The 125,283-nt window shown below is 46.3% G+C and overlaps 10 protein-coding genes across 23 annotated transcripts; 6 read left to right on the plus strand and 4 right to left on the minus strand.

Moving 5' to 3' along the window:
• Positions 1–281: 281 nt before the first annotated feature.
• Positions 282–5,123, plus strand: lgi1b (leucine-rich, glioma inactivated 1b). The gene is made up of 8 exons (XM_047032316.1): positions 282–943; positions 1,185–1,256; positions 2,254–2,325; positions 2,426–2,497; positions 3,206–3,277; positions 3,441–3,610; positions 3,838–4,002; positions 4,254–5,123. The coding sequence occupies exons 1-8, from the start codon at positions 753–755 to the stop codon at positions 5,069–5,071; spliced, it is 1,632 nt and encodes a 543-aa protein (XP_046888272.1). The 5' UTR covers positions 282–752; the 3' UTR covers positions 5,072–5,123.
• Positions 5,124–6,122: 999 nt separating this feature from the next.
• slc35g1 (solute carrier family 35 member G1) lies at positions 6,123–10,518 on the plus strand. The gene is made up of 4 exons (XM_047032317.1): positions 6,123–6,452; positions 7,488–7,668; positions 8,279–8,461; positions 8,574–10,518. The coding sequence occupies exons 1-4, from the start codon at positions 6,131–6,133 to the stop codon at positions 9,133–9,135; spliced, it is 1,248 nt and encodes a 415-aa protein (XP_046888273.1). The 5' UTR covers positions 6,123–6,130; the 3' UTR covers positions 9,136–10,518.
• A 1,281-nt stretch (positions 10,519–11,799) lies between these two features.
• Positions 11,800–62,872, plus strand: plce1 (phospholipase C, epsilon 1). 5 transcript variants are annotated; one of them, XM_047033139.1, is made up of 38 exons: positions 11,800–11,857; positions 11,970–12,294; positions 17,061–18,770; positions 35,365–35,501; positions 35,735–35,874; positions 42,328–42,653; positions 45,505–45,650; positions 45,797–46,055; positions 46,136–46,347; positions 47,568–47,609; positions 48,070–48,439; positions 48,555–48,824; positions 48,938–49,102; positions 49,246–49,363; positions 49,613–49,796; positions 50,036–50,158; positions 50,436–50,572; positions 50,914–51,152; positions 51,264–51,325; positions 51,479–51,644; positions 51,754–51,861; positions 52,185–52,301; positions 52,559–52,717; positions 52,886–53,021; positions 53,353–53,400; positions 54,773–54,891; positions 55,085–55,202; positions 55,533–55,667; positions 56,121–56,414; positions 57,027–57,190; positions 57,889–58,150; positions 58,396–58,514; positions 58,634–58,762; positions 58,858–59,040; positions 59,213–59,383; positions 59,589–59,801; positions 59,925–60,162; positions 60,627–62,872. In XM_047033139.1, the coding sequence occupies exons 3-37, from the start codon at positions 17,394–17,396 to the stop codon at positions 60,117–60,119; spliced, it is 7,143 nt and encodes a 2,380-aa protein (XP_046889095.1). In that variant the 5' UTR covers positions 11,800–11,857; positions 11,970–12,294; positions 17,061–17,393; the 3' UTR covers positions 60,120–60,162; positions 60,627–62,872. The 5 variants fall into 5 exon arrangements, with proteins under 5 accessions (XP_046889095.1, XP_046889098.1, XP_046889097.1 ...); XM_047033142.1 differs by lacking the exon at positions 53,353–53,400; XM_047033141.1 differs by lacking the exon at positions 47,568–47,609.
• Positions 62,873–62,964: 92 nt separating this feature from the next.
• noc3l (NOC3-like DNA replication regulator) lies at positions 62,965–68,852 on the minus strand. The gene is made up of 21 exons (XM_047033144.1): positions 68,678–68,852; positions 68,280–68,484; positions 68,000–68,123; positions 67,576–67,733; positions 67,343–67,414; positions 67,092–67,222; positions 66,843–67,004; positions 66,596–66,689; positions 66,277–66,452; positions 66,045–66,173; positions 65,784–65,915; positions 65,602–65,682; positions 65,343–65,443; positions 65,147–65,219; positions 64,989–65,052; positions 64,832–64,903; positions 64,520–64,701; positions 64,237–64,365; positions 64,056–64,153; positions 63,740–63,824; positions 62,965–63,574 (listed from the first exon to the last, which is right to left on the minus strand). Exons 1-21 carry the CDS (start codon positions 68,684–68,686, stop codon positions 63,446–63,448), a joined length of 2,406 nt encoding a protein of 801 aa, XP_046889100.1. The 5' UTR covers positions 68,687–68,852; the 3' UTR covers positions 62,965–63,445.
• A 135-nt stretch (positions 68,853–68,987) lies between these two features.
• tbc1d12b (TBC1 domain family, member 12b) lies at positions 68,988–80,472 on the minus strand. Of its 5 annotated transcripts, none has more exons than XM_047032361.1 (14): positions 78,855–80,472; positions 78,041–78,146; positions 76,475–76,531; positions 75,238–75,359; positions 74,570–74,652; positions 74,344–74,461; positions 73,940–74,046; positions 73,305–73,397; positions 72,135–72,226; positions 71,935–72,006; positions 71,718–71,846; positions 71,275–71,384; positions 70,884–71,142; positions 68,988–70,508 (listed from the first exon to the last, which is right to left on the minus strand). In XM_047032361.1, the coding sequence occupies exons 1-14, from the start codon at positions 80,189–80,191 to the stop codon at positions 70,461–70,463; spliced, it is 2,733 nt and encodes a 910-aa protein (XP_046888317.1). In that variant the 5' UTR covers positions 80,192–80,472; the 3' UTR covers positions 68,988–70,460. The 5 variants fall into 5 exon arrangements, with proteins under 5 accessions (XP_046888317.1, XP_046888318.1, XP_046888315.1 ...); XM_047032362.1 differs by having other exon boundaries at positions 73,317–73,397; positions 78,041–78,149; XM_047032359.1 differs by having other exon boundaries at positions 78,041–78,149.
• Positions 80,473–81,636: 1,164 nt separating this feature from the next.
• Positions 81,637–82,752, plus strand: drd6b (dopamine receptor D6b). The gene has a single exon (XM_047032697.1). The coding sequence runs from the start codon at positions 81,652–81,654 to the stop codon at positions 82,750–82,752; it is 1,101 nt and encodes a 366-aa protein (XP_046888653.1). The 5' UTR covers positions 81,637–81,651.
• Positions 82,753–91,714: 8,962 nt separating this feature from the next.
• On the minus strand, positions 91,715–105,473 carry LOC124475483 (poly [ADP-ribose] polymerase tankyrase-2-like). Of its 3 annotated transcripts, XM_047032142.1 has the most exons (27): positions 104,903–105,473; positions 104,262–104,486; positions 103,998–104,093; positions 103,736–103,772; positions 103,556–103,631; positions 103,286–103,380; positions 102,640–102,706; positions 102,231–102,417; positions 101,841–101,962; positions 101,478–101,569; positions 101,296–101,374; positions 100,944–101,106; positions 100,719–100,798; positions 100,396–100,541; positions 100,020–100,185; positions 99,172–99,391; positions 98,746–98,855; positions 97,504–97,692; positions 96,623–96,881; positions 96,192–96,274; positions 95,749–95,869; positions 95,328–95,425; positions 95,128–95,202; positions 94,739–94,844; positions 94,453–94,639; positions 94,174–94,330; positions 91,715–94,071 (listed from the first exon to the last, which is right to left on the minus strand). In XM_047032142.1, exons 1-27 carry the CDS (start codon positions 105,171–105,173, stop codon positions 94,009–94,011), a joined length of 3,570 nt encoding a protein of 1,189 aa, XP_046888098.1. In that variant the 5' UTR covers positions 105,174–105,473; the 3' UTR covers positions 91,715–94,008. The 3 variants fall into 3 exon arrangements, with proteins under 3 accessions (XP_046888098.1, XP_046888097.1, XP_046888095.1); XM_047032141.1 differs by lacking the exon at positions 97,504–97,692; XM_047032139.1 differs by lacking the exon at positions 97,504–97,692 and having other exon boundaries at positions 96,192–96,298.
• On the plus strand, positions 105,473–108,801 carry nudt13 (nudix (nucleoside diphosphate linked moiety X)-type motif 13). 2 transcript variants are annotated; one of them, XM_047032146.1, is made up of 9 exons: positions 105,473–105,687; positions 106,187–106,371; positions 106,527–106,669; positions 106,822–106,929; positions 107,160–107,266; positions 107,369–107,494; positions 107,603–107,714; positions 107,795–107,949; positions 108,064–108,801. In XM_047032146.1, the coding sequence occupies exons 2-9, from the start codon at positions 106,292–106,294 to the stop codon at positions 108,253–108,255; spliced, it is 1,023 nt and encodes a 340-aa protein (XP_046888102.1). In that variant the 5' UTR covers positions 105,473–105,687; positions 106,187–106,291; the 3' UTR covers positions 108,256–108,801. The 2 variants fall into 2 exon arrangements, with proteins under 2 accessions (XP_046888102.1, XP_046888103.1); XM_047032147.1 differs by having other exon boundaries at positions 106,263–106,371.
• Positions 108,802–108,808: 7 nt separating this feature from the next.
• On the minus strand, positions 108,809–111,113 carry dnajc9 (DnaJ (Hsp40) homolog, subfamily C, member 9). The gene is made up of 6 exons (XM_047032148.1): positions 110,959–111,113; positions 110,457–110,648; positions 110,197–110,337; positions 109,848–110,102; positions 109,586–109,669; positions 108,809–109,463 (listed from the first exon to the last, which is right to left on the minus strand). Exons 2-6 carry the CDS (start codon positions 110,628–110,630, stop codon positions 109,353–109,355), a joined length of 765 nt encoding a protein of 254 aa, XP_046888104.1. The 5' UTR covers positions 110,631–110,648; positions 110,959–111,113; the 3' UTR covers positions 108,809–109,352.
• Positions 111,114–111,225: 112 nt separating this feature from the next.
• Positions 111,226–114,642, plus strand: si:ch211-207i20.2 (uncharacterized protein LOC568537 homolog). Of its 3 annotated transcripts, XM_047032145.1 has the most exons (6): positions 111,226–111,625; positions 111,906–112,083; positions 112,203–112,261; positions 112,367–112,469; positions 112,647–112,934; positions 113,019–114,642. In XM_047032145.1, the coding sequence occupies exons 1-6, from the start codon at positions 111,434–111,436 to the stop codon at positions 113,693–113,695; spliced, it is 1,497 nt and encodes a 498-aa protein (XP_046888101.1). In that variant the 5' UTR covers positions 111,226–111,433; the 3' UTR covers positions 113,696–114,642. The 3 variants fall into 3 exon arrangements, with proteins under 3 accessions (XP_046888101.1, XP_046888099.1, XP_046888100.1); XM_047032143.1 differs by having other exon boundaries at positions 112,647–114,642; XM_047032144.1 differs by having other exon boundaries at positions 112,206–112,261; positions 112,647–114,642.
• Positions 114,643–125,283: the final 10,641 nt, after the last annotated feature.

A 125,283-nucleotide genomic window follows, 5' to 3' on the forward strand; every position in this document is an offset into this window, starting at 1 on the left:
AGGATGAATATTTAATGTTTGTCCAGTGTTTACTTGTCAACTGAACAATAAGGTTCTATTGATAATCGTGTTGTTCTGCTTAGGCTACTTATGTATGTATATATTCAGTTTAATATAAACTTCTTATAGGCAACCAGTTAACAGCTTCAAAAAGACGCCAGACTTTCCGTGATATTAAGGCAGCTTTCCCCATCCTTGTGAATAGACCGTTCCGGTTCATGAGCGCGCATAAATAACAGCGCATTCGTCGCTCATAAAATAAGCGCTCTCTCTCTTCCCTTCTCTCTCTGGCTTTCTTTCTAACCCTGTCCCCTGAGATTTCACGCTTTCATCTTTTCTTATGGTCGAGGCAGTCACACACCCATAATAAAACGTTTTTATGTCTAATTATAAGCTAAACCATTGCTTTATTATTTTATGCGCTGGTAAGGTTAGAAGAATCGAAGGATATCGCTTTGCCATTACATTTTTATTCAATCTTCAACGATCAACCTTTGTCTTTTTATTTAATCTCCCATTCTGCATTTCTCATTCTTATCGCCTTGCAGAACGAATCTCTTGGAGTACTGCCTAGTCTAGTCATTGAGACACAAGCGGCATTCTCACCACGTTTCAACGGACACTCACGGATCAAATTTAACCACATTCGGTCAATTCGTCTGTGATTCGAATATCCGATATTGGATATTGAAAAAGAGGTTAATGTTTAGGGATATTTTCAGAGCTGGTTGTGACCAGAGAAGACAGAAAGGATGGGATATGGAAACAGAGCCGTGAAAGGATGTGCAGTGTTTCTATGGGTCGCCTCCGTCGTTCTCTTAGCGGAGAGCAGAAGAGTAAAGCAACCCAGATGTCCTGCATCTTGTACCTGTACTAAAGATAATGCCCTGTGCGAGAATATCCGATCCGTCCCGCACAGTTTCCCAACCGACGTCGTCTCTTTGTAAGTTGGAACTGAATAACTGGACTTTTTTTGTTGTCAACATGGACCATCATTTGATGGTCATATATTGCTTTGTTCAAACGTTTTAAAATTTTTGAATGTTTATTAAGGTGTGGGTTTATGGTGAATGTACATATCAATACATTGAATTTAAATTGATTTCGCATCATGTTAATACAACTGAATATTGGCCTTTTCACACATTCTTCTCATATGTTTATTGTCCCATGCCACTATACAGGTCTTTTGTCAAGTCTGGCTTCAATGAAATCACAGGTGGTAGCTTCGTTCACACACCGGCCCTTCAGCTTCTGTAAGTTTTCTATATGCTATATTTATTCATATGCAGTCCGTCTTCCTCACGCAAGTCTCCATCTTTATGTTCCCCATGGGGTCTGATATTTGCATCAACAAAGCCCTGATCAGTGGCCTCCCAGTGGAGTCGCGTTCCCTCATGGCTAGACTGTTCTGTATGCGTGATGGTTTCAAGGGGATTCTCTCTTGGTGTTGCGGTTATGCAATGTGCTTCTGGGAGGAATAACCATAGGCTTCTGTTCCATCAATGTATTTAGCACCACAAACGCTCTGATGTCTTTGATAAATTGTATATAACATCACGCATTCCTTAAACAAAAACCATGTTCCATTATTTATTCTAACAGTGAGTTCATTGCTTTGTTCCATTTCTTAAAACATGCTCATAACTCGCCCCCAAGCTCAACAATGTACTCACAGTTACCCTAATGGACATTCCATACAGGTACTTCAGTTGCCCTCATAAAAATGTGTCACAAAGCATTCATTCAATCTTGCAAAACATTTATCTTGGCATGACTCCTCTCCAGTTTGGGGCCAAATGAGTCTGAACGTGTACAAAATATCAACGCTGTTTAATGGGAACTATGGGAGCCACTGATCTGTTATTATTGTCATTGGAGTTGTGCCATCTCAAGATTGGCTGGAATGCTATGTGATTGCTGGGAGACATGGTCAAATTGATGCATCAGATTAAATATACATCAAGTAGGAACACAATCAGGGGCAACAAAAAGTATCTAATCTATGGGATTGCCTTGCATTTCTTTTTTTAATGAATTCTGATTGTCTTCATTTTGTTTGGGAAATTATTGACCTTAAGCTTTGCCTCCCTCAGTTATGTAAAAATGTTGGAAACGGAATCTCAAATTCCGGCATTCAAAAGAAGGACCACATTGTCTCTTTATGATTACGATGTGATCATCATCTGGTGAGCCATTAATGATGCATATATAGATTAAGGACACATAGTTATTTGTGTCTTTTTCTCACAGCTTATTCACTGCTAATTCATTTGACTTCATTGATGAAGATGCCTTCCTAGGTTTGCCCCACCTAGAGTACCTGTAAGTAACTCATCTGCAACATTTAAAATGTGTATGTTTACTACTAACATTTGCATTGCTTTGTATTTGTGTATAAACCTGTTATTCCCTAATTTAACAGGTTCATCGAAAACAACAAGATAGAATCTATCTCCCCGTTTGCTTTCAGAGGCCTGAAAGCCCTGATACATCTGTAAGTACCAGTACAATATACCAATACATCAATGTCCCATTGTCCCTTTCAGTACTGTAATCTTTGTCAATGTCAGAAATGCTACAAGCTATGCTATCCCAGTGATATTGACCAAGGTGAGTCTGTCTTGTCTGCCAGATCAGGTTGCCAAAACAAATGATTGGCTGGCTGTCTTGTCCTGGGTATCGCTTTGCATCACTGTGGAATGGCTGCATCTCTGTTTTATATCAGTGTTTTAATTTCAGTTTAATGTTAATGTTGTCAAACAAATTGGAAAGAGGAATGAGAGGAGAAGTGGATTTGTACAGTAATTTTGTTATGCAGAATTGGTGATATATTCACCCTTTGGGATCAATAAAATCCATAACTTTCACAATATTTTTGTGGAATGCACACACTGTTTGCAACTCTGAAATGTTAGAGTACAGTGCATTCAAAACATAACCAAGAACAAGCTGACCTGTATAAAGGTCAAACCTAAATATACTATGTGTTCTGTAACACTAAACGCTTCTTTACCCCAGTCCCTTGGACGTAAGACTCTCTCCTTGACCACTTATTATTAAGCAACTGATTTAAAAAAAATGTGTTTAGGATCTCACCCCTCATCAAAAACGTTTGTTTGGATATAGAAAAAAAAAAATGAACAGATCACCTAGATATTTATGCGGTAAATGTTACCTCTCTAAATGTTTTTTTCTTCTTCAGGAGCCTAGCTTACAATAACTTGGAAACATTGCCCAAAGATGTTTTCAATGGTATGGATGCCTTGTCGAAAGTGTGAGTATTAGTAGTGTCCTCTAATGACATAACACACACTCTTAAGACGATGACACAGAGGGGACGGAAAACCAAAAGGCTACGTTTCTTTTCATATCAATTTCTGTAAGTCCGTCAATTAAACGTTTCAGTTTTTTGTTGACACAACACTGTGGCCACACAGGGATCTGCGGGGGAACAGCCTGGTATGTGACTGCAAGCTGAAGTGGCTGGTTGAATGGATGCACAGCACCAATGCCACAGTAGATGAGATCTACTGTAGTGGACCCCCTGTTCAACAGGGCAAGAAGATCAATGATCTCCTGCCTCAATCCTTCGACTGCATCACAGCAGGTGACTTGTCTGGTTACTGGTATTCGACTCTCAAGAATTTCTAATCCTCTTAACTATGTCCACCTCATTGTACTCAGCACTGGCTTTGTGAAGTTTGTTAGGATTTAAATGTGCTCTTATTAACCTCCAAACTGTGGATGTGTACTGTACCAAGTTTGCAGTGTGAGATAAAGATTGTGCTGTTTATGTGTCTAAGATGAATATTTTTGTGGATTTTGTTGTTGCAGAGTTTGCCTCCTATCAGTCTCTGAAGTTTGAATCCATCTCCGTAGAGGACTTTACCTTTGGCAAAGATCAATATGTTGTGTTTGCCCAACCATTCACTGGAACATGCAGCTTCCAGGAATGGGACCATGTTGAAATGGTCTTTCGAACTTTTGATAGTATTGAAAGTGAGTAATGCTGGTTTTCAGTTTCCTGAACAAACTACAACAGTACACTGCTTCATTCCAGTCCCACAGCATAATTTCTTCTAATATGTCGAGCAGTAATACTACCCGAAGCTGAGAAGATTTTTGTGGAAGGGTGCCCTATTGTAAAGCCACTGTATAATTCTGATATACGTTTCAGAGTACTGATCCATCAACAACCTTTGTCTAGTACATTAAAACCTGATAAACCTTTGCCCCCTCTACTTTCCCAGGCACCTCTACTGTGGTGTGTAAACCCATGGTGATCGACAACCAGCTGTTCGTTATCGTGGCCCAGCTGTTTGCTGGCTCCCACATCTACAAACGTGACACTAGCGCCAATAAGTTTATAAAGATACAAGACATAGACATCTTGAAGATCCGGAAGCCCAATGACATTGAGACGTTCCTCATTGATGGCGAGTCCTTCTTTGTTATAGCCGACAGCTCCAAGGCCGGTTCCACCACCGTGTACAAGTGGAACGGTAATGGGTTCTACTCTCACCAGTCTCTCCACCCATGGTACCGGGACACAGATGTGGAGTACCTGGAGATCTCCACCAAGCCCCACCTAATCCTTTCCAGTAGCTCCCAGAGGCCTGTGGTCTACCAGTGGAACAAGGCCCTGAAGCAGTTTGACCGACGAACCGATATTCCTGAGATGGAGGACGTCTTCGCCGTCAAGCACTTCAAGGTCAAAGGCGACCTCTTCATCTGCCTCACCCGCTTCATTGGTGACTCGAAGGTGATGCGCTGGGATGGCGCCATGTTCAAGGAGGTCCAGACGGTGCCTTCAAGAGGCTCCATGGTGTTCCAGCCAGTCGCCGTGGGCAACTGGCAATACGCCATCTTGGGCAGCGACTACTCACTGACGCAGGTGTACCAGTGGGATGTCAAGAGTGGCCTGTTCGTTCACGCCCAGGAGCTCAACATTCAATCACCTAGAGCTTTCTCTTTGCTTTCCATCGACAACAGGGAGTTCCTCCTAGCTTCCAGCTTCAAAGGGAAATCTCAGATCTATGAGCACCTTATGATAGACCTGAGTAATTGAGAACAGATCTAAAGTAAAGGTATCTTATGACAGACCTGAGTAATTGATAATGGAAACAATTACAGGTGTGATGATACAGTATGATACGGCAATGTAGTGTTCGCAGCACTGTGAGCAACATGAAGGGGGTTATATTGATGCAGTGTACTCTGTTTAAACTGTACCGCTATAAGGATTACACAATGATAAAACATTTTGTCAGGCTGTATGCATGATATATAGTCCACTAATAATGAATAATTAACACAATTTTTGATGAATGCCTTGCTAGAAATATTCACTGCACTCCCCCTTTCCCCTCTCTCCCTGTACTCTAGCCTCTTTACTCCATCTTAGACAAAGCCATTGTTGACTTCAACTGGAACTAAGCCCCGCACTATGCAGAATCTGGCACCTGTGCTTTCACAAAATCCACCTTTAAGGTAAAGCAAATACGTATAACATAGGTATTCACAGCTAACATTTGACTGACATCTACTTGCCAAATGAAATGTTTACGTTTTTACAATAATATGTAAAGTAATTTATATGACACAACCTTTTGTATTTAGAGGGGACCACTCCAATGCTATATCTTTCATATGGCGCTTTGTAGTTTAGTTTAGATTTTAAATCACTTTTTCAATTGATGAACTTACTTTTAGTGTCCTAGTAGCCTATCACACAAACCAATCTTGTGTCATTTTAATCTTGAGTTGGGGTAGTGTCTTATTGTATGTTCATGGTCTTTATCTTTATTTGTATTTTGTGTAATAAACCAGTTTAATGAAACCTTAAAAATAAAAAGCCTTTTTTTGCCAAACATTTTAGTTACACATTTGGATAATAAGGTGTGGTGGGAGAGGTAACTTGACCCCATGGGAACTCAGTTTTAAACGTTGGGCAACGTTTTGATTGTCCAACTGCGCAACCGGGGTTTTCTGCCTCCTGTGGTTAAAGTAATCATTGCATGCTGCTCTGTAGACACCAAGGTTACATATTAATCGCTCTGTTTCACTCAGGACAAGGGAAAACACGCACTCCAAGGCATGCCACCTGTTGCATCTTTCCGAGGGTGATATGACAGAAAGTAGCGCTTCCATAGACGACCGAGTTTTATCGGTCGTACCACGCAGACAGGAAGATATCAGAGTAGTGTTTCACAAAGTTGCCGATATCGAAGACGAGGAAGACGATGTACACGCAACAGAAAGGGTTTACTTACAAAGTAGTCATGATTCACCGTGTTTCAGCAATGATGATGAAAAGGCAGGCAGCACCACAAAACAAGTGGACAACACCAATGCCATTCTTCGGTTCTGTTCCCGGTACACATGTTGGAGAACTGACTGCAGCGACGGGAATCCCATCCCAGCCGGGGGAGAAACCCCGTTTGATAAAGGTAGTTGAGCACTGGAACATCATAGTGATTTTTAAATTATTGCTATTATATTACATTCATCATATCTATTTCGTCGATGTAAGTTTCCGGATCAGCGTCCCTGTATGATTAACTTTGAGATTAAAATGATATTGAAAGAAAATGATTAGCAGTTCGACAGCCAATGACCTCTCTCGTAGCACGTTATGTAACTGACGTAATCTCTTGTTCTGTACAGTGTAGAAATTACTCCCAAGTAATATAGTCCTGATAGTAATTCAAACTCGTGTACGTTATTCAAACAGTTTCTTTATCGTGAGATGTAGAATTATGTAGCTATTTAATGGTCTGATAATACGGTTTATCATCTAAATATCATCCAGTATGACGGTGCAGTTATTCTCAAACTCTAAAGTAGAAGCCATGTATATATTTATTCCAACCATTAGCCTAATATTTAAAAACGTAAATACCCTTTTATTTCCATACAACATAGGCCCATTCCAAAATATCTGAGTCAAAGCATTAGGCTACTTTAAAGATTGTACAATGATCAAGCAAGGGAATAGCCTTCATTATTTGCTGCTTGTGATGAGTCAAGGTTCTCATTGAAGAGACAATAGTTTCCTTGTTTATTAAAAATTGCTGTGTCAGGCTGACATGATTCAAAGCCTTCCTCTTAATGGCCTTTTAAATAATGGGAGTTTAAATATGTTTTATATAGAAACAAATTAAATATATTTTCTATATAAAAACCTAAAATCATTCAGATATCAGATTGACATTAATATTTTAGCCAACATGACAGTAATCTATCCATTAGTCATGTTGTTTTTGTGCCGTCCTTTGTTAAAGCTAAGCCCCCTATGGTGTACAAATAAGGTTCCCAAAGGTGAAGCTGCCTTTCCTGGTTTCCCATAGAGCTTCCTTGACAACCAGACTGTCTCTCTTTTGTGGAGCTTGATCTTTTCAGCTCAGGCCTCATACCATTCTACTGTATCTCTCTCTTTGTAATAACCTCTACCCACTACTCCTCCTCCCTCTGTCCGTCACCAGAACCAGAGAAGAAGCGCAAGTGTCCAGGCTTGGGTCTTTTCTATGGGCTCCTATCTACAGTATTCTTCTCTGTCATCGCCCTCCTGGTGAAGAGCATTGAGGGCATCCATGCCATAGAGATCAGCGCCATTCGCTGCTTCTTCCAGATGCTGTTTGTCATGCCTCTGCTGCTCTATCACAAGTACGTGGTACACACATACACACAAGCTATCTCTCTCTCTCTCTCTCTCTCTCTCTCTCTCTCTCTCTCTCTCTCTCTTTCAAGAATTGTGAAAGCTTCTGACTTTGCTTTTCCATAATAATAATAATAATAATACATTTTATTTCTATCGATTTTCATTCGAAAACAAATCTCAAAGTTCTAATAGAGGCCTCTTTCATTATTAATCATATTAATCGTGACTACATTCCTTTCGTGACTTATTAGCCAACATCGGTCAATTTACTGCTTTCATCGTGTCTGTACAGGTGATTGCTGAATGTCATGTTACATCTGTGTTTTGTGTGTGCTGTACCCTGTCATCCAGTCTAATTGTTATAGCTAATTATTTGGTGGAAACAGACATAAGTCCTGTTCTGATTGGCTGTTATGTCAGACTGCTCTTCTCTCAGATGTTATTCGTTATTGGTCTCTCTCTCTCTCTCTCTCTCTCTCTCTCTCTCTCTCTCTCTCTCTCTCTCTCTCTCTCTCTCTCTCTCTCTCTCTCTCTCTCTCTCTCTCTGTCTCTCTCTCTCCTTTCCTTCCTTCCTTCCTTCCGTCTCATCTCCTGGTCTCCATCCCTCCCCTGCAGTGTTGGATTCCTGGGCCCGAGGGACAAACGTGTTTACCTGGTGCTGCGCGGCCTCCTGGGCTCCAACGCCATGATCCTGCTCTACTACGCCGTGCAGCAGATGCCCCTGGCGGATGCCACCGTCATCATGTTCTCTAACCCTGTCTTCACCTCCCTGCTCGCCTGGATTTTTCTTAAGGAGAAGTAAAAGCGCTGCTACTACAACTACCACTTTACTGAACTTATTTTCAAAGCAGTTCTCAAAATGTTTCACAAGTAAAAAAAGAATTCACTGTCCTTATTGTGTCCTCTCCAGGTGCACCATTTGGGACTGCGTTTTCACCGTCTTCACCCTGGCAGGTGTCATCCTCATTGCTCGGCCACCCTTCCTCTTCGGGGCGCGTACGGAGGGTATCGAGGGAGACTACACCAATCACCTCAAGGGGACAATCGCTGCCTTCGGCGGCGCCATCGCTGCCGCGTTTGTCTTTGTCGTTCTCAGGAAGATGGGTAAGAGTGTCCACTACTACCTCTCTGTGTGGTACTACGCAGTCATGGGCTTCATAGAGTGCATCATCGCTCTGTCAGTGATGGAGGAGTGGACTCTGCCCTTTTGTGGGCGGGACCGCTGGATCCTGATGCTGATTGCGGTGCTGGGGATCGCTGGGCAGATCTTCCTCACCAAGGCTCTGCAGATAGAGAAAGCCGGGCCTGTGGCCTTGATGAGGACGGTGGACGTGGTCCTGGCCTTTTCTTTCCAGTTCCTGTTCTTCGACCGTAAGCCGACCTGGTGGAGCCTGGGAGGGGCTCTGTGTGTGGTGGTCAGCACTAGTGGAGTGGCCCTCAGGAAGTTGTATGCCAACAAGATGAAGAGTTGACTTAAAGATGCACAAGAAAACCCTTGTCTTAATAAGGGTTGAATTTTTTGAAATGTTATTATTAAGTTATTAAATGTTAACCATACAAAATGAGAAAACCTTAAAACGTAAATGTATTTAATGATGATGTCCTACCTGACACCTGATGTGTCATACAATATGTTTTAGAAGATGTCATTTGATGATATTGTATAATGCTGATGTTTGAGGTAAACCAAAGAAACTTCTTACACAACGTTACTGTAAGGTTTTACACTCTCAGAGAGATGCTGAATATTGATACTTTTAGTATTGAGCATTTAATTACATACAATCTTTTTGTAACCCATATAGTCTGGAAATGGTTAACTGTGTGATAGGGTGAACTTAAGATGAAAGGTGTTTGAAAAACTTTTTTGCACTTGGAAATATTGAGGGTTAGAATTGAGTGTGATCAAACGCACATCTCCATTCTATTTTCCCAGTGGTGATATACATTAGCAATACAGAAATAAAAAGTCTAGTAACAAACTGGGAGAAAACCAGTTGCTGGTAAAACAGAATGATGCATACATCATATCAAAGTTTGAAATCTAAAAACAAGAACTATTGGTCGGTTGATGGTCATTCAGGCATTCATGGCAAGACTGTGGAACACCTTTTAAAAACCAACTGCCTTCCTTTCATATTTCTACTTGCTATTAAAAATTAAGCATTTGAGTTTGCACACTCTGTTATATTACATGAGTTTTGACACCACTGTGATCATTAAGCTTTTACTCTGTAGTTTTCTTATTTATGCAAACCGCTATTTTATATGGTATCTTACTGTTTTTCAGGAGACAAACTCAGTTGTGAATACTTTATAAAAGCACTTTCTTCAGAAATAAAAAAAGAAAGTCTAAGACTTGAATTAGTATTTACCTTGCTGTGGTAAATATATATGCTCTTACTTAAATTTGCACAATCATATGCAACTATGACTGTTTAGGGCTCTTATAGTGATACAAACCTTTTTTTAAAGATATGGTTGTATGATGTCTTTTTCTATATTGTTTATAAACAGTATATTAACATGTCACCATTGTTCATGGGACCATATTTGAATTCAGGTGGTCAGAGATGTAAAGGCATATAAAAGCATCTTTATTTTTGCTATGGATTGAATAAATTAGCTTAACTAATAGTAGTCAAAGCACAATAGAGTATTCTTATTATTCTTACAGTTACTTGTTATTAAGCATTTACATGTATTACCTTTGAGCAAAACACTAATCCAGTGGATTACATTTGTACTGAAACATTAGACTCATAAGAACTGCTTTACACAATATTACTTTCAATGAGTATTTGAAGGTATTCTTGAAAATGTAAAATATTTTGTGAGTTGATTCTGAAATAAATTGCAGATAAACAATATATATTTGGTCTTAATTTAGCATTGAATGTGTGTGATGACAAACTCCACAAATCATGTTTCTCATTACTGGTTTCTCCCTTGCCAGCTGGGCCCCATTGTGAGTTTAAGGACTCAGGCCTTCTCAGAATACAGATAATCTGATTCACAAATCCATTTGCTATTGTTACACACAGCCATTGTTGTAATCCAGCTAAACTAACAACTCAATGCAGGACAACAACTGAAATCTCTATTGATTTGCACAAACCACTGAGTCAGGTAGCTGTCAGTGCTTTCAGTCTCTCTACCTGTGTGGTGGTGTGGGGGGGGGGGGGGGGGGGGGGGGGGGCAACCATTATCATGTTCCCCTGTTAGGGCTTTAGACAATTTTAGACATGCCCTTTCTACAGCTTTCTTCCATTGCATTGATAAACAAAACTAAATTGTGAAGAAGGAATATATCGCATTAAAACAAGGTCCTAAAAGCTTAGTTTAAACAGACTTTATGCAGTTCACATGGAATAGTTTTTTTAAACTATGAAGATATGTATTACCCCCTTCCTCTGTAATTACAGTAATGGTTTTTGACAAACAGTAGGCAACACAAACTACAACAACCTCTTATACTCAGCAGATGGCGTATTTTGCCTAGGTTTACATATGGTGAAATGTGTTGTGAAATGCTGAAGGCATGTTATTTAGAGAAATCTAACAGAATATACGCTCATTTTATTAGCTGCCTTTAAAAAAAATTATCCAGATACAGTTCAGACAAAGGGGTATACCACTTTTAATCAAATGATCTGGTATACTAAATCCTTTGATTAAAAGTTAATAATATGTAAGGGAAGACGATACTAGTGTTACAAATGAACAATAGGAAAACCACTATTTGTGACGTGGGGATACAATTATTGATAATGAAATTCATCTCTTGAGTTTAGACATCGGTACTTGGTTTGATTTAAGGGCGGAGGTCTCCAACATTCTTGCAGGATGGCATAAGACCATCAGGAGAACGGCAGGGAATTGGAAAATAATCTCTCATTTTCCAGGTTGAATAGTTAAGTTTAATAGTAGGCCAGGCCTACACACACACACACACACACACACACACACACACACACACACACACACACACACACACACACACACACACCACACACACACACACACACACACACGCCCTGAAGGGGAGTGACTGAGGGACGAGGGGCGGGCGCGGGAAGCCTAAACTACAAAATACATTGGTTGTTAAGTATAGGAAGTAAATGTGATAATAAAACGATAAAAAAAGTTTTCTGAGCATGTGTTCGAGTCGCCTCTCCTAACAAATGCATTCAGGTATTATAAACCATAGTAAAAAGACAAATCAATAAATTGCAGCTGTCTGTCGAGCCACCTAAATTAAACTAGTTAATTCCCTTTTATCTAATTTTTAAACTTTTATCCACAGCTACAGTGAAACAAAAGGCAACCACAGATACTGCTGCCAGACATTCCAATGTAGTGACAGTGCACTGTGCATTCGGGCTGCTTATCATTACCAGCCCTGCAACGCCTATTGTCCTCCTGAGCTGCCGCGAACTGGCCACTACAAGCCTAACAGCACCTCTAGTCCCAGCTGCCGGGAGGCGGTGTTTGGGTTTCTTCTCCTCATCTCATCAAGCCGAGTCACTCTCTTCCCAATCCCGATAGCTCATAACTCGTGTTACAGAGTTATCATCGGAAAGTAATCGGACTTTTCTGGATTGATTTGCTGCGAATGCAAAGTTTGTTTGGTGAGTAACGTTTGTTTGTGTACTATAATTGGTTCTGCTGGACACACATTGGCTGCAAATGCACGTGTCGCGTTGTAAACCCAATATTTTGTGGCAATTCAGAACCTTTGTTATCATGTAGGATCAAATACAAATTGATAACAAGTCAATCGGTTGGCCTACATCAGCTCCAAATTGATCCTCAGACCAATTTGTTGACAACCCGTTTGACAGGGAAATCCTAGTGTTTCAATCCTTGCATTCATGAATATTGACGAATGGATCGTTTCTAATTTGATTGGTGCACGACATTCACAACACACACGTTCTTTTACTTCAGAGAAAAGGTGTGAGTGTACGAGTCGATGTTTATGTTTGTCTACCAAAGCTTTCTGCGTGATACCTCTAGTCTCCCAGATATTTGGCATCATAGGAAAAAGTTTTCCATGTCATTGTCACATTGTCAACTCATTTTTTGGCATTTAATTTTAATGTGTCAAATGGTTCATCTCTGATATGCAGTGTCATTTTTACTCAACGTAAGTGTCCAGACGATGCTCCAAGCAGTTCAAACAAGAGTACGGTGCAATAAAAGTATAAACTTGATGTATATATGCCTATAGAATTATGCAAAATCAGTATAGATAACTTCCTACCTAGCTAAGCAGTAGGTACATTTTGCTCTACTTCTGTATGTAGGGCGAGAGTCTGTATTTACCAAAGTAAATAAAACAAGAGAAAACATAAAGATGCATAGAGAAGGATATGTTCTCTCACTCTTTATGGGGTATACAGGATAGGCTTCATTAAGTCTGGTTATTGCAAAGTACAAATGTTCTAATAGACGAGATAGAAATATGCACAACATTTGTCCATAGTCTGCAAGTACCATCGACCCTCCAGAGGCTTAAGTCAGCCCTCTCCCCTTGTTATTATGCACGCACGCACGCACGCACACACACACACACACACACACACACACACACACACACACACACACACACACACACACACACACACACACACACACACACACACACACACACAGGCTCCCTCTTTCCACTGGCGTCCTCTGCCCAGCCTTCTAATCAGATCCATATGTTCTCCAGGACCCTCCATGAACAGGATCCTGTTAGGTTCTGTTCTTCCCCTTCGTAACCAGACGTGATCTCTGACTACTTTTGTGACACTAAAGTGGACAATATTAAGTACGTTTTCACACATTATGAAAATACCAAACTACCTATTTTCTCTCTCTAGGCCAAGCCTGGTGTTAATAAGTCTTATTTTTTGGAAATATGTTTTTTCCCAATGTTTAATTTGTGTGTCTTTGTACACAATGATGTGAAGTCTTTGTTGTGCAAAGGAAGGAATGTCCATCTTTTGTTATTAGATGACATGTCTTTTCTTCTGTGATCTCTTAAAGAGGGGGATTTGTCCAGACTCACTGTGCCAGTCAGAACTGCAGCATCTCTCTCTCTCTCTCTCTCTCTCTCTCTCTCTCTCTCTCTCTCTCTCTCTCTCTCTCTCTCTCTCTCTCTCTCTCTCTCTCTCTCTCTCTCTCTCTCTCTCTCTCTTGTGTGTCTGTGTATCTTTCTGTCTCTCACTCTTTCTGTCTCCCTACACCAATCTTTTCTCTTTTCTCCTCCCCACTCATTCACTCACTCTCTCTCACACACACACACACTCTCTCTCTAACTCTCTCAGTCACCCCACGTGAGGCTGGCCTAATCACATACCAGCGCGTGAGTCATCACTTGGATGCGTTAAGAAATAATCCCACATGAATAACCCCTAATCCCCAACCCCACCAGAAGGCCTCCAGTTAACTGTGGGACAAAAAAGTATTGATGATTTAGGGAGCATTATACCAATTGTTCTAAACTTCCCCTTTCCTGGTTGCTGTGGTGATGCAATGTAAAAGACATCCACTGCATACCTGTGGATGATGGTTTAGTTTGACTCAGATGTCAGAACAATACACAGAGCAAATATCTAAACACATGTGCCATGTTTCTAAATACTATAACATTATTTAAATATTGACAAACAAAATGGACAATATGTTAGAATGGTAAACTATGCTGACCCTTTGGCTTTCATCTAACTAATATCTGGATGAAGCTGATATGATTCTTCAGAATGTGTAGGAAGGATTTTTTCATCCTATCTGACAGGAGTGACTGACCAAACCTGAAACTCTAAGGGAGCTGACACTCCCTTAGCCTCGCTCAGATTCCTAGTTAGATTAGGAATCCCGTGCTCCACTGCTGTCTTAGTGACCTGATTTGTAGGTCGTGGCTCTAGAAGTGTAATGTGACTGGTAAAGAATTGTGAAAGCTTCTGACTTTGCGTGTCCATAGAGGCCTCTTTTATTATTAATAATATTAATTGTGACAATCAGAATCGGAATAAAGTTTAATCGTCAACTAAGTGCACACAAACAAGGAATTTACTTTGGTGGGCAGATAGATTAAACATATAATAAACATATACAAATCTTAAAAATATGCGTGCGGTCCTTAAATATACAATATAAAAAAGTAAGAATGTAAAAGATTTACATAAGAATACTGACAAAACTGTATAATATAAAATGTAAAGAAAAAATAAAAGAATGCAGTAGGGCTGTATGCAGTAAAGTGACAGAGCGTTAATTTAATGCTTAGTACTTTTGTGACTTATCAGCAAACATCTGTCAATTAACTTCAATCAATTTCATCTTCTCTGTCCAGGTGACTGGTGGAAACAGTCATGTAGGTTATGATCTCTCTCTCTCTCTCTCTCTCTCTCTCTCTCTCTCTCTCTCTCTCTCTCTCTCTGTCTCTCTGTCTCTCTGTCTCTCTGTCTCTCTGTCTCTCTGTCTCTCTGTCTCTCTGTCTCTCTCTGTCTCTCTCTCTCTCTGTCTTTCTCTCATATCTAAGGTATTGTGAGTACCAATAAAGACGGTACAGTTGATTCAGCTTCAACTTACGCCATGCCCATAGGCAGTCTCTCTCACACACACAACCAATAAGGTAATGACTGCCACTGGCAGTTAAGAGTTACCTGGATACATACATACAATCCTTTTCTTGAATGTAATAATTGTACAAAGTTCAGTCAATTAGAAACAATTTCATCTTTTCTGGTTTGCTGCCCATTGCACTTGTCTCTGGTTGTTTCTCTGCCGGCAGCAAGTTGTGATTTGCCCTACAAGACCTCTTTGTGTGTCTTGTCAGGGTTGCGCAGCAGCTGATAACAGAAGAACTTTGATCCATTGGCAGGGCTGATTTGCAGGTTTGACTCCCCAGCCCTGCCCAGTGTTAGCACCGAGCTGTTGTCACTCAGCGCTTCTCAGACCTGAGACAGTCCGAGAGACAAGGCTCCTGGACCCAACCAGGGTTTGAATCCCACACGCTCATGGTAATTTTTTTTGACTGTTAGGGAGCAAAGGCTTTTAATATCTGGTAAATGTGGGGTCGCACGTTGATGCAGGCTATTAGTGGGCCAGAGTTGGGGGATTAAAGACTCATTGTTACATTATGGGTTCAGAGAAAGATATGCATCGTACATCGTTGTGTCTTCTGATCTGACCTGTTTTTACAGTGCTATTCAAAGTCAAGAAGAAAATCTCTCTCTCTCTCTCTCTCTCTCTCTCTCTCTCTCTCTCTCTCTCTCTCTCTCTCTCTCTCTCTCTCTCTCTCTCTCTCTCTCTCTCTCTAACTCTCTCTCTCTCTAACTCTCTCTCTCTTTCTGTCTGTGTCTCTCTCTCCTCTTCTCCTCTACTGATGCATGTAACATTCAGCCTTCAGAAGAGGTTACTCCTTCAGCAGACAGACAACCTGATGTATGGTCTGGTGTGTGGGTGTGGGAAGTTTGGTCTGGGGTTTGGCTAGCAAAGGGACACAGAATCAATGGACTTAGACCACCCCCCCCCCCACCCCCTACACACACACACACACACACATACACACACATCATCTCCCCTCCCTGGAGTGGCCTCACATTCCAGCAACCCACGCGTTTTTCACAGGGGGCTTTTCTGCTGCCATCGCAGACCTAGCGCTGCAGCACGGTCTGACTGACTGTCTTTCTGACCAGAACTGTTTACAGACCCACTGCTTGTGCAAGACCAGTGCAAACCTAAAATCATGCTTTTTCCAGTTATTATTGATAGTAAGGCACATGATGTAGGTGAAAATGCCCTTGTGCACATAATGAGAGAGACGGAAACGATGTCAAGGTCTGGGGTCCAGACAGGAGCTTTGGGTACACAGTCACAACAAGATGCCAAGGTTACTATACCAAAAACAAAGCCAATCAATGGATTGTATAGATGGTTCAGGGGGATGAGTTCTTATGCATCTTCTGTCATCTGGAGATATTATGGAACATATAACATGGCACTTTTTAATGGATGTCCAGGTTCTCTCAGAAGTTCGGCTGGTATACTGAGACGACAGTGCAGTGTGAGGTGTATAGGTGTGAGATACTCTCGGATCCCCCCCTTTTCACAGATAATTGCTTTCTGTTCTCTTTCTCACTTTAACCTTTTGTCCCTCACATCGAGAATGTGAAACACTAATGTTGTCTTTCACCCTCTCCTCTGAAACGGAAGGACTGATATCTGATGAAGCAACGTCATCAGTCTGGTTTAAGTCTCAACAACCACACTAATCTAGGCACCTTCACAACTGGATGTGAAATTTCGATGCCATATTGGGTATGTGGGTGTGAGAGAAATAGAAGATGTCAAAAAGAGATAATGTATGCTAATTTATGTATGTGTGTGTTTCCAAAACCAGAGAGAGGCCTTACCAGAAGGACAGAGCAAAGGAACCAGTGACATCACAGTGACTATCTAGCCGGCACACCCAAATATCCACACACAGTCACTGAATGTGGACCGGAGTACCCAGGAATTCTTCTGCTGTCCAGGGTCAAGGCTTATATCCTAGCTTTTACAGCTGGATCGGCTTCTGTTTTGACAACATAGTCTGTTTGGTGTGAAGGTTCCCCTGGATCTGCCTACCTACACCTCCATCTCTGTCCTTCAAACTAAATGATTGTTGGCCTGCTGACCTTTAGATGCTCAATGACCTGAGGCTCCAGCAGAGAGAGGAAAAACAAGTGACACTATGACTTCAGCAAAGGAGACTTGCGTGACACGGCGTAAACCAGGAACTACAGAGCCCAGTACGCACCAGAACAATGAAGAAAGACGGCATTCTGACCAACCGTTGGTGAGCTGCCAGTGTAGCCCCACCTCCAGCCCACCCCTCCGGCTGTACAGGAAGTTATCTTGTGACTGTTTAGATGGGAAGTTTCTGGAAACAGGATGTCGAGGCTGGGATTACCGTTCTAGAGCAGCTAGCTCTATAACCTCCCACAGTGTCGCTTCTACACAGCACTGCATGTATTCCAGACAGCCCTGTGGGTCAAATGACCTTACAAATAGAGCCCGGAGTCACGGGACAGGGCTCTTGTACAGCGAGTGTGGACTGGACACTGTGTGTCAAGAAATAGGTCCCGCTGCCCAGTGTTCTACTCCCCAGGGTTCCACTTCCCATGGTTGTGCTCCTAAGGGTTCTATTCCCCGGGGTTATACTGCTGGGACTGTGGATCGTCCTCAGGCAGCAGCTAGTGGAATGCCAGCGTGGAACTGCCCAGAGGGAAACTCCTGCCAACTGGAATGTAACAGCGCTGCTCTGGTCTCTCACAGGCCCAGCGCTCGTCCCAATTCCTGTCACTGCTCCAGCCCCGGCCCTTCTGCCTGCCCCTGCTTCCCCAGCCCCAGCCCCAGCCCTAGCCCCAGCCCCAGCCCCAGCCCCAGCCCCAGCCCCAGCCCCAGCCCCAGCCCCAGCCCCAGCCCCAAACCCATATTAAGCCCCAGCCTCAAGCTCACCGCTCAACGTCGGAGCAGCTTGCCTGTGTCTGTGTTATCAACTTCTCATTCTCCCCAGGGAGACCCAGGCCCCCCAGATACCTCTCCCAAGACTAGAGCTTCCCTCTGCAGGCGTGATGCCCGCAGACTCTGCCCGAGAGACGGCTACTCCAGCCTAGAGAGGCTGAACAGGAGGCCCAAGCCCATGGTCTCCTCCGTGGAAAATGTCTTCCTCCGTCGGGCTTCCCTTGAAGCCATGACAGCTTCCAGGTCACCACTGGGGTCATCACCTGGGGCAATGGTCAGCCCACCAAAAAGCGACAGTGATGGAGGCCTGTCAGACAGTGAATTTGTACGGAACAAGAAGGAACGCTCTACTGTTCTGGTCCGGAGGTTCTACAGGAACAACCAGGAAGTGAAGAAGTCTGTGTGTACCGGCACCAGAGCCATCGTTAGGACTCTGCCCTCAGGTCACATTTCCGACCATGTCTGGGGGGTTGTTTGTAGAAGAACCTGGCGCCCCAGTGAGAAAGACATTCAGCCAATCAGAAAGCATGGTGTGGAGGATCTTGTTACCAGCCTGAAGGTCTGCAGAGCTCTGCTACGGTACCCTGGGGTCAGATTCTCACAGGTAAGAGAAGCTTTACACACACATGCACACACTCACATGTTAGGGGTCAGCGTCTCAGTCATTAGATAGTTTGTCTTTCACACCCATGCTACAGGTTCCATGAAAGGACCCACTGTTATGAGGCCCACTGCAGCCCCTCCTGTGAATGTGTTAACCAACCCTCACACACATCAAACCTAACCATGCTGACACCCTCACCATCTTGTCACAATTTTCTTTTTTTTACCCAACTGTGAATGCTTTGGAACCACCACCTCACAGATTGCTGTAATTCAGCTAATACTATGAGTGGGAAATTTGGTGGAAAAAGTCATTTACAGTGTTTGCGCTCGTCTGTTTAGTTTAAATGTTACGCTTGTTATGTGTGTCGGAAAAAGAGTGGGGGACTCCACTGCACAGTCTGTCTCTTTGTCCGTGGTTGTCCTCTCCTCCTTCTCCTCTCCTCTGCTCTCCTCTCCACCTCTCCTCTCCTCTCCACCTATCCTCTCCTCCGCAGCAGTGGAAAAGTGATTTATCTGCAGTTAGTTCTGCTGTCTGTGAAACTGACAGACTGAGCTGGCATTGGCTTACAGTTACAAACCATGGAATCTATCCCCTGGTTACTGCCAAGAGAGATGGATTGAGAAGAGAGAGAGGAATGGAGAGAGAAAAAGGGTATTTGGAAAGAGAGTTCTGGTGAGGGTGCCAGATGTTGTTGATGGTCGGGTGTACGATGTATTGAGGTTGAGTTGAGGTTGTAATGAGTTTGAGTTGAGGTTGAATTGAGTTTGATGTGAGGTTGTATAGAGGTTGAGGTGAGGTTGTATTGAGATTGAGGTGAGGTTTCATGGTAAAGGTCTTATTAACATCCAGTGAGGATCTGCCACAAAACATTAAAAGCCTGAGAAAATACAGTCCAATGGCTGACTGCCTTGTTCAACCACAACCTCCACGTTAAGCATGCCTACAGTGTGTGTGTGCGTGTGCGTGCGTGTGTGCCCGCTCATGTGCATGTGTCGACCACAACAGAGCCAACCTCTATGTAAGAGTGTGTGGTGAGGGGCGCTGGTGAGGGGCGCTGGTGAGGGCCGCTGGTGAGGGCCGCTGCAGTGGTTGCAGTCAGTTTTATGAGTCCTTTGTGGTGCAGGGATATGGGCTGTATGCAGGCCAGCCTCCAGGCTCCACTCATAATGAGACCATTGAAAAGCCTGCTAGTCGCAGCGCCTGTCAAAACACCAGCCACAGTATGCCTATGGAGTTACCATAGGAACCAAACACCGAATAGTATAGTCACTGATTCTTATATGGCCAACACGCACACGCACACACATGTGCTTCAGTACTCAAAAAACAAGCGCACAAGTACACTCATTCTCTCTCTCATACACACACAAACACACACTTACACAAGGAGGTGTGTGTGTGTGTGTGTGAGTGGGCAGTAATGAAGGTGTAGTTGAGAAATTCCAAGGTATCCCCTGGCCTACTGTTTATTACCTCAGCTAAGGAGGTAAGCCAAAGCACACAGGATTATATGATGGAGGGATCCTAGCAGAGTAACACTGGCAGAGAGAGTAGGAAAATAAGAGTTTCTAGCAGAATATAGGGGGAATGGAGGTTGAAAGGGAAGTTTGGGAGGTAAGAAGGGGAGTGAAGTTTGTGTCATCGTGCTGAGCTAGATACGTGAGGCCTAAGAGAGACAGAAGGGACCTTGCTTTATTGTGTTCTATTTCTGCTTCCTGAACTTTACAACCTGGGAGCTTTGCATGTCTTCATGACATGTTTACAATCATCATGTACGTAAAACATAAATAAGGGTTGCCTGTCATGCAAATATATTTTCTTACCAGGGGGGCACATGCGTACCCACCCACACACACACACACGCACTCCTTTGGCCAACATCAAACAACCTAAAGCCTGCAGGAGGATGTTAATCATTTGCTCTTTAGTACTCCGTCTTTAGGACTCTACCAATTAGTGTCAATGGAGCCTTTTCATTTGGGTCAAAGAAGATCTTTCAAGTCAACATTCTCCATCTTTGCAAACACTGTTAAAGTTAAAGCAAGCAACCTGAGGCTGAAGGTGAAAGATGAGAAAGAAGAGAGAGCAAGACAGGTGAAGAGATGGCGGGAAAAGGAATGGGAGCGAGAAAGAGGGAAAGAGATAAGACAACAAGACAAGATAAGGATATAAAGCATGGAAAAAGGAAAAGAGCTACCACCCCTCCCCCTTTACACACACACGCACACACGCGCACACACACACACACATGCACGCACACACAACTCCAGACCCACTGGGCTCGTTGATCCTCCTGGGGGGGGACTTCCTAAACAGGCTCGCTGTAATTGATTTCCATCGTGTCTGTGTGTGTATACACAGAGTATGGGTTTGTATATGTGCGCTTGTACGAGTGCGTCTACATGTGCATTGCTTGTGTGTATGCTAAGGCCTTTACGGTACTGTACTGTAGGTTCGTAGCTCTTGGTGGAGATCAGAAATGTCCCTATGATTTTTGCAGTAGAGGTCTCAGATCTGTGTGGTTGGCCAAAAGCACCAAAGGAGGATGCTTTCACTCTGCCAGACATCCCACAGCTGTTTCAGTAAATGAACTTCGGCTGATATAGGCCCACATCCTCAGAACGGACTAATGCAGTGGACGAAAAAGTGTGTTTCTGACACAAACACTTGTTAATATTTGGTAAATATACCTACAATGGATCTGTTATTATCAGTTAGTTCACTTGCTTTGCCTTCACTATATGACGTTTGAACATATTTTCTTGGTCCCAAAACATTGAAAGATTTGAGACTTTCCAGATTGTCGTGGACACTTCCTTTCTGGACAGGAAGTGTAGTCTGCAGTTTGTTTCACAAAAACAACCCGATGAACACACATCTACTGATAAGAGTTGACTTTCCCCTTCATTTTCCTCAAATCCACCCCCCCTCTCTCTTTCTTTCTCTTTCTCTTTCTCTATCCTCTATGATTTCTCTCTGTGGATCTGATTTCAATGAGCAAGCTGGGAGTATTCTCCTTTAGTTCATTATTTCAAACTGTGTCTGTTCATACCAGTGTTACAGGTAAGCTACAACAAACATTTGTCTGCCTTATCATCGTGTCTCCACTGCCAACAGACTGATTAAACAGGACAAGCATTTAAAATCCAATCCATAACAGACTGTTTGTCCTGAGGTCAGGTGCATTGCAGATCATTTCTCCAGTAAATACCCTGGACCGTTTCTGAAGCTCATTAACTAGACAACAGAGTCAACAGAGGCAGGTGCCTCTGCCGTAGGGGTGGTCCGGGACACTTTCTGGTAATCCCTAAATACACATTCCCAGGAAGTTGTGCTGTTGACCCACTCAGATGTGATTGGGTGAAGAGTAGAGGATGTGGGTAAAGGAAATGAGAAGGATGTTACATGACTGCTTGTTGTGAGCCTGTGGAACCTGGCCCAGGACAACACGGAGAGGACGGAGATCCTGGGGTGGATGGAAAGGCTCATCAAGGAACCAGCCCAACACAAAGACCTGCATGCTCGCAGGCGCATGTACACACACACACGCATTCGGTCAGCCTTCCACCCCTCTGAAACTCACTGTAGATGTCTGTGGTGTGACCAGGATCCAGCTGCATCTCCTGTAGTCTGGCCAGCAGTAGCAGCTCTCTCCCTCGACTCCCTTCTTGTTGTGCCATTACAGTGGAATGTGCAGAGCGGGCGTGTTTGTGTAACCTAGCTGGGTGATGCAGCTTAGCAGGAGATTAGGGTGTGTGTGTGTGTGTGACTTCCCTCACTGAAACTGTGTAGAGTGTGTGCCCCCCTTTCAGTTGGCTCTCTCAGACTCCTCTGTATGGGGACCTCACTCTCCAGGAGGTGAACACTACGAGTTCTGGTAAGACTACACCAGACGTGAGTGTTGGAAGGATCATTCCAGGGGTCTGTTAGGGAAAGCTCAGCGGTAGAGTCGTTGACTGCAGATCATGAGGCTGCAGGTTCAATTCCTGCCCTTCTGCTCAATGAAAATGAATATATTTTCAGACTGGCCCATGACCTTTTTTTCTGCACAGAGACAAAACACCTTCCAGTTAGTTGGATTTTCAACACAATAGCTGCCATTGTAACAAGGCCCTGTAGGCTTCATTTAATCAAGAACGGAAGTCTCTTTATGTCTTTCAAGCTGCCCAAGTGAGACACAAGTGTCTGGTGGTGTGTGTACTGGTTTGTGTGTATGTTTGAGTGTGTGGGTGTGTGTGTTATTTGTTTGTGTAAGGGCGCTTCTTGTGTTTCTATTAGAGTGTGGGAAAGTAACATAAGTTCAGAGCCAGAATATCCCTGATCCCTGTGGTGGTACTTGGAGAAAACTGACCCCCTGGGGTGACTACACACACACACACACACACATGACCATACAAACATACACGTACACAGACCCATAGCGCTGGGAGCAGGGAGAGAGCTATCTGCATTTTGAAACGCATCAGCAATATCTGGCAAAGAGATCCTTATCATAGTGAACGAACGTGCCAAACGACCATGCCGTTGGGTTGAGCCTATCTTAACCCTCTGAGCCTATCCTACCGTGCTTCTCAGGAGTCTTGATGCTGAGTTGCAACACTTTTTCACAGAACTCAAGACTTCAGTGACACTGTCACTCATCTGAGTCATCTCATGTGGATGTGATGACTGGTAATACAGCACGCACACACACATGTACCCATGCACACACACACACACACACACACACACACACACACACACACACACACACACACACACACACACACACACACACACACACACAAACACATTCAGGTATACACAAGCTACACAGTACTTACTTTTTTACGTCTTGTTCAGTATTTTCTATGGCTTGCATGGCTAGCATGGCTTGTTGGCTCTATCTAGTGGTCATCTGGTGAACTTTATATGGGATACGGGGACATGATTGGTTCTGTGTTTCGCATGGCTCAACTGAAGTATATCACTCATGTGATCAGTCAGTTATTTCCTGTTACAACTTGTCCTATGTGTTCTTTTGGGTGTGTGTCTGTGGGGTGGGGGGGAGTTTAGGTGTGACAACTCATGTCAAATGACCTCAGATTGACAGTGGTTGTTGTTGTTGAACATTTCCACCTTCTTTCATCCACCTGAACATACCAGGTGTGTGACAGTGTCTAAAGATACCCATTCATGTAGTTAGTACACACACTCAGTAACACACTTGACATAGTTGAGAAGTCTAATGCTGCCATCCAATCCTCTGTCGTAGTGTTTTATGTATTACTGTAGAGTCAGGGCAGTCCAAACCTGTTCCTGGAGATCTACCCTCCCGTACGTTTACACTCCTATATGATTTGGCTTGTCAACAAGCCAATTATTAGAACCTGGTGTCCTGGGTTAGGGCTGGGGTGAACGCCTCAGCCCTCAGGAGGGTAGATCTCCAGGAGGGTAGATCTCCAAAGAGCCTAGATCTCCAGAGGGTAGATCTCCAGGAGGGTAGATCTCCAGGAGGGTTGATCCCCAGGAGGGTTGATCTCCAGGAGGGTATATGTCCAGGAGGGTAGATCTCCAGAGGGTAGATCTCCAGAGGGTTGATCTCCAGGAGGGTAGATCTCCAGGAGGGTAGATGTCCAGGAGGGTAGATCTCCAGAGGGTATTTTTCTAACCTCCACCACTAGATGGCAGTAGTGGCATTTGGAACTTGCATTGCTGATGAACCACACCATCCCTCCCAAAGTCGCGTCACATCTTACTGATTCAAATCAAGGTTACGGCAATCTGGTCAAGTGGGGGAAATGAATCAATTTACCCGCCTTGATGACATCAAAGTGATCAGAATTTACAAGGGTAAAAAAGCTGCTGTTTAATTAAATCAGAACAAGCTGTATCACTGAAAGCTTACTTGACCTAAACGAAGGTCACTTAGAAAAGTGTTTGAAGGGCTCTGGTTTTCCTCACCCAACTCAGAGTCAAGGGACGCCAGGACGGCCAGTCTCTTATTAAAGATGAACATTAAAATGGAAAAATAACAGAGGAAATATATGCATGGATTATACAGTAGATTAAGAAAAAATATCATGTTCGCAAATCATGCTCATTCAACATATATATATATATAGTTGCTGTTCTGTTGTTTCCTTTGGTTAATACAATTGTAATATCAAATCAAACTGAATGCGAGTGGCAGAGATCAATGTGGGTGTACAGGAGACTGTTCTGCATCTTAGACACAAACTCAAGGGTCTTTCATAAGAGGTTCTCATGGCAACGGTGTCCGGAGCAGGATAATGACCAGATCAAGTGCCTGTCCCAGGGTGCCTCTGTGTTCGGCTCAGCACTCCCCACCTTCTCCGCCGTCTCCATGGAGAATCTTGATGTCACCTTGCCTCTGCGTGGCCGTTAGGGGTTGGAGAGGTGATGCCTCACAGACTAGACCTCGTTAGGAAGGGCCCATCTGGATGTACTTGTAGCACATTTTTAGTGTTTACCTGTTTTAAAGTGACAGTTGTAACAGTTGATGTCTTAGTGAAACCTCATGAATTTACTTGGACAAATTCATTGTTGGTTTTCTCAGATTTTTAAAAATAATTATCATGATTATTTTCTAAGTTTCTCTTGCTACTGTTCTAAGCATTGTTTTTGTGTCCTTGGTGTACTAGTGGTTAGACATAACGGGTCTTGTGTCAGATCCTGGCAGAACACTTGCTAAGAATTCTAGTGACTTACTAGAAAACAAACACTGATTCGTTTGAACTTGATAGATAGTTTTTTTCCATCTGACTCAAACCAAGAAGCAAACTTTACTTTCGTGATCGATTGATTAAGCAAGAATTGACCTTGATCTTTCGCCACCTGAATGAGTATGATGCAATTTTTATGGATGATTTCCCCGAGTTTAACAAGGCCCCGTGGTATGGAAAGAAAGATTTGGGTACTTGAATGTGACTATATACATGTATATAATATACCAGTACTGATCTGAAGGATTACTTTTGATTGAGTGTTTATGTCAAGTTGCCTCCTGGTTAGTAGTACATGTAAGTAAGGCTCTTTCTGATAGCATCTTGGTTGTCTGCTGTGGGTTTGTTGTTGCCTCACAGCCAAATATGGGATGCCCTCCTGAGGCACAGCTAACGGAGTGTCTCGCTCGCTCCTCTACTGATGTCGATCTCTCTTCCTCTCGCTCTCTCGCCCCCTGCTCGTTCACTCTCTAGCCCTCTCTCCCTGGATTTTCAAGCTTACTCTCTCACTCTTGGATCTTCACTCTGTCTGAGACAGATTTATGTTATTTTTCTGCTATTTCCTCCTTCAGCTTTCTCTGGCCTCCTGAACGAGTAAGTAGACAAAGAACTGCAATACTCTTACTGTTGGAGATGTAATTTTCTGTTTCTCATGGCAACGGTCAGAACAAGAAGAGTTTAATATATTTATAGATGCCAGTTGCTCTCTTTGTTAGTAGCTGTTATCCTATACATTTTAAAAAGTAATGCATTTAGCACATGGCTTGAATGTAAGAGATTCACCACAAATTACTATAGTTAGTTAACTACTTTATGGGTTGTAGGTAGGTAACTGTAGGATGACATCATGAGAACCAAGATCCTGCCGTTGCGAAGCAGAGCATTCCCAGGGGGTCTCCCACTTGGTTAATAGCTTCCAGGTTTAGGTTCTGAGGGGGAACCAGCCAACGTGCAGAACTGTCTGTTTTCAGCGCAATGGAATTCTACGGATTCTGTTTCTCTCAGTGTCATACTAACCTGTTACCGGTTCACATGTATTCTCTTGGAGTATGTGCTGTCAGAAAATACATTTCTGGTTTATCTCCGTTAGTTGAAGTGTGCAGAAAACACAGGTGTGCTCTCTCACACACACACACACACACACACACACACACACACACACACACACACACACACACATATAAATGTAGGCCTGAAACTGTTAAGAGAGGAGCTTTGGTTCTGGTGAAACATCTCCTTGTGAAATTCTACAGAGTATTATGATGCGATCCCCCCCCCCCCTTCTCTACTTCTCTCTCCCCCTCTATATTTCTTTTCTTCCCTTCTCCCTCCACTTCTCTTCCTCTTTGGCCTCAGCCCTGATTCACTCAGCTCTGGCCTCTCTCTTTCTTTCCCTGCCTCTTCCCTTTACCTTACCATCTCCTCCCCCATGGCTCCTTCTCTCCTCCGGATCCCTCTCTTCCTCTCTCTTTTCTCCACTCTTGTCCTTTCCCAGTGGGCGGGTCTCCCACTTGGCCTCAGCCAATCAAGGGACCATTTCGCTAGTATAAGCTTACCACATCTAGATGATTCATAATTCTTTGAGGTTCATGACCTTGACTGAGTTTGTCCTGGACTGGATACAGAATATCCATACTCTCATTCAGAGTTTTGTTATCACTGGTACATTTGGGGCTGATTTTGTCCACGCAAGCGGATGGCTGTTTTTATGTAAGTAAAAACTTCTTGTTCCCCTGTCTCTCCTTTTCTCTCTCAACTTTCATTTTTAAATGATTCTTTTAGAAAAGGCTGTGCTCATTTAGACATGGAATGTAATACAAACAGAGTTTGAGAATTTCAGTCAAAACTCTTGCTCAGTGGTCTGAAGTGCTGTGTGAAGGGCTAGCAGGTCAGGCCATCAGCAAGTATTGTTGGAGAAGTGGAGTAAGAACAGATTTACTGTCCCGGTGCTGGGGAGAGAATGGTGGGAAAATTGTGGCCATATTGTCGGAGGGAGGGAGAGAGAGGGAGAGAGAGAAGGAGAGGGGTAGAGAGGGAGAGAGAGGGAGAGAGAGAAGGAGAGGGGTAGAGAGGGAGAGAGAGGGAGAGAGGGAGAGAGAGAAGGAGAGGGGTAGAGAGGGAGAGAGAGGGAGAGAGAGGGAGAGAGAGAGAAGGAGAGGGGTAGAGAGGGAGAGAGGGGGAGAGAGGGAGAGAGAGGGAGAGCGAGGGAGGGAGAGAGAGGGAGAGAGATAAAGCAAAATGGGACATTGTGATTGGGTGGTGAAGTGTCCCTGTTGACCAGTTGATGGGAGACAGAGTAGAGCACCATACGGTCATACTCCTACAGCAGCAGGAAGTACAAGTCTGAAGTCACATGACCGAAGGGTGTGATGTGTCATGTGTTTAGATCTTCATCAGGCTGAATGTAGCACAGATTAGAGAACACTAGTGGTGGAGCCAAAGTGGTGCAGACTACAAGGTAAGGTGTTGGTGTACCCGCTGGCTTCTCCTGTGGTTTACATGAGGGTCAAAGGATCTGCCAACTGCCTTCTCAGGGCTGTAACGGTACACATCCTTGCAAACATGGGGAAGATGTCATGGCATTTCTTCATTCAACATGTTATTGGAAAGGCTTACAACATGTTGAACCTTTAAATAGAGTTGGATGGGTTCTAGGACAGGCTACGGAATGTCAGAAACTCAAAGACTTCACTAGAATTGGGAAAATTGGCGCAAGCATGTAAACCCAGGGCATTGGTCTTTTCTGTCTTATTTCTATAGAGAGATAGCAACCGTAGGGGTACTTTTTCATGGTCTTTTTTCCGTCTCCCTTGTGCTGATAGTGTTCTCCATGAACCAAGGCAGTTCTTTTTACATAGCATATTTCTGTTATGATAAGACCATCACTCCTTTATCTGGTGGAGGTATTCACATATCAGGCTCTCCAAACACAGCAAATGGTCATTTGTTCAATAGATTGACCCTGAACAGGCAGAAAACCAGCCACCCAACCTCTCCACCAGCCCTTTTAGCCAGCCAGCCAGCCAGCCAACTTCTCAGGCAGACAGCCAGCCATCTAGCCTGATAAACAGCCAGCCATTTCCGTGAATACGAGGTACGAGCTGGCCTGGCCTGGACACAGAACACTCAGTCAACATTGAGACAGTCCAGACGAGCGGCCAGCACAGGCAAACATTACCTTGTGAAGTCAGAGGGAGGAGAAAGAGAGAATAGGACCACAAGGAAAGGTTCCTTCGCTCTTTCTTTCTCTCACTTTCTCTCTCTCCACTTCTCTCTTTCTATCTCTTTGTCTCGCTCTGTCTCCTTTTGGGAGAGTCCAGGCTGATCCTCTAGCTAGTCTGAGCTCAAGTGTTCCTACAGACCCAGTCAAGATGGGGAGCAGGAGAGGGTGACAGGGAGAGGCGGAGGAAGAACAGGAGGAGGACAGGCGGGAGAAGAGGCTTGTTGGGATGGATGAAAAGGAGGAAAGTGGGAAGGAGAGGGAGTGGGAGGAGAAATGCTTGGCATGTTGTTCTCTGTTTATGTCTCTTGGCTGGTTTATACAGTCTAGGGGGGTGTTGGGTGGGATAGATGTGTTGTCACTGAGATGCTGGGGCTGTGGTGTAGACCTGCTCAGGGAAACACTGGGTTCCACCACTTTGTAAATACTTGAGGTGCGGTTGATTTAGATCGCCTGGCTCATTGGGTGGGCCAGGAAGGGGTGAGCACTTATGAGGGGATTCCATGAGTTCCATTGCGCTCAAGACATTACCTGTAAATCAAGCAAATCAAGCTGTAATTTGTGTGGGTGGGAGCCCAGAGGGCTTTCCCCAGAGGAATACAGATGTCTGATATATTGAAATATGAGGTGCCCTCATGTAGACACATGGCATGCACACCACATGTCCCAGTGGGTTGCTTAAGGCAGGCTTGGGGTACAGTACAGTGACTTTGCCCTCTATCCCAGTGGCCTCAGCAGAATCCATGCTGTAGCGACTCCAGCTGCCCCTGCCCCCCCCCCCCCCCCCCCCCCCCTGCTCTCCGGCTGTATGAAAACCTTGACCAGAGGGTTTGCTACTGATGATGGCTGTCCCTTGTCCCTGGACATACTACTGGCGGTGTTGTATTATCCAATGACAGCTGGTGTCCTCTGAAGGAAGTGGGAGGGGGTCTTCATCTTATTTCCTGGCAGGTCTTGGTGGATGTAATGCTCTGAACTTTGTTACAAAACGCCCCCCCCCCCCCCCCCCCCCCCCCACCGCCCCCATAGAAAAACAACTCTCTCTCTCTCCCTCTCTGACTCACACATACTTTTTCTCTGACTTCTGCTGTAACGTTAGCCCCTCCTGACCGTGCAACATCTCTCCATCTATACTGGAGCTGGTAGTGACGTAGGGTTAGGGGTATCTTTAGTGTACCGGCTACTCTCACGCCAGGCTCATTGTTGCCATACAGCAGAGGCAGCTGCCTTCTGTGTGGGTCACGTGACCTTGGACTAGGAATGCTAGGAGGATCTTCGGGGTCAGAAGTATCCAAGAGAGAGGGACTTGGAGAAAAGGAGAGAAAGAGAAGCAGGAAGAGAGGGCGAGAGTGACAGAGAAGAAGAGAAGTTAGGGATGATAAGGATGAGTGGTCATACAAATCAAAATGGACAACAGAATATTAAACTCCACATAGTGTTCAGTCAGAATATTGGCGCTGACATGAATGTAAATCATGCAGGTCTGCTCTCTGGCCCCTTGGCCCTCTGCTCCCCTTGAGCCTGCCACCTCGCCTGCTAATCCCTGCCCAGAATGGATGGCTCACAGTTGGGTTGCCAGGCAGAAGAATCAGCAGGGATCTGGAGCTTGGGCCTAATGGCTTGTCTGATGCAGCCAACTGATTGGGCTTTATTGTGTTGCAGTAGTGGAATAAAAGCCTCTAAACTCCTCCAACTGGAAAATAGTTGATGTAATCTATTAAGAAGCAATGCATTGGATTTTGAGGTCTAGAAATCAGAGTGTATAGAGCATGACAGGGGGAGTGTGTACGCTGTCGTAGGAAACCTGAGAGAGGAGAAAGGAAATTCCCCTCCAAGTAAAACAGGTTTGAAATGTCAGCTCACCCCTATTTAAGGACGTTCTGCTAACGTTGTTTTGAAGTCTGTGTGTATATGTGCTCATGTGCGTGCGTGTGTGTTCATGCATGCGAGCGTGTATGTGTGTGTGTGTTGTTGAAGAGGATGAACAGTACAGGACTGGATGTGCTGCAGGCAGCTGCCGTGTGTCTGTCAGTCTCCGGGCCACATTCCCTGCAGTCAGACCCTGCAGTCAGACATGTGTAGCCCCACAGTGTCTCTCGCCCACTCTCTCTCATGTGACAACTTAGAAAAACTCACAGAATCCATCCTGTAGCTCACTCCCTGATTTACCAGTAAGGTGTAATCGCGAGCGTGCACACTTTACTGTATATAGAACGTGCACAGCTCAAATTGACAGTGTGTATGTCATAAGAGACTGTGGTCTTGGTTAAAGACTCCAGTCACAGTGGCTGTCAGTTCAGAGAGTATCTCCCCAAGTGTTTATGGTCTGTGGTGCTCATCTGTCTGTCTTCCGTTTCTAGCGCTGCGCTTATAAGTAATTCAAACTCTCCCAGTTTGCCGTAGTCAACACAAAGTGTGAAGGGAGAGTAGTCGTCTGTCAGTCAGTGGTCCCCAGTCGACCCCAGAGTTGAAAGGGTTGAGAATGTTCCTCTTTGGTTCCACTTTGCTATCTGCCCCTTCAATCTAGATAAGGATGGCATGACAGCTATCCCGGACTTTTACCAGATAGAGCACTGGAGACCAGAAACTGTTCAAAGCCCACATTCTTTGTTCCAGTCCCCCTTGAACTACCCAGAAACCATTTGGACATACATAGACCTATTGCTGGACCGTCAGTACAGTATGTTTGCGGATCATGTGGCTACTCTGCCATTACACCTATCCTTCTATTGGTGTATTTGATAATTTTGTGGAAATTGACAAATCTAAAGCAAATAAAATAAAGTAAAAGATAAACTACATTTTTAACAACCCTATTCAACAGCTGCCCTCAAACTGCCCCCATGTGTGTATAGACCAAAATGCAGGTCAAGAGGTCGCGTGCTGCCTATTACTGGCTAGTGTCGGTGCTGAGCACCTGTGAGATGGTCGTCTGAATGCCTTCTAGCACTGCTGACTGCTGCCATTTCCTGATAGGGTGGCCCAGTAAATGTCCCATCCCGTGGGCCCGGGCTGTGATCTGACACGGGCAGCAGACTAGGGGCCAAACAGGAAGCCCATCCCACAGTGCCCGGAGAGCCCAGCATCATTACCTCTGGAGCGCTCATCATAAACAGGAAGTCATGATACACAAACTGAAATGTTGAACCCGGAGCAGAATCTGACTTGGGCTTTATACAAAACTGTCTGGATGTCATTCCCTTTACACATACACTTTACTCATTTTAGTGCACCTGAAGCCCATATATCAGGTAAGCAAATTTTAGTTTTTTTCTTTTTCTTCTTTTTTTTTCTCAGTGGACGTTGAGTTTGTTTTTCTCTCAGGGTTTCTTATTATAGTTGAAGAAGCCCAGACTGTTCTCGGGGATGTTCTTATGCTATCGCTAAGTAAACTGTGCAGTCACATTCAATGACAACCCGGGCACACAGTTCTGTACTCTCAAACGAAGGCTGAGCAGTCTCAGTGGCACTGATGGCTGTTTTATGTAAGTCTCCTGTCTGACGAACTTCACAAGAAGAGACCGGGAGGGAGACCAATTGAGTTGCTAAGCATGGCGGAGTACTCTAATCCTGGTTGCTGGGGTGATGATTGAATTGATCCCTGCTGTTAAGAGACCATCGTTACATTTACATTTATGCATTTAGCAGACGCTTCATCCAAAGCAACTTCCAAGAGAGAGCTTAACAAAAGTGCCTAGTTCACTGAGCATAACAACAAACACAGCGGGTAGCCAAAACATGAAGCATACATTGTGAAAACCAAATAAGTCCCAAAGGGAAGAACCATAAGAGCATGTAGTTAAACAAGTTACAACTAAACAACATGAACCTCAAAAGTGCAAGGGTGTACCTGTGGAAAAAGCAAACAACAATAATACATTTCAAAGCGAGTATATCCATTTTAAGTCAGTTTCAACTAACCAACAAGAGCAACAAGTCTCTCAGTAAGAGTCATTGTGATCCTGGAGGAAACTAACATCAGGTCCAGCCAACAATTCCTAAGTACCGTTGTACTCCCGGAACAAGTGTGTCTTGAGCCTTTTCTTGAAGGTGGGGAGACAGTGTCTCTGATGGAGGTGGGGAGTTGATTCCACCACTGGGGGGCCAGACAGGAGAAGAGCTTGTGTTGGGACCGGGCGCTCTTGAGCGGTGGGACCACCAGACGGTTGTCAGAAGAAGATCGTAGGTGGCAGGTGGGGGTGTAAGGCTGGAGCATAGACTTGATGTAGTCGGGCGCAGTCCCGTTCACCGCTCGGAAGGTCAGTTGTGTCTGATGCACCACACCTGAGATGCTGATGCATAATACTTTATTGATACTAATAATAATAATCATTCATGTCGATTTTTACCACATACGGATTATGGTGGGACATGACATGTGGCCCATGAAGCCACACGAGCGGCTGTGTCTCTGGGGCTAGAGAGGGTCCTCCACTGAGAGCAAGGTTGGCGGTTTGATCCCCAACTCCTCCTAGGCCATGTTTCCTTGAGCAAGACACTGAACCCCAAGTACTCCCGATGGGCAGGCCGGCGCCTTGCATAGCAGCGCCGCTGACGCCGTCGGTGTGTGTGTGTGTGAATGGGCGAGGCAAAATGTAAAGCACTTTGGGTGCCGCTACGGAATATGAATACTGCTATTAAAAAATCTTGTCCATTTACCATGTGGCGTCAGACTGAATGTCACAAATGAGTTCCTTTGCCGGTACAACCAACCTGGCTCAGATGTAGCCTTCAGGGGTCTTGTGTAGAGGAGTTAGGTGGAGTGTTGTGCTTTCTGCCGTTGCTGATTTGATCCCAGCAGGGGCCATAACATGTGTAAAGAACAAACTGTACGCTTGCTATATGGCATGAACAGTATTGCAAAACAGTCATGCTGTCTCTAGGGAGACTTGGCTATTGTGCTGCTATGACGTGTGCATGTGTGTTTTAGGAGTGTATGTGTGTGTGTGTGTGTGTGTGTGTGAACTGACCCCAGGGTGCATAGTGTTCCATTGCCTTATTTAATGTGGCCGGACACGACAGTCCTATGGCTGGTAGTGCAGTGACAGGCAAACACTGCTGGATCGTGGGTCACATTCAAACATACATTCTTGATCACTTCCTTGAAATAATATTTGGTTCAGTGGCACAGTTCCTTGCATTGTCGGCTCACTGCAAGAAGGAACTCGGTTCAATTACCGCTCGGGGCGCTGTTCGGTGCTCCGAGCCTTTCTGTGTGGAGTGTTCATGTGTGGAGTGTTCATGCCCCACGCTCATCTAGATTTTCTCTGCAAGTAACCCCTAAAAACATGCAGGACAAATGTCTCTGCTGCCCATGCCCCTGGCCAGGACATGGATGAGCACTTGGACTGGATATGGCTGACAGCCCTTGAAGGAAGGACAACCAGATGAGAGGAAAGCAGAGAGAGAATTTCATTGGTAGACACTCGAGCATATATGTGTGTGTGTTGGTGTCGCCGCTCCCTACATGCGTGTGTGTCATTGCGTGATCGATAAATGTTCATTCTTCTTCTCAACAAACCTGGAGATCTAAAGAACAGACTCCAAGCGTGACTTTCCTGTGACTCTCTATTTCACCATGTGTTCGAGCCTTATCTGTTGGGAAAAGATAGACCACTCACGGATAAAGGAAATGAGGCTGAGGGTGCGAAATGGGACCCAGGAAATGGACAGTGCCCTGGGGTACTCAGACCTTGAATGAAACCAATCACTTCCACTTATTCACAGTGAAGAGCCCAGTCACAATGCAAGGTTAGCAGTAATGAGGCCTTCTCTCCATCCCGGTGTGGTTATAATCTTAATGGTTTTCTGTAAACAGCCACGAGAGCAGGGCTTCAGGGTCAGCAGGGGTGTAATAATGTCTCTTTGAGAAGCGTTTTCAGATTGAGACGGGCCGCCCTCCAGACAAGACGCAAGTGAATTAGATGATGGAACCCTCCTTTTGGAGCACTGCTTCCGTTTTCTGTCTTCATCTCCTGAAAGAGTTTTAAGGGGTTTATTATGATTTTGACACTGACGTTGTTTTTGTTGTACATGTTTTTTTTTTGCTCTGTGAGTTTTAGTGGTGGAAGTTTAGACTGAAGTTCCCAGACATCTGTAAAGAAGAAAGGATTATGTTGGATTATACTCAAATTTGTTGTTTAATATCTTTTCTAAGGTACCAACAAACGTGTCCAAGCCATTATCTTCCATCTCCACACCACATGATGGCCAGTACGTTTAGTGTATCTGTATACGACTGTCTTATCCAGAAGGATTTGCATTCCTGGCAGGTTTTGCATACAGCAGGATCCATTTAGACTATTGGACTGTTTTAGTGGACAGTGACTGTAACTGACCAATCAGATCCAGCTCAAAGCTCGAACTAGATCTTCTCTTCTTTAGTGTTCTGTGTCCTCTGTGAGTGTGTGTCTGCTCTCTGGGAGCTTCAGGTATATATCTCTTCTGTTGGCAGATTTACCTTTCATTTCGATTGTATTCATTTAGCAGATGCTTTTATCTAAAGGGACATACAAATACTTCTTATCTCTACCAAGTCGGTGGAATACTCATGTATCTTGTAATTTCTCATCCTGCTGTTAACCGATACTAACACAGGTAGTTACTCTGGATAGTAACTATAGAGGCGTTTGTTTTCTCTTCCCAGATCGGCCATGTACTGAATGTGGAGGAGCAGCAGCCCCACCCCTGCAGGACGCTCCCGCTCTCCCCTGGGTGTGTGTGTCTGAGGGTGGCATGGCCACCTCCCTGCTCCGGGCCCTGGCACTGTCCCTTTCAACCTAGGTAGGACAATATACATCCAGACATGAGTGTTACGTGAGACACACACACACACAGGCAGAACTTTACAAGAAAATAGACAATCATCCATAAAATTCGTATTTTGAAACAAACGTTTTACAGACTTTTATTAAATGTTTTTATGTGAAGAGCTTTTTTAACAATCCCAAAGGCAACTCGTATGAGGTTATGTGTGTCTGACAGTGAAGTTGACCTGGCTGGTCTGTCTATGCCAGGTTCTACCGTGCCAGCTCACAGAGAACATCTGTGAGCACACACCTGACTGGTGCCCTGCTGGAGGCTACTACTGCCCTCGGTGCCCGCTCTGCCCTGCCCTGTGTCCCTGTGGGCTCCACTGGGCAAGCCATGCTCAAAGGTTAGTGTGTGTGTGTGTGTTTATGGCCCACATCTTCAGCTGGATGGGTTCCCTCATCCAGAGAGAGAGAGAGAGAGAGAGAGAGAGAGAGATGGAGCCAAGCGTGTTCCAGACTGTAAATAGTAATAAATTCATCCTCTCAGTTTAAGTGGTGTGACACATGCATGCTGAGGTGTAAAACCCTCACGCCCTGTAGGACAACAGCCGGAAATTTAAATAAAAAAAACAATATGCCTTTGATTTGTTTGAGTGGTTCTTTTTATTCCCATCTCTCTCTCTCTCTCTCTCTCTCTCTCTCTCTCTCTCTCTCTCTCTCTCTCTCTCTCTCTCTCTCTCTCTCTCTCTCTCTCTCTCTCTCTCTCTCTCTCTCTCTCCCTCCTCCTCCACCTCTTCTCTCACTGAGTGTCTTCCCAGTAATATGACCTTGGCAGGCTTCTTTCTCTCTGGCGGCAGCTCTCTTGCTCCCTCGCTGATGTGCGGCGGTAAGCCGATCCTCTCATGCTGGACTGAGAGTCCGCTGGGCTCATGCCAGGTGACAGTGCGTCTGCAGACGAAGGCAGGCGTTTTGACACACTGAGTCACGGACAGACCCGCAGTGGCCTTCTGTCCCGGGTTAATTGTTGGAGCATTCCTCCATTAGTGAGTCCTGGAAGTGGTTTCATCTGAAGACTGTGCAAAGCGCTGTTGGTTATTCTAGCCTTTTGAAGGTCTCGTTGATTGCACGGCTGCTGTTGTGATTGATGGAAGCGTGGTGAAGTGAGAGTGAGACTATTAGTAACCTGCTGTGTTTTATCCGATGTGCGTTATTCAACCCCTTCATCCTACAGTGTTAGTCAACACAGGCACCTAGCTAGCCTACTTAAGATTAAAAAAATAAAATTAACATTGTACATTTTTCTTTAAAAAAAGGAAAAGGGATGTTGGGCGAATGTCATTTTTGAAATCCCTGTTTATCCTTGGTGAAGGGATGAGGAGGCTAGGAGGTAGGAAGTAGGAAGTAGAGGTTGTTTGCGAGCAGGGCTTTATGACGTATGTTACACTCCAGTTCTTATGCAAGATATCATTCTTAATGATCCATCTTAACAGTAAACCAGGGCTGCTTATGCTAGTTTATCACTTAGTCAGGGTGACTGAGTGAGACATGGAGGTGGTGGTTGTGCGTGGCTGGGAGACGGGCACATCTCACATGGACAGGGTACGTGCAGCGTCTGAGGAGAGCCGTCAGAGACGGTCACCAGAGGACATGGGTGGACATGGGACACCAGAGGACATGGGTGACATGTGGGCTTGAATGGCTGTGTGTTGGGTCAGACTGTGTGCTGTGTGCAACATCAAAGCCACACTGTCTTCACGGTGAGGGTGAAATACAGGCACCTGCAGACCCCACATTCTGGCCTGGTCTGGAATACTACCTGGGTCGAGGTCGGGTCAGGGTGGCCAGAGGGAGGGAAGGGGAGGGTGAGGGACTGTTCCCCTTTAGCTTACAGTGGAGATGACTGAGGTGACGTGCTCCTTACTCGTGTGTCCTAACAAACATGATTCCGATCCAGAATTGTGCAAATCTAAACATTTTTTTATTCCCAACAAAAGAATGCAAGTAACGGAAAAATAATATAAACAATTATATATATATATATATACATGACTATCCACAGAGAGGGACCCACTGAGGACTGTTCCCATCTTTCCTACATCTCTGTCTAACTGCATCTTTCATAGAGCATACAGGCAACAGTTCTTTTCAAGTTACACCACCATGAGCAGTGTGAAGACAGTGTTTCCACAGTAGCCAACCTGCTGCTTTACAGATACAACATAAACCACAGCTTCTCTTTTGACCTCTAGTTAGGTCCAAGTTTTAGAGAGCTCTCCAGCAGGACAGGCCAATAGGTTCAGGCTGGTGTCAGAAAGCTAGATTGCTTGTTTTTTTGCTCAGGAAGTCTTGGCAGTGGCACCGCTGGAAGCTTGGTCAGCCGGGTTCATTGAAGTATCTCAGGCTGAAATGGAGAGAGAATAACAGAGGGAGGGAGAGCAAGAAAGAGAAAGATGACAAATTTAATATGAAAGATCACTGTCATCCGGCAGGTTGTCATGAATAAGAAACAGTTGTTTTTGTTTCATGGAAGCTTCCAGAAGCCTTGTGTAGTAACTGTAAGGGGTTGGTCGTGGGGTTGGGAACGCATGCCCAGGTTGTGTCCGCTGTCAGATAGCGTTGTTTATTTTGTTTATGTTGAATGTGCAGCCCAGGGCCCAGCTAGCTAGACTTTTGTAAGTAGCTCATTGTCAGACAGCTTTCTGCTTCTCTTAGAGAAAGAGCAGGTGCAGAACAACAATGGTTCATTTGCTCTTGTTTGGAACAGTACTGTCAGGCCATTCAGTTCTATAAAGTGTGTGTTTGTGTGTGTGTGTATTTTCTGTCTGGGCCTGGGAGGAAAGGTACATGGCTGGATGAATGAACGGGAGCCCTGTGTTAAACAGGTCTCCTCTGTATGGTTCATAATGGGGGGAAGGTGAAGGTCTGTTGTTGTGTATCTGTGTGTTTGTGTTCTGCTGAGGAGGCCATTGTGCTTGGCTTCCTTCCAACATACTGTGGTTATTACATATTGTGTCATTGTCTCTAGCATATGGTGACATTGAAGGCAGAGGGGGAACTGAAGAGTTTTTAAAAGGGAGTCTATTGTTAATGAGCTAGCTTTATGATGTAAACATTTAGCTATATTTAAAAACAAAATGTCTCTTTTTCCGATGTGATCAGGGATCTTCTACACTGACTGTCCATGTGAGGGTAAACTGAGAGTGAGGAGGAAGGAAGGGGGTTGGGTGATGTAAGGGAGAGGTGGGAGGGCTGGGGGAGTGGGGAGGGCTGGGGGAGTGAGGAGGGCTGGGGGAGTGGAGAGGGCTGGGGGAGGGCTGGGGGAGGGCTGGGGGAGGGCTGGGGGAGTGGAGAGGGCTGGGGGAGTGGGGAGGGCTGGGGGAGGGCTGGGGGAGTGGGGAGGGCTGGGGGTGTGGGGAGGGCTGGGGGAGTGGGGAGGGCTGGGGGAGGGCTGGGGGAGTGGAGAGGGCTGGGGGTGTGGGGACGGCTGGGGGAGCCTGACTGCTACAGTAGTGCTGTGTGTGAGAGACTGACCTGACAGCTACAGTAGTGCTGTATGTGAGAGACTGACCTGACAGCTACAGTAGTGCTGTATGTGAGAGACTGACCTGACAGCTACAGTAGTGCTGTATGTGAGAGACTGACCTGACAGCTACAGTAGTGCTGTATGTGAGAGACTGACCTGACAGCTACAGTAGTGCTGTATGTGAGAGACTGACCTGACAGGGAAGGCTGGGGGTGTGGGGAGGGCTGGGGGAGTGGGGGTGTGGGGAGGGCTGGGGGTGTGGGGGAGTGGGGAGGGCTGGGGGAGTGGGGAGGGCTGGGGGTGTGGGGGAGTGGGGAGGGCTGGGGGAGTGGGGGAGTGGGGAGGGCTGGGGGTGTGGGGAGGGCTGGGGGTGTGGGGAGGGCTGGGGGTGTGTGGCAGGGGGAAATGGAGCTGGAGTTGGTAGTTGGAGAGCCGTTGATTGTGTGAGTAGGTGTAGAAGAAGCATTATGGAGTGTGTGTGTGCGCTTACATGTGTGTCTTCCAGCGTGTGTAAGTGGAATGGTGGGCTGACCTGTGTTTAGATCTTGCTGCCTAATGACTGGCTGGCTTGAATAGCGCATGGCTGTGAGGTATGATGCGTGTCAGCAGCGCAGGGAGTGAGCAGAGCTGAGCAAAGCAAGGAGAGAGAGAGAGAGAGCAGCTGCAGTCACAGCAGAGACAGAGCATTCAGCAGCTCAGCTGCAGACAAGTGCACCTCGCCGTTGCAGCAGCTGACTGTCAGTGAGACCAACAGGACAAGCTTGCCCGGCTAGGCTAGCTACCAATCATGAAACATTCACACAGGATGGACATCAAACTCATCAGTAAGTAAACAGCTGCGTGGTTAGTTGAGCTGATTGTTGGTTTGTTAGTTGCTGCTTTGTTGCTGTTGCTGTCAGTGGCTGTCAAGTTGGAAAGTAGAACCTGATGCTTCCAGTGGTTAGAATATGTGCTTTGAACCCAGCGGAACATTCGTGTGTGGCTCCGAGTGGCTCCTGTATGGGCTGTCTTTACTGTGTGTCTTCCAGGACTGGCTGTTCACATTCTGTAGTTTTTTAAATATAGGACCATGAGATTTGTATTTCTGTCTGCACAGGGCTCCAGACTCTGTGGGGCTGGGAGGTAAGTCTTATTGTTATGTGACTATAAATCAGGTTGATTCGGACACATAAGGGAAGTAGTGGAGTTAAGTGTTTATAATCTAACAATTGTGTTTGTTAGTACTTACAAAGATTATTTACTTTGACATTGTGTTTAAAGGAATACATTACATTATATTTTGACGCGATTGTTGTTGTGGAAATGGTATACAAAGACACCTGTTGCTCTACAGTGTCTTGCAGTCGTTTCTACATCGTCACATAGTTATGAAATGACTGTGCATATGTTGACTCGTAACCTAGCCTCATATCTCTTACTCTCCACACCATTATTGTTCAGTTCCACCTCCACTGGACGTTTACTTACTGCAGCTGGGTCTGAGCTCCTGTTAAGAGTCTTAGTGAGCAGTAGGAATAAGTAACAGCAGTCACCATGTTCAAGGTTCTCTGCCCGACTAAGCTTGAATAGCTGGTGATTCATCCTTCTATTTGCTAGGAGGAAGGCAGTGCCTCCTACCTTGATTGCTTGTTGTTGACTTGTGATTTTTGCCTGAGTCTATTCAGACTCTTCAGAGCTGAGAATAGTGTAATAACTGTTATGTTCTGTAGCCTTGAGGACATCCTCCGCAGGGATCCCAGATACACAGGAGTCTTAGTTCTGGGCTACAAACACAGAAAATCTGAACTCACTGATCCCTGTTTTCACATACAGGTTGTGAGGCTCATCTGCCGGTAAAGCAGGTGTGTGTGAGTGTGTGTGTGTATGTATGTGTGTGTGAGAGTGTGTGAATGAGTGAGAGTATGAGTGTGATCTAGGAGGAGATTAGATTCACAGCAGGATGTTCGTCCAAACAGCCTGCCCTTGTCTCAAGCAGGATCTTTGCTAACATTAGCTGAAACAAAACCACAGAACCACACACACACACATTTTATTAAACTCCAATCTGTTCATTAAACCGCCCATGCATAAAGATTAGGGGGGCACTGCTTGGCGTTATGTTGCTATGTTAATGGAATAAATATCAGTTTGTCATTTCCACTTCAAAAGGAGGCAGCTTGTAAAAAGCCCAGCAGAAATAGTCATCTAGATCCAGACAATAGGATTGAAGATTTACTCTTATCTTCCATCACCAAAGTCGTTTTCGTTTAGCTTCTTCTAGAGGAGGTCAGTTACAGACTGGGGTTACTAGGCCACTAGTCCACTTCACGTCACCTATATTTAGAAATGTCCCACAGTCTGGATTCTAGAACCTTCTGTATGGATTCTAGAACATTCTGTATGAATTCTAGAACCTTCTATATGGATTCTAGAACGTTCTGTCTGGATTTGGAACCTTCTGTTGGAAGGTTCTAGAAGCACCTATCCCGAAAAGCCAGTCCTGCTGCAGGATGTGCTGTGTGCTCAGACCTAAATGTGACAAATAGCTTACACCTGCCTCTGTAAACACAACCACCGGCTCTCCCTCTGTCTCTCACACACACACACGTTTGTGTGTTCATAATGGTGGCTACTGCGTCCGGATGCACAAATCAAGCAGTATAAATAGGCAACTTTTCTCTCATCCGCTGGTTATTGTGGTTGTCATGGCTACCTGGAGCACATCTTGAGGGTGACCCAGGACACCCAGCGCTCCTCGTCGTGGTGTGACGTTTGACAGTGACCAGAGGAGCGGTCTTGTTCCTGGAATCTAGAGGAGTGGGTTTCTTCCTGGTATCTGGTGTATTTCTCTATAGATTCCCTTCATTGTATTAACATACAGTAACACACAGCATGATCACCCCTACACACATGCAGTCATGGTCACTTAATCCTTATATAAATAAGGATCTTACTGGTCTGACACCTCCTCTGTCATCTTCATTTAGCTCTCCTAAACACCTCCTTGTTGATATATAGCTGTTTACTTCTTGGTCAGGCTCCCATGCTCAATAGATCAATATCTCAGTGTGAGACCTGGAAACGGCAATCAATAAAATGGAGAGGAGTTTACCCATGCACTGGTGGATGGAGTGGAGTTACACAGTCACACAAACAGAGGTTAATGTCTCATTCAGAAAGCCAAACAGGATTATCTGTGTGTGTGTTCGCTTTATCCAGTACTGCCCCGGTATTGGCGATGTGGGGTGGCCCATCAGGGTTCTGAACCAGGGTTTCAGGCTGTTTTATCACAGTGTTTCTTCAACTCTGTCTTTTAACATGTCTTTCTAACCTTTCTGTCTGTCCCCTCTCCCAGAACGCCAGCTGTGCAGCAGCATGGCAAGCTCCGTCAGCACCCTCCCTCCCAGCGTGACGGGCATCAGTAAGGAGCTGGCGGACCTGCGTCACCTGGTCCAGTTCCCGGAGGAGATCGCCGCCATCCTGACGGACCAGGAGCAGCGGCTGTACCGCCGCGTCTTCCCCCTCGACTACCTCTGCTTCCTGACCCACGACCTGGGCAGCCCCGAGCCCTCTGGGGGGCGACGCCATCCCAACCTGAAGGCCTCGCTCTCCGCCCCCACCATGCCCACCCAGAATGCCCGGCGCAACGCCGTCGAGGACCTGGTCACCCGCTTCAACGAGGTGATTCCGTTTTTTTTTTCTTTGATTCGGTTTGATTGGATCGACGTGGATTAGGTTAGTTCTGATTCCAGTTGATTATGTTAAGTTTGAGATTTAAACCATCCCAAACCTCCCTCAAAGCTGGTAGTCTTAGGGCTTAGCACTGAATCAGATTCATGTAACAGTCCTGATCAGGATACGTCTATGACATTCTGCTGGGGCTTATCATCACCTGCTGATCATCCACCAGCCCTCATGTTAGAGACAACCACAGAAAGACTTCCTTCTAATCTGGGAGGCATCTTAAGCATGGAGTGTTTCTCCCTCTCAGGATTGACCTGTGTGTGTGGCAGGCTGTATTTGGCCCGTCTCTGCCAGCCTGTTTCACAGAGCTCTGTGAGTTAGTGTCGAGTTTCACGCACTGCCAGGACTCTCTGACCGATCCTACGCTGATTGACTTTGAGGATAAACAATGAAGAAAAAACGTGTTGGCCGGCTGGAGAAAGAGAGGCAAGGAGCCATGCGGCCGGAGGGTGGAAATGATGATGTCATCTTTAAGTCGCATGCCTCCGCATCAGCTGGTTCTCATTTAGTCAGAAGGAGAAAGAGAAAGAGAGAGAAAGGAAAAAAGAAAAGGTTTATTTTTCCAAAATGTGCATCCTAGCCATATTTGGGCATATGAACCCAGAGTTAATGACTGTTCCCTTCAGAGACACAGTGATCGCACCCCCTCAGGATCATAGGTGATGTGGGCTTTTGCTGTGTCCCATTTCACCAAACTGGAGCACAGTTATGCAGTTTATACAGTTTACCTTGAGGCTTTTGGCTTTGAGCCGTGAATGAGACCTATAGCTATGGACATGTTCAACAGTTTGATCCCACATGACTGTCTGAAGCAGTTAGGTCTGACAAACACCACGTGTCCATGTGTTGAGTTTGGAATAACTCTCTGTCAACCTTAATTATGCAACACACACATCAAGGCGAGACTGACCCCCATCGTGCTAGGGAGTGAACACACACACCCACACACACCCACACACAGACACACACACACACACAGACAGACAGGAGATCAGATGTCCTTTTAAAATGATGTACTTGTTTGATCTGCGGTCAAATCAAATACGCCAGCAGGAATTTATATTCCATTCATTTCTCTTCTACGGTATGTAACTACCTTGTAAAGGTATCATGTTTACATATCGTGTTCAATGGACAGGATTACGTCTGGGATTATATAACCTAACCTCCTAACCTGCCGTGTGAGACTCAACATAGACAGGTACTGTGGTGTACTGGACTAGTATAAACCATAGACAGGTACTGTGGTGTACTGGACTAGTATAAACCATAGACAGGTACTGTGGTGTACTGGACTAGTATAGTACCATAGACAGGTACTGTGGTGTACTGGACTAGTATAGTACCATAGACAGGTACTGTGGTGTACTGGACTAGTATAATACCATAGACAGGTACTGTGGTGTACTGGACTAGTATAGTACCATAGACAGGTACTGGGGTGTACTGGACTAGCATAGTACGATAGACAGGTACTGGGGTGTACTGGACTAGTATAGTACCATAGACAGGCACTGGGGTGTTCTGTATCTGTGGACTCAGTGATCTCTCATTATCAAGTTCACCTAGAGAAAGCCAGCTATCTGGAATATCAAAAGCTGTGCCAAGTATGCGCTCTGCTCTGCTCTGGTCTCTCTGGTCTGGTCTCTCTGATCTGCGCCGTCTTGCAGGGCTTTAAAGAGTGCCCCGTCGCCAAGCCACAGACCTCCCCAGTCAGAATGGTTAAGATGTTGAGAGACAGACACTAATGGAACACAGGCCCTTGTTCAAATCGGGGGGATACTGAACGATGATGTCATCCAGGACATGATATTCTAGACACCCCTGAGATAGAAGGCTGTGTTTGGTCGGTTCCTCATCTCCTGGCTGTCTGTCCATCTCTTTCCCATTCCTTCTCAGAAACTGGGGGCTGCGGTCTGATCTCTGATCTTTGTTTCTGTGATTGTCATGTCGCTTTATTTAGTGTCTATGAATCGCCCCCCAGGCCTCACATAACCCAGCAAATGGATCTGTGGGATGTATGTTTGTCTATGTCTGTGGGGGTTAAGCCTGTGGCCTGCTGGCTTGTCTCTCTGTGTGTAACTGTAGACCTGGAATTGAGAGCGGGAATGTAGCAGAGATGATAGGAGAATGAGGAGATCCTCTCTCCCCCCTGATCCTACCAGAGGCCCAGATCAGCCCCACCAACACACACACAAATGCGCACACCCATCCACAGTAGGAACTGATCTATCAACTGCCTGTGGAACAGTTTATTCAACTCCCATTGTTTCAGCCAGGGGAGGTTTAATCGGGACATGACAGTGACATTTTTCTTGGATCTGTGACATCCAGTGGTGAATAAAGTAGTTTGACCTTGGAACTGACATCAGTTCTTATTTTCTAGGCAGTTCCATGATGGCGTGAAAGAGTGCCATGACTCATTTTGAGAACTACTAGAGTCAAGATTGTTCCAGGGGTATATGTTGAGGTCATTCCATTTCAGTGAGATGCGCTGTCTTCTTCATGTCCACACACAGAGAAACGACACTAACTGGCTCATGATCAATCATGTCCGTGTCCATGGTGTGTAAAACATTAACTCCTGCAACCTCGTTCCCCGTGCTGCTCACTGTGGCTGAGTCAGAGACAGGTGTGTCCTGGCGTCCAATGAATCATGTTGCAACTCTGAGAGGTACTACAGCAAGTGACTTACACTGGACCTTCCTCTGATACTGATGGTGTCGTTGACAGTGTTTGGTAATGGTGATGCTACGATGATGTAACCCTGTTGGTGATGTGCTCACAGGTGAGCTCGTGGGTGACCTGGCTGGTGCTGACAGCTGGCTCCATGGAGGAGAAGAGAGAGGTGTTTTCCTACCTGGTCCATGTGGCCAAGTGCTGTTGGAACACGGGCAACTACAACGCCGTCATGGAGTTCCTGGCTGGGCTTAGGTAGGGCTGCGCGCATACACACGTGTGTACACATAACCACATTCACACAAAGATGCATCAAAACAATATCAAACTTAAGAACTGATTGGAGATAGATGCAGGATGTAATGGTCTAACGTGCTGTGAATTGTCCTCCCTGTCCCCAGGTCTCGTAAGGTTCTGAAGATGTGGCAGTTCATGGACCAGGGGGACATTGAGACCATGCGGAGTCTGAAGGACGCCATGGCGCAGCATGAGTCCTCCTCCGAGTACAAGAAAGTGGTGACCCGCGCACTCAATATCCCAGGGTGCAAAGTAGTGCCGTTCTGTGGCGTCTTCCTGAAGGAGCTGAGCGATGCGCTGGACGGAACCGCCAGCATCATCAGTCTGCGCCCACCCAGCGATCACAACGATGACTCGCTGGAGGTAGAAACACATTAGTTCACACATACATATACTATAATTCCTTAATGTGTTTTTGAACCTTGACAACTTTGTATTTGTAGTTCGTAACAGACTACAGCGGCCAGCAGCACTTCCTGCAGAGGGTGGGGCCAGATGGGCTGCACACCCAGGAAAAGGAAGCGACTGTCAGCAACATCCTGCAGATCATTCGAAGCTGCAACCGCAGCCTGGAGGCGGAAGAAGGGGAGGAAACGCCTCTAAAAGATGGCGTAGCGTCCCGCAAGAATTCTTTCCGGGACAGGAACAAGCGCCAGTGAGTACCGCACCTGTACCAGTCTGACAGTGTAACAGACTTGATCAGTAGTCCGTCACTAAGCAACTTTGTGAGTGTAGTTTTTGTTGGTTAGAGTTCATCTGTTTGTGTCCTTAATGCCGCTCTCGTGCAAAAATGTACAAAAGCATATTTTATTGTTTTTATCAGAAAATATTGGATAAGCCTTCATCCTTTTGAAGGAAATTTGTCCTTCAAGAGAGTCGTCAATCACACAAATCGCACAGTGCCTGCCTGAAAATCTTTTCACTCTAAATGCTTTCAAACAGCCTCCACTGAATTGCTGTCATTACGTACGTTAAGTATAAAAGTATGAAAATCAAGTCCTTTCTCTGCCTGTGTGCTGACACTGGGGGAGACTCGGGCACTCAGGCATTCTAAAGGGACATGAGGGCTTTATAACTGCCAGACCTGGGTTAGAAAACGGGGTACACTTTCTATCCCCTTGGCAACGACAGACCCAACCGTGTTCCTCTGTCAGAGAGACAGCAGGGGTTAGCATATAGTTCTAATTCTATCACCATGGGTCTCCTGACTGAACGTTCTGTCCTGCACAAGTGTGTCAGTTGCTGTTGACACTCAAATTATGCTTCCGTTATGAAACGAGCTGAAATAAATGGCAAGATGACAAAATTGCCCATTTGTTTGGGTATCTACTTGAGAAAAGGTTTTTGTTGCAAATTAATAAGAGATCGTATCGGTCTGAAAAACACTGAAACCCGAAACATTTTCCAGATCATCTCATGTTGCGGCTTGTCTAGAGGTGGTATGTGTTTACACTGTGACTTTTCACATCTCTTCTTTCTTGTGTTCCAAATTCCTTCTGGCTCCGGAAAATAGAACTTACTGGATTGGATAATGGGCTCAAATAAACACCTAGCTAGGGTAGCTGATAATAGTACAGGATAACACATTCCAGTTTCCTGTGCAGACAGGAAGGAAGCTCTGCTAGTCCTCACAACACGGACGTTGATGACACATTGTAGAATTACTGAATCCATTTTGGAGGTTGAAGAGGCCGGAATTACGCCATTTTGGCTCTGTACTTTCTGCTTTCCTGTAGAAGTAGTCATTTGTCAAAGGTTTAGTGGGGAAAGATAAGATCTAACGGCACAACTCTCAGAATCTCATTCCTCCCCTTCTCATCTGTCTTCAATGGTATCCTGACCTTTCTCCTCATTTTTCCTCCCTTCCTCCTTTAGCTCCCACTCTTTCAGGAGTACATCAGACTCAAACCGTGTTTTGTAAGTTGCCAGAAGACTGCTGTGTGGAAGCTGACACTAATTGACTTGTCCTTAAAAAACTTGCATTGCTTTAATTGTAGGTGTTGCCTTGCAAATACAATTGCATGGGTGCCTTGCTGTAACAATCTGTTCCAATTCCAATGCTACTGAATGAATCTGTATTTGAAAAGACAATAACATGATGCTACGGGGCTGCAGAAACTACGTTGAATGATAACTCGCTAACTTTCAATAGGCAGGCGGTGGTGATGAATACATGCAGCTTGGAAGGGGAAATTCTAACGCTGAAGACCAATTGCTGCCCGAAACTCATCACCTCTTCTCCCTTTCTCCTATTTCTTTTCCTCCTTCCCTCCACCCTTCCTTATGTCACCCCCCCTTTCTCTTCTTTCTTATTCCCTCTTATCTCCATCTGCCTCCTTCCACTTCGCTATGTCACATCCCTTCCTTTCCAAACCAGGTTTGTGGTGGGGGACCTGTCTGACTCGGAGGGGGACCTGGCAGATCCTCATGGGAAGATGGAGGTGGAGTTCCAGGGCACTGAGGAGACCCATCAGGCCTTCAGCCACAGCACTGAGCTCATCCCCTGGTACGTGCTGTCCCTCCAGCCGGACGTGCACCAGTTTCTCCTGCAGGGGGCCACCGTCATCCACTATGACCAGGAGAGCCACCTGACCGCCCGCTGTCTGCTCAGGCTACAGCCAGACAATGTCACCCTGACCTGGGCCAAGCCACAGAGTGGAGGCCCTTCCCCCCCGGAGTCCCCAGCCCTGGGACAGCCAGTGGTCAGTGGGCTGGCAGAGGGGCTGCTGGACCTGGGAGTGGTGAAGGTAGTGAAAGGCCTTGGACCTTTGTTACTTACTTTTCTACAAATATCCTTTCATAAACTTGCGCTTTCTTGCAACAGGGTCAAACTGTGAGATCTAACTCTCCATGCTCCTCCAGGCGGTGTTCCTCGGCCACTCCGGGGTGGACGTTCACTCCGTGTGTCTGCAGAACAAGCTGAGTCACATGACCTGCGAGGAGAACGGCCTGAGCCTGCTGTACGGCCTCTCCACCACCGACAACCGCCTTCTGCACTTCATGGCGCCCAATCACACGACCCGCATGCTTTACGAGGGCTTGTCTGAGCTAGTTAGTGCCATGAGGAAGCTGAAAAAGTTCCCCGACCAGAGACTGACCTGGCTTAGGAGACAGTACGTTAGCCTGTACCAGGTAGGGCTCTCCGTCAGGGCTAGGGTTAGGACTAAATAGGGTTAGGGGTGGTACCTGTTTGTGCATTTGTGTTTGTGACTATATCAACATTGTGTATCTGTGTGTCTGTCCAGGAGGAGGGGAGGTTCGAGGGCCCCACCCTGGCCCAGGCCATCGAGCTGTTCGGTGGGCGTCGGTGGAACATGGGCGCAGGTGGTTCGGAGAGGGCTGGTGCCCAGAAGAACAGCCCCCTGGGTATAAATACCAACACCAAGAAGAAGAAGAAGGCTCCCATCAGGGTAAGCACCTCAGGTCACGAGGCATACTAGACAGAACAGCACTATCTTGTGGCCCAGTTATATTTTGTATCATCCTAGAGTAAAGAGGGGCATTGGTATTGATTTGTGTGTGTGTGTGTGTGTGTGTGTGTGTTGGTCCACAGGCAGACAGTGGAGATGCTACTGATGATGAGATGATCTCCAGGAAGACTCGGAGCTGTAAGGAGAGCCTGGGTCGGAACGGACTGGACCTTTCAGACAGCATAGACCAGGAGGAGCCAGGTCCTGATCACACACACACACACACACACACACACACACACACACACACACACACACACACACACACACACACACACACACACAGGGATGTTGCTCCACTGCCAAGGTTTACATTTCAAAGACTTTACTGTAAAACCAATGAGACATCAGGTTGTTAAAATGTCTGTTTTGTTTGAAATTCACCATCTTTAGTTTGATCTCAGCTCCTTTATGAATCTGACCCGTGTATGTGTGTGTGTGTGTGTGTAGAGGGCTGTCCCCTGGGCTTTCCCGGACCCTTCCCCCTCTCCACCAGTAAGGCCCCTACCTCCCTGACGTCCTCCGCCTCTTCCTCCTCGTCCTCCTCCTCGTCCTCCTCCAGCATGGGGAGCACCAGCACCTCCCGCCCCCACTCCTCTCCCATCCTGCCGGGCAGCTCCAAGGCCCAGCCAGGGTAAGACTGCAGGCGGGGGATGGTTACCAGGGAAGATGGACTAAACTTAGTACAGCTGGTATTGTCTTACCAAGGGAGTCGTGTGTTTAAACTCGGTCCAACAGACATATGTATTGCACAAGCATTTTTATGCAATTTGTTAATTTGTTTAGTTTTTTTTCTGAAAACCGAACCGCATTTGCCTGATTGTTGAATAGATTTAATGAATTCAATGAAGTCAATCAATAACTGATGTGCAGAGCGTGGAGCAGCAAGAGTTGGCACGGCCGAGGGAAAGGCTGCTTCAAGGGCTTCCAGAACCTCATGATCTCGGACAGCACCATGAGCTTCATTGAGTTTGTCGAGCTCTTCAAGTCCTTCAGGTAGAGAGGACATAGTCTATATACGCATCACTCTTTATGTCAGGACTCCACAATAGGAACGCCTATAGAAAGCTAATCAATAGCTCATGTTTTGTAACACATGCAGTCTGTAGTATGCGTCAGGCCTGGCAGAATGAAATATACCCTGCATATAGCCTATGATGAATCTATTCAGGATCTCTATCAAAGCTTTCAGAAACCACATTATTCTCAAGGTTGTGGCGCCACAGCTGCAGACACATGTTAATGACTTCTTTTGACTGTGGGATCTGTGCAGCATTCGGAGCAGGAAGGACCTGAAGGAGTTGTTTGACACCCACGCAGTACCCTGCAGTCGCTCAGGCCCCGAGTCTGCTCCTCTCTACACCAGCCTCCACATCGATGACAAGGACACAGGCCTGCAGCCAGACCTGGGTCTGTAGCCAACTCTGCTACTGTTTCTGCCTTCACTTCATCTCTCTGTCTCTCTCCCCCCCCCCCCTTCCTCTCTCTCTCACCCCCTTCCTCTCTCTTCCCCCCCCCCCCCCTTCCTCTCTCTCTCCCCCCCTTCCTCTCTCTCTCCCCCCCTTCCTCTCTCTCTCCCCCCCTTCGTCTCTCTCTCTCTCTCTCTCTCTCTCTCTCTCTCTCTCTCTCTCTCTCTCTCTCTCTCTCTCTCCCCCCCTTCCTCTCTCTCTCTCTCTCTCTCTTTCCTTTGTGTCCTTAGAATCCCCTTTCCCTCTCCTGTTCATCCTGTTCTGATATCACTCCCTCTCCAGACCTGCTGACTCGTAATGGTTCGGACCTAGGACTGTTTATCAGGACGCGCCAGCAGATGTCCGAAAACCAGAAGCAGATCTCCGACGCCATCGCGGCGGCCAGCATCGTCACCAACGGCACTGGTGTGGAGAACGCCTCGCTAGGTGTGCTGGGATTGGCTATCCCCCAGCTCAACGACTTCCTGGTCAACTGTCAGAGAGAACACCTGACGTATGACGAGATTCTCAGCATCATCCAGGTAGGAAGGATGGAAGGATGGATGGATGGATGGACTGCAGAGATAAATTTGTAATTGTGCAGTTGATTACATGGATCTGTGACTACCTTGTTGTCTGCTTGTTGACTCCAGAAATTTGAGCCATCCGCAAGCATGCGTCAAATGGGTTGGATGTCCTTTGAGGGATTTGCCAGGTACAGAATTTCACTGCCTTACTTTCCCATTTCAAATGTCCTGTCTTGTGAGGAACTGTTACAAAACGACAACCACATCAACCTTCCGAGAGGTAAACGTATTCACCGCATGTGAGGAACCTGACCCCTCCTCCTGCCCCCCTCCTCTCCCAGGTTTCTGATGGACAAGGATAACTTTGCCTCGAGGAACGAGGAGTCTCAGGTGAAGGTGGAGGAGCTCCAGTACCCCATGTCATACTACTACATCGAGTCCTCCCACAACACCTACCTGACTGGGCACCAGCTGAAGGGGGAATCCTCTGTGGAGCTCTACAGTCAGGTTAGATACACAGTCCGAGACGCGGAGAGAAACAATGGTTTCCTCTCCGAGAGGTTCGACGTGTGGTGCGTTTTAACGGGCTTCTCTAACTGTGTGTGTGGTTGCCTAGGTGCTGCTACAAGGCTGCCGGAGTGTGGAGCTGGACTGTTGGGATGGAGATGATGGGATGCCTATCATCTACCATGGACACACCCTCACTACCAAGATCCCCTTCAAGGTTAGTGCACATTGACAATAGTCCCTCGAATGTTATTACACTAGAAAGATTCCCTTAGTTAGTAGGAATAGTTGAGTAATAGGAATAGTATTTATTCTTCTCATTACTCTGCTACATAACAACACTATTGTTCTTATGTCATCTCAGCTTGGAATAAAAATAAATAACTGCCTGTATTTCATGCCAGTTAGAGTCTGTTATGGAATCAGCATCATAAGGGTGCTATTTCACAGTCAAATGCATCTGACCATAAACATAAACTTCAAAAGTCACATTTTATAAACAACTGCCTTTCTCTGCTGTTGTCTCCCATGATCCTTTAGGATGTGGTGGAGGCTGTGAACCGCGCCGCGTTCCTCTGCTCCGACATGCCCGTCATCCTGTCCATTGAAAACCACTGCTCCCTCCCCCAGCAACGCAAGATGGCCGAAATCTTTAAGGTAGACAATGTTCATAACCATAACTTCCGTTGGTCAGACCGACACAAGTGTCTTGAGTAATAGCATTGTCAAAATTCAATAAGGCTAGCTCAGGCTTCAATCTGAATCACAGGGGAGCTGAAAACTCTGAGAACCTCTCAGAGATGCTGTTCCCTTGACGGATTCACCACTAAGACTGATACAGATCCTCTGGTCCTCTGCCATCGTGGACATGTTTGTTTGTTTATCCCTCCTTCTGTGTTGGTGTTGTTTTGAAGGCGGTCTTCGGGGAGCGTCTGGTGACCAGGTTCCTGTTTGAGAGCGACTTCTCAGATGACCCTCTGCTCCCCTCGCCCCTCCAGCTCCGGGGCAAGATCCTCCTGAAGAACAAGAAGCTGAAGGCCCACCAGGCCCCTGTAGACATCCTCAAGCAGAAGGTCCGGGCTCACACACGCTCTCTCACAAACGCGCAAACATGCACCGTCTCTCACACACGCAGACGTACACACACACACTCAGACACAAACTGTCTTGCTCAAACACAGACACATACACACACTCACAGATCCAGTTAATTGAAAATGTCTGTCAACACTATTCCTCAGGCTCACCAGCTGGCACACATGCAGGCCCAGGCTAGCAACGGGACACCGGGGGGAAGCTCCCCTGGCAACCATGCCAACGAGGATGAGGAAGAGGAGGAAGACGAGTATGACTACGACTATGAATCTCTTTCTGATGGTGAGCAGAGAAAGATCTACGAGCCTGCACACACACACACAACACACACTGCCACAGTAGGACTGAGGTAGAATGTTCCTCAGTGGTTAAAGTTTAAAGGTCTGAAGTTTTTTTCCAAGTTGAAACTCTTAATGATGATGGATGGGAATGACTGAACGTTGGTACTGTTTTGGGGGAACTTTTGTTATTCTGGCCTTTCTCCTAACACCTTTCAAAGTTCCTGTCTTTTTAACCCAAGTCAAGCCCCTCTGGTACATGTTCCTGTGTACTTCCCCTCTCCTCTCTTGATACCCATGTCTTGTCTTCCTGCTCCTTTTCCTGTTCTCTCTAGCCGACGTCCTTACGGCCTCCACAGCCTCTTACTCTTACTGCCATGAAGGTAAACCTCCACCACAACTGCCCTGCTACTGCCCCATGCTGAGCCCTCCTCACAGCCCTCTCACCCCAGCCCTGACCCCCCTCCACCCCCCTCACCTTAACTCTGACCCCCTTAGTTCCCTGCCCCCTGCCATCCAGCATGTGTGTGCTAGTTTGCTATATCCCTGTGGCAAAAACATTTAATTAATCAATGACACATAAGCAAAAGGTAAGATTTGGTCATTGAAGAGTCTGCAGTAAGTATTGAGCTCAAATTCCTACGAAAACCTTCAAGCTTGCTTCGTCTGTGCAGTACTGTGCTGGTGGTGTTCTGGGTGGTGTGCTAGTGGTGTGCCGGTGGTGTGCCTGCTTCCTAGCTAGCATGACTGAAATGTGTGTTTGGGTGCTCTGAGGAGGATACTGAGCAACACAATGTGTGTTTTGGTTAATGATCCAGTAGGACGAGTGTTGTTACTACACATGCACACAGACACAGGAACCAGTGTACTGTAAACACATCACCCCCTCCCCTCCGCCCATGCAGACTCTCTGTGTTCTGACAAGCTGCCGTGACCTTGGTGGCGTAGGCTCGGCCCAGAACCCAAACAAAACCATCTGGTTTCTCAGGCCCCGTTTTGCCCCTCTCTCTCCACACACACACACACACACACACACACACACACACACGTTCGGCTGGCTGACTGTCTCTCGGGGGAAGAGACTCGGAGGTCAAGTTCTTTTCAGTACCCTCAGTTAAGGGAGGGATTTGGAATTTGCCATTCTTTGAGCAGGACACTGAGCAGACATGATTCTAGCACAGTCAAGATAAAAGACTGGCTGAATTGATTGACAACAATCTGTAGCATTCCTAAGTTATTATGATGTGTGTGTGTGTGTGTGTGTGTGTGCATGTTGTGGTGGGTGTGTGAGTATGTTCGCTTGAATATGTGTGGGAGAGTAGAAACTATTGTCCAATCAAGAAATACTTTCTATGGCCTTGCTAGCTGACATCGATTATCATTCCACTGCTGATTGATTTGTGCTAGCAGAGACAGAAGAATGGCGATGAGCGAGGGATGTGCTTACATAAGTGACTATAAGGTGACCATGGTCTACTCTAAACAAATCTGTTACCCCCCCCTCACTCCGTCTCTCTTCAAATTCCTGTGTACCTTTAGTTTATTTATCCTTCCTTCCTTTCTCCCTTACTCTGTAAACACATACATAGAAAGTGTGAAAGATATGGAGTAAAAAACATATTTCCTTCCCAGTGCCCAGCTGGATCCATTAGTGTTTAGTTGACTTCATGATGAGAGAGTGGAGTGGGAAGGAAGTGTTCTAGGAAAGAAGGACATTTTCTGAGCGTTTCTAGAACTCTTTTGATACTCCCTCAGACAACATCCTTGAGGACAAGCCTGATGCAAAGTCCTCAGGTGACAAGGAGGACCCCCCCTGTGATGAGATGCCCAAGAGGTTGAAGAAAGCAGACAGCGCCACCCAGAGCAAAGGAAAGGTACCTGCCTCCTCCGCCCTTTGAACATAGACCACTGTGCCAAGTAATAGCTTAGCTGGCCAGTGAAGGCCAAACCTCCGAAGAAGAGGAGGCCAACTGTAGTCTTTTCAAGGATTAAAATGGGGGAGAAGGTTGAAAAGAAGTTGAAACAGGGATTTAAGTATCCATGTGTCTCTGCCCCTCCTCTGTCCAGGTGTTTGACATGGAGCTGGGAGAAGAGTTCTACCTCCCTCACAACAAGAAGGAGAGTCGCCAGATCGCCCAGGAGCTCTCCGACCTCATTATCTACTGCCAGGCCGTCAAGTTCCCGGGTAACCACCACAACCACCCCCCCCCTCAGCCCCCCCCTCCCCCTGCTGCTTATCTTCAGGAATATTGTGAACTATTCTAGTGGTTTTCCAATCGTGAGAGATAAACATCAAAGTTCAGTTTGAATCAAAGTTCAGTGGAATAAAGCTGGCCTATAAATTGGTGGTAAATTTGAATCAGGTGCACATCTGCTAGCTAGGGGCATTATCCCCCCAAGCAAAGCCAGAACAAACAGGCAAGAGGAGGAGGGAAGATGAAGAGAAGGGATGTCTCCCCAATTCCCTGGCCTTACAACAGTTCTCTCTCTCTGTGTGTGTGTGTGTGGGAAACAGGCCTGTCCACGCTCTCCCCTTCGGGCTCTGGGAGAGGGAAAGACAGAGGGAAGAGCAGGAAGTCCATATTTGGCACGGCTCCTGGTCGCTGCACCCCCGGGGAGGCGGGATCTCAGGGTCGGACCCAAGGGAAGGGTACGTAGGGGTGTGTGTGTGTGTGTGTGTTAATGGATCTCACGACCTGACCTGAGAGGACAGGACACCCACATAGACGAGGACCCCCTCACAACCCTCTTTCCATGGGAACAAGCCTGTTAACTTTTCCATTCAGAAAATTCCTCTCTCACTACTGTAAGTGCGGGCTGAATGTTGTATTGGCTGTATTGTTTTGGTCAAATGTAGCTCTAAATGTGCTGTTGTAAAAGGCTGAGAACTGCATTATAAGAGACTAGGGGAATTCCCAAACATGATTGAGGATGCAGAGTTTTGGTAAATAGTACTTTGACACACTTGTGTTTTGTGTGGATCGTGATGGGGATATATATAGGACCTCACATAGCTTCTGACCTCTCCGACTCCAGCCGTAAAGTCGACCCATTTGACTGTCGCTCTCTTCTGCCCCCTGCTGTTGGTCCTCCTTCCCTCCAGGTGGCGCCGAGGGCCAGCGCCTGAGCTGGGAGGAGCAGACGTCGCCCGTCCTCAACCCCAGCACCTCCTTGAGTGCCATAATCCGCACTCCAAAGTGCTACCACATCTCCTCCGTCAACGAGAACGCAGCCAAGCGTCTGTGCCGCCGTTACTCCCAGAAGCTGATTCAGCACACCACCTGCCAGCTCCTCAGGACCTACCCAGCCGCCACGCGCATCGACTCGGCCAACCCCAACCCCCTGCCCTTCTGGCTGCATGGCATCCAGCTGGTGGCGCTCAACTACCAGACAGATGGTGAGACAGGGAGCTGGAGGAGGAGGGGGAGGAGGGGGGGTGTTCATTAATATGCAGGGTCCAAGAGTGGGGAGAGCAGGTTTGCATCTGACCCTGCGCCAGGGACAACTCTGAGGTCAGACTGGGTTTTGGCAAGTAAAAAGTGCTCCGTTTCACCTCAGTGCCCTGCCCTCTGGAAGTCAAGCAGATCCTGTCTCGGCCCAAGGGTGTGTTTGATTTAAACCTCGACCCGCGCTGACCTTTGGCTCCTCCGCAGTCAAGATGTGACAGAGATGCTTCAGAGTTTTGTCTTTCAGACACACATGTAGAAAGTTCTGGAGTTGTTATGCAAGATGATTGGTTTTTCCACTGGGCCGAGCCAGCCCTTCTTCTCACAAACAGAGAGGAGGAATGTGAGATAAGCCGGTGAAACACAGGATGCTATTAAGGGGGGGTTCTTCCATGTCTTATAACTCTGTCAGATATCAAATCTTCCCACCTTTCAGGGTTCTGAACCAAGGATTTGGGATGGAGATCATCCAGCTGACAGTTTTCTTTCTCTCTCTCTCTATCCTTCCTTTCTTCCTTTTTTCTTTCTCTACGTTTTCCTTCTTTCTCCCTCCCTCTGTGTAGACCAGTCCATGCAGCTGAACACGGCGCTGTTCGAGGCTAACGGGGGCTGTGGCTACGTCCTGAAGCCCCAGGTGTTGTGGGACCGCAGCTGTCCCCTCTACCAACAGCTCTGCCCTCTCGAGAGGGACATGGAGAGCATGCACCCCACCGTGTACTCTCTCACGGTGAGCACACACACGCGCCACACACAAACACAACACACACTCACACACACTTACTCCAAGACACAGGCACACACCATCTCTCGCGTTTAAATCAGTCCCATGTGGCCCCTTTAGAACAGTGTTTTGATATCTTCATGGTGTTCATGCTGTCCTCTAGCTGGCAGTGGTAAACAGCAGCCAGTAAATCACATGGGCCAGTGAACGAGAGCAGACAGACAGGCAGACAGACAGACAGACAGACAGACAGACAGACAGGCAGACAGGCAGGCAGGCAGGCAGGCAGGCAGGCAGACAGACAGGCAGGCAGGCAGACAGGCAGGCAGGCAGGCAGGCAGGCAGACAGACAGACAGACATGCAGGCAGGTAGGCAGGCAGGCAGGCAGGCAGGCAGGCAGGCAGGCAGGCAGGCAGGCAGGCAGGCAGGCAGGCAGACAGACAGACAGACAGACATGCAGGCAGGTAGGCAAGCAGGCAGGCAGACAGACAGACAGACAGACAGACAGACAGACAGGCAGGCAGACAGACAGACAGGCAGGCAGGCAGACAGGCAGACAGACAGACAGACAGACAGACAGACATGCAGGCAGGTAGGCAAGCAGGCAGGCAGGCAGGCAGGCAGGCAGGCAGACAGACACACACACACACACAGACAGACATGGACGAATGGACTGATGAGTTCTCCCCCCCTTGTGCTCTAGATCATGTCTGGTCAGAACGTGTGCCCGGGCAACAGTGCGGGCAGCCCGTGTGTGGAGGTGGATGTCCTGGGCATGCCCGTGGACAGCTGTCACTTCCGCACCAAGCCCATCCACCGCAACACCCTCAACCCCATGTGGAGCGAGCCCTTCCTGTTCTCCGTTCACTTCCAGGAGATGTGCTTCGTAAGGATCGCCGTGGTGGAGAACAACAGCTCCCAGACCACCGCGCAGAGGACCCTGCCCCTGCTCGCTCTCAAACCAGGTGGGCTGCCGCTCGCTGGCAGGGTCGGGGTTCAATTCCCGTAATGATCCGACACTGAAAATGCACGAAGGCTTGGTGCTGTTCGTTCTTTAATGCAAAAAATCGAACCCAGCGGTAAGGCCCAAGTCTATGTGGTGCACGCTGGTAACTGGTGAACCACAGGACTGTGGTGCTATTTGTTCGGATGTGGCTCTGTGGCTCCTGGCTCCAGGTGTTTAACCCTGGTGTTTCTGGGACTGTTCTAGGCTACAGGCACATCCAGCTGAGGACCCAGCACAACGAGCCTCTGGAGGTGTCCAGCCTGTTCATCTACAGCCGCCGGATCGAGGAGAGTCCATCAGGGGGCGCCCTGTGCTCAGCCATGGTCAGACTAACACTAGACGCCTCTCGGCTCTCTGTTTACTTGTGTATTATAACCAGAGGTAAATACATTGCGCCTTGTAGGTGATAAAATCTAAATGCAAATGCATCTGTACCCTCTAGTTGTTTAGTTCAGAGGAGCGGAGAGCAGCAGAGCAGCACAGGATCACAGTACATGGTGTACCAGGACCTACACCTTTCACTGTGCTGTCTGTGAACAAGCAGACCACTGCCAAACAGCTATTAGATACGGTCAGCCATCACACACACATACACACCATTTTCCTCGGTCTCCAATCGATGACTTCTGTCAACCAATGAACACCCTCTCTCTTCTACCTCTTCAGATATCGTCATCTACAGGAAGTACTAGTGACTACTTCCTGTGTGAGGAGAAGGTGCCTTTGTGTAAAGGGCGATGTGCTCAGCTGCGCCCCCTAGCTCCCGAGGAAGAGGTGGTCAGGCGGGTGAACAGCTGGCCGCCAGAGGAAGGCTACTTGGGCAGGCTTTGCCTCAAGACCAGGGAAGAGGTAGGCTGCCTCAATAATCCATACCATTGAACTCCATTGGCTTAGATATTGTGTATTTTCAGAGGATATTAGCGCTGAAGTGAGATTCTCTTTTAAGGCGTCCTCTTGTGGTCACGAACAATATGTTACCTGGATGGGATTCAATCCTGTGTGTGTTGGGTTGTGTTGACAGAAGCTGAATGAGAAGAACACAGTGATGGAGGGAGTGGAGGAGGTGAGTGTGGGAGGAGGAGGTGGAGAGGACGACACCTTCTTCGTCCAGGTGCATGACGTTTCCCCGGAGCAGCCTCACACTGTGATCAAGGCTCCTCGCTACAGCACGGCCCAGGACATCATCCAGCAGGTGAGCGGGAGGGACACAGGTCCTGTGATTGGTAGCCAGAGAACACCACTGCATGTGATTGGTTAATATCTCAGATGCTAGATTGAATTGAATCCAGTGCTCTCAGACAGCTATATAAAAAAGAAAAAACACTATAGATTCCCTCTGGCAATGCAAAATAAAACAGTTTAATTGAATGTGTCCCCTCTTTTCCTCATATTTTCAGACACTAAGCAAAGCTAAGTACTCATGCAGTATCCTCCACAACCCCAACCCCAGTGACTACGTTCTAATGGAGGAAGTTGCTAAGGAGGTTGGCTCTAAGAAGTCGTCAGCGCCCAAGCCCCTCCAGCGCATCCTATTGGACCACGAGTGTGTCTTTCAGGCCCAGAGTCGTTGGAGGGGGGCGGGCAAGTTCATCCTCAAGCTCAAGGAACAGGTAGTGAACTCAGACACACACACAAACGCACTTGAAGTGTCCCATATATAGGATGAGTTTCACAAACAAACGCACCACAAAGCTCATATATATATACGTGTGTGTGTGTGCCTCCTTTCTTAGATGGTGCGTGAGGACAAGAGGAAGGGGATGTCGTTCGCCAGCGAGCTGAAAAAGCTGACCAGTCGCAGCAGGAGCGTGACGAGCGGGGGGGCGGGCAGCCTGACGCTAGCCACGGCGAGCCAGGAGAGCTCCGCCCACAGTAAGGATGAGAGGGCGGCATGCTGTGTGTCACTGACTGAGACCCTCCATGAGTGAGCTTGCCTCGCACTGCCCCCTGTGGGCATGGAGGCTCCCCCAGGTACGCTGACACTCACACCCCTAACCATGCTCTCTCTCCCTCCGTGTCTCTTCCTCTCTTTCCGTCTTTCTGCCGTCTGACCTGTCGCTCTCTGTGACTCGACTCACTTTGTTCATATTCTCCAAGGACCTCAGTGTTGAGACTGTGTACTGTATCAAAGGATGAGGTCATGACCTCAGGGCCATTCTGGGGAGTCGCCTATGGGAAAAGGAGGACATGGTGTCCTGTCATTTAAGGTGTCCTGAAGTGTTCTGAGTCTCCATAACATGCATCTATGACGTGTGACATGTGTAACAGCATCTGTTCATTCATTCACTGGTGATGGGCTTAATGAGGTTAGCACTTCCCAGTGTGTGTAGTGGTTAAAACAGCATCTTGGTTGTGATGTACTAACTGGTGTTATTTAGTACCCCCCCCCCCCCCCCATCTCCCTCTTGACTGGGTCTCTCTCCTCTCCCCTCCAGGGTCTCTCTCAATGGGACTGAAGGCGTGGGTGGCGGAGGGGGGACTCCTGGGGGATGACCCCACCTCTCTGACCCCTCCCCCCTGGTCTCTCCCCCTCCTCAGGAACTGGAAGATCCACAAATGAATCCTGGACTCACGCCCCTTCCTCCTAACTAACCAACCACAGAGCACCTACAGTGTTCCTGAACACTCCTGAGGATTCTCTCCTCGCCTAACCCCCTCACCTGAGTGGAGGACAGGATTCTGCCTATAGGTCTGGATTTCCGATTGGCTGCCTGTCTGAGAGATAAGCAACTTGGAAGGAGTGGCAAGTCTTTGATTGAGACGGCTGGCCCTGGTGGTGGTTAGCAGGTTCCCCACCTGCAGGATTGGACATCCTGACGCAGGCTGCATGGAGGATATGATCTAGAAGCAGCTATCCTAGCGTAGCCCAGCCTGGTTAATTTTTGAATGGGATCTCCATAACGGGAGTGCCTCCCTTTGGGGTTAGCCTTGTAAGCTAGAGTGAGTTTAAAAAAGAGCTTGGAGGTCAAAACAAATGTTTGGCCACATCCATGCAGGTCTATGTGACAGCGATGTGGTGTGGTCTGGTGGTAAGCGGCCATATTGAAGCCAGATAATTTAGTCAAGGGATAAAACGAGTGGAGTAGAGAGGGTGTTTAGCCTCCATCCTTCTCTCTGTCCCTCTCTTGTCCTGGTCAGGACTAGGGCATGGTGAAGTTGGCCAACAAGCTGGCTTGTTTGATTCTTCTACATGTGACCCTGTCTTCACAGTACTGTAATTTCAAAAAAATAATAGTTGTGTATTGATTAACTGTTTCGGTCAAGTGTTTTGCACTTTGTTTATGTCATTCATTTTTACTGTAATGGTCCATAAGTATTTTCTATCAGCGCATCTTTTGACTGCAATTATACTTTTTTGGGATAGTAATGGTGTTTCAGTGAGATAGATGTGGAAATGGAGTTGAGGTGATATTTAGTTGGAATTCTATTGTCTCCCTGAGACTTAACATGAGTTCTGTTTAGAAATGTGCTAATACCAGCCAGCATAACTACAAGAATCATGTGATGTATTTCTCAGTCCCTACATGTCATGGATTATCATGTAGTCATTGTCCTTGGTTGTAGCAGAAAACTAAAAGCCAGTTCAGGGGTTGTTGATTTTGACACTGATATTGTTACTCATATCACATTTTTTATGTTATATTAAAAATATTAATATACTGTAGTCTGATCATTAACTTTCAAAGGATTGTTAGTGAATCTTTTTATTGTTTCCCTTCATTATATTTATTAGCGAAACATGTATTTCTTGATGAGCAACATTTAGTTCATATTCTTTTTTGAAAGCACTAAGGTTTGGCATTTCTGATTACTTTACGCTGTACTACAGTGCTCCCCTTCAGGCTGTTTCTGGTACTGCAAGAGAGGAACACTTCAACGTACTCAGGACATTAGTTTTTCAACCTGTCCAGAGATGAAGGCATCATATGATTATTGTATTTGGCTTAAGACACTACTTTGGATTTGAAATAATATAAACTATTATTTTATGAAAGGACTGAATTACACCATGTAAGTCCTTGCAATAATGAAGTCACATCTTCCGATCCTTATGAATGGTCCATGTCTTTTTTCATCTTCTTTTCTCCTCTGTTCCTGAAGCTTGTTTGTAGAGATTTGTGTGTATATATGTGAATGTTATTTATTTCATTGTGTAGCCCTGGTTGGCTGCTTTATCATTGTGTGTATAAAGCCCTTATGTGTTTTCTGCCAATAGAAAAGCTGTTTAGGTTTTAATTTATTTCAAATGGCAGGAGAGGAAACTCTACATACAGTACACAACCTATTATTGTGGTTTAAATAAAACATATTTACTTGTTTTGACAAAAATATACGTTAATATCCAGTAAATGTTTGCTAGTTTATTGATCGCTGTACAGAGTGGCCTTTCAATGTTTGTGATTCCTTGTATCAACTTTGCTTACAAATTCAACCTTTAAGTTTTTTGTAAAGTTTTAAGAAATTGGTTTATTCATTTTATCCAGTTAATATAGTTCAAGCTATAAGCTAATCTAGTTGAACATGTCTTTGTATTTCTTTCCCGGTGATGAATGTACAGTTCTATCCACATCCTGTTTACGACCTGTGACTTCAGTAGACTAGTGTCTATTTATTTGAACTATTTAAATGGGTAATTGTCCTCTCTTATGATCATATTAAATGTTATAGTTATTCATCTTGATTGTCTTTTATATTTAGGCATACTCTTCGTGAATCACTCTCACCATTGCACAACACAAACAGCTGAACCAATGACAAAGCGTTTTAAGGAGTTCTAGTGTCACTGTTGTTCTGTACATAACATTACCAGGTTCTTCAACTAAAGTCAGTGTCATTACCAAAGAGTAGGGGTGGGTATGGAATTATATAAGGTCAGATTTTTTTAACTCACATTTTTTACAATTGAATTTTTTACTCGAATTTGAGCAACCTGAATTTTTTTATTATGTAAGCATATATTGAATCGAAATTTGATAAAAACCGCGACCTTAAGAATCGAATCGTGAGGTACCAAAAGATTCCACAACCGAAGAGCTTCACCGTTCAAACTCTATTTAAAGTTTAAATACTTACCAGCTTGACTTGTGTCCAGTCAAAATAGTTGAACACTGGCAGCAACAAGAAAGTGAAGAGCACCAAACTAAAAGGAATTCAAATGTATTTTATTTTACAGTTCATTTGGTTATGAATTACAAGGCATGGTGTGTGTGTGTGTGAGGCTTAGGGATTCTGTCCAGACAGGAAGAGGGTTCTGTCATGTGCAGGTCTGTGAGAGGGCTGAGGAGAAGTCTAAGCAGGAGGGGTCCGTCTCTGCTGCCAGAGCCAGGTCCACCTGCAGCTTCAGCTGAGAGTCCAGCAGAGCTGCTCCTATCGTGAAGTGTTCCTGGAACACAACGGCACACAGGGTGTCACTGATCCAATCTAGCTTCATCAACATATTCCCTTGACAGGAACGTCATTTCCAGCCAAATTTGATCAACTTTAGAGGGAAGCGAGTCAGTGTGATCGATGGAGAAAGATTATGACAGATGAAGGTGTCGTGCCATACCTTCTTTTTGGAGGAGGGGGAATCCACTGGAGGGTTGAAGGTCATGTCCTTAACGCTGTAGTCGTCAAACAGCTCCGCTGGAGACCTGGAGAACAACAGTTACTATGGGTTATTACATTCTACTGGTTGTGGATCTTGGTGCCAACTGTTGATGACCCAGTAATAAACAAAGTTCGAAAGACACCGGAACTGCCTTGTGTCTCGTCTGTTTAACGACTGCCTCCCTTCTACAGGCCCTAACCCCACTGTCACGCACCAGTGCTCCATGTGAAGAGCCAGGTGGGTCTGACCGAGGCGTTGTCTGTCTGGTTCTTACCGTCTGCTGAGCTGGACTTGCAGCGCTCCGGAGCCTTCGCTGGGGGCCCCGAGGGCCACGTGAGAGGCAAACCGCCGCACCACCGGGTGGTAGTGTCTCTGGAAAACACACACGTGTTTAGAAGCACTTGTACATCACACCTACACAGCATTTCATTTTCGGTTGTATGTGAGCGTGTTACCTTGAGCATGTGTAGCTCCCAGAGGGCTGTGCTTTGGGGGTTGCAGTACTCGGGTTCATCCAGCTCAGGCAGGAACACGCCACTCCCCTGGGCCTCGTTATCCAATAGGACGTCACACTTGGGGAATGTCTGGCCAGAGAGAAGACACACAGACACACACACACACACACACGTTTGTCTCTCCTTCACAAACACTTCTGTTTCTGACACCATCGCTCACACATACACACCCACACCTATCTGCACGTCAATGTATTTCATCGCTCAAACACACTCGACTTACGTGTATGATGCTCCTGCTGGATGCCAGGATGCCCACGGCGGCGTTGGGCAGCGCGTGCAGACTGAGCGTGCTCAGCCTCTTGACGAATGCCTGTGCTCGCTGCAGGGTCACCTGTTTCCTGCGCCTGGTCAGCATCACATCCAGACAGTCAAGCACGATTCTGATGTCATCATTAGACGCCCCTGGACAGGAAGGGAGAGAGGGGTGTTTGTAACTCCAGAACAACAGGATTGGGATTAAGGTTTTAGGGCAGGGTTCAGAGTTCAGTGCTTGTGTAATCCTTGAGAGTATTTGAATGCCAGGGAGCCTCACCTGCATGTAGCTTCAGTAGAGTCTTGTAGAGGCTGGTGTAGAACTTCAAAGGGTCAATGTTGAGGACGTCACCTGTCAGGTTAAGAGAGAAGAGTTTAGAAGACGTACATGAACAAAGGCCTTCCTCTGTTGACGTCACCATCAACCAATCACTGACCTTGTCCAGAGAGGATGTTGAAGGAGGTCTGGATGCAGTGGAGGCTCTCACGATAGGTCAGATCCTACAGAGGAGAAGCCATCAGCCATTCATAAATCAGAGTGAATAACTTCGGCCAATAGCAGTTCGACATAACCCATTAGATGATAAGTACTTACTCCTACTTGGATCAGACTTTGGAGAACGTTCAACAGGTCATCAAAGAACTCCAGGTTGATCAGGTGAGCAAACCTGCGGAGAGGAGAAGAGGTCAAACTTCCAGAACTAAATCCAGGGTTGTGTTCCAGCTGCTTCCCAGGCGTATGCTTGGTGTCATGTAGGAGCCTGTTCAGAGAAGCAGAAATGGCTTCTTACTTAGCCAGCCCTTCTAGAACGGAGGGCAGCAGAACAGACTTCTGGGCTTTCTTCAGTATCCTGAAGTAGATCAGGAACACAATGTTGAGAGTCTCTGTGTGCTGAGCAGAGGGAGAGGAGGAGAGAGAGAGAAGGGGGATACAAAGGGGAAAAAGGAGAAAGAAATGTAAGTAAATGTCAAATCCACTGGTGTGTCGGAGGAGAGTGAGGGGGTTGGACCCTCTGGACACAGGGCCTGTGTGGGACAGCTTTCACTCACCAGCTTGATCTTCTTTTCTTTACTCTCCGAGGCCTCCGTCTCCAGAAGCTCCTTGTCCAGCTTCTCTTCAGCCTTCTTCCACTGTGGAGGAAGACTTGAGTCATACATCTTTCTCAAACACACAAAGGGCAACAGCGGAAACACACACACACAGACAGACAGAGACACAAATACACACACACCTTCCTCTGCATCCTGGACAGATGCTTCTGCTTCTCTTTGTACTTCATAAACTTCTTCTTGGGGGCCGTGTCTTCTGTGTCCTTCTTTAAGTCCACTTCTTTTATCCTCAGAGACAGGAGAGACCTCAACATCTGGGGGCGGCCAGAGGAGAACATGTCAACTCACTTAATATCTTGCGTCTTTAACGGTGTCATTTAACTGTGGGCTACGGAAAAGAAACCCTGAAGGAGAGGTCTTGAGGGTGTGGTGAAAACATGTACCTCAGGTCTGACTTCATAGTTCCTGCTCTTGATCAGGCCAGATATGACCTTGACAGCGCCGAGGGAGGCCTGACCCACCTTGTCCTGCTTCAAGAGCTGTCTGACCGCCTCACAGCACATGTCTGATACCTGCACCACAACGCAACACAGGTCAGCACAGACACAACGAGGCAAAGTCAGACACCACACACCAACACAATGTTCTCCGCAGTCCTCAGGACTCACTACTGACCTTCCTGGTGGTGCTGTTCATGAGGGGCACCACCATGACGATGATGTTGTTGTGGAAGTTAAAGTGCGCCATGGCGACCAGAAGCTCACAAATGCAGCGGATGGCCACCTCTGCCAGCCCCTTGTAGGACTGCAGGGACACGGCGTCACTCCGCTTCCTCTTCCTCTGCTGCCAGTCTGGTGACACGGCCAGGGACCAACCACAACAACCATGAACCCACCGCACTCTTTTTTTCAACACTGACCGGATTCTCGAGAAGAGGATGTCTATGCTTCTTTTAGCTTGCTGGTGTTGGAAGTGTGTGTGTCTGTATGCCTACCCTTGACAGTCTGCTCCAGGTTCTCTAGGAAGAACTTGTACTGGCTCACCAATCCCTCCTCAAACTCTCTGAGCTGCTGGGTCTCCTTCTTCACCTGCATGTCACCACAACACAAACGATGAGAAACCCGTTTGTGTGTGTGACGACATGTGTACGTGTGTGCACATGTACATGTTGAATGTAATTTGTATTGACGTTCTGACATGCAATGTCGTGAAAGTCACAAGTGTGTGTGTGTGTGTGTGACCTTGGTGGTCTTCTCAGCCTCCGTCAGGGGTCGGATCCTGTAGGAGGGGACTATGTCCTTGAACACCTCCATGAGAGACACCATGACCAGCTTCCTGACTGTCACAGCTACGTACGGGTCTGTCTCCAACAGCATGGTGCGCAGCTCCTTTAGCTTCTTAATCTAGCATGGTACACACACACACACACACACGTGTTAGTACAGCCTACAAAGAAGATGGCAAAACACACACACACACATCTTACTTACACTATTGGTGGGATCTGACAGGATAGCTGACCCCAGACCAGCAATGCGTAGCTTCCTTTCTGACAGTTTCTGAGCGCGGAGCTTTTCCTGTTCCTGGGGGGTGAGGGCGGGGCCCGTTTCTGTTTCCTCCTCTGAGGGGGAGGGGCATCAGACAACATGCTCATCGCTCACTAAGATAACCAACGTGAACAGCTGTCACACAACAGGGAGTTTGTGTTTGTTCTTATTCTGGTGTGAGGTGGTGTACCTACCGTTTTCAAACTGCTCCAAACCTGTCTGAACGTCTTCCTCTTCCTCCTCCTCCTCCTCTTTCTTTGGGACGACTGCAAGTCAAACAATAACTGTCAGATGTACCAACAACCAACAGTCCTTATGTCTCCATGCTACCAAAAGATGTAGCAAAACACAGTTAAGACTGTCCAGTTCGGTTCACAGATCTGACAAACCCCCCCATGCTACACAGCCTTGTGTGTGCTCTCCTCACCTGGCTTCTCCATGCTCTGGGGAATGAGGCCCGTCTTGTTCTTGAGGGGAAGCAGGTGGATGACCTCTTTCTCCTCCATGACGTTCATCTTCCTAGGCATCTTCTCATAGTTCTCCGGCTGCTGCTCCGACTTGCGTTTCTTGGCGTGCACAGGGCCACTGTGGAGAGGAGGGGGGCAACAGGGAAACAATTAATGTAGATATATTTGTAGATACACTTCTGAAGATTAGTTCTAAAAACACTATTGTATAAAATGTGAGCCATTATGTAGAGATATTGCCTGTACAGATACACTGTAGCATCACGTGTGTGCAGATGTCATAGTTTGTGTGTGTGTGTGTGTGTGTGTGTGTGTGTGCAGATGGCAGCATTGTGTTTATGTTTATCACTTGATATGTTGGGGACCTGCAGTAGAGCTAGTTACCAGGAGGACAGGTCTCTGGTGATGAATGAGGCTTTCTTGGCCATTTCCCTGATCTGCTCCAGGTCATCCTCATCCATCATGTCCACGGGCAGGGACTCCACAAACTCTTCATCTTCCTCTTCCTCTGGAGGGGGTTGAAGAAAACACGGGTAAATGAAAACAAACACAGCAGGTGCATGCATTCCATCTTTCATTTTAGGGTAATGATGGAGGGCCCTAATGAAATCGCGCAGGGCAATAGATCCGTATGTGGAGTGAGAGCATTTCAGTTTCCACAAACCAGGTCTCTTCTTGTAACGCTCCAGCGGCTGTGGCGTCCGCAGGGACGCATCTTTGATGGCCTGGCGGAGCTTCTTCTGTTCCTTGCGGTGTTTCTTCTCGGTGTTCTGTTGTTTGAACTGCCTGTTTTTTTGCTTGTTCTCAAGTTTTACGTTGCTGGTCTTCAGCAGCCGACGAAAACTCGGCTTTCTCTTCTTGCTTTTGGGCTAGTAAAAAAAGAGGCAACAATAGCAGTCCGTTAAAAATTATTAACTGTACACTGTATCTGGAAAGAATTTGATTTCAGCTTTAGTTATTGAAAATGTCTAAACTAGCTGTCACATCATATCAATTGGCATGCTGTTTATAGAGTTGCCTAATACAAATAACTAACGCTCCGTTCGTATCTGAACTACTTACCGGGCCCATGATCAAAGACGGTATCTTAGTCCACAAATACAAACACTAAAATATATTATCCTTAAATATGTAACAAAAACACGTATGTATATCATACAATTCTAAGAAAATGTAATATTATTTGCACACGTGTGTATCTCGGCTTGGAAAGCCTACCCGGAAGTACATATTTGTCAACCCAACGGCATAGGAATACTGATTTATTGCAACAGTAGGAACATACCGCCGCCCAGTGCATGGGCGACAGTATGTAGGCTCGTGCGCACAAAATACACATAATCATTAACACTTAAAGACTCGGCAAACGCACTTAAAATGTAACACTCATACTTTCGTTTATTCACATAATTCATAACTTCTGGTCAACAGTTTCAGAGCGCTTAATTCCAATGACAATTTATGTACAGTAGGTTTTTGTTTCACCATGAAAACTGTACAATACCAAGAGCATAGAAAAATTCAAAGAAAATTATACAAATTTACAAACCTGAAATCTGATTTAAAATTAGTATGAGCATTTGATGAAAACGACTTTAAATCAAAAGTGCATAACAGCAAGATATTAAAAGAAATGTTTGGTTAATTATAAAGTAAGCAACAAGAGAACAAGACACAATTCTATGTTTTTCAGTGTTACATTTCATAAATAAGTACTTTAAAATGTTTTTCTTGCTTTCATTTACAACATCAAACCACAGAGTTCTTCAATGATCTGACTTCTAAGGACGGCATCCATAATGGAGTGTTAGAGCTGTCCTGTAGAAGGAGATTGAACCCAGAAAAGCATTTCCAATCATCACTTATGTATATATATATATATATGTGACCAGGCTACATAATCAACCAATCACAGTCCTGAATATGTTCTTTGGTCTGGGTTTATATGGAAAATACACTGCATAAGATCCAAGATTTGCATTATTTTCAAAGTGAATATGTCATGTTCCAGAGGCAGATAAAAGCAGAGGCTTTTGGTGTCTTTCTCAACATGTTTAACCCATTTTAGATCAATCCCTCTGCAAACTCTCTGAACTTTTCACTTCAAAGGTTCATTTTGAGATAGTTACTGTACCTTTCATTCCTGTGCTCACAGGTATGCTTGAGTGTGCATGACTCGACCTCCTTTGTGAAGTTCTATACTGTGCTTCACGCACAGGGCTGCTTCACAACCACAATGACCAGGTGGAATACAAGGACATGAATCTAGCAACATTGGAATTGTGTACATTCTATGAACATAGTTGTGTTTCCCTCAATCTTGACCCACCAAGTGTTGCAGATACCCCTTTGGAAATGATATTAACTGTCAAATATCTCATCAATATCAAATGTCTGAGGCAAGTTGTTAAACTACTTGCATACCTACCTACTACTCATAGTATGTGAGGCAAATTTCAACAACACTACATAACAAAAGAGTTGTTTCTTAGTTGTAACATCACGGTGGTCCCAAAAGTCAGGTACATTTAAATTTGTAGAAGGCCTTTCCCTCTATGAGGCTAACCACCACACTGGAGTTACAAAGGGGCATAAATTATGCTACTGTATAATATGACCATTCATCTCCAGACTTGAGGATGCTCTCTTCTACAAAGACTCTCCTTCCCATGATACTGCTGAATGACCGTGGTGTCACTGGGGCAGAGACGGCCATCTTTAGGCGTGACCTCAGCGTCATCAGGGAAGTAGGGGTGCTGTTAAATCGTCTTTGACCGATCTGGTGTCAGCCAGTTCCGGCCCCAACAGGGAGGATCATGGGTTGTCATGGAGTCCAGTCGCTAAATCACCCACTGGCGTTCTTCTCTGTTTCCTTTATCAATGCATTAAAAACCTATCAGAGAAAGAGAAATCAAGGGGGAGGGGTTAGAAAGAGAGAGAGAAAACCAGGGAGAGACAGACAGAGAGAAAGAAGGGACAACAAACTGCCTGTACAGATGACATATACCACTAACATACCCACAAGACATTCCAGAGTTTCATCTTCTTATAAAATTCTTGGGATTTTTGTATAAGGAAGCACTTTCTTCCTTAAACAGTGTCAGATTACTTTTAAATAAACTGTGACAACTCCATTCAATTATCTTGACGCAATAATTAAATTCCAAATGTAATTCAAAGTATATTAAATGATGTCTCTTCGTCAGCACATCCCAGCCTTTTATCTAATCTCCACTCCACTTCCTACTTCCTGCTGTGAAAAACCCACCTGCGTCCACTTCCTGTTCCCGCTGACCATTGGCGTGGCTGCGATGCAGGCGAATAGCCTATCGGAGAGCATGTCATCGGGGAGGCGTGTCAGGAACTGGGCCACGTGGATGAAGTCCATCTGGAGCAGCAGGTCCTCGTACAGGCGCAGAATCCCCAGGCCTGTCCTGAACAGGATCTCCTCCCCGTCACGACAGAACACGTCCCACACGCGGCACGCCACGTCCAGCGGCAACGACTTACTGTACAACGTGAAGATCCTGTGGCGACACAAACACATGCACACACACACGTGCGGTGCACACGTTTAAACACTGAGGAATGTAAGAAGTCTTGCTCATCAACGTAAACACATTGTGCTTAAGACAGGACAGACACATGCAGAGGCTCACCAGTCAATGAGATAGAGGTCTGGTGTGAGGTTGTAGCTCTGGAAGTGCTGGAAGAGCCGAGGGAGGTTCTCTTCAAAGAACACCTCGAACGCAGCAAAGTACTTCAACATCTGGAGAAAAGGAGAGGGGGACAGAACGACATAGGGAAAGAGAGAAAGCTTCATATACTGACTTAACATAAAACTTTTTTTACATTTATTTTCTCAAGGTTTCTTGCTGCTGCCAGTGTATCAAATATCAAAGACCCCCAAAAATTGGTCTTTGAGATTTCCAGGGAGTTCTCTTAAATGAGGGTTTAGGTTGGTTTTGGTGCAGTTTTGTGGGCATCTATGAAGCCCTCTGTGACATTGCTTGTAAAAAAGTGTAGTTGGTGTAATTTACTATAAGACTGTAGACACGACAGTGTGTGCATATGTGGTGTGTGTGTGTGTGTGGCTAAGTACCAATTCATGGTCCACTCTGAAGAAGGCCAGCTGGCAGGGCTTGTTGAGCAGGTTGGCGAATGCTATGAAGGCATCCGCCTCGTCCAGGTTCAAGATCAGGACTGCAGCTATGAAGGACATGCCCTGGACCTGGAACACACACACACACAGTCAACAAACCCTTCCACAAAACTGTCCAGCTCCATAGTGTGTCGTGATCCAGGTATGTGACACTCACATATCCCACATCAGGTCTGTAACAGGTGTAAGCCCCCAGCACACTGTGAAGGACATCATGGTAGGGACCACCCTGAGAGGGAGGGGAAAGAATGTGAGACACACACACATACACACTCACTCACGTCAGCTTTTGCACACGCACACACACACACACACACACACAAAACAAATGCAAACATGAGCTGTAGTCCACGCTACCTTCTGGAAGATGAAGAGAGGGGGGAAGGTTCTGGAGATATCCAGCTTGATCAGGTCCAGACTGGACTCTCTGTCAGCTAGCGACGCCCCGTCTGGAATGCAAACGCAGTCAGACACACTGAAGCACACGTCACAATCCCATTCATTTAGCAGATGCTTTTATCCAGAGCAACCTACAACCAGTGTGCATTGAAAGCACAGCAGAAGATCGAGGTTAAGAAGGGAATCATTCTAACAGTATTTAGGCGGTAAGAGTCGGTATTTACGTTGTCTGTGTTATATCCTATAAACACGTATGATATCATGTAAACACAGTATAGATATATGAGACAGACATCTCTTAACCAAGCAGCCTGTGGTGCCGGTCTGGGTTTGTGTATGGAGACCGTGAGCCTGTGTGAAGTGACAAATGTTGAGGTGCCAGACTAACTCAGAGCCAGGGACCAACTATGCCAGGCACACACACTCTGTGAACGCTAGCGGAGCATTTTGCTGGAGCCTCTCCTCAGTCACACACACACACACACACTCCCCTGGTCCCAGACCAGCTCCTAACATAGGCAGCTCTTTTGACTGTCACTGTCACATCATAAACCCTCGTCCCGGACCAGCTCTTAACGTAGGCAGTTCTTTTGACTGTCGCTGTCACATCATAAACCCTGGTCCCAGACCAGCTACAGTTGTCACCTCCCCTGACTGGCACTGTCAACTCATAAGCCCTGGTTCCAGATCAGCCAGTGTAGTAGGTCATCCAGCAAATCCTACTGTACCCATCATTCCTTTTCATGAAAAGTTGGAGGACTGACAGCACTGGCTTCTTGCCAGGATTCTCATGATGGTGGAAACAGATGCTTTAAACACAGAGGAAACATAAACAATTATTTTTTAGTTTTGTTTATCTTCTCCTTGGAGTCGGTGAATGGCTGGAGAGATAGGGAGGATGTTTGTTGTGTGATGTTCTATCTGCAGCAGACAGCACTGTGCACCAGGAGCCTGTATGGCTGTCTGAAGTGTGACGCAGAGAGGAAACAGCTACGCCTCTCAGAGGAGGAGAGAACAGAAGCAGCGGAGAGGAAGAAGAAGGGAGAGTCTGGGGAATGGAGACCGGAGCTGTTTACAATGTTTTCGTGTCTGTCGGAAAACTGCACGCGCACGCACGGTCGCACACACCATTGTACCTACCGTCCACCTCGCTCTCTGAGCCCGTCTCACTGAAGATCCTCCACTTCTCCTTGGCCCTGGAGAGGAAGATCTGATACAGCTCTGAGGAGGAGGAGAGGAGAGGGGGAGAGGAGAGAAGGAGAGGGGGAGCGGAGAGGAGAGGAGGAGAGGGGGAACGGAGAGGAGGAGAGGGGGAGCGGAGAGGAGGAGAGGGGGAGAGGAGAGGGGGAGAGGAGGGAAAGGCGTTAGTGACGAACGGAGGGGGGAATTGAAAGGATGAAAGAGGATCTCTGTCAGGAGCTCCTAAGGTTCTGACATCACCAAGGCTTCCAGACAGAACACCGCATGGATATGCTATCCTGGGATGATACACATAGACAAACACACACAAAACATGACTGAGAGTGAAATCATCTCCTAGCTTTGGTTTTTGAGATTCAGGACCCACACTCTCTAATGGATTTGATGTAGTCCTTATTCCTGAGCTTTAGGGTGTTTTTTTTATATCAAGGACACCCTTGAAAAGGTGGTCTTGAGTAAGGTTTGCGTTTACTCGTGTTTCATTAGTGACAAACTCAAGTGGCAGTCAGCGAGCTGCAAATCTCAACGCAAGTCTCCTCTGAAATCCATCTGTGACCTGGTACCTGGGGTGATGTTGAGCTCGTTGGAGATGGCCAGGCTCCAGACTCTACCTCTGACGTTGGGCGGCAGACCCTGCCACCAGAGCTCCCTGGCCCTGCGGGTGTTCTTCCTACACAGGGGAAGGGGGGGTCACAAGGGAAGGTCTGGATTATCAGTAAACGTTACAAAGAATGCAAAGAATATCCAGGTGCATGTCTGTAGTCTTTGTTTATTCCTGATCGTGAAGAGGAATCATAAATCGACGACCCCCATGAAATCGAACGAGAAGGAAGACACATGCAACCAGCCATGTGTGGAGCATCTGATGCTCTCATCATCCACGACTTAGATACAAGGCCCCGGAAGTGGACAGCCTAAGGACAAGGCCCAAGAAGAGGCTATTTTCTCCAGACGTGAAGTGACTCACATGCTGTCCCAATGGGGCAGGATGTCATTGTTCCAGACCAGCATGGCGTTGGCGATGCCCTCTTCCTGTTTGAGCCTCTCCTTTATCATCTTCTGCTTCTTCTGGGCCTCCTTCAGCTCTGAGGGAACAGGAAGCAGGCAGTCAGTTAGGCAGCTAGACAGACAAGTCTGGGGAGGCGAAAGAGAGGAAACAGAAAGGGTTGAGGGAATGGCAGGTGTTGAGATACCTCTCTTCTTGGCCTCCGCCACCATCTCTTCGTACTCCTGCCGGTGTCTCTGGGCCTCCTCTACAGACTTTGCAGGCAGATTCCTACAGGAAGACACCGGGTGACACCATGCTACTATCAGTTCCACACGTATCACTGCATATTCACCATGACCCAAAACCAAAACAAAGTCAGGAAGTGATGTCAACACTAAGGACAGGTGGTGAACATTCAGCCTCGGAGGATAAGCCTGTCAGCTGCTTAGGCTAGGGTGAACTGAACTGCAAACTTCACGCATGCATGTGGTGTGTGAGCAAGAAACCGAGAGAGAGAGAGAGAGAGAGAGAGAGAGAGAGAGAGAGAGAGTGAGTTTGTTGAGGTGACACTCAGATTTCACCAATCTATACTTAATGAGGCCCTAAGGTCCACAATGTGAGAGCAACCCAATTGACCAAGATACCCACACACAGAAACACGACACCATCTTGGCTTTAAGGCACACGGATCACCACATCCTGCCCTGATCTTGTTGCAGAAGAACGTGTTGTGATGTCCATTTCTCTGCGAGGGGTTAAGGAGCCATTCTGGCCTTTTCCCCTGCATGGACTTCATTTAGGTTATGAAAGAGGGTGGGTGACAGAAAGTGAGAAGTGAAAGAGAAACAGAGAGACAGAGAAAGAGACACTCACGCAGGTCTGTCTTCCAGTATGAGAGCCGTGGTGGACAGAGGCTCAAACTCCAGATTCTTCCTTCGGCCCAGGGCATTCTGGGTGGGCGAGTTCCCCGTCCTCCCCACCTTGGCCTCATACTCCTGCGAGAACATCCAAAAACATGAGTCTCAAAACGCCATGAAAGACACGGCACGGAACACATGAGGCGGGCCTGCAGTCAGCCCTGTAGGCTCATCATGGATCAGCTGACAGACTTGTGGAGGTCAAAAGCACCTAGACGCATGCAGACGGCCAGGGGTCAGGCAGACAGACAGGCTGACTGGGAAGCATGGGAAGAGAGGGGGGTGACTGGGTGGAGAGAGAGAGAGCGGTTAAAGGAGAATGTTCTCCTGGGGAAAAGGAGGAAGTGATAACAGGAAGTGGTCGAGTATGTCCTCATAAGGGTGGCCATTATAACTGGGATTGGTAGACAGAGACCAAGAGAAAGAGAGGAGAAACTGCAATGACTCAAGGGTAGAAAATGCTAGAAAGGGCATTTTAGTTGCAGAGCACAATGCTTGACAGGCCTGTCAGATAACAATACTATTATGTCCCTAACCCCCCCCCCCCCCCCACCAATCTTGAGTGTAGCACACAGGCCTCGGTCCTCATGCAGCCGTGGTGCTGAGTGCTCACAGTCAGTGGTGGTCTGTGTAGGGGGCATGCAGCTCCCCAGATCTGCAGCCATACATCTGGGGCCTGCAGAGCAACACAAGGCTAACCCCTGACTGAGCGGAGCACGGCCTGGAGGCGGACGCTAAATGGCCACATTGTCTCAGCGGTGCATCTCCTGAAGGCGTTTATGGGCCCAGATACAATAGGGGACTATGTATGGGGTGGGGGGGCGAGTAAAAGGGGATGGGTGCGGGTTGAAGACAAGAAAGTAATGGGCTTAAAAACACCAGATGCCGACAAAACGAAATGTTGACGATCAACAGCCCGCAGCCAAAGAAACGATGAAATACATGCACAACAACACTCAACTACATGTACAAAAACAGGATGATTCTCCATGGATGAGGTCACTGGGGTGGATGATGAAGGCAGGCTGATGACATGCAGAAAATAAAGAGAGATGAGGTGAAAGGTAGCTCAAAACTGAGACTGAGTAAGAGACAGAGACAAGCCAAGAAAGACAGAGAGAGAGAGTGAGTGAGAGAGAGCGAGAGAGAGCAAGAGAGAGTGAGAGTGAGAGACAGAGAGAGAGAGTCCATACCCCAGTGTTTAACAGGTCTGGAGTGGACACAGATGTTAGACAGCCTGGTACACTCTCCTGGAAGAAGAAGGAACACGTTGGCACTTAAATGGTTAAATGGTTTAAGAAAACCGACACTAACATAAAAAGGCTCTCCCAACACCTTCTTAAAAGGACCGACTTACCAAGTGTGTAAGGTGCTCCCTGACTTTACTAATCTAGGGATGAGGACAATATAATAGGCTTTGAAGCTTGTCTCTATCATGGTGTGGACACAGAAACTCTAATCACCCAACAGGAGAGACTGAAAACTGATCTACACCTATGGCAGTGGAGGAAGAGACCAGAGGAGGGAACATAGAAGAAGAGAGGGTGAGGTGGGAGGTTGAGAAGGAAGCGGGAAAAGGGAGAGAGTGGGAGGAGGGCATGAGAAGAGAGAGGATAGATAGAGGGAGAGAACAGGGGACACAGTCAGAAGCCAAGCCTCACAACTGGTGACTGGGGGGGAAAGGTGGATTCGAGCGCAGCCAAGAACCAGACCATCTGGAAGTTGGACACATTGATTTCCAGTAAGCCAGACAGACCATTAAACCAGCAAAGCGTCCCCTGCCAGTCACACACACACCCAGGTCTCAGCATGTACATGCATTCCTAAAGAGCGTGACGCTATTCACGACAGCTGTCTATTGTATTTCTCTCTCTCTCATACACACACAGACACTTGTATCCCTCACTCTTTCTCTGGCAGGAGTCTAACAGGAAGGTAACAGTAGATACAGTTCCTGTCCTGGTTTGTTGGATTGAGATGCTATCAGTGTCCTAGCTCCAGCAGTACCTGGTCAGACAGGTATGAGAGTAGTTCAAGGTTTCTGGCTCAAATGGTGCATCACACAATAGTGGAATGTTGGCAATGCATCACATGTGAGGGTATGTATGAGAATGTTTGAGTGAGAGATAGAGAAAAAAAATTATTTAAGTTGATGCCAAACTGAAGGAGTGTTGGTGTGTGTGTGTGTGCACAGCAGGTTCATTTGTAGCACCTAACAATTGATACGGGTTACTATCTTACAAGGGAGCTAGGTCAGGTAGGGCTGAAGTTAATGCTAATGCTAACGCAGCCTATTTGAATGGGGATTAAAGCCAGACTAGCACGTGATAGATATTAAGCTCCTGGAATTCATCCCAATGGTATCCCTGGATGACTAGCACACGCTAGCACACTCAGTAGTCTACTAGCCCAATCACTGGGCTCACTGCCCTCATGACTGAATGCGTTTATTATCTTGAGAAGATCAGATAGGGCATGGTAGAGCTTGGTTTAACATACCATTCAACACTGAAATAGCTTTGTCTCTCAACCATACGCAAGGTACAAGAAAACTGTCGATGAATGAGTCATTCCGTTAACCAGGAAGTTAGTAAATGATTCACTACACACACACACACAATCAGAAACAAGCTCTCTACTGGTTTCTTGCCTGTCAGCAGACCCATCAAACCACCTATAGTAAAGTTGTACACAGGTCTTCTTCATTGAGGTGTGGTACAACCTCTTGTCAGAAGTATAGGAGATGGAGAGCTAGATACCTGCTGTATGGTCCTGCAGTCTCTGGAGGGGCTCTCTCTGAGAGGAACCTTCCCAAAGAGCTTCCACCCAGGGGCACTCTGCTCTTTCTGCTTCCGGGAGAACAAACTTCTAACACACACACACACACGCCGCACACACACATAGGAGAGAAAGACAGGATAACACACAGGATGAGTAAGCAACATTTATGATGAGTTTTCTTTTCTTTTTTTTTTTTCAAGGCTGGCTTCAGCACTTTCAACTGATCTTTTCCTGTTGAGTCAATTGATTAAGAAACCAAGGCAGTTCTTGACACATCCCTATGTGATTCCTGGATATAATCTAAGGTCTGTCTTTTCCAGTGAAGTCACAAATACGATTATGACATTGTGAGTGTGTGTGTATGTGTCTACAACAGAATGTTTACAGTACGGAGGTCATTCTCAGTTTCCAGCAGTCCGGTGCCTCAGCTGTAAATGTTGTATGAGTCGGAGACCTAGTTTTGAGCTGTCTGACTAGTGGAGCCCATGGTGTGCTGTTACAGTTAACCTACACCACTATAAGACCTCGGACTGATACCCACTCAGAGCTTTAAATAGTCTACAACTCTATTGTCCAAGAGGCAAAGTATCCTTGCTTGTAACCCAGCAAAGAAACACAGGCTGGTGTGACGTGTCGGTGTCGGCCTAGGATAACTGGTTCGACCAAACTTGAGAGATTAGGCCTACCTGCCAAAGTAACAGACGGGTTCACCACAAACTTGTTTACCTGCCCAAATAACTAAGGGGCAAACCTTTATACCTGTCAGATTGACTAGGATGTTCATCGTTTTACCTGCCAAAGTACTCTGCCACGCCTGGTCGCTGGGACTGCAGAGCCAGCTCTGAGGAGTCCACCACACTGAGGCCCGGGGGGAGGTGTCCTGGGGCGCTCTGCCGCCGACTCGACTCAAACGTGTTCCTGGAGCTCAGGCTGACGTCCATGAAGCTGGGCCCGCACTGCCCCTCCTCGCCCACCACTCTGCCCTCTACATCGTCCTTGGGGTTCAGGGAGGGGCCGGCGTAGCTCATACTGCTGGCCAGAGGCCTCTGCTCAGGGGCCGGCTTGTTGGAAAGACCCTGGTCTGAGGCCTGATTGTCCTTTGCCTCTATGGTGGCTGGGGCTGTGTCAGGGTTTGTGGTTTGGGCGGGGTTGGGAGAACAACCATGAGAGATTACAGAGCTAGCACCATGAGGCTGTGGTTCCCTCACCATGTTTTCTTGTGTTCTAGATTCGTCTTCAGTTCTACCAGGTTCCTCAGTCTGACCTGAACTTTGACATAAACTACTATTGGCTGTGCAGGAAAAGGGTTTCTCCAAGTGAGTGAGTGACACACAAGTTTCACCTTCACATGACTGAGGAGGGGAAACTGACTCTTGGTGAAATGTCACATCTCTGCAGCTCCCTAACATTAGCCCACCGTTTGACATTTTTCTCTCTGGGTCAGCGGTTTTGTACTGCTCACTCCGTGACTGGCGATCTGCATCCAGCACGGGGGTGCTCTGCGGGTAACAGACTGCCTCGCCATTCAGAATTCCTTCGGGACTGCTCCTGTCTGCTGTCTGTCCCTTATACGATTTAATCAGTGAATCTTCGGTGTGAGACGTCGTCACAGCGTTTAGGCCACACGGATCTGCAGATGCATCCTTGATTTGATCGCATAGGGAGAGAGCCTTAAGGGCTTTCCCTTCCTCATCTATCTCCATGGTGCCAGGAGCAGGGCAGGACTCGTTTCCATTCGTACCCCCTCTTTCTGCCCATTTTGACTTAGTAAATCCGTTTGAAGAAGAACCACTAACATTGCATGACTTAGAAATGTCATTGTCCTTCGCAGCGCAACCGGATGGGCTCTCAGTAACTAAATCCAACATGTTCCCACTCCCGTCAATACGCGTACACTGGCGTAAAGCACAGAACTCGGTTGAGCTCCGGGCGATGTCCCCGTCTCCTTCACCTACCTCCAACGAGTCCCTGCGGCCGCTCCGACCGGTTTCGTCCTTGTTGACATTCGATAGGCAAGCTGCAAACTCCGTCGTGTCGCCAGACAATTGACCTAATGATGTGATGGTCGCCCGGTCATTGAGATTGACAGACAAAGCCGGTTGCAAAGACCTATCCCCTGACGTTTCCATGTTGTTCACATTCCCCGCACCACCCCACAACTAAACCGCTGTGGTGCTGTTGTCCGCCCAGGTTGAGCGGATCTTGGTGTTCTTACTGTGGTTACCATGATTAGGTTATCCCAGGGGGACGCTTTATCCGTAATATCTTAACGCATATTTTGGCGCATTCTGTCAGATTATTAAATTAAATAGACTGACAGTTTATCAACGGTAGTATGGTCACTATCCTACTTAACTCTGAACCCGGTAGCCGCCCACTACTTGAACAGTAAGCAGTAGCCATTTTGAGATTCTAGTGACGTAGCAAGGAAGAAGGTGGGAAATTGCAATTGGTCCAAAAAAAACAAAAGCGGAGGCAGAAAATCTAGGAAAAATAGGACACCTGCTGTCCATTGAAAGCTATTACACTACACGTAATATAAAAGTTTACCAATAAGTAGCTTGTGTTTTAGAATTTTAGTTGTTTCGTTTTTCATTACAAAAAGGTATGTAGGCTATGCTATGCAGCCTACATTTTACTCTCAAGATGCACTATACGTTTTGGGGCTCCAAGCGAAGCGTTTGAGGTGTAGGCCTACTCCTTTTCAGCACCATGGACAGCGAAAGAAACACGTTGCCACTTGGGTTGCACTGGGTGGCTAGATTGGAAACTTAGATGGACACATGCCATGTCCAGGACTTTTAAGATTTTATGAGATGATCAACAAAAGGTCTGAAATCTGTGAATAGGTTCTCTTCTATATTTTTGAAAGCGGTACACTGTAAAATAATACCGTAATATTTAAATGCCCTATTTCGAATCTTTCCACATTTGCCGTTATTTTACATAGGCATATTTGAGATATTGTAGCCTACTTCTGTGTCTACCGTACTTCAAAGTAAATTAAAGGAATTTGCAATTGGCTGGCGACAACCAGCACTAAGCGTCACTATCCAACCATTACGAAAGGATAGAGAGAGACTGTTCAACACTCGTTTACTGTTTCTTCAGCAAGGGTGCATGGAGCAGCAAGAGGGGAGGTAATTGATTGAAACGCAATCTCAAATTTGTGTATGAACTGGACCAATGCAGCCTTTACAGTCCGCTGAAGAGATGCACGCGTAAGAGACAAGTGCCATATTACATCACTGTCGTGGGGAGAGCGCAACCCTACGTGCGCTTTGGATGACGCTCTGGAAACTGAACATTTTGAACCGTGCACAAGGAAAATGACAAAGTAATGCCAATGGAGAAGTTCTACAACCACAACCAAATTCATCCCTCTGGCGATGAAAGGAATAATACAGGTGGCGGAACCAGCGTCCGTGCGCTTACCGGGTGCGTCCTCTTCATTTTGATTGTTTCCACGCTTTTGGGGAACACACTCGTGTGTGCTGCGGTCATCAAATTTCGACACCTGAGGTCTAAAGTGACCAACTCATTTGTCATTTCACTTGCGGTGTCTGACCTGTTCGTGGCCGTCCTGGTAATGCCTTGGAAGGCGGTGTCGGAAGTGGCAGGCTACTGGCTTTTTGGTGCTTTCTGTGACACCTGGATAGCTTTCGACATCATGTGCTCCACCGCCTCCATCCTCAACCTTTGTATCATCAGTATGGACAGATACTGGGCAATATCCAGTCCATTCAGATACGAGCGTAAAATGACCCAAAGATTCGCTTTCGTGATGATTGGGGTGGCCTGGACGCTGTCTATTTTGATTTCATTCATTCCAGTTCAATTGAACTGGCACAAGGCAGAGGCAGAAAACTCAACGCAGGACAACCCAGATAAGATGGAAGAGTGCAACGCAAGCCTGAACAGGACGTATGCTATATCCTCTTCACTAATAAGTTTTTACATCCCCGTGGTGATCATGGTGGGAACGTACACACGCATTTACAGAATTGCGCAGACCCAGATTCGACGGATATCCTCTTTGGAGAGGGCGGTGGAACACGCGCAGAACCAGCAACACACTAATGACGAAAACTCATTAAAAACGTCGTTCAAAAAAGAAACCAAAGTTTTAAAAACACTTTCTATCATAATGGGAGTGTTTGTGTTTTGTTGGTTGCCATTTTTTGTTCTGAATTGCATGGTACCTTTCTGTGATATGAACAAACTTGGGGACCCGCTGTGCGTTAGCAACACCACCTTTAACATTTTCGTCTGGTTCGGGTGGGCCAATTCGTCTTTGAACCCAGTGATTTACGCTTTCAATGCTGATTTCAGGAAAGCGTTTTCGACGATTCTTGGTTGTAATAGGTATTGTTCTACGTCTACGGTCGAGGCTGTTGACTTCAGCAACGAGTTAGTATCGTACCACCATGACACCACACTCCAGAAAGACGCAACCGTCACCACGGCTCAGCGCCCCATCATTGTCACTCACAATGGGGAGGATTTGGACATGCCGTTCGACAAAGTCTCAGTCCTCTCCGGTGTTTCACGGAACCAAAGAAACCTTCACCTCCCTGCCATACTTCAATTCGAGTGTGAAGCAGAGATATCCTTAGATATGATGCCCTTCACGTCCAGTCACAACGACGGCTATGCCATCCCAGGTCAAACTGAAGATGTGTGCAACTAAGCAGGGCCATGGCATTGGTGTACAAGTGTAATGGTTTCTTATAGACAAGCCTGACTAGATAAAAAGGTAACAAGTGTCATACTATAGTTATTATAGTTTGTTTTTAACTATATTTTTACTATGTACTGTGGCACTCTGAGATTAAGAATGTAGAGTGTTATAAATTAAATGAATTATTATTATTATTACTATATTATTTATTTTATATCTTGGCAACGTACCCATTGTACAGGCTATATATTTGTATTTCATAGATGTGCTTCTAAGCATTCCTAATTAGAAAAGCCATCTACTTTGCAAGCACAGTATTTGTTGAATTACAGTATTAGTCCAAGGGCAAATAAAATGTGTATAAGAACACAACATTGATTTTTTCGGGTTAGATATTGAACCATTTATTGTCCACACAGTGCAATAAAAGATTTGTCAATATTTGTCAATACAATTTATTGAGCACCTTATTATGCTTCCACCGTGACATTCAAGAACAATAGTAAGGACAGATCCTCCCTGCATTTGAGGGAGTCTTTGATATATCTAGTAGGTGACTAGTGGTGTAATTATGGATAATTGCCTGATAAATTGCCCCATAGGCAATTATGTGGCATTGCTTAAGAACCCCCAGATGGTTCTGAAATAACCACTCCATGATTGAAGATCACTGGTTTGCTAAATAATACTACAAGCAGAGCTTTTGCCAAAATGACACCCGTAGGGACACAGGAGGCAAAATTAGGATAATATTATTAGTTTCACAGTGGGCTTAAATGTTTGTAGGACAAAACTCTTGAACCTCGGGAACAGGTACTTACATTTTGCATTCAATAATATAATGATAAATGATACAAGCTCCTACCCTGTAACAAAGTGTTCTGCTTGAAAATACATTACTTTCTAATGGGCCAATAATTCATAGGTTTATAATAGGTCTGAAAGCTACTTTTGCCTCTCGAAAATGCTAATTATCTGTGTTATGTGCATTAATACACTGTTCAGGTCTTACCTGTACTGTGACGTTGCGGTAGGATGACACACAACAGATGGAAGGTCACTACACAGCTACCAGGTCTTTTTCATTATGCTGTCCATGTGTTGCCTTGTAATTCCACTCTGCGGTCACTGAGCCAGAACACAGACCCAATGACAGGTGCACAGCTGTTGACAACAAGCAAGTCAGGAGCTGATGGACCCGCCACACCACAGACAGAGTCATATTGACGGTGGCACTTCAGCATTCAGCATTGCCCTCACGCATCCCACATAACTGGATATCTATCAAGAATTAAGATGTTTCCAGTTTAATATTCAAGGCGGAAAGGATTGCATTAGCTTCAAGGTGACATTGCAGAAATTAATGCCCATATCTTTGGCTCTGTAGGGTTGTAAGTTTTGGACCAGAACATGGAACTCTGCAGTATGTCCAACATTTAAATTGGTTGCATCTATCATTGTTGGTCTGTAGTGAGCATTCATGGCTGTTGGTTACGGTGTTCTCTCTCCTCCAACCAGATTATCACCCAGCTGGAATATAAAAGATGAACAAGTGGCAATCTTCAAATGGCATATCAAATGGAAGGGCAAATCCCATTACCTCAGGCATGAGAGGGACCGCTCACTGGTTGGATACTTTTCTTTGATATTAAACCTTGTCAGTTTGTAGTAGTGGATCCACATACTTTGATGTTGTGTCCAGCAGTCCAGGTAATACCAAGCAACTTTTCCAGTTATGTGTACAATTAAAAATGTGGCCGTCAATGTAATTCGCTTTTTTCACATACTGTATGGCAAAGTTTTGAGCCACATTGCATGAGTTCAAACCTGGACTAGTGCCTGGCTTTTTTTAATTAGCGGTTGGTGGAGCCTTGAGTGTTAGACATAACTTTGACATTCCACTGTCATGTTTCAGATAAATGAAGCATATTTCATTGTGTGAAGGTACTTCTTTGAGTAAATTACTTACTCTGAAAGAATGTCTGATAAAATAATTGCTTAAAAACTTTGTTGAGACAGTCAACATGTGAGGAATGCTCTTCATCTTCTCCAACACAGTCAGATGCAGAACACGCAGCATGCTAGACAGTAGGTCTAAATACAGCCATACATGAATTATGCAACACAAAAATGAATGAATAAGCATTCCAGGTGTTCTTAAAATTGTAATCCATGCATACCTAACTGTTATGTGAACTGTTTTCTTCTCATCTTTAATACAACAGTCTGGGAAACAACCAAATTATATTTGACATGGAGGAACTGTAACTCATTTAGCTGGAGGGTATTCTCAGCTGCTAAGTTTGAGAGGTTTGCGAGGAAGCAGGTTCATGTACTGGCACTTTCATGTCGTTCCAGAGAGATGGCACCTTGTGGGAGACGCTATAGATGGTGATGAGTGGGAGACAGACAAAGAAAGCAGGTTGGAAATCTGGGTGTGTTGCTGTGGTAATATGGAGCACTGACAATCCAGCTTAACAGCCTATGTTGTCCAGGCAACTCTACCATTCCTACACTCCAGACAGCTACAGTGCCCTCCAAAAGTATTGGAACAATGAGGCCAATTCCTTTATTTTTGCTGTAGACTGAAAACATTTGGGCTTGACATCAAACGATGAATGTGAAACCAGAGATCAACGTTTCAGCTTTTATTTCCAGGTATTTACATCAGGATCTGATGCACAAATTAGAAAATATCACCTTTTTGTTCGAACCCACCCATTTGTCACGTGAGCAAAAGTATTGGAACATGTGACTGACAGGTGTGTTTTGTTGCCCAGGTGTGTCCTATTACATACATTATTCAATCAATAAATACCACTGAATGTCTACACTCAGGTTCAGATTGGGTAAGATAGGTTTTGTCTATGCAGACTGTATTCAGAGGTGAAAACAACATGAAAACCAGAGCGCTGTCTTTGGGTGAAAAACAAGCAATTGTGAGTCTTAGAGAAGATGGAAAATCAATCAGAGCCATTGCAGAAACATTGGCCATAGCCAGTACAACCATTTGGAATGTCCTGAAGAAGAAGAAAACTACTGGTGTACTAAGTAACAGACGTCGAACAGGTAGACCAAGGAAAACATCAGCAGTTGATGACAGAAACATTGTGAGAGCTGTAAAGAAAGACCCTAAAACAACTGTTAGTGAGATCAGCAACAACCTCCAGATGGCAGGAGTGAAGGTATCACTATCTACTGTTCGCAGAAGACTTCATGAACAAAAGTACAAGGGCTACACCAGAAGATGCAAACCACTCATTAGCAAGAAGAATAGGAAGGCCAGGCTGGAATTTGCCAAAAAGTACAGAGATGAACCTCCAAAATTCTGGGACAAAGTTTTATGGACTGATGAGACAAAGATTAACTTTTACCGAAGTGATGGAAAGGCTAAAGTTTGGAGAAAGAAAGGAACTGCTCATGATCCCAAACACACAAGCTCATCTGTGAAACACGGTGGAGGTAATGTCATGGCTTGGGCTTGCATGGCTTCTTCTGGGACGGGCTCATTAATCTTCATTGAGGATGTAACACATGATGGCAGCAGCAAAATGAACTCGGAAGTCTACAGAAACATTTTGTCTGCCAATTTAAGGAAAGATGCAACCAAACTGATTGGCAGAGCCTTCATCATGCAGCAAGATAACGACCCAAAACACACTGCCAAAACAACAAAGGAGTTCATCAGGGGCAAGAAATGGAAGGTATTAGACTGGCCAAGTCAATCTCCAGACTTAAACCCTATAGAGCATGCATTTTACCTGCTTAAGAGGAGACTGAGGGGAGGAACCCCACAAAACAAACAACAACTGAAAGAGGCTGCAGTGAAAGCCTGGGAAAGCATCAAAAAGGAAGAATGCAAAAGTTTGGTGACGTCAATGGGTCACAGACTTGCTGCAGTTATTGAAAGCAAAGGATTTGCAACTAAATATTAAGTCTTATTCACTTAAATATGTTTTAAGTATATCTGTTCCAATACTTTTGCTCACATGACAAATGGGTGGATTCAAACAAAATGTGATATTTTCTTAGTTGTGCATCAGATCCTGATGTAAATACCTGGAAATAAAAGCTGAAACGTTGATCTCTGGTCTCACGTTCATTATTTGATGTCAAGCCCAAATGTTTTCAGTCTACAGCAAAAATAAAGGAATTCGCCTCACTGTTCCAATACTTTTGGAGGGCACTGTAGGTGGTTGGACATGAATGATGGCCAATTGGTTTACTGATTTAGCCATTAATTTGACTTGTTGTCAAAAAACGAACAAACTGATAAGTCAATAGGATTCCTGAATGATAACTACATATTACTACTTCAGTTCTTCCGGTCACACTGAGCGAACAATTGGCAGATGTACTGTAACTGGCTGGTCAGGGCTCATGGATACAAACACTCACTTAACTCCAGGCATTACCAGGGGTGTTTCCAAACAATCTGGCACCCTATCCGAGATCGCTAAATGATTGCTAAATATAATCTCATTGATAACAAATAAATAAGAAATGACTTAATGTGTTAATGATTTTATTTTCACAATAGTTAAAACGACATACAGAATAACAGATTTTTACACCTGCAGCCTGGCGCCCTATACTTCAAAACACTCCTGGGCATTACCATTGTAAACTTTTTAACCAGGCAGATCCAGCCAAGTGTAGAGCAGCTTGAAATTCCAGGATAGGGAAGGCAGTGTTTCATTTAAAAACATGAGCATTGTGACTCCCATCAGCGACATCAATCATTACAGAGAAACAAGGAGTGGAATCAACAAAGACTGACTAAAAGACCCCCACACACACCCCACCCCACCCCTCCTGTGGCATCAACAGGAAGCACGGAGAGGAGATGGAAACAGTGAAGGTGGAAGTGTGGAGTAGGGTGTGAGGGATGAAGACAGGAAGGTGAGAGGGAGGAAGAGACGAGGATGAAGAGGACAGACAGTCAGAGAACAGAGAAAAAAGAATCGAGCGCAGGGATCACCTCATGGCAACAGTGATGAAACCTGTTTGACTGACAGCTATACCCCACGGGTAGCCCCAATAGGCAGTCATGCCTCTCTGTACTCTGTGCTCCACAGTCCAATTACCTCCCCAATACACACACATACACACAGACACACACACACTCACACACTGCGAGCACATGTATCCATGGATATCTGTCTATTAACAGCACAAAATGACATAATGATGCATATGTAATGAGGAAAGCAAAACAGAAGGGGGGACTTAAAGTACTTTTGGAAACGGAAATACTGACAGAATGCAGATGAGGGTAAAAAGAAGTGAGGACAGAGAGCAATGAGCTGATTCCTGAAATGTGACAACCATTGTTAGAAGCGGGCACTTGTCACTTTGCCAAACAGGCTTCCAATTTAAATCTGTTGTATTCTCATTTTTTATTTATTAGCTCTACACACTTACAAAACACCATCTTTTTTTCTGTCTACCGCCAGTGTTTCAACATAATGACTGAACACTTTGTTAGGTAGAGTTACTTCTACTAGGTGGAAGATGCCAATATTAAAAGATTCTCAGGAAGACAATGAGATCTTTCAAATGTCCAACCAGCAATTGAGGATAATATTTTCTTATCGCTGAAAGACATGCTTTCAGAGGAACGAAGACAAAGAAGAGAGAGAGAGAAATGGAACAAGGGAAAACAAACGCAGTAAATGGCGCCGCAAAAACAATTGTTGCCAGAAAAGAATCCACAACCACTATTTCTCACAGACTAGACGATCACACTTGTAGAATGAGGGAGAGAGAGAGAGGGTAAGAGAGGGAGACACACACTAGGAGAGCGAGAGAGAGACAGACAATGTGGGGAGTAACAGGTTTGAGAGGAGACAGCTGTGTGTTTGCAGATTGGTAGGAAGACATTCCTGATTAGCTTGGAGATGGTTGTTATTAAATCTCATCAATGAAGGCACACCTGGGCTTTAGGCAAACCAGCAAGACAGTTCGAACTAAACAAATATTTAATGATACATCAACGCACACACGCTTGATCACTCACAAAGACACGCACACGTACAGTGCCCTCCAAAAGTATTGGAACAGTGAGGCCAATTCCTTTATTTTTGCTGTAGACTGAAAACATTTGGGCTTGACATCAAACGAGGAATGTGAAACCAGAGATCAACGTTTCAGCTTTTATTTCCAGGTATTTACATCAGGATCTGATGCACAAATTAGAAAATATCACCTTTTTGTTCGAACCCACCCATTTGTCACGTGAGCAAAAGTATTGGAACATGTGACTGACAGGTGTGTTTTGTTGCCCAGGTGTGTCCTATTACATACATTATTCAATCAATAAATACCACTGAATGTCTACACTCAGGTTCAGATTGGGTAAGATAGGTTTTGTCTATGCAGACTGTATTCAGAGGTGAAAACAACATGAAAACCAGAGCGCTGTCTTTGGGTGAAAAACAAGCAATTGTGAGTCTTAGAGAAGATGGAAAATCAATCAGAGCCATTGCAGAAACATTGGCCATAGCCAGTACAACCATTTGGAATGTCCTGAAGAAGAAGAAAACTACTGGTGTACTAAGTAACAGACTTCGAACAGGTAGACCAAGGAAAACATCAGCAGTTGATGACAGAAACATTGTGAGAGCTGTAAAGAAAGACCCTAAAACAACTGTTAGTGAGATCAGCAACAACCTCCAGATGGCAGGAGTGAAGGTATCACTATCTACTGTTCGCAGAAGACTTCATGAACAAAAGTACAAGGGCTACACCAGAAGATGCAAACCACTCATTAGCAAGAAGAATAGGAAGGCCAGGCTGGAATTTGCCAAAAAGTACAGAGATGAACCTCAAAAATTCTGGGACAAAGTTTTATGGACTGATGAGACAAAGATTAACTTTTACCAAAGTGATGGAAAGGCTAAAGTTTGGAGAAAGAAAGGAACTGCTCATGATCCCAAACACACAAGCTCATCTGTGAAACACGGTGGAGGTAATGTCATGGCTTGGGCTTGCATGGCTTCTTCTGGGACGGGCTCATTAATCTTCATTGAGGATGTAACACATGATGGCAGCAGCAAAATGAACTCGGAAGTCTACAGAAACATTTTGTCTGCCAATTTAAGGAAAGATGCAACCAAACTGATTGGCAGAGCCTTCATCATGCAGCAAGATAACGACCCAAAACACACTGCCAAAACAACAAAGGAGTTCATCAGGGGCAAGAAATGGAAGGTATTAGACTGGCCAAGTCAATCTCCAGACTTAAACCCTATAGAGCATGCATTTTACCTGCTTAAGAGGAGACTGAAGGGAGGAACCCCACAAAACAAACAACAACTGAAAGAGGCTGCAGTGAAAGCCTGGGAAAGCATCAAAAAGGAAGAATGCAAAAGTTTGGTGACGTCAATGGGTCACAGACTTGCTGCAGTTATTGAAAGCAAAGGATTTGCAACTAAATATTAAGTCTTATTCACTTAAATATGTTTTAAGTATATCTGTTCCAATACTTTTGATCACATGACAAATGGGTGGATTCAAACAAAATGTGATATTTTCTTAGTTGTGCATCAGATCCTGATGTAAATACCTGGAAATAAAAGCTGAAACGTTGATCTCTGGTCTCACGTTCATTATTTGATGTCAAGCCCAAATGTTTTCAGTCTACAGCAAAAATAAAGGAATTCGCCTCACTGTTCCAATACTTTTGGAGGGCACTGTATGTAGTCTTCACAAGTGCCCACAGCCACACTCTTAGAAGACACTTAGGGACATCAGTTAGTCAGGCAAATGCGGAGCGTGCACACAACATTCCCTCCGTTCTCTCTCTCTCTCTCTCTCTCTCTATCCCTCCTTTTTCTCTCTCTCTCTCTCTCTCTCTCTCTCTCTCTCTCTCTATCCCTCGATTCTCGCTCTCTCTCTGGTGTATTTTGGTATTTCACCCCCACTTCTCCTTGAGGTCATATGTGAATTCAGCAGAGGAGTGTTGAGGAAAGCTTTTAGTGCTCCTCTTGTTCAATCACTGTCTGTGGAGCCTAAAACATAGGCTGAGATTATAGAACAAGTAGCACATGTATCATAACTGTCTGGGGGGTTTGCTGTTAGAGAGGGTCTTTATAACTGCAGTAACAGTTAGATAATTGCACTTCTCCTCACATGGGTGGGAGAGCACTTTACGTAAATGTAGAATGTTGAATTGAGGCTGTCAATTATTGAGAGATGTACTCAATAATTCACTGTATGAAATTTGTAAAGGTCAGCATGAAAAGATAAGTCATATTTTGTCAAATAATAATACATACAAATTTAAAATAAACACAGAATGGGTGACAAATCTTTTTTTTTTAAGGTGTATACTGTAGTTATAGTACCAACAAATGACGGACACTAAAGACGGTCGACTATGTTCGGGTGTGTTGATTGTTGCAGTTCTAATTTATTCAGCCATTTTGCAATGATTCATTGAAAAATCTTGTCAGCAGATGAGAAGTTGTATATTTGAATTAAGGGAGTAGATTTTGTGTCATGTATAGTTTGTTTTCAGAGTCTTTGCTCAAGTTTCAAGGCTGCTTGTTAACTGCTGAAAAAAATTACTTCTGTTTAAAAAAATTGCAATCGAGAAAAACTGTAATTGGAAAACAGTGACATCTACTGGTACTGACGCCTCTAATCCAATATCTACTAAAGTCTTAACTGAAATAGACAGTAATCCAGGGGCAAATCTAGGGTCCCACTTTTGGGGGGGCTAAACCCCTAGATAAAACGTATAATTTTTCCTGTGACCCAGCAAAACTAGGGGGGTCTGGGGTATGTTCTCCCAGAATACATTTTTGAAAATATCCTTTTAAATAGTGTCCTCTAGAGGGGTTTAGGAAGATAAATGCACACATTCAGACTTAAAATATGAAAGATTTTTTTTATTTTTTACATTATTATATTTTTTGGGGGGGCTAATGAACTCCAGCCCCCCCAAAATAGGGATACATAAGCCCATGCAGTAATCTACCGTATGTACTTTAATGTAGTTTTAGATATTATTTGTTAAGAATTTACAGGTCCATAATTATCCAACTAGACAGGCTAAGAATATGAATCTTCCTTGCATTAAACACCACATGGACAGTTTTCTCTCAAATACTGTGGAGTTATCTTTAATCTTTAATATGAATGTATATTTAATGGATTCCTCAAGTATTTGAACAGAAAGAGACTAAGAAATACCCTGCTGTCAAAAACACTGGATTGGGAGATATAATGATCCCTCTTAGGAACAATTGTTCAGTATGTGAATACTGAAATTACTCCTGCTTCTCAGCATTTTTTCAACCACCTATATGAACATTTTTACATATCACAGTACTATTTAATACCATCTATTTTACAATATATCAACATTTTACAGTAATTATTTGAAACAATAAAAACAACCAGACAACTGACAAAAAGATATAATTCACAAAGATTGTTGTTTATTTCCATGTGGCTGATGGCGTGGGATAGATTACCTCCACCCACAGTTCTGCCATCAATGATGTAGTTGTACTGTACATCCAGGCTGCAATAGAAGCAGACACCTCTCATATATGTCACAATAACCACACAGTATATCATGCAGGAAGAACAGGCGTTTCAGAGAACATGACATGATGCAATGCCAATGTACAGCTTTACATTTTATATAAATGGTGCCGTCAAAACTAAATAGTTCTCTCTTCATTCCGCCCACGTTATAGTCTTTCTACAGGCATGTATATTAAATGAAACCATGTTGAGATAGTGTAACCTACCATATATCTGGACTCTCAGGCCTAGCGCATAGAGAGATTGAGCTGTACTGGACCTTATCTACGTATAGCCATAACAAATACCATACATAGAGGAAGATAGGAAGATTCCATTATTCAACCTAATCAGCCATCAATGAGACAATCATGACCATATTGCACTTAGTCTCACGAAATCCTCTCTACTCAATGAACAGGTGTTGTATGAAAGTCAGAATTTTTGGTTCCCGTTACATCTGGTGACAAAAATCAGAAACAAACGATATTCCCTTGATTGGATAAGGGCCCCTGCACTAACAATGGAGGACAATCCTGAACAAGCAGAAATTTAATGAGAATGTAGATACCAGTAGCTGCTTCAGTAGAAAACATTAAAACATAACCCTTAGGCAGTGTCCTCAATGTTCAGACCAGCAAAAAAAACTATAAATTACCATGCTTGAAAAAACAAAACAAAATGTGTATAAATTGAATCACGTTGACTAAAAAATACACTGTACTGTGCGGTACCACATAAAGAACACAGTTTGGGAAAGTAGTATTACAGTGCGTTAGATTGTTAACAGACCCCTGAATAGAGATGCTACAATTGTAAATTGTAAAAATTATATTAAATAAAAAACGAAATAAACATTCACACCTTGACCCAACTCCACAAAATTAATTAATAAAGTGCTTACATGAATAAAACGAACATTTACAAATCATACAAACATTTGACAGTATACACTGTTTAAATATGTTATGTTTGCATGCAGGTAATAGTACAGAATGCCTGTTAGCCAATGCAGAGGCTCATTACCAGGCCCAAACGGAATACGCAGATTCTTTTCAAATTTTCAGCCGTTATTCAGACTGAAAATCTGCGGAAATCTGCGGAATTCCACTAGCCTTCCTGTCCTTATGTCGGAGCAACCAAAGATGTTCCACAACAGTTTGACGGCAAATATGGTCGATTGAATGTTGACAGACTTTTCTAAAAAGTATTTATCCATCCTCATAAAGATCGGTTGAAAACTCCCTGGCCCTGTCTCTTGCTGTAATTTGGGTCAATACGTTTCCTCTTCAATTCTTAGCATTTTTGGCTAACGTTTTTATAATACAGACGTACTATGAGTTGAAAAGTGTATTTACATTTTGCTTCAGACCAATGCGTTCTACTTGAAAATCCGCGGGTTTTTGTCGGAATTCTGCGCCCGCGTATTCCGTTTGGGCCTTCTCATTACAGATAACCAGACTTACCTCAATCAGTTTTTGCAATCTCTTCATATTGACCTGTGCTTGACTGAGTTTGACTAACTCAGCTGAACCAATATAAAAATCCCACATATATGATTCCTGAACCTTCTGGCTGTCCAGGCAGACACCAGCAAATGCTCATCATAAGTGATGATCTCAAAAGCCAACCAAGGGATCTCCCAAGCCGGTAGGTGTGGGAACAACCAACAGTTCTTCTTCTGTACAGTGGTTCTCTGGTTGAGTTTGGCTCCTCCTCTCTCCCGCCTCACCCATCTGCAGAGGAGTCTGGTTGCATGATCTGGTAGGTGATCAGGTACTCTGGGTAAGCCTGAGGACGCAGAGAGCACTGCATGAGGATCAACTTGAACCTTTATGCTCATATTAGAGACAGGAGAGGAGACAATTGGACAGGAGAGGAGAGGTCCATTACCTGCTCTCCCCTGTAGATGACGTACTCTGCGAGGGCCAGGCCATTGACGCTGGGTCTACCTGTGACCGAGTGGTGTCCAGGGGGGGAATGGGCCATCTTCATGGCACTGAACTGAAGGAAGGACTTCCCAAGAGTCACCCTGCAGAACAATAGGTGCCTGGAGACAAACCCCCCCACCCCCCCACCAATCAGCAATGCTACGGTGATATAAACACCTCAACAACAAAAACACGACGACGTGAACGGCAATGACATCGAAGGTCTCGGTTGGTGGTTCACCTGTGGCAGATGTGGCAGGATCGGTCCTTGTGCAGCGGACACCCCGTCCCTCCTCCTATCCCGTAAACGTACTGGTTACTCTTGGACGAGTTCTCCGCAAAGTAGATCCCCGCCCCGAACATGCCTCCGATGTACGCGTGCCTCTCGTCGAAGCCCTTGTGGATGATGGCGTTAACGAACGGCGAACCTGCGTCGGGGCAGGAGAGAACAAGGATTTGAAGAAGAATAGGAACAAGGTTCTCCAGAAGGGATCTCCCTTCGGAATCAGGCTCTGGGGGGGACTCACCATGGAACAGCATGCGCTCGTTGGAGTGGTTGTGGTTCTCCTCCGACACCTCCTTACGCCGGTGGGTGTACCTGTCCAGTAGCTTCTTGTTATACACCTTCTGGATCTGAACAGCCAATATGAAAGAGTGAGACTACTGAAGGAGAGAGAGAGCTGCCATAGCTTGAGAATTTTGCCATTTTACACCTTCGTGCTTTCCAATTATAGCATAGTCACTGAAAGCTACTTCAGTAACAAACCTCTCTTGGCATAGAGAACAATGCTGAGTGTTTCACAGTTAAAGGAAGTAAAGGAATTAAAAACTAAAATGGAGCCTTGTGAGATGCCATCATGAAGTGGTGCCGATAAAGCAGAGCCCAAATGGCTATGGGGACATCACTGGCATGTACCTTGACTATGTTGTATCTGCTGAAGACCCCTCCTGCATGGCCCCCATCCCTGTGTTCCCTCACTGTACTCTGCATCTGTTCACACACAGACAAACAATAAACCATGTGACACTCATTTGGCTAATCACGCCATTAACATGCCAGAACTGGGTTGACAGTTCATGTATGTTGGTGGTATTCAGCTATGTGAGCCATCTTACCTCCTCCTCCACGGACTGGAATTCCTTGTCATCCGTCGTTAGGTCGATAAGGATGGTCCCACTGTTGGCTGTGTTCAAGGTCAGGTATGGGTTCAAACCTAATGCACACACACTCACGTTAATATTCCTCTGAAACACACACACTCTGTAACTTCCTATCATTCTCTTTCTTGCCATCTCTCTCGTTCTTTCACTGTCTCTCCCAGAAGAATGAAAGGCACAGAGCTATCCTATTAAAACCAAAGCACGTCTGAGCCCGTTTGATCTGAGATGGGAACCGCCATCTGTTACTGAGCTGTAGTGTCTGTGATTGTCCTCCAACACTCACTCAGCCTCCTCCTTAAAATCTTAACACGATAACCACAACAAATGAATAAGGAATGAATGAGAGCTGAATAGAAAAGACGGGAATGAAGCATACTCTGAGGACCGCTGATGAGCCTCTCTACTCCTTTAATGATCTTGTGCCTGTGGCCATAGGCGTTGATGCCAATCTCCTTCAGCTCCTTGTGGCCCATCTCAATAAGCACGTCCAGGGTTATCTACACACAGGAGAAGAGAGCCGATTCTAAACCAAGGTTATCAACAATATGAACTAAGGCGTAGGAACTCTTGACATCTGTGTACGTGCGAGGGAAAGGTGTCAAACACGAACAGGTTTCTTTGCTTTGTGAGATGTAAAAATAGGAAAACACATGACGGCTGATCTGTAGCTACCCACCTACCTTAGAAAAAAAACACTTACCAATTAGTTTGTTTTTTAAGAGAGTGGCATGCTGATTGTTTGAGTGCTTCAACTATTGAATGAACGCCCTCAGTGAAAAGTGTTGACAGAAGTGGTGAATTGTTGGGGTTTATGACTACCTGCTCTTTGTGAAAGGTCTCCAGCAGGTGGTCCAAGCCCAGGTTGCTGAGGAACTGGGTGATGCACAACTCCAGACCTGAAACTGCAAGAGAGTGCTTACATAGCACTTACGGAGAAACATGGGGAGTATATCAACTGTCTGTCAGTTCATTCAAGGTAGCTAACACTGTGATGCCCAAAGAGCATTTTAATGTGTTTTTCAGCATGCTACTGTGCAGGACATCAGGGTCCTGGTGTGATCAGTCGTTAAGAACATAGCTGATGGCAGTCAGCCAGCTGGCTTTGATGTCAGGTCACACAGCTGAAACGGGACAACCTTACATACCACATCACCAATGCATTATAACTCCTGTATCTAAATGTCAAAGGGGCTGACAGGGGAACAGGTCAACCATGGTAACAGCTCCCACAGGGGCGACGTCAGACTCACCCTTATCCTTCTTGTCCGAGCCCACAACCCTGTCCACTCCCAGTAGGGCTGAGAGCTCCGGGAAGGCCACAGAGCCTGGGGTCAAAGTATCCCCAAGGCTGGCGGACGAGGTGGAGGGGATGGGGTTGGGGCTGGAGGACAGGCCGGGTGGCACCACGGCTGTGGGTGGAGCTGCCGTGCGGATGATCTGGGGCTTGTAGCAGCTGGGCAGGGAGAACGGAGGCATGGCGGCAGTCAGTAAGGCACGCACGTCATCCGCCTGAGAACAAGGAAGGAGGGAGAGAAGGAGGAAAGGAGAGGAGAGAAAGGGGAAAAGGAGACAGAGCGGTGATGGGACGGAGAAGGAAAAGGAGAGAGAAAGAAATGACCATGCTGTGTATGACACGTCTATCCATATCAAACACAAGCACAGCAGACTCCATCAAAGTGTACTACAGATGCACACAGACAGCAGAGACTGTTAGAGGCTGGTGCCGACACACACACATACACAATTGTAGGTGACATGCATGTACAGATCGGTCAGCCAGGCTGCAATGTCACGTGATGAGCTAGCTATCCAGGCGGGTCCAAGACAGGGACAGACCACTTCCAATCAGACTGGGTTGTTTGTTTCTGGCTAGGGTGAGAATGGATGTCAAAGGTCAAGCAGGGTGACAGCAGCAGTCAGATACATTGAATCCCCTCAACGACTGGAGGACGGCACTCACGATGCTGATTAGATCAGTCAAACCGCGTTTGTTTTGGAGTTGAGGGATTTGAATGTATACTTTGCGAGCCAGTGGCAAAACACATGGCAGTCAGGTGGGCTCTCGAGAGGTGCAACAAGACCTAGGGCTCTTTTCTGATAGGTGGATGGAGAGATGGGGGTGGGTGGATACCATGATGAGGTCCAGCGGTGATTGGCCTTCCTGGTTTCGAAGGGAGGGGTCAGCCCCGTGGGCCAATAGGAGAGCGCAGAGTTGGGTCCGGCCTTTCTGGGCGGCCTCGTGGAGTGGCGTGAAGGCCCACTTGTCTGTGGCGTTGACACATGCTTCGTACTTGATGAGCAAAGCAGCCACATCCACATGCTGCGAACGAGACACACGCAACTTCCTCTGGCTATGGCTTCCACTTCCTGTTTGGTTTGTTTGTGAGTAGCAACATTTAAGCCGATGTACATGCTCCAAAACTTCCAATGTGTGTAGTTAGGCAACATGAATTAGTTCTGTTTCAGGTAACCTGAATGAGGTGTTTGGGCACCACAATGAGGTGCTTTGACCAAGAGAAAGTTATGCTACGGTGTTTCACTGAATATCTGAATGACAAACAGCAGTTTGAATCAGCCCAGTTTCTTACCCAATCCTGTAATCTATTCTCTTCCTCTGAAATTTCAATATAATTATGAATTGCTAGAATGAAACCATTCTATTTGAGAGAAACCAATTGCTATGTGCAGACAGCAGGAGCCAGAGAAAAAACTATTCTTATGATGAGCTACTCAGGCTCTCGGAATGAAGAGACAGTGCGAGTGCGAGAGGGAGATAATAAGAAAGAGGGAAAAAGAGAGAGAGAGAGACTGAGTATGGGAGAGAGAGAATGAGAGAGAAAGTGCGACCCTGATCAAAGTGTTCTGGTGGTCCTTCAGTCTCTGACCGTCCTGTCTGTCTGGCAGACGAGTGGCCATCATTACTCCAGACACACACACGTCACGCTGCAGCTCATCACAGGGTCTATTCGGGCTCCTCAGGGTCTGAAGAGCCACTCACGGCTGAATCGGGGGGGCGGGGGTCTAGTTTTACTTGATTCTTAACTAAAGTGCCGTGAAATACAGCCCAAAACTGGTTTCATGTTTGTGAGTGTTTGTGTGCGTTTGTCTGTGGAGCTGCATGTTTTGTATACCTGATTTGTGGCTAAACTGGTACTGTCTTCTGTATGTGTCAAGGACAAGGCTTTTGCATTTGGCAATTCATGAGGCATTGCCTTGGAGGGGGAGAAGCATGTGTTAACAGTATAGAGACTCACCCCACAGAAAGCAGCATTGTGAAGGGGGAGGAGCCTGCATTAACAGTATAGAGACTCACCCCCAAGAAAGCAGCGTTGTGGAGGGGGGAGGAGCCTGCGTTAACAGTATAGAGACTCACCCCATAGGAGGCAGCGTTGTGGAGGGGGATGAGGCCGCCCTTGTCCTGGGAGTTGACCTCAGCTCCATGCTGCAGCAGATACTCTGCTACCTCCAGATTGTTGTAGCCAGCTGACACAGGACAGGGAGAGACAGGACAGAGAGACAGACAGGTCAGACAGAGAGACAGGACAGAGAGACAGGTCAGACAGAGAGACAATACAGCAAGATATAGGACAGCCACAACAGAGAGAGAGAGAGAGACACACACAACTTAACAGATGCATTGTCAACTGTAACTGTCAGTAATGAATGATTACAGTGTTCCGATTCCTGTAGCCAGGTTGGGGGTGTAGTTGTGTGCGTTCTACCATGCGTATGGGTGTGAGTGTTGGGCTCAGGGTTAGGATTACCCTCCAGGTGGGGGGTGGAGGGTTTGGGGTAATACCTGCCAGGTGGAGAGGCGTGGAGTGACGTCCCTGGGTGTCTCTACAGTTGACGTTGTCGGGGCTGCAGAGTTTCTGGACGCGGGCCAGACAGCCCTTCTTAGCGGCATCCAGCAGGGCGGCGTCGCCCCTTAGCAGGTCCTGGATATCCCCCTCCCCATCCTTCACCAGGTCCAGGGGGGTGTTCCCATCACTGTTCCTCTTGGTGGGGTCCGCTCCGTGCTGAGGGAGCGGGGTAAGGAGGCAGGGGGGGACAGGACCAGAAGAATATACTGGAATTGATACAAGTACAAGCACAAGTACAAGCAGCATGCTGACAGAGGAAAAGAGAGGGTGAGCCCCAGCCCCAGCATCACCCCCAGCCCCAGCCCCAGCATCACCCCCAGCCCCAGCCCCAGCATCACCCCCAGCCCCAGCCCCAGCCCCAGCCCCAGCCCCAGCATCACCCCCAGCATCACCCCCAGCCCCAGCCCCAGCATCACCCCCAGCCCCAGCACCAGCATCACCCCCAGCCCCAGCCCCAGAATCACCCCCAGCCCCAGCCCCAGCATCACCCCCAGCATCACCCCCAGCCCCAGCCCCAGCATCACCCCCAGCCCCAGCACCAGCATCACCCCCAGCCCCAGCCCCAGCATCACCCCCAGCCCCAGCACCAGCATCACCCCCAGCCCCAGCCCCAGAATCACCCCCAGCCCCAGGCCCAGCATCACCCCCAGCCCCAGCCCCAGCCCCAGCATCACCCCCAGCCCCAGCACCAGCCCCAGCATGACCTCCAGCCCCAGCCCCGGCCCCAGCCCCAGCATCACCCCCAGCATCACCCTCAGTCCCAGCATCACCAACCCAAGTCTACCTGCAGCAGCAGTTTGCAGATCTCGTATTTGCCCTTGGCGGCAGCCTCGTGGAGGGGTGTGAACTTCCACAGGTCGGCCACATTGACCACAGCACCGTGGATCACCAGCAGCTCTGCCACCTCGTAGTGCCCGTAGGAACAGGCATTGTGGAGAGGCACCAGACCCCTGGGGCGGTGTGATTGAGTGAGAAGGAGAGAGAGAGAGTGAGTGTGAGTGTGAAAGTGTGTGAGAGAGAGAGAGAGAGAGAGAGAGAGAGAGAGAGAGAGAGAGAGAGAGAGAGAGAGAGAGAAGTGAGAGAAGTGAGACTGCTGCACAGCGGTGCATCTCATGAGCGTTGCTGGGCTCAGCTAGAAGAAGCACAGGAGGAGGTCTCACCCTTTGTCTTTGGCGTGAACGTCAGCTCCGTGCTGCAGCAGGTAGTCCACCACCGACACACGGTTGTACCCAGCAGCGAAGTGCAGCGGCGTGGACTGGCGGCCCTCCACGTCCCTGCAGTTCACAGTCTGCAGAGTACACAGCATCTACGCACCACATACACAATCAACACATATACACATCCCAACAGGAACACTTAAGATGCACTCGATTTAGAGTTACGAAACACGCAGCACTACATAGACTGAGGGCAAATACAGATTGGCATGGGCCCAACTTAGAGTGCACTTGTTTGTAGGTAACCAGGGAGGGACTATAGTTACCTTGACAGTCTCCAGATCTCCTGACTTGGAGGCCTCCAGCATCTGACAGTCCACATCCACGTTCCCAGACAGCACCCCCTCTGGAGAGAGCAGAACCAGCCAGGAGGAGTCACACACAGGTAGGAAGGAGTGTTCAGCAACAGCGTGTGGAAACCGACATCAAATGCGTACTTTAGACACCCCCTCCTACGGTACCCTGCAGTGCCTGGTCCCTGTGCCCCCTACCTTGCAGTATCTCCTGGATGCTCTCCTTGGCTAGCTGGGAGGGGGAGAACCCCTGGAGGGAGGTGAGGAGGGGGTCACACCTGGAGCTGAGCAGCAGACGGCAGGTCTGGTGGTGACCACAGAGGGCGGCCCTGTGGAGGCCCTGGCTATCTACCGCATTAACCTGGGGGCACACATGTACACGCACGTAAACACACAGACAGACAGAGAAAGAGAGAGAGTCAGAGAGAGAGAGAGAGAGAGAGAGACAGACAGAATCTACTGTAAGTACACCCAGCAAGTATATGAAACAAAACGCATCCACACTCTCTACGGCTCCAGCTCATTTGCACGCGTGCCCACGCCCCCTCACCTTGGCCTCGTGCCTCACCAGCATCTCCACGACGTCGTCGTGGTTCTTCTCCGAGGCCACGTGCAGGGGCGTCTGGAAGCTGGGGACACAACGACATCACACGTCACATGACATGATGACCGGAGAGAGCCACACTGACCACGGCACGTGGACACAAGGCGTTCCCCTCACGCCGCCCTCACCCTTTAGTCTTGTGGTTGATGTCGGCGCCTCTCCTCAGCAGCAGGTCACACACCTGCTTCCTTTCGGGGGAGAAGGAGGAGGACGCGCAGTGCTGCAAGACACACAACCAAAACCCTCACCACCGACATCAAGCAGATCAGGAGGTCAAATAGACATGCTAGGCTATGCTACGTCTGACAGCACTAGGAAAACAAAGGTGCCCTTGTGACGGCTGTTTGATATATGTGAAATTATAGCCACAACACACCTAAAAAGGTCATTTCACCGGGTATATTTCTGCCACGTGAACGAAGTTGGACGATGAAAGTGGTATTATAGGATTGTGATTGTGATCCGCATGAGGGGGTGATGTGCTGCCTCACCAGTGCGGTCTCATGAGTGAGGGGGTGTTTGAAGCTGAGCGTCTCCTGGGTCAAGTGCTTCTTCACGCGGGCCACATCTGCCTCACGAGCCGCCTGCAGCAGGGCATGACCTCTGAACTCATCTAACACACACACACACACACACACACACACACACACACACACCAGGGTCAACTTGGGTTTCTCTGTTACTTTGCTGCATCCCCAGCACAGGGAGTGCCATGCACATCCCATTTAGGATCAACCGAACGTTCAACGCCTTTCAGACTTTTCAGAAGATCTTTTGAGTCAGAAGCCATAACCTTGAGGCCATTTACAGAATCTTATCAAAGTGAGGCTCGGTCAAGGAAGTAGATGAGTCTTGAAGGTGGGGAGAGAGACAGTCCTTACAAGCCAGGCGTTCTTTGAGCTGGGGGGTGGGGGCCAGGTCGATGGCACTCTTGTTGTGGCAGTTGAGAAAGGTGGGGTCGGCTCCGTGGCTAAGCAGCAGAGAGCAAACCTCCACCCTGTTCTTGGAAGCAGCCTCATGGAGGGGTGTGAACTGCCACAGGTCCATGGAGTTCACACATGCTCCGTGCTACAGACAGAGAGAGACAGAGAGAGTGAGAGGAGAGAGAAAGAGAGAAAGAGTGAGAATGAAAGGATAGACAGAGAGAGAGACAAAGACAGGGAGAGAGAGCATGCAATGAACCAAAGCTAAATAAGAGTGTCTGCTAAATGACTACATGTAAATTTGTTTTATATTTAGGGCTATGAGTGTGAGAATTGGTTCAGACACATTGTAAGCTGCTGCTCATACCTTGACCAGGAGCTCAGTGACTTCATAGTGTCCATAAGAGCAGGCGTTGTGTAGTGGAACCAGATCACTGGAACACCAGAGACAAGCCCAGGTTACTTCACAGGAGGAGAGGAGGCGTTTCACAGTTTGGCTTGTGGATTGTGTGTTAATGCATTGGTACGCACACACACACAGACACAAACAGTGCTATGACTGTACTCCAGTAGCAGGGGTGAGGTAATGCTGTCCAAACAGAGCCACCATACATATGGCCTCTGGCCTGTACCAACCTCCAGCTTTATCTCACCCCCAGCCCCTGTCTCACCCCCAGCCCCTGTCTCATCTCCAGTCCCTGTCTCACCCCCAGCCCCTGTCTCACCCCCAGTCTCTGTCTCACCCCCAGTCCCTGTCTCACCCCCAGACAATGTCTCACCCCCAGCCCCTGCCTCACCCCCAGTCCCTGTCTCACCCCCAGCCACTGCCTCACCCCCAGCCCCTGTCTCACCCCCAGTCCCTGTCTCACCCCCAGTCCCTGTCTCACCCCCTGCCCCTGTCTCACCCCCAGTCCCTGTCTCACCCCCAGTCCCTGTCTCATCCCCTGCCCCAGTCTCATCCCCTGCCCCAGTCTCACCCCCAGCCCCAGTCTCACCCCCAGCCACAGTCTCACCCTTTATCTTTGGCCTGGACATCTGCTCCATGCCGTAGCAGCAACTTAACTGACTTCACACGGTTGTAGCCGGCTGCCAGATGAAGGGGTGTGGACTGAAGCGCAAACGCACACACACACACACACAGACAGTCCCATACGCAAGCACACACACACAGACAGTCCCATAGGCAAACACACAACAGAAACACAAACAATAACACAGAGGATCCGTTAACATTGTTCTGGCCCAAACTGTTTGACCTTAGCTAGACATAAAGATAGAGTTACCTTTCGTCCATCGCTGGCATGACAATTGACATTCAGTGGTGTCAGCAGATCCATCAGTTTGTCCTCATTTCCACTCCTATGGTGACACCACACACAAATGAGTGCAAATCTTTGATACTATTGTGAATTTCAATACTAAAGGCAGTGGGGAACTACAGATGGACTGTTGATATTCTGTACCTCGCACTCTCAAGAAGGTCATCTTTTTTGTAATCACCTGTGTTGGGGGAAGGGGAACAAACATACATACATATCAGACTTCAGGTCAAGTAGGGTTAACTGAGAAAGCATATTTGAGTAGGATTCCACGGAGTGGTACAGAAACTGCCTGAGGAGTAGTTGGCTTTGTTATTCCCAAAACTAAGATGGAGGCAGTGTTGATGTTTGTTAGGTACAGTATGTCCTGTCAGATAACAGTTCTTGTTGTTGTCCTCCTCCTCACCATTAAGAACTGCTTTCGTGGCAGGTTCAGCCAGGTCCAAGGCTGTTCTCCCATCAGTATTCCGGATAGTTGATACTGCCCCATGCTGGAGTAGAACTGAGAATAACAAAGAACAAGCCAATGACGTCATCAGGCACACCACAGGGCACATTATTGCGTGTGCATGTGTGTTGACGCCTTTTCTGACACCATCAATTTGGTCTGTGTGGAGACGCCCTGGGTGGTACAGTCTAGCCGTACGGGTATGTTGACCTGGGGCCCTACCTATGCAGACATCTATCTTTCCCTTGATGGCAGCCTCGTGCAGGGGGGTGTAGTTCCAGTTGTCCCTGGCGTTGGCTTCTGCTCCGTGGTGCAACAGCAGGTTGACCACCTCGGCATGGCCGAACGAGCAGGCGTTATGGAGCGAGATCAGGCCGCCATCATCCCGGGCGTGAACGTTGGCGCCGTTCTGGAGTAAGAAGGCCACCACATCCTTACGGCCAAAACCTGCCACGATGGAGAGAGGCAGGAGTGCATGAGGAGATCTGGACTATTCATATTATTACAGCACCATAATGATAAGACCAATCTGTAATGTAATTATAGGGGATTTGGATATAATTTACTATAAATGAATACACACACACAACAACTTGGATACATTGAAGGCTGATGATACGTGATCTTTCCATATGGAAGAGTATGTCTGACTATAATTTTACAAGTGTGTGGATGCACACAGACGCCTTTGTGTCTGAGATGATCTCTGACAGTGAATTATTTAATTGGGACCATGAACATGTTAATATTATAGTCGCCAGAACTTGGACGAGCTGGTATCTGGACTGCAAAGTCTGCAGTTCACACAGTGGTACGAAAGCAGTACCAAAACATTAACAGTGCGGCTGTCTGGACCGACTCACCAGCGGCGAAATGCAGCGGGGTGGATTTCCTCCCAGCTGTGTCCCTACTGTTGACATTTTCAGGGTTGACAAGCTTCCTCACGCGCTCCAGATCCCCGTTTCTGCAGGCCTCGAAAAGCGCCCTGCTGGGTTCACCTGTCCCCGGTGTGTGTAATCCCGAGGGGACAGCACCACCCAAGACCGACACCCCGGAGAACCGTCGGGCGGACATCAGCGCTGTGGTGTTTTCAAGTCTGGAATGTGCGTATCCCCAAAGCCGCACCGATGCCATAAAATGAGTGTGATTCACTGCATAGGCAATAGCCCACAGTCATTGAAAAACATAATCAGACGCCCACACACAGTATTTTCCTCTTACACTGACCAACACTCATCGTTCCAGTCGATGAGGATGTTTACATCTTATTTTCATGTCTCATAATCCGCAGAAAGATGTAGGCTTTAGAAATGCGTATTTCCGAAATTCGGTGGCAAAATGTTGATTGTGTACTAGGTTATAGACCCGTATCTCTCTTACGCCCAAATTAGATTTTAGAGAATAACAGTAGAGGAAGCGAAGCGGCAGATAGAGCGCGAGCGCCGTCTATACGTGGTTTCCAAATGCCTTCCCAGGTATTCCTTGCGCTGATCTTTGGCTAGACCGGAAGAGCTTTTGCCACTCATGAAACCTATCAAAATGGCTGAACATCTGATCATTTGTGCAGGTTTAAGATTTGTTGATCACTAACGCACCCGCTAGTAGTCGGAAGACCTCGATACCGGGCACTGTGTACACTTTGTTTCAGGTGATCCGATTCCGTAGCCTTAAAGTCTGTAAAACTTCGACCGACAAGGACGAATGATGAGCGTGTGTCTGCATTTGTATAGCCTACCTACATAATCTGACAAGCTTTAGACGAAATGGAGCAGTTACGAAACAACCTCCAATTCACTTCAACCCTAAGAGGTGGAGGTTGACCACAGCATGTTCCTCTAAAATACGAAGGTTAATAATCGGTGTTGGAATAATATCGAGATCCAGCAAATATTATTTCGGATGAATGCCGCTCTGAATGCCATGTCCAGACTGCAATTTTGCTGCAGACCGTAAATGCTGCACGCAAATTAACCTATAGACTTCGGGGACAGTTTGTTCCCTGCATGTGCTTTAACAGAATGTTCCTCTTTAGAATCCAAACCAAGTTTTTGCATGCCAGACATTGACAAGGTGCAGCTACCAGGGTTTAATGCATATTATTTACAGAAATAAATGTGTGAATTGCATTCCGTATTCTGTCATTATAGTCTTATCTACATGAGGCACTTCAGTACATAAAACAGCTGGAATCAACTGACACGTGACTGGGTGTTGTGTGCATAGCGTGGTCAGGTCTGTGAGGAGCTCGAGTCATGCTCCAGTCACTGAGGATCCTTAGCAGATCCTCATGGACACTGTCCCGATCTTGCTCCAGCTATGTGGCCAGAATGAGGTCTGTATAGTTGAATCTGTCACACACACACTTTTTCTTTCTCTCTGCTTCTCTCTCTTTCTGTATTTGTTTTTATCACTTGTGGATCTAGAGTGGAGACCTTCCATACAGCATGTTATAAATGCTACCATAACTTAATTAGCTTCCTGGTCTAGGCATCTGAACAAGCTGAAAGAGGACGACAATGCGTGTCGGGTTGCACTGCAGTCTGGGAACATCTTCCTCTACCACAAACTAGCTCCACTGCTGCAGCGTACAGAGAGTGGAATATTCCAGCTACAAATCCTCCAGACCAGTGGTTGGTTTCCATCATTCTGTAAAAAGATTTATGTAGACAAATACCAGCACTGAACAATGGCTCTTTAAATGAGACCAGACCTGTGTAATATACTATTATGAACATGGGTGTTATGGGTATGTTATGGGTGTGCTTGTTTTGTTTGTTTTCAGAGGTTGAGGGGATCCTGGAGAAGCTTGGGGGAGACAAGGAGATGGTGAAGGAATCCATACTGATCACCTGCAATGAACAGAACCAGGCACAGTTCTCTTTGGATGTTGGTAAGAAGAACACAGTGTTCGACATGACGGTCTTACAGTTAGGCTTAAGATGACTCTTGCTCTGTTGAATTAGAATAACTTGTGTCATGATAGACTTTCTATTTATCTTACTCTCCCTCTCTATTACAATATATCTCTGTCACTACGTATGTCAGTATACTGTCTGTGTGCCTGTTGGTCTGAGCTATGCTCACGTCATTGACCTGACTGCCTCCCTCACTGTGTTGTAGGAGAGCTGGAGCAGGGTGCCGTAGAGGAGCAGTGTGGAGGACGCTTCATCGATCTGAGGAAGGCCTTCTTCCTCCTGCATGGCCCAGAGGCTCCCCTGGTGGCTAGAGTAGGTGCTGACAGTCTGATGGATCTGTAGAGTCGTCGGGGTTTTATGTTTATCCTTGCCGATACACACTTGAGTTGTTCCTGTGTGTGTTTTGGCACCCAGGGGCAGGCTTTGCTTCGGTGGCACCAGTCCAATGGCTTCTGCAGTGCCACGGGGCAGTCTACCCAGAGAAACCAGTCGGGCAGTCAGAGAGTGTGTCACAGCAGTGGCATCACCTACTATCCCAAGGTAGGACACCACACCATGGCAGGAAAGGGTAAGAAGTTACCTTTTTTTGTTTTTTTCATCAGTGGACTGGATTTTTAAGACTGCTCCGATTGGCTGTTGTGTCATCAGATGGCCCCTGTGGCGATTGTACTGGTGTCTGATGGGAAACGTTGTTTGTTGGGGAGGCAGTCTTCCTTCCCACGGGGGATGTACAGCGCCCTAGCTGGGTTCTGTGACATGGGTGAGTCTGCACACAAACATAAACAAGACACACACAAGCATGATATACATGCCTACAGTATCAAATGCGTCCCTCCCCAGGTGAGAACCTGGAGGAGACTCTGAGGAGGGAGGTAGCTGAGGAGGTGGGGCTGGAGGTGGAGTCTATCCAGTACTCTGGGTCTCAGCACTGGCCCTTCCCACAGAGCTCCTTCATGGTGGCCTGTCATGCCTTCGTCAACCCCGACAAAACCCAGGTCAGCAGGAGAGATTGTGTCAAATGTTCACATTCAAACATGACCTCTAAAGTTACTTGTAAGAAACTTTGTAATTTATTTTGTAATTGAATAACTTACCAACTGTGTGGCCAGCTGAGTGTGGATGAGCTGGAGCTGGAGGACGTTCGCTGGTTCACTTTGGATGAGGTCACCGCCGCGCTCAAGATAAAGACTCCGCCTCGGAACCCTAAAGGAGAACCACCCACGTTTTGGGTCCCGCCCAGTTACGCAATAGCCAATCGATTGATTCGGGAATGGGCAGCAAATCAACAACTCAAATCCTAGCGGAATGAGAGGGGAGTTTGTAACCAACACAACAGTGACAAAGCTGTGGGACTGCTCTGCTGTTTTTAACGGTTACGTCTCTCTAGAAACCTGGCTGTTAATTAGCTTGGGATCTATTGAACTAACTAGATAGGTTAGTAACCGTGAGGGTCCATTATGTTGTCAGTGTATGTGGTCCTGGTCAGAACTGCACTGTGACTAGGACGCATGTCCGATGTGGAGGAGGCTACAGTGTGTGACCGGATGCCATAGCTACTTCATGTCATCAGTTATTTTACTGATGTACTGTTATAATGTGAGGGCTCAACAAAAATCTCATGTACAATCAGGAATCCACTAGTGCCCTGAAATGTCAGTTGGCTTTCTTTGTAAGTGTTGAAAAAAGTGCATTAGTAGTGGCCTTTGCTGACAGATATGAACCATTTTTTATTTTCATTAAACTGATCAATGACTACCTTTTCATTTTATTCAACGATCCTTGTCTTTACAGGAAAATGTTGAAGATGATTGTGATCAATTCTATTTTAAGTAAATGGACATCCACAATGTGAAGTGTTTTTCAAATTTTTATCCAAAAGTAGTCACTTTACTCAAAACATACACAACACCGAGGTGCAAACAAAACAAATACATAACATTTTAAAACATTACGTCCCAATATCTAGCCTATACAGTCTGCTTAGTTGTGGGACCACTTAAACATTTAGATGACAAGGTACACATCAGGGTGACAAGGTACACATCAAAGTAACAAAATGCTCATTTTAATTTTACCTTTTAAAACATCTAATTTCAGTGTTACAACTGTATATCCCTGTATACAGCCCACCAAAGAGGAATTGTGGTTTCTACAAACACTGCATGAAAAGCGGAAACTTTATGGTACTGGTTGCCCAATTTCAAACATGTAGACCTAAACAGATCAGATCAACATGGGGGTTATCGACCCCTCATATTTCACACTGACCTATCCATCCCTTTACACACTCATCCAGATCAAAGATTTTAGTGCCAAACGTTTTAATGTTAACATATTTAATCAAAAACTGCAAGGGGCAACGTGGCCGTGCTGGTCAGAGTCTCTAGGCAGGGAGGACTCACTTCTTTCCCTTCTTGGCTGTGGAGGCACGGGGGGGCTTCTTACAGTACTTATCCTCCAGGTTGGCTATCAAATAGTTGAACTCTGTCTGGTTGGACTTTTGTTTCCTCTGTGAAAGATGAGAAAAGGAGAGAGGGACATTATCCATGGGTAGTTTGGAAAAGATCTTCTGGAAGAGTTTGGCTTCTGATGGACCCGTGTTTACATAATTTCATATCGTTCTTCCCTCACCTGTATCATGGAAACCAGACTGCTTTCACTGGTCATCCCCATCTCCTTCTGCATCTGCTCTGCCTCTTTCTCTTCCTTCTGAGCCTGGGGGGGGGGGGGGGGGGGGGGGCAAAACCACAGTACGATCAACAGATCACAACCTGTAAAGGCTGTATACAGACCAAGATGCCTGCTCAGATTCTGGAAAGATAACTAGCAGGTGTTCTGGGCTATCTGGCAGCTAACGTACTGTAGGCTTGTGCTCTGGTTGTGGTAAGCTCACCTTGCGTTTGCGGCTCTTCTTCTTTGTGGCACTCTCGTGTGTGAAGCCCTTGTAAGCGGTTAGCTCTCCTGCATCTATGGCACTCTGCAGGATGTCTCTGAAACGTCCCTCGTCCTCCTGGGTGGCACAGAGCACTGACTCCATGATCTTGTTCATGTCTCCCTGGCTCTCCTCGTACACACGCTTCAGATCCTGCTTCTCTTCGTCTGTGTGTTTGTAGGACTTCTCAAAGTCCAGGATGTCCTGCAGTGTGATCTGGTACAAAAGAAAGAAAGATTTGGTCAACCTGGCCTTTTGAATCTCATGTCATTTAGTACATGACATATAAAACATAAGTATTTTTTTTTACCTTTGGGAACATTGTTCGCCAGTATTCTTCCCAGTTCCGGTTTTGGTCAAGTGAATCGGACTCCTCATCAATGATGCCCTGCTCGTCGTAAATAGCTCTTTGGTCTTTATCACTCAGCACAGCGTAAACCTTCCCAAGAGCCTGTGTCGGGACAACCCCAAAACAATTACGACATCAATGTAGATCATGTCAGAACGGTCAAAATATTGCTACACATAAAAATTTAACTTTTTCTAAATGTAAATAACCGGGAGTCCTACCTGGAACTTTACAGTGGCTTGTTCGTCTTCAGGTGCTCTGTCTGGATGGACCGTGAGCGAAATTTTATAGTAGCCGCGTCTTACCTCGGCCTCAGACGCAGCCTTTGTGACACCAATAACCTCATAGAGATTTGACGTCTTAAAGAGCTCCTGGCACTGTTTCAGCAATCCCATGGTTGATTTGTGAGTAACCTGGCAGAAGATTTGGGGACCGATGCATGAATATGAGAATTTTATCATTCTCTCAAAACCCACTGAATGTATCCAACCGTATCATGTTTAATCAAACAGGCTAATAGCCAAACAATTCACGAACAACATATGAATATGCAATTAGCCCAAGCCGTTTAGTTCTGATTTAATACGGTTAACTAGCTAATGTTAGCCAACCAGTCAGCCACCCATCTACAGCAGTAGTGGTATATATATCATATGCGTAGCTTGAAGCAAAGTCATCTCATTGATTCACAAGTGTAACAAAACAGCTTTGATAATCACTTACTGTACACGATTGGACAAAGCAAGATGTTATTATTTCCCTTTTATACGTTGCTATAACCAACTAGTCAAACTCCAAGCCTTCTCTTTCACACTTACGGCTGCGAGTATACACATCCGTTCTCCAAAGTTTAGCGCGTAAATGTCGTCATTGACAGCGACTCTGGTTTTCAGAATAAGAGCCGGGAAGACAAGAGGGCAACCGGTTGAGGTTATAATGCGATGAGTGGGACACAGTGCACCGCGGGATGGTTCGAGAAAGCCAAACGAAATACATTTACTACTTCCTTCCAAACCGGAACTAGGATTACGTGTGTGTAGTCAAACGCTTCCGACTAAGATTAGTCACTATTTACGTTAAGTATTTTGAATGCATATTTCATTCGAGACATTGATGCATTTTGATTTTATGGATGTAATCGTAGAGACTGATCCTTGTTTTTGCATTCGTGAAGTAGCTAGTGAGAAGAACCAGAATAATGTCCAATTTCATCGCGCTGCAGACGCAGTTGGCTTCGGTCATGGAGACACTGGTTCACGCGGCCGTGGCAGAATTGGGTAAACTTGTTGAAGACACCTCGGTCTTCGTGTTCAATCTAGAGTTTACACCTAAGCACAACGAAGATGACGAGATGACGACAAAATTGCAGACCGAGAGTCAGATGAAGATGGTGAGTGAATCGACTCCAGCGAGGCCTTGCTCTGCCTTGCTCTATATAATATTGCCTTAAATTAGCTGTTACAAAGCTACCTCCTGATCAGTTTATTTTTGTCCGTCCATGACTCGGTGAGGGCTTTTCAGTAGATTTTTTTGTTTGAATAGACTTCATATACTATGGGTTGACTCGTGCTCCTAAAGGTGTCACTCTAGGTCTATCGAAGAAAAGGCAAAAGCTTATCCGTACACTTTACCCACGTTTATGTCTCACCACGTGTCTAAATCTTCTCTAGACGCACTTTGCTTCAGTCATGGAAACTCTTGGCAATGAAGCACTTGGTAAAATCATGAAGATCGTAGATGACACCAAATTTCTGATGGACTTTGAGCAGAAGTCCTTCAAAGCAGTTCGCGGGAGGAAGAGTAAACCACAAGCCAGCATATTAAACATCCTGTCAGAGGGAGGAATGGGTAAGGAATTGCCTCAGGTTCAAGATATCAGACAGATGACCACCAGTGGCCACTCCTAGCCATATCTACTGTGGTTAGGTTCAGCCTTACAAATGTCTCATCTGTTCTCTTTGCTGCAGCAGAGGAGCATTCATATGGCGGTAGTGGAAAAAACATGGAGGAGACCGTTTCGACTCAAGTAAGCAAATGAACATTCATGTCACTATTATGCATGTGTAATAGCCTTCTTGGGGGTTCCACTGCTAAGCGCATATAAACTAGTCGTGGTGTTGTGGTCTGGCAGCCCACAGAGCCTCAGGATACGGATGAGCCAGAGGCTCCCTTCGTCCTGGCTGTCAGTGTGAAGGACGAGCTGGGAAACATTGACCTGGGAGCCATAGCTGAGAGTAAGTAGAAGGATGGGCTAGATCCCCACCTCAGACAGTGACACACCCGTCTCACGCTGTATAGGGTGAGGAGAGGCACATGTTCTTAATGGTGTACTGCATGTACAGCCCGTTCTTCACAGTTGGGTGAACACACGGCTCTTTTGCTGACCTAGGTGTTCCCTGTTGCCCTTTTAGGAGCGGCTGCAGATGCGTATGTGGTCGACGGGACCCCTTCATCGGACCACCAGTGTGAAACCGTGCCCCTTGTATCGCAGCCCAGCCAAGCGGACCTCCTCCTCGAGAAGCTGGTTCGGCAGAGGAAGCTCTTCATCTGCACCGAGTGTGGCAAGAGCTTCTCCACTCAGAGCAACCTGAAAGCCCACCAGAGGATCCACACGGGAGAGAAACCCTTCACCTGCGTCATCTGCAACAAAGGCTTCGCCCACAAACAGAGCCTGCAGGACCACATCCGCACACACACGGGTGAGAAGCCCTACGAGTGCCTGCAATGTGGGAAGTGCTTCGGTAAGCAGGCTCATCTTAAGACTCACTCCATCATACACACAGGGGAGAAGCCCTACAGCTGCGACCTCTGCGGGAAGAGCTTTAACCTGGCCCAGAACTTGGCTCGCCACCAGCAGATCCACACGGGAGAGAAGATCTTCACCTGTCCCATCTGCGGCAAAGGCTTCACCCGGGCGGTCACGCTCAAGACCCACGAGCTCATCCACACAGGGCAGAAGCCCTTCAAGTGCGCCCAGTGCGGAAAGAGCTTCCGTCACGCCGTCAACCTGAAGAACCACCAGCGTATCCACACAGGCGTCCGGCCGTTCAGCTGCGACCTATGCGGCAAGACCTTCCGCCAGTCGGTGAACCTGAAGATCCACCGGCGCATCCACACGGGCGAGAGGCCATTCGTGTGCAAGGACTGCGGGAAGAGCTTCAGCCAGCAGAGCAGCCTCATCTCGCACGGACGCACCCACTCAGAGGACCGGCCGTTCCCCTGCAGCTACTGCGAGAAGAAGTTCAACAATGCCAACAGTCTGAAGCTGCACCTGAGGATCCACACGGGGGAGAAGCCGTACGGGTGCGAGATCTGCGGGAAGACCTTCAGCCAGGGAAGCCACCTGCGGACACACAAGAGACACGTCCACGCAGGGGGCAAACAGTACATCTGTGACAAGTGTGGGAAGAGGTACTCAGACCAGCGCAATTTGAAAATGCACAAGTGTGTGTATGCCTGACACGTGCTCTTAAAAGACATTTGATCATTGTTATGCGGTTGTTGTGTTCTGTTACTAGTATTACGAGGATGTTGGCATCACTGGCCCTGTTGCCCAGGGTTACAGTATTTCTGAAGGGCACTTTACACCATAAGAGCCTTGACTTGAAGCCCATCATTTTATAAGTAAAACAGGCCGTTTGTGTGTAAGGACTGTGGGAAGAGCTGCCGACTGCAGAGCAGCTTCATCTTGCAGCTACTGTGAGAAGAAGAATCTGGACTTGTCTCACAAATTGTCCCTTTCATACAGTCTCTGTACTGGCTGGTATTTTAGATACTTTACTTTATAGATATTGATTGAGATTTGATTTGGAAATTGTGGATGGAGCAGAAGTTTGTTTTCGTGAGCTGTGTAGGCTATTTATTTTGATCCAACTTTAGACTTTGAAACGCTAACTGAGAAACTAAATTGGTGTGTATCGCAGGAACCAAAAATGCCTGATGTCTCATAAGAAGAAAATGAACTGTGTGCGCTACTGTACAGTAATACATTTTTTGTAAATGTGTCAAAGGACACGTGATTGATTTAGCATTTCATAACTATAGCTGATATTTTGCTGTGTAATATATTTGTAAAAAGAAAGAAAATAGCACTGTTAGTTGAGACCATCAATGCAGTCTTTATTTTTTTTTTCTGTCAAACAAATCATCAATCCCCAGTAATTCATAACCCATCTGTTCTCTTTGGGGTTAATTTTTCTATGGTAACTTCTCCATGGAGTATTCAATTATGACACAAGACACGTCCACTATTCTCATGTCAGCATTTTTTTTTTTTTTACAGAAACAATGATAGATGCTGCCGCCAGGTACAGCTATGTATCATTGATGGTTGTGTGAGAGAATGAACTGGGTAAAACAAAGATCATGGCAACAATTTGTGAGCGAAAATAAAAGCATTGTAACTTGCATCCGGGCTTTTATGGTAGATCTGGTTCTAGTTGAAATTATACAAGCAAACACTATTTACACAATTATGTGCAAGTATACATATTTTTACGTAATGAAGAACAACTTAAAAATGGTTGAAACAATGGTCAATAAACAAGAAAGGAACTATATTGCCACCTGCTGGTAAAATAATAAACGGCAGCGATGTGAATATGATAATTGTATAATATTGGCAATGGTAATCGTGCAATCATTACTCAAATACAATCCAATACATCATGCGCAGTCGCTTCCATTGCATTTACACCAATCCTGTATTTTCGAGAATAGCAAGGCAGGGGAAGGAAGGGTATGTTTATATATCTGACGTCAGTGTCAGCTGTGTACAGCGTCGGTATACAGTGAGCGTGTGTATGGATGATTCAGCGAGACTCGATTGAGCAACAGAAAGCACTTGACACCGACCAGCTTAGCAACAATGAACACCTTCCCGGCTTTGCAATAGCTAACTACCTCCAATAGACATTTTTAAGAATAGTTAGGCTAGCTAGCTCGCTTGCTGGCTATCACGCTACCGTAGTTGCCCAGTGACGAGAAAGGGCAGGACGGACGACTGGAAAAGCTGGATGATTTGGTGGACCTGACGCTGGGCCGAATACATTTGCTTGGAAAGAGACGTTGACTGCAAGTTGGAAGCTAGCTAAAATGCTATTCCATTACTATAGCGTTATATGATCTAATCTTATTTTCATAACATGTAGTGTAGCTAAGCTAGAGTAATTATCAGACGTACAGTACTGTAGAAGGAGGTTTTAGAAATCTGTTAGTCTAACTAAACCGAATTCGGGTGATTTCAATCGCTTGTTTGCAAAGCCTTCTACAGTGGCTGGGTTTAAAATTAATTAACCTTAAACGCAACCACTATACGCTAATGACATTCAACCATTCAGTTCACTTTTGAATTCAGGAAGTTTGCAGTAGCGCAGTCGGATGCTGCCACATCTACTTGTGTAGGTAAGTAGCTAGTCTTGGATCTCCCGTCTTGTGCCTACTGTCATTTACATTAAGAACAGGGGTTTGTCTGTACACTGGTGAAAATTGGAAGAGATTTGGCTAATTCGACATGAGCAACCAACAACAAAGTCGGGCCTAGTAGGCTACTTATTACATGAGGACAAGACTAGTAGAAGTACAAGACTTAACTAGTGTGTGGGACAAGTGTGTGTACGCCACCACTACCAACATTCCTCTGCAGCTAACAGCGTTCCATCCATACCTCCTTGACTTGGAAATGTGTCCAACTACAAGTAGTAAAACAATCATGCATGGTGATAGATAGCTTGACTGTCATTGTGTGCATGTATTCGTTAGGTTAGGGGAGGCCCCTTCAGAGTCTTAACAGAATGTCTGTCTGTCTGTGTTAGTGATGGATTTAACAGAGGATTCTCCTCCCCTCCCAATGCCCTTTCTAGAGTAGGGAACACATCAGGGATATCTGCACTGCTGCTGCTGCCGTCGCAGATTGACTGCAGGAAAGCTAGCTAACTTCTGGTAACATAAACTTATCTTAAACCCCATATGCACTGACTCACTTTATCCTAAGTATATGACTATATTGCTATGAGTCACATAGCAAACAGCCCAGCATAATTTTTGGTATGTTGAAGATTTCAGCACAATCAGCTGGCAGAAATCACTATGTTGGTTGGAATGAGGTCTGTCTATCAGTATGACTGGTGTGTATTTAATCACAAGAAAGCAGGGAGGGATTATGGCTCTCACTGTGCTTGTTAACTAGATTGATCATTAGCCAGGGCTTAGCTTAATGCTGCTGGGGTGACGACTGGACTCTGATAGCACTCAAATCTAATGTGCACAGTTAGCCCTTAATAGTAGAGAGCTTAATGATGCAACCTTTGGTATTAAGTTGTTGTAGTCTACAAGGCCTCTGTCATAGTCTGTAAAATGACAATGTTTAGTGTATTGCCTATGAATGTGGCATAGTGGCAATGGTTTTCCCCCTGTTCACATGGGTTTTCCACCTAGAGAACCCCCCCCCCCCCCCCCCCCCCCCCCCCCCCCCCCCCCCCCAAGAACATGAAAGCAGGACCGATTGCTCCCTTAGCCATGTCTCTGGCCAGGACATGGGACCTGTGTGTGTTTCTCACCACTCCCTGCATGAGTGTGTCTGTGTTCACATTGTGTGTGAGATGAATAAAGGGTTGTTGTTGTTGTTCTGTACCTAGTCATAGGGGCTCTCCTGGTTTGTCCCCTGAGCCATGTTCATGTGGTATTTAGATAAAGGAAAGCATGTCACACGTCTTGGGTCTAGAATGCTCACATCCTCCGGCTCCCCCTGCTGCCCCCCCCTCCCCTTTACCTCCAGGCCTATCTGATATCAATAGATAATTCATGGCCTTGGCCTCTGTACCTCTGTCTCTGGGTGTTTGTGTTTGGGTGTGGCGGTGTGTTGATGTGAAGCTCTGGATTGAGATATTCAACTCTAGCCTGAGCTGCCGCACATACTGTGGAAACTTTTCCCCCCAGACTAGAGACATATTTCATCCTATTGAATTGTGCAATAAAGCTATATGTGTTCCTTCTGTTTGCCTATTTCTGGCTCTCTGTTTGACTTCTTGGTGTACGGAGTAGCCTGGCAGTTGGCTGACAGGAAGTATACTTAGAAACACGGATCTTCAGGTGCTACCGAGTCTCAGAGAAAGAAGACACTTTTGTTTTTTCTTGTGGTAAACAACGTCAGCCTCTGGAGAGATGATTCCGCTAAAGCAAACTGTCTCAATTCTGCCCGAGAAACGTTATAGTCTGGATGGAATCTTTTTTTTCTCCATTGTAATCATTAGCCTGGAAGCTATTTAGAATGTCTCTGCCAGAAGCTGGCTCGCTACTAGAACCAACATGTCTGTTTTTGATGTTATCATCTCTGTAGTATGGCTCTGGTTAGCTGTGCCCGAGAGAAGGACACCTAGCCTACCTGCATCCCCTCACAGCCTCTCCCCCAGGGTCAGCCCTCAGCCTGGTAGTGGACCATCTGATAAGGCAGGAAGACAGAAACACCCCATAATAAGACACACGTTCCCTTCTTATCTACATGGCAAAACAGATGAAGTCATTTTTAGAGTTTTTCTTTATCTTCTTTGTCTGCCTCTAGCTTGCCACTTTCTCTCATCTGAACTTCTGTGTAGTCTCAGCTGGTTTCTTGAAGCTTTTGTGTACTGTGTCTGTGTGTGTGTGTATGGCCTTGATGGTGTAGGCCTACCTATTGTCATGTATTTGCCCAGAGCACTGACAGCTGTGCCTTTGTTGCCTGACTGTTGGACTGCTTGGGTATGTGCGTGTGCGTTTTCTGGACAGCATTATATTGTTGTGCAAAGAGGCTGGCTTTGTACAGATGGCGGTTGACAGTTTAAGCTGGGCTCATTGTAGTGTACTGCCCATCACATCTCTGGACCTGCTTTGACCCTGAAGTCATCCACACACTGCTCACTTCAGAAGTTGTCACATACCTAGAAGCTACCATGTCGATTTTAAAATGACAACTTATCAAGTTATGATTCCTGACCCTGCCTCCCAGGACCCTTCCCTACTGCTCTGACGAGTTGACTCATTCTCTGTGTCATAACATCCTGTTTCACGCTGTCCCCTTTTAGCGCCACAAAGGGATCAAGTGAACAAGGGGCCAGTTAAAGGAGGGCCCAGCTCTAGGAAGCGAGCTCACTCTAGGAGACTGCAGAGAGAGAAAGACAGTCTTTGTGCATGCCCAGTGAAGGGGGAGGTGATGTGCTGCTTGGACAGCAATGTGTAAAGCAACACAGATGCGCGCGCACACACACACACACACACACGCACACGTACGCAAACACACAGTAACGAGTATAGAGTGACGTTGTGGTGTTGCCAGTCTACAAGGGAGTGGGGGATGGACAGTGCAGAGGTGAGGGTCTTTGCGAGGGTCTTGGGCTCTGTGGGGTACAGTTGAAATAAAGGACTGTGTCTGTACGTGTTTAGGATTTTGTGAGGTGTATAGGTTTTTTAGGAAGCCAACATTTGGTTAGTGTGTGGCAGGATAGGCCTAACATTGTAAGTGGTGCGTCATGATCCCGGGTCGTGATCAGGTTGCAGGAGGCTCTCAGGCACTACATAATTGAATGAACAAAGCCATGCTCCCCATCCTCTGAGGTGGCAGCGTGTGAGCAGCTGCCAGACATAGACAGATGATGGACAGACAAGCTGCAGGGGAGACGAGAGAGGGAGAGACAGAGAGAGATGGAGGGAGAGAGAGGGAGGGAGAGAGAGAGAGAGAGAGAGAGAGAGAGAGAGAGAGAGGAGAGAGGAGAGAGAGAGAGAGAGAGGAGAGAGGGAGAGGGAGAGGGAGAGGGAGAGGGAGACCATCTGGAGCTGGGAGAGCATTATCGTACCTGATGGAGTATGAATGGGAGTGGAGACTGTTGATTGACCTACTCATAACCAACATACAGTTTAGTAAGAGATGGAACTGAGTCAACTGACCTCTGGAACTAAACCCATGTAAATTCATTCAGAGAATACTAACTGTAATCTTTCAATCTTGGATCCTGCCATAGTTTTCCTGCTCCCCCCCCCCTCCCCCCGCTGGTCAACATTTGGTAGATCAATGCATGTTCCTTTTTCTTTTTTTTCTGTCTCACTTGCTATTTAGGCTAAACACCATCAGTACGGTATTATTAGCCAGCTTGTTGCTGCTCTTCTCCTATCCTCTGCTTCCTGTTGCCTCTTTGGTGAGGCTGAAATAAGAGATGGAAACAGCAGGGTTGAGTTCATTGACTAAAGGATGTACGGTTTAGAACATTCTAGAGCTGCATGACTTAGGAGGGTCAGCCACTCTTTACTTTCCACCTATTTCACATTGTCAACATCTCAAAAGTGACGGTAAAACAAGCTTCTTGTTGACACTGCCCTATAACTAACACAGGTTTGGATGGAACATAAAATATTTGATTCTTTTTGGAAATCTTCCATATTTCTGTCATGTTGCCATGTCTCCACATTAGCGTGCCAAGTAGGGAATAGGACATAGAGGAAATATTGGAATGAAGGAAGAACTTAAGAGCATGAGGCATTAAGGAAGGACGGAAATAAGGAAATGCATTAGCAGGGTGAGGGGGAAGTCGTTTTGAAAGTATTGAGACACAGCCTTAGTTTGTGTTACCTCAGTGTCCTCTGCTAAGAATAGCAGTCTCCCCCCCGCCTGCGTGTCGCCATGGCATGTTGGAGCGAGGGACGGAAGAGGAGAGGGATGAGAGTGCAGACAGGACAGGGGAAGATGGATGAGGGCCATATGCTACGGTAATGAAGTAAGGAAGGATTCTCCCTCTTTCTCTCTCCTCTCAGCATCCTTACTGCACCATGACTCTGCACATATTCTACAGTTTGTAGCCCGTGTGTGTGTGTGTGTGTGTGTATGTGTGTGTGTGTGTGTGTGTGTGAGCCTCACAAAACGACCATAACAAGAGCAACACAGTAGGGCTGCACAGTGGCTTGGAACCTTGAGTTAGGCCTACATCATCGCTGGTGCTTTCGCTGGAGGTCACCACAATGATTCCTTCACTGCAGCATGTAGAACATTCTCTTCCCTCAGAAACAATAAACAAATGCCTGATGTTACATAACAGGCTCGGGCCGTAGCCCTCAGGCGTTTTCTTGTGTCCTATTTTCATCTGTGTATTGACGTTGAGAAAACACCACGGTGTGACTGCAGGAGAGACAACAGCCAGCAGGTCAAAAGATCGATCCATCCATCCTCTTGCTGTGTCAAGTTGCTCTTGGTCAATAGGGCTCTATGTAATCTGATCCTAATAATAGTGTTATTCACTGATTTGTAGACCAGGCCTATGATGATGATGTTGAGCTTTGTGGACGTTGGAAATAGACCTTCACAGGGGCTGGACGGCAGGATGGGGAAACTGATCTACCACCTGTGAGCTTCCAGATCCCCTAAGTCCACAGCACAGGGAACTGAGGTAGAAGTTGGACCATACGTTATGGTGTGTGCATGGACCTGGTGTGTGTGTGTTGACCTCTGCTCTAGGGTCTCCAGTTTTCCGGATACACCCTGGGTTTCTGACCATCTGTTCTTTGGTCCACTCTCCCTTCTGTGCTCCCTTAACATGCAGTTCAGCGCTGCTCTAGAGTGCACAGATTATACAAAATCATCTATCATGCTGTCGCAGGCTGTTTAGTAACCCAAGTACGAGACTGCAGGCTGAATGTGGGTATTTTGGACTAAGCCCAACTTGCAATCAGTATGATTTTGAAAACCTAGTTAGCAATACAAAACACTTCAAGTGCAGTTTTTACTGAATTAACTTCCAACCTCCCCTTGTTCAGAGTAAACATGGCCCTAGGGTTGCATGTGGCTGTCCTCGGGGACTGGTGTAGGGTTATCATGTAACTGAACCCTGTCACCTTCTCGCTTACTGGCTCCAGTGATTGATGTGGTCTCTGGGCTAGCTGGACTGGGAGCTGACCAGGCTAACTAGCTCTCAAGCAACCAGGCCTCTGTTCACTACAGTGTCAGGTTCATTGAGTCCATTTCGGAGGTGATATCATCTTGACTGAACATGAACTGACCTTAACTCAGTAATAACCACATGAACCTAGACTTATCAGGTCAGATAGTCTAGACTGCATTAGACGTTTCCTGGTCCTGTCTAGTCAATGTAGTCAAGCAACAAATCCTGTCCATATCGTTGCGTTTATCTCGTTAGTATGGTGAAGACGATGATCCTATGTGAACATGGCCGCCCAAGGGGATTCCTGTTACCTTCACCCCAGTGCCCTAAGAACTAGAGCGTGATCACATTAGCAGTGCGACTGAGTCTGGGGGAATGCTGTTCTCCCAGACATACGTATGAAAGTACGTGTCTGTCTGCTCGCGCTGAGCTTTTAGAACTGGAATAAGGCATGCTGTACCTCTCCCAGCTAGCTAGCCAGTTAGCCATTCAGCCAGCCAGACATCCTCCATCAAATATTGAAGCAGCTGTTTTCCTGAGCGTCCCGCTGGTTTCCCTGCCTCCCAGACAGCCACGTGCAGGCCGGCGTGTGGAAGGAGACCAGCAGATTGCAGCACCTCCAGAACAGCCTCACATGACCAGACCTGGTGCTAGATGCCAGGCTAGCCTCTGTAGCAGGAGAGGGGATATCAGGTAATATTTCTCTTTAACTAGGCCAGCTATCATTGTCTGGTTTTGTTATTTGGGGATGCAGGGCTGCTTTGGATATTGCTGGTTAATATGTCGATTTTCGAGAGACTTTCAGTAAAGTACTTATTGTGTTTTCCATTGTAAGCTGACTCTTAGCCTGCCAGTTATCTGTAAAGCTGGGCAGGGCATCCTGTCCTTATTTGATTAGAGATAAGGAGCATTTCATTCTTAGTTCCCGGCTTCAGCAGTTCTCTGCCCAGCCCAGCAGCACATTGGTAAATCTCTGAGATAGAATGTGGATGTGTGTGTGTGTTTAGAGAGATGCAGAGCACTGGGGTCATAAAATGAGGCTGAGTTTGGCAGTGAAGGTGTGGAGGTACACTGAGATGAACTGAAGCATGGAGGGATAGGCTTGCCGCTAGGCCTACGTAGGTCACAGTAGGAAATACAGCTGTCTGCTCCGACCTCTAAACGCAAAGGATTTTTACAGCTCGCCTCATTCATTTAAATGCACTTGCTGGCTCCGAGTCCAAGCAGGGAGGCTACAGTTAGTGTTCATGTAGCAGACCTTTCCTTGTGTTTCTCAGCAGAGAGGTGACTCAGCATTGTACGTCGTGGCTGACAGAAGGGGGGGGGGGGGGGGGGGGGGTGTCAGAGCGTGCGTGTGTGTGTGTGTGTGTGTGCACTGGTGCAAAGGGTTGGGAACAGTTTGCTGTGGATGATTAGACACACAAACACATCTATGTCTTGGCCTCAGAGTTCCTCTCAATCTATGCCTCTTCTCTGTTATTGATTACTCATTCTGCTTGGAATCTGTACTTTATGTACTGTTGCGTTAGGTTGTAGACCTGCCGAGTACCTTGTGACCCTTTTATCTCTTCTCTCTGTGTTTCCATCTCTCTTTCACTTTCTCTCTTCCTATCTTGTCCTGGACTAAAGGCCTCTCTATCCTGGAGACAGGAAGCACGTATGGAGAGATATAGGGTAATGGCATGCTTGAGCTAAGACCTTACTAGATGAGTGGATAGATGGACAGAGAGACCTATAAAGGCTGCCAGAAACCCAGACTGAGCCAGTCTAGGACTAGCCATCCTGTCTGTGACTGGCCCATGGACTAGGGATGGGCATTCGACTAAATTGTCTTAATCGATCGTCGGGAGAATTAACGATCGATTTTCGATTAATCATTAACATTTTTATATTAAAATTCACAATTTATAGGCTATAGTAAAATGCAGTGAAAATAGAAAAAACAGCGTGTTTCCGCATTGAGATCTGTAGTGTAAAGGGCCCTATTATCGTCCACTCTAAATCTCCAACGTTCGGGGCCCCATTATCGTCCACAACCGTTTTTCCGTTAATTTCTTAAAGAAAATATGCAGCAGCAACGAAAGAAAGTAACTCATCGATATGTACACATCTTATTATGCTGCACACCAAATTACAGCTTCTTACTTCGAGATTTGAGTGTGTAATTACGCTCTCAAACCGTATGTGTTGCATCTGCCTTCCGCAGCGTCTAACTGACAATTCTCCATTGAAAGTGGTTGGGTGGATGATAATGGGACCCCCTAGCTAACTGCTAAAATCAGGAAAGTAACATTTCTAGGCATATATCCGGATTGGATTTCAATACCGGAATGTTATAATATAGGTGTGTATCTATATATTAAAGTATAATGCTGTGACATAAGCCCAACGTTTTTAATTTGTAGTATAACGACATTTTGGTAACATTGCTAACGAGCGTCGAGAACTAGGTGGACGATAATGGGACCCCTTACTAGGTATTACAAGAAAAACAACTATTTCTGTAACTCCTAGAAGCGGAGCCGACAGCTAGAAGCCTGTGTTCAAACACAACTGACCCTCGTTTTTTTCCGGCTTATTAACAAAGCTTCATAAAAACCTTCGCCCTAAACAATACTTAAGGGTAGCATATCCATCTCGATGGACTTACAGATCCGTTGGGTAATTTTCTCTGCTCGTTGTGCATCGCAGCTCCTCCGTGCTATACAGCACCAAGAGCAGGATGCACCGCCACTAACCAGGGTCGGATGTACGTTCTTCAAGTGGTACATCATTTGAGTCGTGGAGGAGTTGTATTTATACTAAGCTTTGCAGTGTTGGCAGTGAACAAAGGAATTTTTTAGTCAATATGGTCTCACGCTACATTTCGCCGTGACCTCTTCATATTTACTTTTATTTTTTTAAATAGCTATGGAAACTCGCTGGTAATTGAGTAGGCCTGTGGCGTTTTTTTCCAAACATTGGCTTCATTTGGTAAAATGTTTAGCTAATTGCTGCCACATAGCGAAATCCATTGCAATCCTTCAAGACTCACAATACGCAACAGAACACGCATTAGTTTTATCGATGAACAAATAATGTTATCGACTAAATTCTTAATGATCGATAATCGATCGTCGATTAATTATGCCCATCCCTACCATGGACCCAGGCTGCATGTCCTCTGTACGCCCATTTGGAGGCCCATGGCCTGGGGGCGGGGCCGGGGCCTGGGGCGGGGCCTGAGACAGGTTTAGGAGATGCTGTTGACCTGGGTTGGTTCAAGGCTGAAGGGCATCCGGTGATATCTTTGTTTACGGGATCCTCGTCAAACCTCATCCATAACAGCCATATCAGAGGTCTATGCTCCTCACCGCCAAAGCTGTACTGCCTCCGTCTTTATGGAGAGACCTGGCATAGACTGGCACCCAGGGGGTCTATAAAGTTTTCTGATCCCAGGTCAATGAGGGCCTGTCTCCAGCCTGTCTGCTCTGCTGGAGCTGTTCTCAGCCTCACCCTGTGAGCTGGTTGATGTCTAAACGGGACCACGCAGACAAGGAGACCACTGATGAAAGATATTTCTGTAAGGAATGATATCTCCTTTCACCTCTCATCACCCGGCACTAACCAACGTCTTTCTCGTGGCGGATGACTACTGTCAGTGTGTTGCGGTTGGGCAGCTGTTTGGCTGCCGGTACACCTTGCTGCCTTGTGACTGGTCATGCAGCAGAGCTGGAGTGAGTCTACAGGGTACCATAGGAAGCAAGCAGTGAACTAGCTCCTAGGGTTGGCTGTTGAGGCGCTCTGTGGACCCACATGGGGTTTTGAGTGCCCCGTGATTCCCCATGACCTGGTTCATAGAGGGAAACATAAACGTGGTTTTGGCCCCTCTAGTCTTATTGATTTACTAAAATGGTTAGTCATTACTGAGGCACTGTTTCACAGAACAAGCCCATCCGTGCACACACACACACAAACACACACGCACACACACACAAGCACATATAATGTGCATTTCTGGCCTGCTGACAGCTTTAATTCCACTGTTGTAATAGATCACATGATCGATATTGGCTCTGGCCGCTCACTTGTACAGGGATGATTGGGTTTGTGCTTGGGTGTGTGTGTGTGTGCTCACACCTGCTTCCTCTGTGCAGCTGTTAAGTACGCA

This window comes from Hypomesus transpacificus, chromosome 13 (genome assembly GCF_021917145.1).
Source record: "Hypomesus transpacificus isolate Combined female chromosome 13, fHypTra1, whole genome shotgun sequence".
Taxonomy (NCBI): Eukaryota; Metazoa; Chordata; class Actinopteri; order Osmeriformes; family Osmeridae; genus Hypomesus; species Hypomesus transpacificus.

Coding starts and splice junctions, on each gene's coding strand:
- dnajc9 (XM_047032148.1), bottom strand. CDS start 110,630: ATGGGATTGCTGAAACAGTGCCAGGAGCTCTTTAAGACGTCAAATCTC. Junction 110,338..110,456: donor AAGCCACTGTAAAGTTCCAG/GTAGGACTCCCG, acceptor GTCCCGACACAG/GCTCTTGGGAAGGTTTACGC. Junction 109,464..109,585: donor GTCTGGTTTCCATGATACAG/GTGAGGGAAGAA, acceptor CATCTTTCACAG/AGGAAACAAAAGTCCAACCA.
- nudt13 (XM_047032146.1), top strand. CDS start 106,292: ATGCTCCAGTCACTGAGGATCCTTAGCAGATCCTCATGGACACTGTCC. Junction 106,372..106,526: donor AGCTATGTGGCCAGAATGAG/GTCTGTATAGTT, acceptor TTCCTGGTCTAG/GCATCTGAACAAGCTGAAAG. Junction 107,495..107,602: donor GCATCACCTACTATCCCAAG/GTAGGACACCAC, acceptor TTGTGTCATCAG/ATGGCCCCTGTGGCGATTGT.
- drd6b (XM_047032697.1), top strand. CDS start 81,652: ATGCCTTGGAAGGCGGTGTCGGAAGTGGCAGGCTACTGGCTTTTTGGT.
- LOC124475483 (XM_047032142.1), bottom strand. CDS start 105,173: ATGGCATCGGTGCGGCTTTGGGGATACGCACATTCCAGACTTGAAAAC. Junction 104,094..104,261: donor AAAGATAGATGTCTGCATAG/GTAGGGCCCCAG, acceptor TGTTATTCTCAG/TTCTACTCCAGCATGGGGCA. Junction 96,882..97,503: donor CACCGCTGGACCTCATCATG/GTATCCACCCAC, acceptor CCTTGTTCTCAG/GCGGATGACGTGCGTGCCTT.
- noc3l (XM_047033144.1), bottom strand. Junction 66,690..66,842: donor AGGCTGAGAAGACCACCAAG/GTCACACACACA, acceptor GGTGACATGCAG/GTGAAGAAGGAGACCCAGCA. Junction 65,683..65,783: donor TGTCCAGGATGCAGAGGAAG/GTGTGTGTGTAT, acceptor CTTCCTCCACAG/TGGAAGAAGGCTGAAGAGAA.
- tbc1d12b (XM_047032359.1), bottom strand. CDS start 80,191: ATGGAAACGTCAGGGGATAGGTCTTTGCAACCGGCTTTGTCTGTCAAT. Junction 78,150..78,854: donor GTGGCAGAGTACTTTGGCAG/GTAAAACGATGA, acceptor TGTGTGTGTTAG/AAGTTTGTTCTCCCGGAAGC. Junction 70,509..70,883: donor GGAACAGGAAGTGGACGCAG/GTGGGTTTTTCA, acceptor TTTCTCTGATAG/GTTTTTAATGCATTGATAAA.
- si:ch211-207i20.2 (XM_047032143.1), top strand. CDS start 111,434: ATGTCCAATTTCATCGCGCTGCAGACGCAGTTGGCTTCGGTCATGGAG. Junction 112,084..112,202: donor CCTGTCAGAGGGAGGAATGG/GTAAGGAATTGC, acceptor TCTTTGCTGCAG/CAGAGGAGCATTCATATGGC. Junction 112,262..112,366: donor AGGAGACCGTTTCGACTCAA/GTAAGCAAATGA, acceptor GTGGTCTGGCAG/CCCACAGAGCCTCAGGATAC.
- slc35g1 (XM_047032317.1), top strand. CDS start 6,131: ATGACAGAAAGTAGCGCTTCCATAGACGACCGAGTTTTATCGGTCGTA. Junction 6,453..7,487: donor AGAAACCCCGTTTGATAAAG/GTAGTTGAGCAC, acceptor GTCCGTCACCAG/AACCAGAGAAGAAGCGCAAG. Junction 8,462..8,573: donor TGGATTTTTCTTAAGGAGAA/GTAAAAGCGCTG, acceptor TGTCCTCTCCAG/GTGCACCATTTGGGACTGCG.
- lgi1b (XM_047032316.1), top strand. CDS start 753: ATGGGATATGGAAACAGAGCCGTGAAAGGATGTGCAGTGTTTCTATGG. Junction 3,611..3,837: donor CTTCGACTGCATCACAGCAG/GTGACTTGTCTG, acceptor TTGTTGTTGCAG/AGTTTGCCTCCTATCAGTCT. Junction 4,003..4,253: donor AACTTTTGATAGTATTGAAA/GTGAGTAATGCT, acceptor CTACTTTCCCAG/GCACCTCTACTGTGGTGTGT.
- plce1 (XM_047033139.1), top strand. CDS start 17,394: ATGACTTCAGCAAAGGAGACTTGCGTGACACGGCGTAAACCAGGAACT. Junction 47,610..48,069: donor TCAGACTCAAACCGTGTTTT/GTAAGTTGCCAG, acceptor TTTCCAAACCAG/GTTTGTGGTGGGGGACCTGT. Junction 51,645..51,753: donor CTGTGGAGCTCTACAGTCAG/GTTAGATACACA, acceptor GTGGTTGCCTAG/GTGCTGCTACAAGGCTGCCG.